The 140,410-nt window shown below is 51.8% G+C and overlaps 3 protein-coding genes and 1 long non-coding RNA gene across 6 annotated transcripts; 3 read left to right on the top strand and 1 right to left on the bottom strand.

Annotated features, from left to right (window-relative positions):
• The first annotated feature begins 22,440 nt into the window (after nucleotides 1–22,440).
• On the top strand, nucleotides 22,441–42,186 carry TMEM9 (transmembrane protein 9). Of its 3 annotated transcripts, none has more exons than XM_039227628.1 (6): nucleotides 22,441–22,508; nucleotides 23,001–23,105; nucleotides 24,190–24,281; nucleotides 29,869–29,977; nucleotides 32,426–32,557; nucleotides 41,168–42,186. In XM_039227628.1, the coding sequence occupies exons 2-6, from the start codon at nucleotides 23,040–23,042 to the stop codon at nucleotides 41,318–41,320; spliced, it is 552 nt and encodes a 183-aa protein (XP_039083559.1). In that variant the 5' UTR covers nucleotides 22,441–22,508; nucleotides 23,001–23,039; the 3' UTR covers nucleotides 41,321–42,186. The 3 variants fall into 3 exon arrangements, with proteins under 3 accessions (XP_039083559.1, XP_039083560.1, XP_039083558.1); XM_039227629.1 differs by lacking the exon at nucleotides 22,441–22,508 and adding an exon at nucleotides 22,520–22,595; XM_039227627.1 differs by lacking the exon at nucleotides 22,441–22,508 and having other exon boundaries at nucleotides 22,766–23,105.
• Nucleotides 42,187–60,754: 18,568 nt separating this feature from the next.
• ASCL5 (achaete-scute family bHLH transcription factor 5) lies at nucleotides 60,755–61,327 on the top strand. Its single transcript, XM_039227470.1, has one exon. The coding sequence runs from the start codon at nucleotides 60,755–60,757 to the stop codon at nucleotides 61,325–61,327; it is 573 nt and encodes a 190-aa protein (XP_039083401.1).
• Nucleotides 61,328–62,676: 1,349 nt separating this feature from the next.
• CACNA1S (calcium voltage-gated channel subunit alpha1 S) lies at nucleotides 62,677–130,501 on the top strand. The gene is made up of 44 exons (XM_039227512.1): nucleotides 62,677–62,943; nucleotides 64,696–64,801; nucleotides 78,712–78,851; nucleotides 80,825–80,967; nucleotides 81,145–81,297; nucleotides 83,963–84,168; nucleotides 85,530–85,633; nucleotides 87,499–87,644; nucleotides 88,116–88,197; nucleotides 90,182–90,342; nucleotides 93,483–93,708; nucleotides 94,471–94,678; nucleotides 95,664–95,784; nucleotides 96,609–96,723; nucleotides 97,833–97,926; nucleotides 98,589–98,658; nucleotides 101,211–101,343; nucleotides 102,006–102,135; nucleotides 102,971–103,030; nucleotides 104,572–104,678; nucleotides 105,145–105,232; nucleotides 105,471–105,578; nucleotides 107,902–107,954; nucleotides 108,225–108,371; nucleotides 108,842–109,043; nucleotides 109,513–109,671; nucleotides 111,003–111,113; nucleotides 111,837–111,920; nucleotides 117,356–117,412; nucleotides 118,252–118,380; nucleotides 118,589–118,654; nucleotides 119,237–119,328; nucleotides 120,468–120,627; nucleotides 121,761–121,888; nucleotides 122,879–122,975; nucleotides 123,299–123,401; nucleotides 124,324–124,425; nucleotides 124,715–124,839; nucleotides 125,992–126,120; nucleotides 126,912–127,162; nucleotides 128,532–128,617; nucleotides 129,352–129,443; nucleotides 129,645–129,782; nucleotides 129,930–130,501. The coding sequence occupies exons 1-44, from the start codon at nucleotides 62,792–62,794 to the stop codon at nucleotides 130,179–130,181; spliced, it is 5,616 nt and encodes a 1,871-aa protein (XP_039083443.1). The 5' UTR covers nucleotides 62,677–62,791; the 3' UTR covers nucleotides 130,182–130,501.
• A 2,554-nt stretch (nucleotides 130,502–133,055) lies between these two features.
• On the bottom strand, nucleotides 133,056–133,629 carry LOC120228859. Its single transcript, XR_005527608.1, has 2 exons — nucleotides 133,374–133,629; nucleotides 133,056–133,197 (listed from the first exon to the last, which is right to left on the bottom strand). It is a non-coding gene; the product is annotated as an uncharacterized LOC120228859 (long non-coding RNA).
• Between the last annotated feature and the right edge of the window lie 6,781 nt (nucleotides 133,630–140,410).

Here is a 140,410-nt window from a genome sequence, read left to right as displayed (position 1 = left end):
CAGGGTAGAGGTGGTTGTGGGTGGATGGAGGTGTTTGATGGATAGAGGTGTTTGAGGGGGAAAGGTAAGGAGGAGGAAGGGGCATGTGGGGGTGCATGGCAGAGCATGCATGAGCTGCAAGGAGGAGCAGGGAGTGAGCCAAAGTGGGAATCTGAAGGAGAAAGCAGGAAAGAGGGGTTCGCCGGGGAGGGGACCCAGAGGTATAGCACTGCCCCTCTTCGATCTGACATTCCATACTGTCTTTTAAATTAATGGTGCCGGGGTCATCACTTCTGATCGCTGTCCTCTGGGACCATTCACACGAGCCCACGGGCTCACTCTCACCTCCATGGGCTCACTCTCACCTCACTACTCACACACAGCTCACCTTGGTACCTACAGTACACACATGCCACGTGATTTGCTTCTTCTACTGCCCCATCCACGCAAGAATCTATACATTGGAGTGTCCAATGCGTGCATGCTCACGCGCACACACACGCACACACAGGTACAAGGACAACAGGCATGAGGCAACATAGTCTTACTATGGGACATCTGTCCCTGAGATGTGAAGTCTTTCTGGCCTCCTTGTTTTTCTCTAGGTCTGATCTAAAGAGGGAAAATTTTCGTGGTACTGTAATTGTATCCTAACGCCTCTGCCTCCAAGGACTTTATTCTAGTCCTTTCAATCAAAGGTCCCCTCTGCTGCCTCTGAGCCTTGTTTCTAGGTCACTTAATGTGCCCTGAACCTGGATCTCTTTCTCTCTGTCAAGCATTGTTCAAAGCTCATTGAAGGCCATTCTCTGCCAGAAACCTTCCCTGGTTAATTTCTCTGGATTCCTTTCTCTCCTGACCTTCCCTGCCATCTGCTGCCATTCCTGCATCACACAAATGCAAGGAAGTTTGCTGAGGACTGAGCCTGTGTGTCTTCTCTCCCCCTGCATATTTGCACACAAGCTCTGTGAACCCCCCAAGGAGAGGATGATGTCTCCTTCTCCGTCTGGTTATCCTAGTACCACCTGATCCTTAATCCTGCCCAGGAATTACTCAGCCTTGGGTGTTCTGCCAGAAGATGGGATCCTTAAAGCAGAGACCTGAGCAGGCTCAGCATATCACATGCTCCCAAGTGACTGCATAAGGCATGTGGAGGCCGGGGTATAGGGGGAAGGACGGTAAGAGGGTGGCTCGTTCAGGACTATGGGCACTGGGGTTATGTCCCCCACCCTGCAAGGCCAAGCTCAGCACTTGAAACAGATCCTTCCTATTGAATGACCTACAGGTGGTTGCCCTTGACCGGTTGGAGAAAATTTAGCGCCTCTCAGCTCTAGCATTTAATGAGCTGCCCAGACTGTTAATTGCTTTGTCAGCTTTCCTGCCAGAGTTGCTCTCTGGTGAGGAGAGAAGGTGAGAAGAACCTAGAACGACCTGAAATACGGAGGGCAGCTGTCCTGTGGCAGGGAGCTGGGGACTCAAAGGGAATGTGGGCAAATCGAATGTCAACCCCTGCCCCCCCCCCCCCCAGAGGTAAGAGAGCAGAGGCAAAGGGCCAAGAATAGAAAGAGAATGAGATATTTGTTTGCAATCTATTTTTAATATCCCGTCAACACGCCTTGCTTGTAAACAAGGCCTGGCTAAGCTGCCCGGCAGGCTCATTCCAGTTGACCCCCCACCAAGAATACTTCAGAAGTTATCCCATCAAAGGCAGATCCCCAGGCATAGGCCTGGCATGGCCCAAGGGCTGCGATAATGGCCATTTACAGCTAGCGCTAAAGCAGAGGGTGAAGGATCAGAACAGGTTTCCCAAAAAGGTGGGGGGAGATGAGCATGGAGATGAGAAACACATCAGGATGGAAACCCCTCTCTCTTCCTCCTCTCCCCGTGCTCCTGTCTGCCTCCCCCACCACATGAAGCTGCAGCGGAGTGAGTCTGGCTGGTCACCCCCTAGGCTGGAGCCCGCACCACCCTCCATGGCCACAGCCACGGCCACGAGGAAGGAGTGGGAGCGTCGGGAAAGGAGGGTGCGCTGCTGTTTGGATTCAAATTCTCATTGGCTTTCCGACTTGATTTTCTCTAGTCTGTGTCTCCGGCTTTACAACCCCCATCTCTGTCTCTTCCCTCCATTGGAGGGACATTGGGAAGGCCGATATGGTGATATCTGGTGATATCTCTTTGGGAGACAGTTGCTGGGCCCAAGGGGTAGTATCAGAACACTAGACTGCAAGCCCAGCCTATGTGGTCCCAGCTGGTCAGGAGGGGAAAGGGTGCAGTTAATTCTCAGTGGCATGAATATCCTAATGGCAATTATAGTTGGAGTTTTCTGAAGACAGTGTGAGCTCAGAAGCTCCCCTTTCAAAAGGAAACCCCTCAAACTGCTTCAGAGGTAAATATTCACCCTCTCAAGGGTTCCTTCACTCACTCCCCCCTCCCCCATAAACATGGCACCTTCCTATTTATAAAAGGGAAACTAAGTCATAGAGAGATATTAGGGTACTCAAGCATAGAGGAATACAGGAGGTCTCCCTTCCAGACGAGTCCAAGAAAACATTTCTCTGATCACTTCCTTCCCCAAACGAAGGTCCCTTCAGACAAGATGGCTGCCTCTGTTCAAACAGCTCTCAGAACATGTGATGCCCTTGTGTTTGGCCTTAATTAATGGAAACAGATGCGGAAGGGGGAAAGGCTGGTTCTGTGACCACGGGAAAGGAACTTTGCTCCTCTCGGGAAGTTTATAGAGAATGTGGTGGACACACATATTCCCACAATAGTTAAGGGAGAGCTCTGCCCAGTGACGTGGTGAGATAAATGCATTCCTTTGACACATATTTAATTGATCAGCTACCATATAAACATTTATTGAGCAGCAGGTGTTATGCCAAGTGCTGGGGTCCCTGCCCTCACAGAGTTTTCGTCTCACCTACATTCTAGCAGAAGATTCAGGCAAACAAGTGGTTACAATGAAGCACAATAAAGACTACAGTAGGGGACTGCTGGGGCTTAACGGGAGCACATGTGGCAAGCCCAGCCCAGGCGTGGGGGACAGGGGCAATCTGAGGAGGCTTCCTGAAGAAGCTGACAGGATGGGCAGGCTACATGAAGAAGATGGAGGAAGAGTATTCCTGTAGAGAGAAGAGCACATGTAGTAGCATATAGAGGTGGAAAAGAGAGGGGTGCCTGGGAGGAAGTGGAATGAGTCTGTCACATCTGGGATGATTCCTCACTAGGACCATCCCCATCAAGGATTTCCCAAAGGTCCCAGACAGGAAGCATCTTGCCAGCTATACTCAGTGCAGTGAGGATGTGCTTTAGGTTTTCTCCTAAGTGCAGCAGTCTTGGGCTGGTATCGCTCCAGCAGCAGAAGACATGGATGTTAGTCAATGCCAGAGCGTGTGGAGACTCGCTCCTTAGGAAGAATGCTGTCTGCACAGGTTCTATAGAAGGACTGAACACAGCGGTCAAAAAGCCTAGGCAACTCTTCACTCTAATGACAGCGTCCCAGGGCCCCATTCCAGGCTGCTTCCAAGACAGCAATCCTGACCCTGAGTCGGTGCTCTCCCTGGGCCTTGGTCCACGCATGACCTCAGGTGGGGTGGGAGAGGTACGTGTCCCTTGTGTAGGTCCAGGGTGCACCCTAGCCGGTGGGAGGTATTACACAGAACCTGCCCGCTGCTGCCTTTTACCAGGGATCAAAAAACCACAGCCAATAGTCTGTTTTTGTAAATAAAGTTTTATTGGAAACAGTCACACTTATTCATTTACTTATCCTCTCTAGGTGCTTTTGTGTTACGACAGCACAATCCAGTAGCTGCAACAGAACTTGTTTGGCCTGAATAAAATATTCACTACCTGGCCCTTTGCAGACCCCTGGCCTAGATGAATGGAATACTTTCAATCTGTGTGTGTACCCCCAACAAATTTCTGGAGGCCTCCTCCCAGAAATTCCAACTCACCAAATGCCCTGGCCTCCTAACTTTGTCAACATGTTGACAAAGAACACGAAGAATTTCCTCCCATGGAGATTTCTGAGAAGATCTCTCAGGTGGGCACAGAAGAGGGAGGAGGGAATACCCTGCAGAGAAGCAGGAAGTGCACTTCTTAGCCTTCTAGCCCTCTCTGTGAGCTGAGGCCTGATGACAAAGGGATAGCTTTGAGGGTCTGACAAAAAAAATTTATGAAAACAGCAGCTGCGAGAGAAGGGGGGAAGGGCAGCCAGAAGGACTAGGTCACGGGGAGGCCAGGGCAGCCAGAGGGGCACGAAGAGGGCTCCACGCTCAGCCCTCGTGACCAGTGAAATAGAGAGGCCTGTCAAGTGATGCTGGTTTGCGACGGTTGCCTCATCAGCACCCCTAATCCTGCAGGGGTTTGCACACTCCTCTCCTGGTCCCACAGCAACAGCTGAACTCAGTCAGGAGCCCCAGACCAGCCTGTTGGGCCGGACAGAAAGAGAAGCAAGTGAAGCCCAAAAGAAAAGAATTCTCCAGGGAGAGTTTGAAGCCCGTTGTCTACAAGGGCCTCCAGAGGTCATCTCGCTCTCCCCCTTCTCCAGCACGGGCCGCACACAGCGGGCGGGAGGGGGAGTCGTGCAGGTGGATGACATCTGAGTCTGACAACCACACTCCTGGAAGGTTCGTCCCAGGCCCGTCCTTTCTAGGTGGTTAAGGGCACAGACCCTGGAGTCCGCTAGCCTGCGTGTGTAGAGCCAGCTCAGCCACTTCTTTGCTCTATGACATAGGTCAAATAATTTAATCTCTCTGCACCTCTGTTTCCACAACAGAATGGGTATAAAATAATATCTGCTTCGCGGATCTTGCAAAATGGATATAAAATAGTATCTGCCTCGCGGGGTTGTTGGAATCCGTTCTAAGTGAGGTGATATTTGAATAATATGTAAAAGAGTGCCCGGCATAGAGTAAGTTCAAAGTACATGGTGGCTTCTAGACTCAATCAAGTTATTCAATCTTTTCCTTCACTTATATTCACTTGCTCTTGTTCCAGACTTGAGCATTAAGATAAGTAGTTAGCAAAAGGCAACAGATACTTCCTCTAATTCAGACCTCAAGGGGCCTAATAGTATATTGGGTCCTGTTGCTTCGGTGTTTGGCTCCAGGACACAATCTAAAACTGGGATAGAACATTCCAGAACACGATAGCTAGCCTTCCTACCTCCTGAGTGCTGAGCATCTAGGACTCTGTTAGGAGGCCTGGAGAGAAGGCTGGTCCACCAGAATTCTGGTCTTTTAATCCAAAAGGGTCCAGAGTCTCTAGTTAGAGATGTTATGGATGTTCAAGGCTCAGGGAAGTGTGGGCCCCACTAGACTCCATAGAAAGAGAAGCAAGCTCTGAGACATGAAGCTCACATCTTGAGCCCACTGACCTGGCCAGTGCCCCACGCCACTGCCCCCACGCAAGGAAACCCCTGCCCCTCAGCGACCTACCCCGGCGCCAGCTTCTCCCACAGTGGAGAGTACTCGCAGCAGGTTTCTGCCACCCAGATGACCATTGGAACCACTATAACTTCTCCCTCCCTCTCTCCTGCAGCTTTGGGGCCAGGCCTCCCAAATACCAGACTCTTGAAGTAAGTACCTGATGTGTGCCAGGCACTGTGTGAGGCATTTTACTCTGGTTGAGACATTCGGAGAATTCAGCTGGAAAGAGTGAGTCACCAATCATATGTGGCAATGTCACCATTTTTGGAGCATTTATTCCTACCTCCTTCCTGGGACAGGTTTCTGGGTCTCGGGGGTAACTGAAGGAGGCCCTTTCCTGTGCACTCCTGCCTGCCCAGCCCAAGGATGGTGAGCCATCCCTGACCGGGCGGAGCCAGCTGCACTTGGCGGTGATTAATGGCCTCTATTAACAGCAAGTTGTAAACTGATCGCGTGCACTGAGTCTGTGAATATCTCACCTCTGCTAAATCCCACACCAGAGACTACTCTTTAACCCCCAGGACCTCCTGCCTCTCCCAGTTTGAGAGACGTAAGGATCAGAAAATGGCCCTACGGGGGCAGTTTAAAAGGCTTTGGAATCAGGAAGCAACAACAGGAAATGCTTTGGAATCAGGAAGCTAACCCTTTTGAGGAAAGGTCCAAACCCTAAAACCTGAAGGTAAGAGGAGACAAGACTAAGGTCCGGGTCAGGGAAGCTAGTTTCACCAAGCTGCAAAGAAATTCCAGAGCTGACTCTGGCCAACACCCGGTGACCTGACCGTGGGCAAGTCACTTCTCCTTATCTGGACCTCATTTTCTTTATCTGTTAAATGAGGGGTCTGCCTGCTCTTACCAGCAGACTCAACAATGGCTGTGATCACAGCAATGTTTACAGAAGTCACTAGCCAGGCTTTAGGTCCTTCATCCGGTGAGAGAATTGCTACAAATAAGCAGCCCCTCTCACATCATCACCCCCCCCCCCCCCCGCCCCCACCTCTGATCCGCATCTGACCAAGCCCTTAGGCTGATTTCCTCCAAGTCAATTACAGACTTCTTAAAAGAAAAAAAAATCAAATTGGCGTTTCTTGGTGAGTAAACACTTTTGCCCAGAAGTCAGTGAAATTCACAGACTTCCATCACATTTTAGCTTTCAAACACTCTTTGGAGTCTCTCTTTTGTTCTTAAAAGGCAGTAAGATGTGCCAGGGTTAGTTTAACCCTTTGAACAGGTATGAAAACTGAGGTCCAGGGAGATGCTGTGATCCAGAGTGAGTGGCAGCTCAGGGATCAGAGTCAGGGCCCCTGGCCCCTCCCTGGGAAGCTCTGCCCCCAAAGGTCCCTGAGTACTCGAGCTGAAAGCCTCTAAAACCATCAGTCCTTCCAGCTATGAGCGCAATTTGAGGTACAGGTACTTAATCTCTGCCGTCTGAAGTGATTATGTGTAAAAACTGCGGATTAGTGTCTCCTGTGCTGTTGTGTCTCCTGGGATCCGCTGGACGCAGCCTCCCCTCCGCGCCCCAGGCGGCTGGCGAGGACGCAGAGCGGTCACCTCGGGGCTCAGTAAATCGCCGCTGGCGCCAGGAGCCCAGGAGCCAGCACCCCCCCCACTATGGTCCAGGCTCACTTTCTCTGACCTTAGCCTCGCGCTTCTGGTCGCCGTCGCGTCGCCGGCACCAGAGTCTGGAGCCCCGGACGTCCCCCACGGGATTTATGTCAAGTCCTCCCACCCGCACCTCGGGAAAGGGAGGGGACACCCCCACCACTAGATTTCTCCCCGAAACCTTTCAGATTCAGGCCCTCTCTGGGAAAGGCCAGGGCGGAGCGAGTGAGCGGCAGGCTGGAGGACGCAAGCCCCAGGGATTTGTCACATTTTTCCCGGGGTTAATTACCTCGGGGAGGGAATCTGAGCTGTGCTATCTCGGGTACAAGAAGCTTTGTCGCCTGGTGGGGGGATCTCAATCTTTCTCAGGTGACAGCTGCTGGCCGAGATAGAAACGTCCTCATCCAGGGGACGTCGCCTCCTCCGGAGTGGGGCAAACGCCGAGGACGGGCCAGACGGGGGTGGGGTCATCGGCGATTGGACAGCTGGAGCGTGAGGTCACTTGTGGGTGGGGCCAGGGCAGCCACTTTAGGGCCGGAAGGCCGTCCTGTAAGGTATACCTCCTTGGCCAGCCCCACGCTGTTTAGTCCCAACGCATTGCACTTGCCCTTTCGTCTGCACGGGGCAAATATTTAACCTTTCCATTTTTGCACTGGATTAATGAGTCTTGGTGTCTAGTATAGGAATTGACACATAGGACACATCTGATACCTGTTTGTTGATGTACACGCCTGTCAGCTTGTCTATCTCCCAGGGGTGTCCTGTTCTCAGGCCTGCTGGCTTGTCACCACACAGTTGACACACATGTGTCACATGTGCTACTAGGAAAAGTATAAGCCTCCAGATGGGTGCATTTTTCCCTTTCAATGATAGAATAGGTCAAAGAGTGTTTTTTATCATAATGTATCAAATGCTCTCTTGAGCTCTGTTGTGCTGTCCTGGGTAGGAGAGAAAAGGGTGAAGTATACAGACGACGCTATTGTTTGCCCCTTCTGATAATACCTTCTGATTTCATCTTGGGAGATGACCTTGGGCTGACAACATGTCCTGAGTTTCTTTCCAAGGGGCAGCTATAAGACCCAGTTAGGTCCATGGCACCACTGCCTCTGCTGGACCTTGGATACTAAGTAGCAAGCTAAGGATGGGGTTAGAGGAACCACCCACCACCATTTCACCCCAGTGGCAAAGATATGAGGGGATGCCCTCGTTTTTGCCCTCTTCATGCCTTATTCTTCAGCTATCCCTTAGATGATAGGGATTTTCCTCTTTTCAACAAACTCCCCTCTTCCGTAGGTAACCCAGTCAGTTTCTGTTGCTTACAACCAAAGCGCCCTAATGGCCAGAGTCACAGCTACCGATTGGGAATACACATAACTCGCCACGTGGTCCCTTTGGGAAGCCACTCACAATGAATTGGGTTTGGTGCTGCAGAATACTTAACTCCCCCTCTGGTTTACAGATAAAGAATGGAGGTTCCAGGAAATCCAGAGTCACACAGCCAGACTCATGGGATCTCAGAGCCATAAGGGAGCTTAGAGTCATTTGTCAAACTTTTCATCGCTGTGAGGGCTGAAATTCCCTCTGAGGTAGCTTCAGCAAGTAGCTGACCTAAAGATATGTGAACACCCTCGGTTATAGCCAAACTGTCTCTCCAGGCAATATATTCCTTCCTCAGACATCCTTGGTAAACATACTTCCTGATAGCAAACTGGAAGTTTTCTCTGTTAGTGTTGACCTTTTGGAGTCATGCACTATAAATTCCATTCCTCTTCCACATGACCTTCCCTCAGATGGCCAAAGATAGCTATCATCCCACTGAGGTGTCTCTTTCCCAGAACAATGTCCCATTTCCTCCAGCTGTTCCTCATGTAGTGGGGTTTCAAAGCCTCCAACATGCCGGCCACTGTGTGCCCTGAATGAATTGTCTCTGTGCTCCTCATAGCGTCTATCTCTAAAATGTATCTCTAAAACAGAACACCCTAGAAGTGGGCTTCTGGGATGGAGCAGAGCAAACATCAAATGCTCTGCTCTAATCAAAAGGACTCCTCTGGTCTTAACTTCTGCTAATTGAGCCTGAATCAAATGAGTTTGTCAGTCACTTCATACTGTATTTAGCGTAAAGCACTAACATATCCTTTGTTACATTACATCCCATCCTGTATTTGTGTGAGCGGGGAAACAGAGCCAGCCTTCATTACAGTGTTATAAGATCTTTTGGACCTTGACTCTATCCTCCAAAATACTGCCTTTTCTTGGACATTCCTTCCCACTCCACCTCTAAACACACACACAGCTTTGTGGTTTCTGCAATTTGCTCAGCAATGTGCTCTCTCTTCACACAAATGTGTGCCTACTAAAATCTTTCCTCTAAGGGTGTGTTTACCAGGATATTAAAAACCCCCTTTTGAGGGGCGCCTGGGTAGCTCAGTCGGCTAAGCGTCCGACTTCAGCTCAGGTCATGATCTCACAGTTTGTGGGTTCGAGCCCCGTGTTGGGCTCTGTGCTGACAGCTAGCTCAGAGCCTGGAGCCTGTCTTCTGATTCTGTGTCTCCCTCTCTCTCTGACCCTCCCCTGCTCACACTCTCTATCTCTTTCTCAAAAATAAATAAAACATTAAAAAAAAAAAACGCTTTTGAGTCAGAACATTCCTGCAAGACTATGAAAAGGTGTGAGATCATCTTTACCCACCCCACCACCAACGCAGCTTCTTACATTCATACAAGATTTTATGTAATAACAATGAGTGTTGGCAACAGTGTGGGTCACCTAAAACTCCCATACACCGATGGAGTGGACACTGGTACATCCAGTGTGGAAAACTGGTGGTGTATACAAACGTTGAACATATGAGTACTCTATCACTCAGCAGTTCCACTCCTGGGAACATACCCACGAGAGATGAGTGAATATATCCACCAAGAGACATTTACAGTATAGCAGCTTTGTTCACAATAGCCCCAAACTGGAAATAATCCAAATGCCCACCTGCAATGGAACGGATAAATAAGCCGTGGTATATTCATGCAATGGGATACTGTTTGGCAATGTAAATGAATGACCTTTCATTACCTACAGCAATGTGGGTCATTTTCACAGACGTGGTGATGAGCAAAACAGCCAGGCAGAGATGAAGGGGTAGATGTTGTGTGATTTAACTACATGAAGTTCAAGAACAGGCAAAAAACCAATTAACATTGATAGAACTCAGAAAGCTGGATATCTTGGAGTCAAGGAAATGCATACTGACTGGGATAGTGCACAAAGAACTTTCTGAAGAACTGAAAATGGTTTATATGCATTGTATGTTACATACCTAGGTAACAATTCATTGAACTGTTCAATTAAAATTTGTGCATTTTATTGTATGTGAAGTATAGCTCTATAGGGAAGTTTAAAAAAGAAACTACATATCTATCAAACCAAAAAACCACTCTAGAATCATATACATAGAACACTTTGTGAAATAACTATCTAGTTTAATACTCTTGCCTTATGGTTGGGGCAACTGAAATTCAAAAGGACAGCCTGTCCCCTCAATCACGCAGAGATTTAACAGCAGAGCTGAGGACAGAACCAGAACACCTGACTCCCAGGTGTGAGTCTCGCATATGAAAAAAAATTGATTGAGCTGTGCACTCTGTGTACTTTACTATAGATTTGTTATGTCTCTATTAAAAGAAAGTTACAGAAAAAAACCAAAATATTTGGCAGGATGGGGTTTTCTTTTATCCCTTTTAACTGCTAGTGGAGAGAGAGTCCCTAATAAAAGAGTACAGTCAGAGACCTTATAAAGACATAATTAACCGAAAAGTTATTATACTTCTGACAATACAAATTGTACTTTTACAACTCGTGATATCAGCCTACAGTTTTCTAAACAACCAAATAACCTAGTATGCTGGTCGTAAGTAATAAATCACGTACTGGGAGCAGACCTCTGTTGGGGCTGTTTCATAGAACTTCCTGTACGGCACAGATCTTTTAGAGAACAAGGCAACTAAAACCCTAACGCTAAGCTTGAAAAAATAAAGTTGACTTAAATTGAGTTAAGAAAAATACTGAGTATTAGATGGACTTGGAAGAAATTGGGAAGGTCGGATATATGACTTGGGGGAGAATGGCTGAGAGCAATCTGTTCCAATCACTGTAACCATCTTGGGCTGCCATTCATATAAAAAAGACAGTTCCTTTCGGCAGAAACTACAGGCATAAAACATTGTCTGAAGTCCTGCTCTTTCTTTCCTGTGTTCGCCACTAGCATTAGACCGTGGGGCCCAACAGCAGGCCCATCCCTTCCTCCACCTCTAAGTTACAAATATAGCTTTATATGAGAGCCCTTTTGAGTATTCTTAGAAGCTTTGGCAGACTTCACTCACCCTAGACTTTACTTTTTCATAAATATCACACTGGGCATAATGAATATATGTATTTTCTCTCAAAAAGTGATAAAATTGTGACCCATGTTCATTAAAGAAAAATTTTGAACAGGGAAGTTTACTTTTGAAGTAAAATAAATTACTCATAGTCCTTCTCTTACCCCCTTATGAAAAACAAGAATAAAGAGAAATGTGTACATTTTGTTATTCCTTTCCTACCCATCCACCATCCATCCATCCATCCATCCATCCATCCACCCACCCACCCACTTAGGCAGAAGAATAGACATCTGTCATTTTGCCTTCTTGGTATCCTCCCCTTCCCATAGAGGTGGGCATATGAACCAGGTAATTCACTGTGGCCACAGTGATTGGTTGATGGGTCAACTTGTGATCCAAGCAAACCCAATTAGAATCTTCTCTAAGATTTGCCACATTTATGTTGTGAAGAGAGGATCACTTTTGCTTTGATGTCTATAGTCATGAAGATGCTATGATCATTAGCAGCATCTTTCCTACTATGTGCAGTGATCGTGAGAATAAAACCAATCCACAGAGGAAAGCAGAGTCAGAGATGGAAAGAGTGACAGAGCCCTAAGCATATCATTTGTTTTTTTGAATCCAGCTGTGCCTGAGCTGGTTCAACACATGAACCTCCCACTTATGTGAACTAATACATTCCTGTTGTACTAGGTTGGCTGATATGAAATCATCATTTATAAGTCAAAAACAGTCAAATATTAGCAATATGACATGGGTTAGCTTATAATTTAAGCAAATTTGAGTTGGAATTTTTAAGGTTATTTTATTTATTTTGAGAGAGAGAGACAGAGAGGGAGAGAGAGAGAGAGAGAGATGGCACACACAAGCAAGGGAAGAGCAGAGAGAGAAAATCCCAAGCTGGGTCCATGCTGTCAGCACAGAGCCTGACACAGGGCTCAATCCCATGAATCACAAGATCAGGACCTGAGCCAAAATCAAGAGTCAGATGCTTCACTGACAGAGCCACCCAGGTGCCCCTTTAGTTAGATTTCTAACACAGTTAGCGTCTTGACTAATTCAGGTAATTTTTTAAAAATTAAATTTTCTAGGGGCACCTGAGTGGCTCAGTCGTTTAAGCGTCTGACTTCGGCTCAGGTCATGATTTCACGGTTCGTGGGTTCGAGCCCCGCATCGGACTCTGTGCTGACAGCCAGCTCAGAGCCTGGAGCCTGTTTTGGATTCTGTGTCTCCCTCTCTCTCTGACTCTCCCCTGCTCGCTCTCTCTCTCTCTCTCAGAAATAAATAAAATATTTTTAAAAAATTAAATTTTCTATTTAGGAGATAATTTTAGATTCACAAGTAGTTAAAGAAGTAATACACAAAGATCACCTATACTCATTTCCCAGTCCCCCCCACCCCATTGGTAGCATCTTACAAAACAATAGTGCAATATCACAACCGAGGTATTAACATTGATACAGTCAGGACACAGAACATCTCCATCACCACAAAGATCCTTCATGTTGCCCTTATGGAGTCATATTCACCTGCCTCCCACCAACACCCCCTCCTTAATGCCTGGAAGCCACTACTTCTCCAATTCTATAATTTTGCCATTTTAAGAATATTATATAAATGGAATGATAAAGTATGTAACCGTTTAGGGTTGGCTTTTTAGATTCAACATAATTCCCGAGATTCATCCAGGTTGTTCCATGAATCAATAGTTCATTTCTTTTTATTGCTGAGTAGTATTCCACCTTATGGATGTACTCTAGTTGGTTAACCATTCACCCATTGAAAAACATCTGGGCTGCTCCCTGTTTGGAGCTATTTTTAAAAAAGCTGCTATAAATATTTACATATAAGTTTTGTGAACATAAGTCTTCATTTCTCTCAACTAAATGTCCAAGAGTATAATTATCTAGAGTTGCACAGGAGCTCCGTATTTAGTTTTAAAAGAAACCACCAGACTGTTTCCCAGAGACCTGTACCATTTTATACTCCCACCAGCAATGCATGTGTGACCCAATTTCTTCACATCGTCACCGGCATTTGGTATTGTCACTATTTTTTCTTTAATTTAGCCATTCTTACAGGTATATAGAGATACTGCATTGTGGTTTTAATTTCCATTTCCCAAATGGCTAGTGATGCTGAATATTTTCATGTTTTTATTTGCCTTCTATATATTCTCTTCAGTTGAAATGTCTATCCATGTCTTTTGCTCATTTTATAATTCTATTTTTTAATATTGAGTTTTGGAAGTTCTTTATATTTTCTATATCCCAATCCTTTGTCAAATAAGTGATTCGCAAATATTTTCTCTTCATCCTCTTAACAGAGTCTTTAGCAGAGCAAATGTTTTCTCATTTTTATGAAATCTGACTTATCATTTTTTTTCCTTTTATAGACTGTGCTTTCTGTCCAAGTGTAAAAATGCTTTTCCAGCCCTAGATTTCTTTCTTTTGACTTTTTCCTAAAAATTTTATAGCTTTAGGTTTTGTGTTTTAGTCCATGATTCATTTTCTAAAATGTTTATTTACCTTTGAGAGAGCACATGAGTGGGGGAAGAGCAGAGAGGAAAAGGGAGACACAAAATCCAAAACAGGCTCCAGGCTCCAAACTGTCAGCACAGAGTCTGACGTGGGGGGCTTGAATCCACAAACTGTGAGCTCATGACCTGAGCCGAAGTTGGACACTTAACCAACTGAGCCACCCAGGTGCTCCATGATTCATTTTTTAAAAGTAATCGCTATACCCAATGTAGGGCTTGAACTCATGACCCTAAGATCAAGAGTCAGATGCTCTACTGACTGAACCAGCCAGGCACCCCAATTTATGATCCGTTTTGAGTAACTTTTTAATAAGGTGTGAGATTTTAGTCCAGATTCATTGTTTTGCTGATGGGCGTCCAATCGTTTCAGCATTGTTTGTTGGAAGAGCTATCTTTCTTCCACTGAATTGCTTTTGAACTTCTGTCAAAAATCAGTTGGGAATATTTGTGTCTTTGTTCTGTTCTATTGATCTGTGTGTCTATCCCCTCCACAAATACCACACAGTCTTGATTATTATGTTTTTAAAACGGTTGCTGGTCGGGGCACCTGGGTGGTTTAGTCATTGGACTCTCAATCTCACCTTGGGTTTTGATCTCAGGGTTGTGCATTTAAGCCCCATGTAGGGCTCTGGAGCCTACTTAAAAAAAATTGCTGGCAGATAGTAGATGTTCAAGAAAATTTACTTATTCATCCACTTAACAAGTGTGTGTGTGTGTGTGCATATAATTGCTATTCTTCCTGTTTAAGTTTCAGCAATTTGTCTAAAGGCCAAATTTTTAGCAACCTAAGGTTCTCTTAGTCCTAGAAATGATTACCATAAAATCTCTGCATTAAAAACACTAAAAAGTATACGTGTGGAATTTTATATAGAAAAAAATGGATTCCAAATGATAGAATTTGATCTGTTAATACTCAGGAAAAGTACCCAGGAGTCACCAGAGCAGCATTTTCCAAATAATGTCCCTTGTTACAATAGTCTTTAGAGATTCTTCTCAAAAAAAGAGTTTCTGACTAAAACTACGGGGAAACCCTAGACACAGTAGTATTTTTTAAAGAGATTCATAACATATGTTATCATATCAAAGCATCTAAAAAGTTCTGCAGTAAAATGCATTTACATAATTTAAACTGGGGCTATTCAAACTAATCTATTCCTAGAAACTACATTTCCTCACATACAGTAACACCCCATGAAATTATTCCTGGGAGTGTAGTCCCTGAAATGTATTTCGAAAAACACTGCCATAAAGTATTCTCAGAAAGACCACAGACTGTCAGATCTGGTAGAAATGTTGTGGCCTTCTAAGCTAGCATTTTTCAAAGTGTGGTCTGGGGACCATGTGGGTCTCCAAGACCCTTTTAGCGCAATCACAAGGTCAAACGATTTTCCTAGCAATGCTAAGATGCTATTCGCCTTTTTCAATCTTATTTTCCTCAAGGCATACAGGGGGGTTTTCGGGAAGCAGATGACATGTGATAACATGTAATTCACAAGTGACTGAATGCAGAAGCAGATGTGAGAATCCAGCTGTCTTCTATTAAACCAGACATTAAGGAGATTTAGCAGGAAAAAAATGTAAAACAATACTACTCTTCGCACTCCATTTTTTCATTTGGAAAATACAGGTTGTTTTTCATCAAAAGATGTTTATGCACACAATAAGTTTATTATTGCTATTTTATTTAAAAAAATTATGTTTTATTTTTATTTTTGAGAGAGAGAGAGGGAGGGACAGAGAGAGAGGAAGACACCGAATCCGAAGTAGGCTCCAGGTTCTGAGCTGTCAGCACAGAGCCCGACACGGGGCTCGAACCCACAAACTGAGATCATGACCTGAGCTGAAGTTGGACACTTAACCGACTGAGCCAGTCAAGAGCCCCTGTTATTGCTATTTTATTTTTTTTTTAATTTTAAATGTTTTATTTATTTCTGAAAGAGAGAGAGACAGCGTGAGCAGGGGAGGGTCAGAGAGAGAGGGAGACACAGAATCTGAAGCAGGGTCCAGGCTCTGAGCTAGCTGTCAGCATAAAGTCTGATATGGGGCTCGAACCCACAAACTGTGAGGTCATGACCTGAGCCAAAGTCAGGCGCTTAACTGACTGAGCCACCCAGGTGCTCCTATTATTACTATTTTAAAACAAATAAGTGTTTTTTAAACTTCCTAGCTTTAATTTTAATTCTATAAATATTGATGGATAGGATCACATAAAGCTCTTTGGGGTCCTCAATAATTATTAAGTGTAAAGGGGACATGAAAATAGGGAAAAACTGTTTCCCTGTCTCCACTCACACTCCCACATCAACACTGCTGATATCAGATCCGTAGGTTTTCCCCACGTCAAGCAATTCTGTGACATCATCTGGGTGTCCTACAGTTCCATTTCATTCTGACACTAATCAGAATCAGCGCGGAACTCACAGGTTGGGGATTCAGTCCCACAAGGCTGCCCCCTTTCCCCTACTTCAGATGCCAATTGCGAGTCACCTGTTTTCGCCTGTGCTTCTGACTGGCCAGCTGTAAAGCGAGGATCCCATGACCCTCTCCTCAGGTTCAATAATTTGCTCCCAGTGCTCAGGAAAGCTCTTTCATTATGAGAGTACCAGTTTATTATAAAAGGACACAACTCTGGGAACAGCCCTGTTGAAGTGCAGAGCGCAGGGTGCAGGGAAATGGGTGTCGAGTTTCCAGGCCTTTGCAGGCACACCACCCTCCCAGTACCTCTATGTGTTCGGGAACTCAGAAGCTATCGGATCCTCATACTTTGAGATTTTTATGGAGGCTTCATCATGCAGGCGTGATCGATTATTAGCTCATTTTCCAGCCCCTCTTCCCACTGCAGAGGATAGGGGATGAGGCTGAAAGTTTCAAGCTTCTAACCCTGGCTCTGTCTTTCTAGTGACCCAGCCCCCACCCATGAGCCCACCAAGAGTCAATTCCTTAGAACAAAAGATGCTCCTATCAGCCAAGAATTCCCAGGAGTTTAAGAGTACATGGCCAATAATGGAGCGCCTGGGTGGCTTAGTCGGTTAAGCGTCCGACTTTCGCTTAGGCCATGATCTCGCGGTTCTTGGGTTCGAGCCCCGCGTCGGGCTCTGTGCTGACTGCCAGCTCAGAGCCTGGAGCCTATTTCAGAGTCTGTGTCTCCTTCTCTCTGACCCTCCCCTGCTCACACTGTCTCTCTCTCTCTCTCCTAGAAATAAATAAAAATATTAAAAAAAAAATAGTACATGGCAGATATGCTGTCATGCAGGAAATGAAGAGATTTTAGGAATTTTGTGTCAGGAACCATGGCAGAGACGAATATATAGATTTCTTATTATTTCACAGGATGTGAGACCAAAAAGATTTAAAGTTGCTATTTCAAACAAATCCCTTGAGGGAGAACCGGAGGACCCAATGGGCTAGTTTCAAAATAAAACCCAGATCTTGTGATTTCTGATCCCAAGGACTTACCCATCCCCCATCCTACCTAATGTACTTTTGTGAGCTGAACAAACAGAACCCAAGATACTTGATGTGGTTAAGAAACTTGAAACCCTAAAGTGAACAGTTGTTCTAGACATCTGCGGTGCCGTCCAGCCTGCACCAAAGAGGATGTGTAGTGGAAGAAGATGAGCTAAGAAAGATAGAACTGAAGGAGAGTTGCCACTTAGTATAAGATCATACATGTAATGGTGCCTAATTAATGATTGCTGGTAGAATGGCTGGCATAAAGAGGTTCCAGAAGTTAAATGTAAATATGTGTGTGTTTATACTATATACATGTGTATATGTATGTGTGTGTACATGTGCATGTATGTGTATATATATGTATGTACGTATATGTATATGCATATATTTACATGTATATTAGACTGGGTAGAATTTATGTCATGCATTACACTTTAGATAGAATAATCCTTTCATTCACAGTTTTACTCAATTAAATATAATTGTTCTTTGACTAAGCATTGTTTTTGTCGGTTGGTGTTTGGGAAAGCGGCCTATCTGTGAAAAGGCAACTTTGGGGGCCCAGGCAAAATAGAATACACATATTCAGGCCGATGTCGAACTGGGAGAGTACACTCTCAGCTCTGTGCCCCCTGATGCCTGAGAAATTCTGCTGTGGTCAGAGAGAGCGGACATACTCAGGGTATCTGAGGATGGCGTTCACTGCCTCTCAAAGACATCCCTGGGCCCCTGATCTGCCATCTTCGGGCGGAGTGATGATTTCCCATTAGAGGTGGATTAAGGGCTTCTCTATACTCCAAATTACTTCCCCCTTAGAGCCCGTCACAAGTGTCTGAATTCTAGCCGTTGAGCCATTCTCTGTTTAGATTGGATGATACTTTATTCTCTGTTTCGGTCAGATGATGCTTTAGTGTAGCTATTCCCTGGTGGGGCTAAAGCATGGGTGCTGTCACATAAATTAGGAAGTTCATCATTTTATAGGAGCTTGAGGCTACAAGGCACTGGACAGGTAGATACACTTTGCTGGGAGTAGAGGAAGAGCAGGGGCACGTGGCTGATGCCAGGGAGGGTAGGCACAGTTTGGGGGTGATGACAGCAGTCCAATCCCTCTCCAGGAGAACCGAGGGTGGGGACAGGGAGTGAGGAGGAACCCAGACCTTCAGCTCTGACACAGGTGCCAAGATCCGTTTTTTTCAGGCCAAATGATATGAGGGTTGTTGAGGTAAAGGCAAATACCAAAATGGGAAACCAAAGGTCTGGGCCTTGGTCTGAGTCCCAGAGCTCCAAATCTGGGAGTAGGGAGCAAGGTGCAGGGTGAAGACCAATAGTCTCATGAGGAAGCAGCAGAAAGCTCAGAGATTCATTCAGCCTCCTCTGCTGGAGGGAGCACATTCCCGATGTTGCCTGGTCCTCACCCTGCCCTCGAACCCCGAGCCAGGGACCTGGGATCATTCCCTGGCTCATATTGACTCTCTGCTGTCAGGAAGTTCTGGCCCTGGCTTATGCTCTGCCCTCCCTTCCCATTCACTTGCCTTGGGTTTGAGCCAAACCGAATCATTTCCTCTTCCCCTACATGCATGTTCCCAGGGCCATCTCTTTGCTCTTCCTACACCCCCTCTACTTGGATGTCCTTCCCCATTGTCACCTGTTCCTGAATTCTGTTCCAAATCTAGCCCAATCTCCTAGTTATACTAGTTTTCTATTGCTGCTGTAATGAATTACTATGAATTTAGCAGCTTAAAACAACACAAATTTAGTTTCTTACAGTTCTGTAGGTCAGAAGTCCGACACAGGTTGTTACCAAATTAAAATGAAGGTGTCAGCAGGGCTGTGTTCCTTCTAGGGCTTCCAGAGGAGAATCTGATCTTTGCCCCTTCTCAGCTTCTAGAGGCTGCCCTCATTCCTTGACTCGTGGCCCCTTCCACCTTCAACCTCTCTGACCCTGCTTCCATTGTCACATCTCTTTCTCTGACCACAGCCAGAAAAGGTTTCCCTCTTTTAAGGACTCAGCAGATTAGATTTGGCTCATCTGGATAATCCAGGCTACTTTCCCCATCCCAACGACCTTCATTTAACTATATCTGCTAAATCCCTCTTGCCATGGAAGGTCACATAATCACAGGTTCCAGGGATTACGATGTGGGGGGCCACTCTTCTGCCTACCACACTGGCCCGGCTCACATAGCCCCTCCGCTACCTTCAAAGCCTCTTCTCTACCATTCTGGGCTCCTCTGGCCCTTGGTCTAGGCTCCCCACCGGCCTCTGCAGGTCTTCCCCACCATAGCTCTTACCACCCAGAATTGTGATTACTTGTTGATTTGTCATTTTCCTGCAATAAACTTCAAGGTCCATGAGAGCGGGGACAGGGTTGGTCTTGCTTACTGATATATCCCCAGCAATTAGCACGCTGCCTGGCACATAGTGCTCAAAAACATTTTGAGGGGGTAAACTCTTCTATGACACATCACTTTCTATTTTTTAAAAAAATTTTAATGTTTATTTTTGAGAGAGAGAGAGACAGACAGACACACACACACACACACACACACACACACACACACACATGCAGAGCGTGAGCAGGGGAGGAGCAGAGAGAGACGGAGGCACAGAATCTGAAGCAGGCTCCAGACTCCGAGCTGTCAGCAAAAAGCCTGATGTGGGGCTTGAATTTACAAACTGTGAGATCATGACCTGAGTCAAAGTCAGATGCTTAACTGACTGAGCCACCCAGACACCCCGGATCACTTTCTATTTTAAGTTACCTCCCAGTCATATGATTACTCCTGTACAAGACTACACACTTCTTGAAAGCAGGGTTCACATGTGGCTTGTTTGTTGTACCCCCTGGGGCACCTTGACAGTGCTCAGCTAATGTTTGTGGGATTGAATTGAATAAATAGGTTCAGACTCATCTCAATGGCCTGGCGCTTAAACACAGGACACACAGAGGATGGGTGGGAATGAGGGTCCTTGGGTCAGTTAGGGCTGGGAAAGGAACCTGGGAAAGGTTCTGGAAGAGAAGTACTTGTGGTAGATGTTTGAAAGAGATGAAGGATAAGGATTGGCAGTGCTGAGGGGGTGAGGACATCTTATGGGAGGACTGGTGTGAGCAAAGTCAAATATAGGAGACTGCTGGTGGTGTAACCAGAGATGAGTTACGGTGGGCGAAGGCAGACATGGCGGCCAGGGCTTGGATGCCGGATGGAACTGTCTGGATTTGATGTGACAGAATGGTACCAGGGTTTACTGAGCAATGAGCGATGTGCTGAAAGCAGGGTTGGAGAACAGAGGAAGGGAGTGTTATTTCAGGAACAGAGTGCTGGCTGCAGCGGGATGATAACTGCTCCACAGAGACATCTGGATAGACTGGATGTGGAGACAGGAGATAACGGAGTCAAGGATAATTTGACACCACAGTCTGGGACCTGAGAACGGCAGGAGGATGGAGGCCTGGCTTACATTAGATGAGCAAGATGGTGAACTCAGCATTGGGCACCTGCAGTGCTGCATGTCAGAGGGGCCTGCCTTGGGAGCGACTGAGACTCAGCCCCATTGCTTTTTCCCTGTGAAGTTCCCCCCTCCATATAAGAGATGAATTGGGAGAAGGAGGGTATTTTTTCCAGTGCCTGAATGGTCCCTTCTGCCCCCATGCGGCAGGCATGCTATTTCTGCCCCAGCCTACTCACCAAAGCAGACATTCTGACCCCGCCAGAATGAGCTAACATCTCCATTTATAGATTCTTCCCCGCTTTGTGCTAGCCATTGTCTCTGGTGCTTTGCACGTATGGACCCATTATACCCTCACAATAACCCTGAAAGGTAGGTATTAGCCCCATTTTATGGATGTGGAAACTGAAGCTCCCCTAAAGGATAAGCCAACCACCCAAATCCTCACAACTAGGAAGGGAGGAACCAGATTCCTTCCCTAGTCCTTGAACTATGACTTCATGTCACACGACTGTGTCTCCTGCCTGCTGTCCAATGAGGTTTCATTTAGTTCTACCCAGTTCAGCTTCGCAAACATTTCCTGAGCACCCACCAAGTGAAGAGGGTTCTGCTAGGTGGTGAGGATTTAAAGAGGAATAAGACATGAGTCTGGTAAAGAAACATAAACCCAACTACCTCCAAACAGGGCATTGAGTGTGCCTGTGAAGCGCTTAATTCTGCCCACACTCAGCCCATATGCTGGTTTCAGCTACCAACATCAAGTGGGGCCATATCAACCACTCCCTGAAATCCCCCAAATTTCAAAGCTGAAAGGGACCTTAGTATCCAATCAAATAGTTTTACAGATAAGGACACTGAGGCTCAGAGAGGGGAGGTGGTTTTTCCCGGGGTATCATAGCTGCTTAGTGGCAAAGCCAGGGCCAAAGCATAGGTGTCCTCTCTCTGGGGCTGGTACCCCAGGCTCAGATGGGTCCTCTTTCCTTCACCTTCTGGCAAGTTCACTTCTGCTCCTCAGCAGCCCAGACTTCCCTCTCTCTTCCCCAGCCCACCACTCCCACTCCCCCTGCTGGCCTTGCACATCTTGCCCCAATCTGCCAGGTCCAGGACGGACACTCTGGGCAGTAAGACCCTGGGTGTGCACAATCCGCGCAGGCCCAGCCCTCCACCTCATTGCCACCCCTGGGTTCCTCCTCTTCAGGTTGCTGGGTGGAGGGGAGCGCAGCGCTGGGCTCTGGCAAAGTCCTATGCAGCAAAGACATGGATCCCTAAATAACATTTCCAGATTGTGAGTGAGGACAAAGACCAATATTGGGGTTTGAAGGCTATTGTCGTTGTTGGTAGCTTATTGTGTATAACGTGCTTTCTCTTCAAAACAACAAGGTGAAACAAGCTTAGTCCCTCTCGGATCCCCGACGTTTATAATATGAAGAGGGGCCAAGCGCTCCAGGCCACGCAAAGGCAAGACCTTTCCACGTTTCTGTCTGGAAGGCCGACGCTCCCTTTTCTTGTTTGGTCGGGTTTGAGAAATGCCTTCCTCTCCCTTGAGCCGGAGCCTCCAAGCCCCGACGAAGGTGGGTCTTGTTACCTTGGCAATAGCGAGGTTGGGCTGAGCGGCTGCTCCGACAGCCAATAGAGGCCACGAGGGGGAGGGACCAGCTGGGTCTTCTGCGGCTGCGGCGGGGCTCTCAGGTTAGCGGACAGGGCGTTGGAGGAGGGGGACAGGGGTCGTGGGAGGCCCTGGGGGGGTCCGGGGCCGGCCCAAGACCCCTAGATTAGGTGGGCACTGGCCTTGGCGGTCGGATCAGGTCTTCCAGCCTCTGCACCCAAAGTTTTCGTCGGGCCTTGAGCGGGGAGGAGCTGCCGGGCGGGCGGAGGCAGAGATGGCGAAGGGCGGTGGAACAGGATGCGGGGGTCAGAGCCCAGAGCGTGGGCTGTTCCTCGGAACTCGATGCCCCCTGCGGCCGTGTTTGCGAGAGGCCTCCCTTCCGGGCCCACCGGGTGGGCAATGGAGAGCCGGAGACTTGGTCGAGAGGGAAGGCAGCATTTGGCCACAGGGTTTTAGGAGGCCTTGGAATGCTGAGCCCAGCCCCCAACCCCATTCCAACGTCCCGGCGAGAGGCCGGGAATACGGGCTGTGGTGTGGCCACCTTCCCTTTCCCGACTTCATTATCTCTTATGCAGGTGTCCGGTCTGGTTGGCCCCCTGCCAAGCCTGCTAAGCATGAAGCTCCTATGTTTGGTGGCCGTGGTCGGGTGCTTGCTCGTGACCCCAGCTCAAGCCAACAAGGTGAGGGAGGTGAGACCCCAGCACCTCTTGCACGACCACCCTGCCGGCGGACTGGGCTTCCCCAGAGGTAGCTGCTGCTCAAGCCCTGCCCCTCTCCCTCGTTCATGGGCCAACTTTGGGGGACTCGCAGGCGCAGGACTGCAGGCCTCCGAAAGGGTGGAGTGAGGGGAGTGGGGTGGTTCACAGAGCATAGGTTCTGGATCGAATGGAAACCGAGGTAGGATTCCAGCAGGGGAGTTTGTGTTTGAAGGAATTATCTAAGTTCCCCATACCTTCCTTTGCTCCTGGGTTCAAATAAGTTGGTTATAATAGCCACTACTCTTCTTAAGGATAATCAAATTATACAGTGAGTAGAAATGCTTCCTAAGTGTGAAGTCCTACACAGTTGGGAAATTTCTATTGCCAAGGGTGACCAGCCTCACCCAACCTAAGCACTGGGACTCTGGAGAAATTGCAAGTTTCTTAAGGGGCATATGATCCAGAGCTGGGTAGCTCTGTGGTATTTGAAAACTTGAGGGTCACCAAGGCTTTAAGTAAGATGGGGTCGGAGGGTTTGCTTCCAGTCCTCCCGGGGAATTCCTGATTGGTATGAAAATTTTTGTGGTGGTGTTTCTTACCCATTTCAAAGAGGAAGAACCTTCTAAGGGGTTGCTTGGGTATTCCCATGAAAATGATCCACTTTTTCTTGATCACTTCTGCCCTTTGCCTGCCCCTAATCCTAACCTAGGAAGTGGGAAATGGGATGGTGGAGGGGTGGGGGGAAAGGGACACCATCCAGATCGCTGGACAGAGGTACACACAGTGGATGTGGGGCCCAGAGTAGAGGACTGTCACTTTGCTTGCCACACACGCCCTAGAGGAAATGGCAGCCCCAGGGAGCTTTCTGGAAGTCTCATTTGCCACCTGGACATTGTATGTCTTGAGGATCCCAAGATATTAGCGTCCTTCCTGCAGAGGTCATTCCTTGCTGAACTTGGGGATGGGAAAGATCAAGAGCAAATATGGAACAGGGAAATGAGAGTTGAAAGTCTTGCTAGAACCTGAACCCAGGGGCCCTGTCTACCTGATATGCTTTTTCTTCCAGAGCTCTGAAGATATCCGTTGCAAATGCATCTGTCCACCATATAGAAACATCAGTGGGCATATTTATAACCAGAATGTATCCCAGAAAGACTGGTAAGGCACTGTACATGCTGGCTCATGGCTGCTCCAGCTAGTTGAAGTTACTGTTTCCTGGGATTCTTGGATCCCTGGAGGATACTTGCTCTCTCGTTCCTTTGGAGATTTTTGTCCATGGTCACACAGTTACTTGGGAACAGGGGCTAGGTGTCTTGAATTCTAGCCAGAGAGTTCCTGGTCAGAGAAGTGGATTTTGTTATTTTGCTTTGATTTGGGTGCTTATTAATATATGCACAACGGTAGCAGAGAACTTGGGAGAGGTTGTTAGTATGCCCACATACTGTGGGATCTGTTGTGTACTTTTGCAAAGCCTTGTTATGTGTGTTATTCTGAAACAGTGTGATTAACACCTTGTACGGTAGGTGAGATAGGTAGTGTTCCCTTTTTATAATTGCAGAGTCTAAAATCCAAAACGGAAAGTTAAATTATACTCCTGGAGTCCTGAATTCGTTTCTAGAGGCTTCACTTTAAAAAAGAGACAAAGAAGCACAAATTCATTCAGAGAAAGGAGACCAGCTTGGCTCAAGGAAGTTGCAACACGTTGTCCTAGAAGGAGTGATTTAAGGGAGGCTCAGAGAGGGGAGGGCTTGGGGACATCTGGTGACTGACAAAGACCCAAAGACCCGGAGCACGGCTGGCATGCTCTGGGAGGTGGGGCACTTGGGAGTGGGAATCAGTTATGTTCAATGTGGTTTATTGGTGTGGAAGTGGAGTCAATAGAAACAACTTTAAGGAGGGGCACCTGGGTGGCTCAGTTGGTTAAGCGTCCGACTTCAGCTCAGGTCAGATCTCATGGTTCGTGGGTTCGAGCCCCACATCAGGCTCTGTGCTGACAGCTCAGAGCCTGGAACCTGTTTTGGATTCTGTGTTTCCCTCTCTCTGCCCGTCCCCCACTCATGCTCTGTCTCTCTCTGTCTCAAAAATAAATAAACTATTTAAAAAAAACAACAACAACTTTAAGGACAGTTTTGGGTAAACAGACTTACGTATGAGCTGAGGAGACATTTCTAACCCAGGCTGTTTTAGGAGCTGGGAAGCCCTATCCTTGGAGGGATCTGAGCACAGATGGGCTGACTGTTTGCTCAGGGCACCCTTAGAGAAGGGATTCACATGATGGGGACAGGATGTCCAGGCCAGTGTCATCAGGTTATACATCAGTATCATCAGGTGGGCTCTGAGAAGGTACAGATTCCAAGCACCTCCTGCCCCACCCTCAAGATTTTGGATTTTATGGTGGTTGTTTTTTCTCCCTGGCTTTATTGAGATACGTTAGATGTAGGGCGTTGTGTAAGTTTAAAGTGTACAGTCTGATGATATGATATACATATTGTGATATGATTACCACAGTAAGGCTAATTAATACCTCTGTCTCCTCACATAATTACCTTTTGTGTGTGTGGCAAGGACATTTAAGATCTACTCCCTACACAGTTTTCAAGTGTGTAATACAGTATTGTTAACTATAGTCACCGTGCCATACGTTAGATCTTCCCCCTAAGATTTTGATTCAGTAAGTGTCGGGGAGCAGGAGGGCGGGGTGAATGTTTCTTCCTTACGTGATCATGATGCAGTTTGTTTGGAGCAGCACTTGGGAATTTTGAACATCCCTGGTTCTGAGATGACCTGAGTGATTTTCCAAGAGGCTACCTAGTTAGATGCCCAGGCTCCGATCTGGTCTTCCTGGCCTTAACTCTAGGTTTGCTGCTTGCTCAGTCTGTGACATGTTACTGTGCTTCAGTTTCCTCATCTATAAGATGGGCAGCAGTATTTTGAGTATTAAGTGTGTGTGTGTGTGTGTATGTGTGTGTGTGGTATATGTGCTTGTACATACCTGTGTAAGCATAGCACTTAGACAATACCTGCCCACAGTAACTGCTGTGTAAATGTCAGTTGATATTAATATGTATTATCATGTGTTATTAGAGACCACATAGATAATCATCATCAGACTTGACACCATCACCCCGGAAAACTTGAGTGCCTCCCACAACATCGGTATACTGTTTCCCTGTGGTTTCGCCCATCCTGATGGAGTCACAAAGCCCTGAGACATGAAGTCCTGGGAGGAGCCCCTGTGACCTCCTTGCATCGTGGGGTTAGAGCTCAGATAACATCAGGAAATGAACTGATAGACTGTTCGAGCCCCACAGCAGACAGTAGGGCCACATCCCACAGGTGACAGCAGATCTTATTAGCAGTGTGTCCGCCTGGGGGTAGAGTATGGCCTAAAAACCCAAGCGTGGATGCCCACAGAGAAACGAGTCCTGTCTAGACCTTTCAGGCTGTAGCTTATCTTCTCCTTGGAAGTGAGAACTAAAGGATTGCCTAATGAACAGTCTTAACTTGAGAACTTCGAGACAGTTCCATTAGGGTGGTAGGTAGAAACCGAGGCTGGCTGGGATTCTAAGGACCCAGCAACACCGGCGACGCTCCCTTAGGGGTGGGATGGGGCTTGACATGTGGTCTTAGAGCCTCGGTGCTCTGGCCAGAGGAGACCAGTTGTGTCTTCCAGTCTCTGCCACCTTGCCGCTGTGCTGTCACATTGGTCCGTGGCTATGGCAATACTCGCACCCTCCTTTGTGATGCAGAGCGAAGCCAGAACTGCCTGAGCCGCAGTCCTCACGTGTAATGGCATTTGTGTTCCTGTGGTGCTGGTATCCTGCCATCTAGTGCTGGGAGTTCATAACCGCATGCTTGTAGAAGGGCACAGACCCTAACTATGTTGCTCTGTTGGTGGGTCAGCCAAGGAGATAATGTTATAGAGGCTGTCCCAGAGTAGGAAGGAGCCAAAGAGGTTGGCTAGTTCAGTTGTCTCTCAGACTTTTAAAAACTACACTTTTCTACAGACTCTGTTTTGGAAACACAATGTACAAAACAAAATCAGAACCGGTGCCGAGAGGGACCCATCCCTCAGCCCCTCCCTCGGCCTGCCTCCTTGCACAGTGGTTCCTGGGGTAGCCAAGAGAGCATAGCTTGAAAGACCCAGATGTAGTTCTGCCTCCATTTGTAAATGAGGACACTGAGACCCAGAAAGGGTAAATAAATTACCTGCAATCACAGAAAACGTAGAAGAGCAGAGAATCAAACCCAGTTTATCTTTGTAGACCTCTCCCTTTGCTGTCCTCTGGCCAGTCCTTGGAGTCTTTTGGTACCACCCATCCCCAAAAAGGTAAATGAAAGCCCTAGGGGACGGGGTCGTGTTTAGGGTTTCACTGACTCTCAGAAGGGCCAGAGCCAGCAGAAAGATTTCAGCTTTTCATTTACTGTCCCCTAACCCTTCTACAGCCTATGACCCGTGAGTAACAGCATTCCAGTTTGAAGAACCTGAGTTGGCCCCTCCCAGCTGCCCCTGATGCCCCACCTTGGCCTTGGGGGTAGTCCACACATCCTACTGCAGCACTGGAGTGACCTTCCAAACCAGGACCCCGTGTGGCTCAGAAAGGGAGGCCTCTGGTCCTCAGGAGGCTTGTAGGGACTTCCTGGAGAAGAAGGTCCCGGCAGTGATGACCAAGTGTTATGCGTGAACCTGACCCTGTCCATCAGCTCCCAGAAGTGGCAGTGTGCCAGGTCTGGAAATGGTGGCATTTAGTTACGGTAGAAGAGGACCCCTCAGCAGCCAGGGGTGATGTGTTGAACTTGCTACCCAGAGGTGAAACCAGAATCATCCGAGGTTTCGATGAAAGCATCTATGCTGCGTTCTAGATTTTTAAGGGAATCAGAGGATTTTAGAGGACATCTCATTTTTATTTCAACACTTGATCTTCACATCACACGTCTTCGATGCCTCTGCCAGAAACCCAGCCCGAGTCTAGAAGGACCCTGGATAGCTCAGAACAGGCCTGGTTGTTTTCAGAGAGGGGAAAATGGGCCCAGAGCCCCAGATACTTGGCAGCACAGCCAGGATAGCCCAGACCTGGCCACCCATGGCCGCATGACGCCTGGTTCACCTCTGTGAACCTCTGAGGGTGTGTTTGCCTCTTTCTGGTGGTAATGATAAAGGCGCGTTCTCCAGGTCATTTGCTTACTGTGGTCTGTGAACCACACATGTTGAGAACCTGCCGACCTGAGGAGGGCTGGGACTGATCTTGAGGCCCAGGTAAAGAGCTGAGCACAGGCCCCACTGAAACTGAGCATCAAGGTAAAGATGAGCCAAGGATCAGGGTTTGGGTCCTGACCTCATCGTGGTGGAGATGCCACGTTGCCTTCTTGAACCCACCTCCCTTTCAAACGCGCGGCCTGTGATCTTTAGCTCACCTTACTCAGGAGCACTGTTAGGGAAAGGGGGGCAAAGTGGGCAAGCTGTTAGAGCACAGGATGCATTCGACAGTCACTTGTTCACTGAGCGCTGCCCCGCCAGGGAGCTGGGATGATGGAGAAGGCCTCTGTCCTCGAGGACATCCCTTGGGGGAGACCGTACAGATACAGGTGAGATCACAGTGCGGTGATGGAGATGAGCGTGGGGAGAGGTCAGGACTTTGAGTTGGATCTCAGAGGATGTTTTAAGAGTGAGAGCATGGAAAGGGAAGGTGGCAAAGCCGTGGGTTCCTGGCAGAGGGTGGGAGATATATCAAGGGAGGGAGTGTGGCTCATTCAGAGAAGAGTCCAGAAGACAAGCAGAGCTGGAGGATGGGGAGCAGGGTGAGGAGTGGCAGGCGATGGAACTGGACAGGTAGGCAGCCCTGCAGTGAGGATCGGTCGGTAGCCGAGAGGGACCAGCTCAGTTCTTCCTGACCCTAGAGGCTGCATGGAGACATTGAGCAGCTTTAGGCTCTAAGCTGGGGGTGAGATGCCCAGAGTTCCATTTTGGTGACCCCACTCGGCTGCCGGGTGCAGGTAGTGTTGGCACAGGGCCAGACGAGGCAGGAGAGCCATGGGGAGGCCGGGCCACCTGCCAGAGGCAAAAATGATCAGAGCTTCATCTAAGACACAGCAACGGGAGACAGCAGAGAAGATGGGTCTTAGAAACTTAAGGAGATAAAACCACTGGCTTTTGTAGATTCATAGGTGAGAGGAAAAGGCAGTGTCAGAGGTCATTGCCAGGTTTTGACTTGGTCAGTGGAGTGGACGGTAGGGGTGCTTTCTGCCATTTGGAACACAGACCCTGGGACTGGGGGGTTGGGGTGGAGGGGCAGATGGGTGGATGTAGAGTTTGTGCACCCTGTGGGGTGCTCCTGTGCGGAATTCAGTGGACAGCTGGACGTAGGAGGGCCCTGGGGCAGTCCTGACTAGAGATTCTAGTCTCAGATACCAGTCTAGGCCACACCAGCTCGGAGTTGAAAATCTTTGGAATGGATGAGCCCCAGCAGGGGGCCTGTAGCAGGAGACAGAAGGCAGCTGAGGGCAGAAGTTTGGGGAACGTTAGCGTTTTTGGTGCCAGCCCTATAGGTACACTTTGGAGAGCTGGTTTGGAAGGGCAGCAGCCAGGTGCTGTGAGGCTCTGGGTTTGGAAGGGGGGTTGTGCCAGCCTGACGCGTTATAAACTCCGCACCCCCTGGAGCACCCTCACCTCTGCCCAGTGCCCTCCCTCCCAGGCTGCCTGCTTCCTGTGGCCCTGCGCCCACCGCCCTGTCCGTCTGTGTTGCAGCAACTGTCTGCACGTGGTGGAGCCCATGCCGGTGCCTGGCCATGACGTGGAGGCCTACTGTCTGCTGTGCGAGTGCAAGTACGAGGAGCGCAGCACCACCACCATCAAGGTAGCCCACCTCTCGGGGGCGCCCCCACCCTCACCCCAGTCCCCGGCTGCCCGTCCCTCGCGGTCTCTGGCTGTATTCCGAGCATCCCAAGTGGCTGTGGGACTGGCTCCTGGGCTGGCCTTGTCACAGCCGCAGGGGCCCGCAGGTGTTCCTACACCTTTTTGGAGCCAGCTTTCTCCTCTGCCATCTGTCTGGTGGCTCCCAGTACTCGGCGGGGAGGGTTGGGGGTGGGGTTCCTGGAAACCTGGGAGAGGTGTTCAGGGTCACTCTTTTCTTCCCATTCTTCCCGGTTTTTCCCTTCCTCTCTCTCCCGTTCCTTCAGTGAGCCTCTTTTGGGTGCCTTTTATGTTCTGGGCACCGTGTGGGATGCTGCTAATAGAGCGGTAAGCCCGCCCCCCCGGAACATCCAGTCTAACGGGGCTCCTCAGAGTCCTGGAAAGCTCCCAAGGGCTGAGGACCAGGGCTGGTGTCTGCATGGCGGAAGCTGGCAGGAGGGGCCTCAGCCCTGACCCTCGTTCTCCGAGGCTGTTGGGTGAATTCAGGAGAGACGTGGTAGACACGACCCCTGCCACAGCGAGCGAGGACAGGGGCCTTGTTCTTCCTTCCGCCTGAGGCAGATGCGACAGGACCACGGCTCACACTAGCAGAGTCTCAACCACCCAGAGCTCCCCAGGCCTCCTCCTAGTCTGTGTTCTAACACCTGAGCCAGACCCCATCTGCCAATTTCTAGTTTAAGCTCTTCCTGGCCAGGTTTTAAACTTACTTCTGCTTGTTCTGTGGAGAGTCTAGAAACAGCATCAAGAAAGGAATCTAGGAATTTGATGACACTGCCTAGTCCAGGTTTCTCCTTTTGAGGCACAGGAGGGGCGGCGATGTCCCCTGCTGTCCTGCCCAGACCAGGGAGCTGGCAGCTTTTCCCTGCCCAGCAGTCCTCCGTGTGCCCGCCTTCCTGATGGAAGCCTGTCCCCACGTCCGTCATCACCCTGCCAAGCTGTGCAGACCCAACTCCTTTTATCCTCCTGCCTGAGCTAGCCGCTCCTGGAGCATCTTTCTCCTGCTCTGAACAGGCTCCAGGGGCCCCGCCCTCTGGGGACCAGATGGCTGAGACTGGATTCTGAGCCAGGTGTCTCCTCTCCCTATTTGGCAGAAAGGGACTTACCGATATGGGGATCTCATCAGACACACTTCCTAATCCCTCAAATTTCCCTCCAGTCCTCCTTCTGAGAAGCCTCCCCAGCCCCCCAGCTTTAGCCTGTGAAACACTCAGCCTCCACTCCCCTTCCCCTTCCCGGGGTACAGGCAAGAGGTCTGACCATTTGCCCTGTTTAAAGAGGCATGAACGCTGATGCTCCAATCAGGGAGGAAGTTGGTCCAGTTGAACTTGACCTTTGACTGAGCTGAGCTTTGATATGAAAGTCTCAAGGTTTCTCTCTTCCTTTTGTCCCTCCTCGCAATCCATTTAAGGCCAAGGCTGGGATCTGAAGCCATTGATGGCCAGGCGTTGTGGAAGTAGGAAAGCATTTGAGACAGTAAATCTGAGTTCGAGTTACGTCTCTCCCACTTGCTAGCTTTGGTACCTAGGCTGAGCGGTTTCGCCTCACGGTTCTCAGTCAGGTGATTACCGGCCGCCCAGGGGGCATTTGGACACAAGTGAAGGTGCCTCTGTGGTCCCAGTAGCTGAGGTGGATTAGTAGTGCCAGTCAGGGACTGTGGCTGCTGAGTGTCCTGGAGAATCCTGTCTCAAAGGCCCAGAGCATCACACTGAGAAACATTGAATTAGCCTCTCTGAATCTGTCTTCTGTAAAACAGAAATTATTCCAGCTTGCGAGGCTCTCCACGTATATAGGAGATTCAGGAAGCTGTCATTCTGCCCCTGCCTCTCCCCTCACTGCAGGGTGGCTGCCGGGAGGGGGAGATATAGCCTCAGGCCATCAGTGTGCACCTCCTTGCCAGCCTGTCCCTTCCACCAATTGGCGTGCCCTCTCAGGACTGGATTTCATACCTGTCCATCCTGTTGGCAGGGGGAGTGAGCCCTCTTGCCCAGGTGCTCGGCTTCTGCCCTCAGGCTTCTCCACCAGCCGGTTCTTCCTTGCTCTTAGTGTCCCATTGCTTTCCACCCTTTCTTAGAGATAACCAGGTAGGCCCCGTTTCCCTGCTTCCCACTCTTGGGAGCATCTTGGGGTATCAGGATCCAGACGTCTTTCTTCATTATCCGTTGTTTTTATGTCCTCCATTCTTGTGGGATCCCCTGTTTCAGGGCAGAGCTGGTACACATGTGGAATAGGGCATATCCCCTTCCCTCTTGCCCCCCAAGCCCTCTGTGACCTCGGCCTTCCCCTGTGCAGCCCTGGAGACAGCCACACCATCGGCTACGCGCGGCACAAGAATGGGCACGACTTGCCATCCTAGCTGCGCACGTTCACAGGGCGAGCTGGCTCTTTCCCTCAGGTCATCATTGTCATCTACCTGTCAGTGGTGGGGGCTCTCTTGCTCTACATGGCCTTCCTGATGCTGGTGGACCCTCTCATTCGAAAGCCGGATGCATACACTGAACAGCTGCACAATGAGGAGGAGAACGAGGTAACCGGGGTTCTGGGCGCTGGGACCCTGCCACTACCTCTGCCCACACACAGCATCCTGGGCCCCCAGCATGCGAGTCCCCAGGGCAGAACCAGGACAACATCATGAAGGCCTCGTTGGGGATCCGTGTCCCCCACCCCCAGTGCTCCAGTTCGCTCTTCTCCTGATCAGCGTCCCACACGTCACCCAGGCTCTAGAGCATTCCCCGGCAGGGGACTGTTCTTTGCACTCCCACATGGGGCGGGAGGTAGCCCTGCGGGCTTCCTGACATCTGGCATCAGGCAGCCCCAGAGCGTCAGCCGGAGGGGCCAGATGTTCTGTTGCCCTGCCTCTCTCAGAAGTGGGCCACCCAGGGCCGGTCACATGTAAACACACACGATATGCTGGTTGCTCAGACATTGGTGCTGAGCTCTTGGCAGACTTGGAGGTAGCAGGTTTGTCCTTTAGTGATTCTGTGATCCTCTGTGGAGCACCTGCTTGACGCAAAGCACAATCTGGCACCTTGAGAGAAAAGTAGGATTTTATGAGCCAGTGAGGAATAAAGTAGGTGGCGGTGCCGAGGTGGGAAATCCCTGTGTGTGCTGGCGGAACTTGGAGCTTTCCGAGGATGAGGATGAGGGAGGCATGTTGGATTGGTGGCAAACAGAGCTGGCCGGTAGGTTTAGGCCAGATTAGTATTGGCCTCAAATATCAGGCTAAGGAGTTTCAACCTCATGAGATAAAGAGGATGGGGGACCACTGACCCCAGGGAGTCTGCAGGCCCCTCAGGTTAGGGCTGGTGGGGCTGGGGCCAGGCCCGGCATGGCCTGCAACCACTCTTGCCCTCTTCCATCTGTCCCCATGCCAAGGGGCTAGGGGTGCCCTGCAGAGGAAGTCCTGGGTGGGGCAGGGCAGCTTTTTTCCAGCTGCGGAAAAAAGCTCCTGGTGGGAGTGAGAAGTGGTGCGTGTGTAGCCGGCCTGGGCGGGGGTATGGTGAGCCAGCACGTTCCCCCAGCAAGGCTCTTCCTGCCATGTGCCCGGAGCGCCCCTCTATGAGGTCACCCAGCCACCACGGCGGCCTGAGAGCAGGGGTATCCGCAGGCAGGGCAGGTCCCACTGCCACTCTCTACCCCGGGGCACGGGCTCCGAGAAGTTGTGGAGAGCGTAGAACAGTCCAGGAGCTCTGTCCTTGGTGGCTCCTGGCTGCTGGAAGAGACTGTTTATCCCCAGAGTGAGGAAGGAGCGAGCGAGCCAGCACACGCACAAAGGGGCTTCTAGGGGCGAGGCATCGCAGCCATGTCCTGGGAGGGTGAGTTGAAGAGACTGGGAGATGTTTAGCTTGAAAACAAACGAACCAAACTCAAGGAGATCCATGAGAGCGGACTTCAGATAGCACCTCTTCAGGAGAGGGCTTTGCTGCGCCCAGGTGAAGCCGGGGCACGGGGACCCACAGTTGGAGTTAGGAGAGGGAGTCTGAACAAGGTCTAAGAAGCAGTCTTCTTGCAGATGACACCGGCGATAATGGGTCGGGTGGGCTCCCTTGTAAGCTAGTGTGTTTGGACTCACAAGAGACCACCAGGCGTCGGCTACACTGCCACCAGGCAGTCATAATTTAGAACCTTTCAAGCACTGGGTTGGAGGTGGGGAAGGGCACATCCCCCACCAAGAGGGTCCAGGGCTCAGGCCTCAGTGTGTGGCCATTAGGCAATGGGTCTGGGCCAGCACGCGCCAGAAGACGAGGCCAGGAGAGTAGGGAGGCCTGGCCATCCCATGGGCCCTGTTGCTTCTCTTGGGTATGTGCCTGGACCGTCCCCAGTCTGCCCCCAGCCTCCTGCTGACATGAATTTGGCCAAAGTGGGGAACAAGAGGATGAGCCTCGCCCCCTTGGAGCTGGGGCCTGGGAGGTGGCGGTGCTGGCGGTTGGGTGGTCTGTGTTCAAGAGGAAACTGTGTGTGTGTACCCGGTTATTAATGTACAGTAATAGCAGCTCTGATGGGGAGGAGCATTGCTAATAAACACTCGGCGATTAGGGGTAATGTGGTAATTGCAGTCCTGGCTGGGGGAGTAATTGAGAGATACAGCTCCGTGATTACACAGCCCGTGCTGCGATTTCTCTGGAATGCATGGCTCTCGGGCATGGCCTTGTTGTGTCTCCCGCCATCCTGGATGTGGTGCCGGAGGGGAGGGCAGCCTGCCATCTCTGGGTCTGGATGCGGGCCCCTTTTCCCCAGGAGACCTGGGATGCCCCCCACTTTGAGTCTTAAGTCGTACCTGCCTCGGTTTGTTTGAGGGGGATTAAGGCAGAGTGGGGGTCTTAGGTTTGGTCATCCAGTGTCTGAGAGCAGATCGTGGAGCCAAGGAAGACGGTTCCTGGGCGCAGATTTTGGCTAGTGGGAAGGAGGATTGTCCTGCGAGGAGGTGTCGTGGGTGCCTGCAGGGGCAGTGGGGTACCTTAGGCCGCCCTCCAGCTGAGGCCGGCAAGCCCATGCTACACACTGTGGAAGGAGGTCCGCCTTGATAGACAGAGGGGGGATGGGTGACACTCCCTCACCTCCTACCCCAAGGTTCTAGAAGATAATAAGAGGTGCTCAGTCTCTGATACCCTGACCCAGCCAGCTCTGCACAGATATGGAGGGTGGGGCAGGGTGCGGCTCCTGGTACCTGAGGGTGGTTAGGGAAATACCTTCTGGCAGCCATGACTGAGGCATAACTGCCCCCCCCCCCCAGCCCACATTCAGCACCCTCAGCATGGATTGTCCCCTAGTCCCAGTACTCCGTCTGGCTCCCCATCCCCTCACCTTGTGATTCTGGGTGTGTCCCCAACTTAGGTGTTCCTAGGTCATCTCTCCTGGGGGTTCAGCAGCTCCATTTTCTCCCATGGACATGGCCGCTCTTCCTCCCGCTGAACTCCAGAATCCTGCAGGTGACACTTTGTAGACTTATATACCTCATGTTTGCCCTCGGGTTTACACCCCAGGACAGAGCCCAAACCGAAAGAATGAGCAGGGACCATGAAGGCAGTTGGTGAGATCAGGTTTTAGGAGATGGGCAGTCAGAAAGTGGGTGCTTTGGGCAGCCCTTTATTAGACAGGGGGCTGGACACTTTTCCTTTCCTTCCTGTTAGTCTGGGAAGGAAGGCTTCCTGCCCTCAGGGGTCTTCAGAGCCAGCTCAGGGGATAGATGGGACAGTGACAGCTCAGCTGCTATAGGGACACTGGGGTCCGTAGTGTCCAAAGGTCTCATCTCTCCAGAGACCCAGTGCCCTTGGTCTTGGATGTTGAGGGGTACTCTGCTGACCCACCTGTCTCAGTGCACTTGGAGAAACGGGGGTGGGGTTGGGGGCAGGGAGAGCAGGCCCCAAGGCCACCTGGCTGAGCAGCGGTGGAGCCAGGGCTGAGGCTGTGTCTCTGGGTTCATTGATGGTCTGGAGAATGTTTCCCTTAAGGAAGCAAGAAGGACAGGGTCCCCCTTGGAGTAAAGGAAGAGAGTTGGAACAGGACCTCTCAGGTTCTTTGAAAGTTCTCCTGGGCCCGTACAACTCAGTGACCTTGAGGGGGAAACTGTCCAGGCTCCAGTGCCCCCACCCCCCCACCTTGAGTTGGGAGCCAATCAGAGATGAGATCTAGGGGTTGGATCACTTCCCAGGTTTGGGGGCCCTTGGCTCCATTCCCCCAATTCCTGTAGCCAGGAGCTCTGCTGCCCCGGGGCGAGAGGTCTGGGAGAGGAAGGGAAGCCTCCCCCACAGCCTCAGCCCCAGTGCCCGAGGAGGGAGATGAAAGCCTGTCGTGTTCCCTTTGAAAGTGCTGGCAGGCCTCAGTGGGCCCTGATTGCCGCGCGCTGCCTCCCCTGGGATTCCGGCAGCATTAGGCTTAATCCCCAGGCTCAGACACCCTTTGAAAGGAGGAAGCAAGCATGTTTGCTAGGACAGAAACAGCAAACAGAGCTGTGTTAGATGTACGGGTTTGGCCCTCTTTGAAGAGAGAGAAATGAGGGTTTCCATGAGGCTCTGGGTGTCTCTGCTACTTGCAGCGTGGGCCCCTGAGCTCTGAGGGCTCCTCAGAGATCTCACCCCACTGGGGCTGGGTGCCCCCCGTGTGAGAGGGATGTGTGGGGAAGCAAAGGATGGTGGCCATGACGGGGGCTGCAGCTGGGAGCATGAAGGAACTGGGGTGGCCTCCCCTTCTGTCCATGGACGGGTGGGCCATGCTGTGTGCCGAGGGCCCTCGCCCTGGGGAAGCCAGTGGAGACACACGCTGATGGGGACAGTTCTCCCACCTCCTCTGGGGACGGACAGAAAAGTACATGGTTCTGGAGCATCCGTTAGGAGACCCCCAGCACTGCCGTTGGGAGCAGGGCTTTGGAGCCGTAGCTCGGAGTTGGAGTCTGGCTGCCACTTACTAGCCACGACACCTGATCCCTTAGCGTGGGTTCCTCAGTCTGGAATGGGCGCCATGTCCTCGTAGTCATGTGGGTACCAGCTTGACAGGGCTTTCTTCATCCTTAAGAACGAGCTGTCTCTGTGAGGTCTGAACGGCCCTGGGATTGTTGGAGGGGAGGCCTGGTGGTGGTGAGGGGCGGCCGCCCCCCAGGCCGGTGTAGCTGCAGGGCTGGGGGATGCGGGGGAGGCGGGGCCGGGAGTGCGCCCCTCAGCCGGCTCAAGGCCTGGAATGCTGTGTCCACGAGTGCTTGCTCTGTGAGGAGCTGCGTCAGCGGGCAGGGCTTTTGGGCGAGGGAACGGCATCGTGCCACGTCCTAGGAAGGTGACTGGGAGCGTGTGGGAGTCCGGGAGAGCTTTGCCGCAGAGAAGCAGTGGGATTTGGCAACAGCAGGAAGGATTTGGGTTAAACTGGGACGAAGGAGGGAGGCGGTGTGGTCACTTTTCTGGAGGGCTTTGCACCAGGGCCATTCTTAGCTGCGTGACTGGGTAAGTGACAAGAATGCCTGTCCTGCCCCCACTCCCAGGACTGAGGAGAAGGGTGGAGGGGCCGCAGCACCGGGTGGGGGGTTCTCTTTTCCTCCATCTCCTTGTCATCAGAGAGGCTTCGGCCCAGCCCAGTGCTGACTCGGAACCAGTGCTCCTACCAGGGCTGGAGAGGCTTCATCTAGGCCAGTAGGGTGGTGGTCGTCAGCTGTGGCCTGTGTGCACCGGGCTCTGGGGCCTCCCAGGCTTGGAGAGGAGGGGGCTTGAAGTGCCTGATTCCGGGTGCCTTTACAGGTGCTTTGTTCTTCCCCTGAGCTAGCGGGAAGATAGCGGCTTATTTCCTTGTTTGCCACGTTGGCTCCCTCTTAGGAGAAACCAGCCAAAGAAGGACCCGCCCAGCAGAGTGCTGGGGGAAGAGAATGGCGAACATGGTTCAGACCCCAGCCAGCCACCAAAATGGCTGTGTGGCCTTGGGTAGCAAAAGGATTCATCTCCCATAGCCTCAGTTTCCCCATCTGCAGATGTGCCAGTCTTGTAAGCCTGGGGACAATCCACGTAACGTACTTAGCAGAACCCACAGCACTTAGTGACACTTGTCATCGTCATGCTAGTCTGGTCCCGCTGGGCATCCCCTGGGGTCCTGTGGGTATCCAGGCGCCTCCCTCCTGTCCTAGCTGCCCTCCGGCCTCCCTGACTTCCCGGAGACCCAGCCTCAGAGGAAAGGAGCTCGATCAGAGGAGAGGGGCTAGAAATGGTTCCAGCTGCGAATGCTTCCGCCTCCAGCTGCGAAGCTGCCTGTAGAACGGGCAAGGATGCGGCCCTGCTCTGGGCCGTCTCTAGAACAGATGTGGAGTCTTTAATACCTTTTAATCAGACTATTAGCAAGGGAAACACGGAGGCTCTCAGCAGCAGCTTTCCCCCACTTAGGAGCTGTTTGTTAAGACTTTACATGAAGGGAAAACAAATGATACTGTGGTAATGCGGTGAATTTCAGCATGTTCCCTTAATGCTCTGCTCTTGGCTTCCTCTGGCTTCCCCTCCTCAAGACGTTCTTCCAAGATGCAGGGCAGTGGAGAAGCAGGGCTGAGGCTGCCCCGACCTCCAAGGCTGCCTGAGTGCCCCAGCCCGCACCTTGGAGCTCCCCCCTGGGCACTCCTTGCAGGACCCGGAAGGGATGGGATTAGCAGTGGTGGGGGGTTGGGGGTGGGGGGCAGGTGGGGAGAGAAGCCCCTGAGGCCCCCCAAAGCCAGGACAGCCAGGTGCTGGTGGGCCAACAGCTTCCCCGGCGGGTCTTCAGTGCCCACCTCCCCTGCACGGCCACACGGAGGCCTGTGGTTCCCCCCCCCCTCGCCCCCACCTGTAGCACTCAGCTGGCACAGCTGAACCAGGAAGGAACCACACTGAAAGGTGGGACGGCGCCACGGGGGGTTTTCAGAGGCAGCTCCCTCTGGCAGCAGGCTGCCCTTTCTGCCCATCTCCCACCGAGGAGAGCTGGGGTCTGACACGGACACTGTGGTGCCTGTTCTCTGCCAGGCGCTGCCAAGACTTCACTTTCTTTGCCTCATCCAGAAGCTGCTCCTGCGGCCCTCCCTGTGTGGCTAGGGAAATAGGTTTAGAGGATGAGCTGGCTCGCCCAGGGGCACATCCCGATAGGCGTCGGAGCCAAGATTCATAACCAGGTTGGTTCGATTCTTGAGTGTTCTTAACCACTAAGCCGAACAGTCCAGGAAGAAGGAAACTAAACATCTCTTGAGCTCCTACTCCACAGCGGCCAGTATACTAAGAACTTGATAACGTACTGTTTTCTTTAACCTTGCCATACCCATCTCCCAATCCGAAACCAGGTTTTTCAAAGTATGGATCACAACTGTTAGGTTGTGAAATTCAATTTACTGAATCGTGACCACAATTTAAAAAATGAAATGGAGCAGAGCAGAGAACATCAGAATGCCTCATACTAAGTATCTTATACAATTTCCTGCTGACAGAACAGTCAAAAGAAGTCTGAAAAGACTGGCTTTATTAAATTGAAGCTTGGAGGAATAATCACTTGTCCAGGGGCACGGGGTGCTAGGTGGCAGAGCCTGTCCCTCTTTCCCAGCTCCCACTCAGAGGCCTGTGGGATGGGTGCTGGGGGTCTGAGCCAGGGAGAAGGTGGTCCCTTAGAGCCCAGGCCTGGAACCCAGGAGTCCTGACTCCTGCTCAGTGCGCCCCCTGCCTCACGCTGCCAGTACCTGCGTCCTTGATGTCCCCGTGATCCTCAGCTATCCAGGCTGAGGAAGCTTCCTCAGGGTTCTGGACTGGGGCTTCCAGAGGGCAGCGTTCTCATGAGGCAGTGACTCAGAGCTCCATGGGGACAGTGAGCTACCCCCCAGCCTCACCCCTAGCTGGCCACTGCTCTGCAACTGCCAGCCTGCCTCCCCTACCCTCGCCTAACCACCTCTCCCTCCTCCCCTGCCTGGCAGCTGCGAGGCGACAGAAGACGTGCCAGCTCGGGGCATTAGAAGCAAAGTTGCATTTACTGGGCGGCTCTGGGCTTAGAGAGGTGTGCTAATCCCTTAAGAGATGTGTGGCAGGAGATGAGAGGCCGGGAGAGCGAGGGAGGAAATCCCCACAGGGGTGTGGGCCTGGCCCTCGGCTCTAATTCCCCCCAAAGATCAGGTTGGGGTCCTACAGGAAATGCAGGGGCTCTGGAGCTTCAGAGGCAGAGAGGTGGTAATTAGGGGAGCCGCTGCCTTTGACAACAGAGGCGGTTCTGAGAGCACAGGGGAAGAGGATCAGTGGGGCACACGGAGGAGCAGAGCCATCCTGACCTGACCCGTCAAAGGGGAGTGGGCCTGAGAGGGCTCTGGACCGGGAAGCCTGGGGTCCATCTCCCATTCCCCATCCCCAGCCAAGCAGCTCCTGTGCACACTCCTTGGTGCGCCCGGCCTCCCCGCCAGAGCCCACATCAGGGCAGCCAGGCCCTAAGCCCTGGGCCTCCCCCGCTGTCCCTGTGCCCTGGCTGTCAGGGTGGAGGAGTTCTGCAGCCTAGTCCCTGCCACGGGACACACTGATGCTTGTCCCTGAACAGCAGATGGCATCAGGGCGTCTGCTGACCAAATGAGGCAAACAGTCCAGGAAGACCTTTCCTCTTGCAGGTTAGAAATAGGCCAGTGTGGGGGCGCCTGAGTGGCTCTATCGGTTGAGTGGCCAACTCTTGATTTCCGCTCAGGTCATGCTCCCAGAATTGTGGGATCGAGCCCCACGTTGGGCTCTGCACTAAACACGGAGCCTGGTTGAGATGCTTTCTCCCTCTGCCCCTCTCACCTGCTCTCTCTCTAAAAAATAAATACATAAATAAAATAAAGTAAAAGAAATAGACCAGTGGGATGCAGCCAGGGACTCGACTTGAACTGGAGCAGTGTGGTGACCAGGGCCTCTGCTCATACCCCTCCCAGAGTGCCCCCTCTCCAAGGCCCCACCTTATGTGTTCTGCAGACACCAAGCCTGCAGCTGGCCTGGTGTGCTGTGCTTGGCCCTGTGGAGGACAAGGCAAGGCCCCCAAGCCGCCCCCAAACATGGAGGGGGGGTCCAGCCTCCTGGTCTTCGGGGAGCTCAACCTTTGGGATTGCTCTAAGGGCATTTTTTTCTGTGTCAGGGTTTTGAGATCTATCCCCCCACCCCCAGCTCACAGTGCCAAAGCTTGTCTCTGTTTTCTTCCACTACAGGATGCTCGCTCTGTGGCAGCTGCCACTGCCTCCCTGGGGGGCCCTCGAGCAAACACCGTCTTAGAGCGCGTGGAAGGCGCTCAGCAGCGGTGGAAGCTGCAGGTACAGGAGCAGCGCAAGACCGTCTTCGATCGGCACAAGATGCTCAGCTAGATGGGCCGCCGAGGTCAGATCAAGGAGCAGAGACCACGACTGCCAGCTTCTGGGGCTGGACGGAGCCAGAGGCCCTTTCCCCCCACTTGGTGCCACCCTTCCCAGGTTTTCTCTTTAGAAGCCCGTGGCCACTTTCCCTCTCCTCTCTCTTTTTAGGAAAGTCGTAGCCCGCTGATCAGATCTGGGAAGAGTGATGGGGTCCCTGGTCTCTGGTTTGCCTGCTCACATCTTGGGGTTAAGGGGAGGGGATGGTGGCTAGAGCAGAGCTGAGACTCCTCAGGTGGCCTCAGGATTGGAACAGTCGAGACCACCTTACTTCACCCTGGCCACCCTTCCAGCTCCAAATCTCGGGAATGTTCTTAGCCTTTGCAAGATGGAGCTGGGCCATCCAGAGCTTAGTGTGTTGGAGGAAAGCAGTCCGCATGGGCTCCTCTGCTGTGAGTTGTGGGGCCACCTTCCTCCCACCTCAGTACCTCAGCCCCAGCTCCACCTGTTTCCATCCCTCAGGATGTCTCTGGTGGGACAGCCGATCCCACTGAGCCACACTGTGTCTTCAGGGCACACCCGGACGCTTGTCTCCCCTCCCCCCCCCGCTCTTCCACCAGTGCACGGCGGTGCCGATGCAGCTTGCTTACTCTGCCACCTGGGCCCTCACCCCCACATCCCCGTGTCTGCACTTGCTGAGCCAGACAGTTGGTGGGACCATGTGACCAAGAGGCTGAGTGGTGGCTCTGAATATCATAGCTCCTGTCCTTGGATTTCCTCTCGCCTCTGAATTTCATTGTAGCAGTGCATGGAGAGAAACGTTTGTCCTTCCGTTGTCTGTACATCAAGGAAGCCATCATTAAATTGTCTTATTTCTCTCACTTCCTGGATTTCAAGAGATCTAGAGAGCTGGGCGTGTTTCACAAGTGATGTGATAAGCACTGTGTCCCAGAGAAGGGACAGAGAACATTGTCCTTAATAGGTCCAGGCAGGGACTCAGAGCCTGGATGGTCCTGGTTGCTGCAGCAGGGCCCACGGTGGAGGCCGGGTGGAGGAAGGGTGGAGACTGGCCCCTCTCGAGCTCTGTCCACTGGCCGTCGGGAATTACCTTGAGATTTTGTGTTTCGTCTTTGTGGGAGATTCCGCCTTAAACTCTGAGCAGTCCTGATGTCAGTCAGTAAAAGGTGTTCATGCAAACATGGGTTCATGCAAAACCCATGTTTTCCCTAATGAAAACCCACCGCTCTTCAGGGAGGGGTGGAAAACAGAGCTGCCTGGGAGAAGCAAGCGTGAGTGAGTGCCGTCAGGGGGCCATCCAGAGGAGCCCAGCACGGTGCCCCAGAACGTTCAGGGTGGGGTGCGGCCAAGCCAAGACCCAGGCAGAAACCATGCATCTAGAGGGGCCAGCCGAATCTGATAAAGGTTTCTGCCCTCAGGTTCAGCCAACAAACTTGTATTGAGAAGCTTTATGTGGAGCCCCCTGCTGGTTTCTTGGTGAGGTGCGAGCTAACAGAACAATGTGAAATGTAGATTTCAGTTAGCAAAGATTTGCCCAAGTTCAGAGTCCAATACTAATATAAAGGAGATGTGGGGCGGGGGGTGACATGCCAATGGGGCTTCTAGGAAGAGCAGAGACTTTGGAGTTTGCCTTGAAGCAAGCAAGGGATGCAGCAGAGAAGGGGCTGGAGTGATTGTGGGATCCCAAGCAGATGTGCTCAGCCAGCATGAAGCTTTGTGGTGGCGTTAACTGGAGGTATACATGCCACCGGAAGGAACGAGCATGGATTCCAGTCCTTCCCTCTTCGTTTGCGTGGCATGTACTCGGCACTTGCTGGGGCCACCCACTGCTTTGGAAGCCTGGGAGCAGGGGGTGGGAGCATTGTAATTCTTTCACAGTGAGGATGCTCTTATTTCAAGAGGCAGACAGAATTGGGTCTTTTCAAAGGTGGGCAGATGCATATGTTAACTGATCAAGAGTAAACAATCCAGAAATTGGTGTCTAATGCTGCCTTGTCCCCCCTAAACCACACCGCCCTGGGGGAAACCTTGAGTACAGTGTTTCTCGGAGTCTTGGTTAAATCCAAGACTGATGATCCAACCAGTGCTTGGTAGTTTTAAGGATTTAAAATGAAGCAAGCAGCTATCACTAACTATAAATAAGCCAAGTATGTAAAAATCAATCGTATAAAAAATTAGGATGACTGTTCACTTTATATAAGGATTCTGCCAATAGCCAAACATCTAGATATGCTTCACCTCATACACACAAAATTGGTTTTTAGACGATTCCAGAATGTACCTCCTCTTTCTATGAATGAAGAAAGAACAGGGAGCTCAGCAGAGGGAGAACAGGGTTATGATCCCTACAGTTAATTACAGAAAAGATGAGAAGTGACACTCTTTATCCCATCTCACGTGGTACGACATGAATTTTAGTGTCATGCTCAGAACTCTGGGGTCTTCTATCAAACCCACGGGACCTGCTGTTGAGCAAGGGATTGGCCCACCTGGAAGACACTGGGTTTGGCCCTGGGGCCTACGGCCTTAGAATAGTTCTCCATGGTTTGAGGCCAGCACACTTCCTGGTGGTCTCTCTCTCTCTCCATTTCTCACTCAGACCCACTCCACCTCCCCTGTCTCCTCGCATCTACCCTACTCCCCCAGCAAAATTCCAAGTGTGGGTCTACAGCCCTGCCTGACCTCTCTCTTCCTCCCTGGGCAGCTCAGCTCTACTTACGAGAGACTGAGTAGCACCCCTGCGGGTTCGTGTTCACCACCCCTCACCTCTTCCCTGCCTTTGTGGGGGCCATCAGTCCTTTGGCATTGTTCCTTTCTTGTGCCTCACTCTTTGTAGAGGTCACTAGGCAACTTTCCTGTATTTCCCCTTCTCCCTACCCTAGAAACTATTACCCCGCTACTTCAAGAAAATCAAGGCTAGTAGGTATGATCTCTCAACTTCCTTACTCCCATCTGAAAGTATTGCTTCATACTTAACCTCCTTTGCTGTGGTCTTGGGGATAGCATGTTTTCTTGTTCAAAGCCAACCCACCCATCCCCTTCTCCCTGGGACCTCCACCATGTCTTGAACCTCACCCTATTTCCTGGTCCTTCTCAGCCTATTACTGTGTTCAGTCCTCCTGCCCTACAAAGAAACGTCCATGGGCTCCACGTCCACCTCTGACTACCATGGAATCAACCACCTGACCCTATGCCCTCTACCTTCCCTTTCAGCCCTTCACCCCCAGCCCTCTGTAGGCAAGGTCATTGATGACTATAATTGCCAGACCCAGAGGATGTCCTTGGTTCTCACCTTTCTGCCCCCGCCCCACTCTGCTACCTTTGATACCATGATCCTCCTTCCTTCATGAAATTCTTCACTTGGCTTCTGGGACCCTGCCTTTTTGGTCCTCTTTGTCCTTTCTGACCATCCCTTCACTTCTTCCTAAATATTGCTATTTCTCAGGCTTCCGTTTCCAGCTTCCATGGCTCAATCTAAAATTTAATGTCTAAGTACTCTGCCTAAAGTCTATTCTCCTTTGTGATTTTTTGATATTAACTCTAGAACCTCTCTCTCTAGCCCAGACCCGACCCTTGAGCTCCAGGCTTGTCTACCCAGCTCTCAGCTGGACTCTCCCACTGGGTGCCTCAAAGCCTGTCAAAATACACATGTCCAAGATTAAGCTCTTTAGTTGACTTTTATAGTCATTATCTGAATTGACTTTTCTATTTGTTATCTGAATTGGTGGTACCATTGCCCACCAACTTGTTCAAGCCAGAAACCTGGAGGTCATTCAATTCTTGATCTTTCTTTGTCTGCAGTTCCTATGCCCAGTCACTCAAAAGTCCCACCAACTTGACCACAAGTGCAGCTGACTCGAACAAGTTTGTACTGCACAGGTTCACCTATATGTGGATTTTTTACAGCACAGTACTGTAAATGTGGCTTTTTTTTTGTCTTATGATTTTTTTAATAAGTTTTTTTTCCCTAGCTTACATTATTTTAAGAATACAGTATATACTACATATAACATACTAGGTATGTGTTAAATAGACTCTTTATGTTGTCAGTAAGGCTTCCAATCAGCAGTAGGCTATTAGTGGTTAAGGTTTGGGGGAGTCAAAAGTTATATTTGGCTTTTCAACTGTGCAGGGTATCAGCGCCCAAAACTGCCTCCCCAGTTCACACCTTTATCATTTCTCTTGGGATCATGTTGCTTCCCTCCCTCAGAACCATAAACGGCACCCCATTTCCCAAGGCTTGAGTTCTTTACTGAGGCCTATTAGGCCTTGAGGCCATGCTTTCCCATACCTCAGCAGTCAGCCCCAAAACAAATTGGTGGTTACTGGGTGGGGCCCTTGGTAGGGATCGATGGGCCCTCGCCTAGGTGAGCGCGGGCCGTGGCTACCAGAGATGCAGCTCTTCCCAAGCTGCCTCTGAGGCTCCGCCGTCTGGGGCAAGAGGTACTGGCAGAAGCCGACTCAGTCCTCTCACCAGCTCCCGCTGCTCACTTACTTGCCCTGGGGGGGATGAGGAAGAAGCAGAGCTTGAAGACCTGACTGAAGGTGTGGAAGGAAAGGCCTAGTCTTTGCCTCCTATCCGTTCCCGAGAGCCTCTGCTTTCCAAGCCTAGGCGATTCCCACAGGCTCCAAGGAGCCGGCATGGTGGGTGGGTGGAGTGCGAGCCTAGAAGCTGGGATCAATGGACCTGGCGTCTTCGGACAGCCCTTCACCCCTCTGAGCCAACCCCCTCATCTGTAGTAATACCATAGCCCATGGTAAGTGCCCGTCAGGAGATGGCTGTCATTATGAGGGGCTGGACCGAAATCTCCCCAGAACATCAGGCCTCCATTTAGTAAAGGAAGTGGGGCACTTAAAAGCATGAACTCTGAGCCTGGGTACAAATGCGAACTCTGCTCCTTCCTGGCTCAGCAACTTTGAGTGGATTTTAAAGCCTTTACATGCCTCTGTTTCCTCACTGTGGAACAGGAGGAAACCTACCTCATTGGGTTGCTGTAAGGAATAAATTATTAACGTGTATAAAGCACTTAGAACATTCCTAGCACATAAATAAGCACTTAGTGTCAGTTATTCTTCACTGTTACTACTGTTAACGGTAAAAACGTCTACCCATCAGGTCAAGGTTGTATAGATTGAACAAAGAATTCCTTAGTGCGATTGGGGGACCTTAAGGCTCCAGGAAGCCCTGACCCCTCAGCTAAATCCCTCTCTTGTGGAAGTTCTCAGAACTCCCTGGGGGTGGTTGGCTGGTGGCCCTCAGCCCGTAGCTACCACCTTAGCCCCTGATCTCCGTGCTCCCCAGGCATTGAGCCAAGGCTGGAGGCAGGCCGGCCCTGAGAGCCCTTGGCTTCTCTGATGACTGCATCAGGGTGGACACGGAGGGCGAGGCCCAGGCTGGGAGTCAGGAGGCCTGGTCCCACCCTGGCTCTGCAGTCCCTCGCTGCCTGACCTCAAATAGCAGGCCTCCTGTCTGAGCCTGACCTTCTCCAGCTAGAGATTGAGGGCATTACACCAGCCCATGGTTTCCTGAAGTGTGGTTCACCCGAGTGTGGTGCTCTTAGGGGGTACCCTGCAGATACTTTTTATTCCAATAGTTCTATGATTATTTTAGTGAGTATTAGGGGAAAAAACCTTCACAATCAGCACATAAACTTTGTGATTTCAAGGAAATGAGTGCTAAGGACTAGGAAAAAGCAAGGAAGTGAGTGAGTATGAAGAAAATAGTAGCTAAACAGTGTAAACGGTGCTCAGAAATGGCAGAAATTTTGCAAGAAGCAGGGTGCTAATGCTGCTGGTTGGGGACCGCTGAGGTGATTGATATCTAAGGTACCTACAGATCTGACATCTGTAAACTACTTAATCTCTCTAGATGTCAGTGTCCCACTGGCCAAACGGGGTGGGGGGGAAGGGGGGAAACGAGTACTGAGAGAGGATCTCTTCCAGCCTCTGGTGGTGTGACCGTGCTTGGGGAGCCCAGAGTAGGCACCAAGTAGACCCACACCCGGAAACCCCGGACCTGGCCCAGACCAAAGGACACTGTAGTGGAGTGACCAGGTGTGTAGACACAGGGGCCAGTCTGCCTGGGTCCTAATCCCAGTGCTGACTCTTCTGAGCTGTGTGAATTTGGGCAAATTAATCCATCTTCCTTTCCTCATGGAGAAGTGCTAATAGGAACTTATCTCAGAGGGTGTTGGAGGGGGTCGATGTGCGTGTGTGAGTGTGACAGAGCCTGGCAGGTAGTAAGTGCTCAGTGGTGTGAGGGATAGGAGTGTCTCCCCCTCCTGCTGAGGGGGGGGTACCTTGGGCCCCCCAGGCTCTTTCTGCAAGGAACCGGCATGGAGTTCAACGCAAAGGTGAGGGTGACGAGGCAGAGGCTAGCACCCAGGTCTCCTTGCTTCCTCCTTGTCTAGGTGAGTAAGCTTTGCTAGAGCAGGGGTCTTGCTTTGCAGAAGTCTCAGCCAGCTGCCTGTGTGTCTTGGGCAAACCCTGCCCTCTCCTGGGGCCCGTTTCTGTGGCCTGGGTGGCCTCCGAGGGCCCCTCCAGCCCTGGCCTCAGGCAGTTTTGTGGGGATAGCCCTCTGCCCCCCAGTAGTCCCCAGCGGGCACATGGCAGCCCCCCGCCCAGCAGTGCGAGGACGTGCCCTGCCCAGCCCTGGAACTGTGTCCTGGAGCGCCACCACAGCCCCCTTGATGCCCCATCCTTGCCCTGGAGTGCCCAGGGGCCACATCAGCTCCCAGCACCCAAACGGGTATCATAAAGTCACTCCAGAGAGAGGGCTGTCTTCACCCTCCCCCCCACCATAAGGACTGGCCCCATGAGAAGAGACCCCCTGTGTCGTCCCAGGTTTTGCACCCTGCACATTCAAGAGGCATTTCCTCAGCTCGAATTCGGGTCCCTCCGCTGGCCCTCCAGTGGGCATCGCCCTAGGAGGACAGCATCTCCGCTCACCCTGGGCTCCAGCCGGAGCCGCATTTGTCTTGCTTGGACTCGGGGGCAGCCAATCACAGGAGGCCAAGAGTGGCCCTCTCTCCTCCTAGGGAGTGGATCCCAGATCAGAGGAGCACCCCCCCACCTCCCTCCTCCCTCCCCTTCTGGGTGTGTCGCCGCCGTTTGAAGCTTAATCAGGAAAGTGTACCTGGCTCCTGGTGCTGTGGCAGGGAGGCTGCGGAAGGCGCCGCAGGACAGGCGGCGGCACTGAGGTCCCTCTGTCCCCCTGAAGGCCCACGAGCCACAGACAGCAGTGCCGGAAGAACGACCCCCAAAGAGGTAACTGTGCAGACGTGGGGGCTGTGGGTTGTGTCTGAGTTTTGTCCTGAAATAGTGACGGCCCCACCCAGCTTGGAGGAGTGAGACTGGGAACAGTTTACTCAGGGCTTAGTCACCCCCAACAGCCTTCCTCCCTAAAGGAAAGGAAAACAGAGCCAAGCCACCTGCTGGCTGGGTCATGGCACCCATCTCTGAGGGGAGCAGGTGAGAGTAGCTGTGATGCCAAGGGCTTTGCCACCCTCTGGGAATTTTTCTGTGGACTTGATCTTGGGAGAGTTCATTGCCACTGCGTTTGGCCTGATGCCCGATGCCTGCCAGTCCTGAGACTAAAGCGTGGGTTTTCTGGGTGGAGGTCAGCTGGGGTTAGCTCTCCTGGAGAGCAGCCACAATGTGAAGGGTATGGGCAGGGGAGAGCTTGGTCCTGTGTTTGAATGTGAGAGGAGGCTTGAGGTGGTGCAGGGCAGTGGTTGGGGGCATGATCCCTGGAGCAGACTGTCTGGGTCAAATCCCAGCTCTTTCACCTGGTAGCTGTGAGACCACAGGCCATTTGCTTGTCTGTCTCTCAGTCCCATCACCTGTGAAGTGGGTCGGTAATACCTACCCTGTAGAACTGCTGTGAGAGGGCTATATGGTGACATGCTTAGACAGCACTTAGCACAGAGTAAGTTCTACGGAAATCTTTGTGTGGTGTTTGTCATCCTGCTACTTCCCAGAAACGTGATCTCGCAGAAGCTCCCTGAAGCTCACTGAGCCTCAGTTTCTGCATCCGCGGCACAGGGAAGAGAAGTTACCGTGAGGGGGTTAAATACGTTGCTAGCATATGGTAGGTGCCCAGTACCTTGCAGCCCCCTTCCCTGCGAAGGGAGCCAAGATTCTGTCCCTGTTTTGACATTATTTCCTCCCATTTGGTGCCTATGCTTTTTATTCTGCTGCCGGAGAAAGCAGTTTGGATAGAAAAGTTCTGTGTGTTCTTGGGCCCGGGATGTGTGCATCACAGCTCGACTGCAGGCGTGAGACAAACTAGACATGGCTCCTGAGCACCTGTGTCACCACAGCATTCTGTGGATCGGATGGGCCACCCTCTTGACCGAATCCCCGGCCGCTGCATCGCCCCTCCACCCACCAAGGGCACCCCCTGGCGTCAGGAGCAGCGCCAACCCTGCAGGATGCTGAGGCCCGGTGCCGCCTTTCCCTGGGAGAGAGCGAGGTGCAAACATGTGGCGAGGTCATCGGCAAGGCAAGGGAGAGCATCCCCAAACCGATGGCGGCTGATGAGGGACCACAACGGAAAGGCTTTAGGATTCAGGGCAGAAAGAGGAAGACTAGACGGGAGGGAGCAGGGCAGTCTCCATGGACATGGGCAGACTCCCACTGGTCCCAGAGGAGTTGAATTTGGCTGGGTGGAAAGGCAGGGGCCGACGCTCCAGGAGGGGAGTGACTTAGGCATCGTGGGGAGAAGGCAGGGGCTGGTGTGGAGAAATGGGTCACGGTGGAGTAAGGGGCTGATTCGGCAAAGGGCAGAGAGGGGAGGTCGGAGGAGGAGGAGGCTGGCATACCTCTGAGGACCTTCGGTGCCAGGCAAGGGGGTGTACGCTTTAAAGAGCTATAAATTGTCTATGGAGGGGCCACATAATCAAAATAATGTTTTGGAGGATGAGTCTAGCTCTGTGACCTAGAGGACCCGTGTGGGGCAGGACGGGAGCCTGGACGCCACCTGCCGTCCCCAGCAGCAGCAGCTGCATGGAGATGTTGGCTGAGCACTTACACAAAGTTGCTCTCGCCCGTGACCTGGAGCTGCACAGGAACCCTGGGGAGTGAGCGTCACAGCCGTCCCCCACCCACAAAAGAGAAAATGGAGCAGAGTGGCCCACGCCACTCTGGGAAGTGGCTGGGAAGTGGCAAAGCCAGGATCCCAAGCCGCAGGACCACAAGCCTGGTCGGATGCCAAGTTTTGACAAGCTGCAGAGAGCACCAATTCCGTCTAAGACGTGGCCAAGCGCATGCAAGAGAGACAGAGCGGAGAACCCCGGGACTGGATGTATAGGGAGCCATGAGGACCTCAGCAACCAGGAGAGGGGTCTGGGGTGAGGAGGCGAGAAGACAGAGCCACTGGCCTACCTGGCCACAGCTGCGGGCTCTCCCGGCCCTGGCTGCCCCCTCGTGGAATGGGGAGAAGACCCCTTCCTCACAGGGACACTCTGACGTTAGTGAGATCCGGCACAAAGCAGCGCTACCTCTTTCCCCCTCCGTCACTGCAGACCAAGGAGATGCCGCACTCCCTGAGCCCCGCAGCGGGAAGCCACTTCCCACCTACCGACCTACAGACTCTCTGAATCCGTGGTTAGGAGGGGCCTCGGGAAACCTCAGACGTTTGTTCTGTCGCCCAAAGGGATTTTTTTTACCCAGGAAAATACCCATCAAGTCCAAGAGCAACTTTGTGGAGAAGGGGTGACAGTCTCTTTTTCCTCTGTTCCCCTGAGTCTGCAGTGATTCGGGCTCCAAAGGCCAGTTCTCTGCCTGAGGCTGGTGCTAAGCCCAGGGCAGGAGGCCCAGAGAGGAGGCAGCCACACTCACGGCTGAGTGGGTGGCTCGGGAGAGCCCTGGGGGGGCGTCTTCTGTGGTGCCCCATCAGCCTGCACACCCAGCCTGCAGCCGACTGGCCCCCATCAAGGGAAGCTGGGCTCAGCTCAGAGCTCTTCTGCGCTATTGCCTGGTTTACTCTCACCATGCCTTCACAGCGTCCACAGGGTGATTTTCCTTCCCCATTTTTGTCTCTGAAATTAGCATTGATTCAGAAACACTCACGAGCACCTACTCTGTGCTGGCAACGATCAGAACAGGAATCAGAGTAACTCGCATTTGGGAGCAGTCGGTATTCCTTTAACCAGGGGAATCGGGTTAAATACGGGGCTCCCATCAAAATTTTGGCCAGCGCCCCTTCCCTCCGCCTTTCCTTCCCCAGCTGCACTTCTGCAACCCCACCACCCCCCTCACCCCCACCACGAGGTTGTTGGGCTCCTTTGAGCATTTTCTACTCCTACCCTCTCTGAAGGCTAGGGAGGGAGCAGCTTTGTCTCATGGTAAGATCTGTCTACCAAATCACATTAGCACTTTTCAGTAGCTTTGGATCCAGATAAGTCTAGATGTCCTGGCTCCTGGGCTGTAGGCTTTTTCCTCCCCATTTTGGGTATAACTGACAGCAGGGAGCAAGGGTGGGAAGTGTGGGTAGAAAGGGAAATGATTAGAACAGTCTTTCTCTCTTTTGAATTTTAGTTTTTCCTCATTCTCTTAGACTGTTAAAAAAGACTCGTCCCTGGACAGGATGATGATACCTAGCCAGTCCCAAGGTATACGCCAGTTTCTCTTAAATGCCAAGTTTAACATTTAATCAGCTGTGTGCCCTTAGGAAAGTTACTTTACCTCTCTGTGCTTCAGTTTCCTTTCTGCAAAATAAGGAAAATAATAGCACCTGCCTTGTAGTGAGGATTAAATCACTGGCCATATGTATGTATGTGTGTGTGTGCAAGCAAGCACACGTATCTCTGTCATTAACAATAGTGGCTGACCTGGAGGAAACCTTATGTGCAAGTCAGCTGTTATTCTCTGGTCCAGCCCTGTTCTGAACTCTAAGCTCTCAATGATTCCTGAGCAACAGTCACTGTTTCTCAAGGTCAATCTTGTGGGTCCCTTGGTGATAAATGCAAGAATGAGTTTTTCCCAAAGCTCATTGCAGGCTTGAAAGGATATTTGAGAAATCTTTTTGACCCCTTCGCACTCACCCTTCCAACTTATATAGAGGGATGGCAGTTGATAGGTGCCTACTTTTTAAATTTTTATTTATTATTTTAAAATGTTTATTTACTTTGAGAGGGGTGAGGGGCAGAGGGGGGGGGCGGGGAGAACATCTCAAGCAGGCTCAAGCTTGCTGTCAGCACACAGCCCAACGTTGGGCTCAATCCCCCCAGGCTGGCCATGACTGGAGCCAAAATAAAGAGTTAGACGCTTAACTGACTGAGCCACCCAGGCACCCCGGTGCCACTTCTTTTAAAACGGCAATCACAAAATAGTTACAATCCTTTTACATTTCTCTGGAACTTTACAGTTTACAAAGTGGTTTTACAAACTTACCCATCTGATCACCAAACAGATCAGGCAGACATTACTGTCCATGCATCCCAGTTCTGGGGAGTCAGGAGCAGATCTAAGATAGTCGCGTAGTGCGTTTTCCTTAACGTCGTGCTGTGAGTCTACCTTCTCCTCACAACTCTTTTTGCTTTTTCCTTTCTGGTGGTATTCCTCCTCATGAGTACTATAGTGAGTGGGGCTTTCTCAGGAGCCCAGATACCTGGATATGAATCTCAACTCTGGCCTGTACCAGCTGTGTTACTTTGGGCAAGTTGCTTAACCTCTCTGAGCCTTGTCGTCCTCACCTGTAACACAGGATACTGTCAGTGCTGACCTCCCAGGGCTGTACGAGAGCACACTTGGAGACGGGTCCGGCACGTAGGGAAGTGCTAGGTGTGTAATGAGGGCCCTGTTACTCACAGGCAGTGCTTTCCCCTGCCAAACTGGGTACAGCAGTTGTGGCTGTCCTGTGCTGAGCCCCAGCCCACAGCAGGCTTCCTGGAGGGAGCTCAGAAGGTGTTTGGCGGGTGAACTGACAGGCAGTGGGACACATGCTAAATACGTCCAACTTCTGTTGAGAGTTATGAAGGAACCCTGTTCCTTCAAAGGCTTGAGAAAAAAGTCAATCCCTGAGTGCCGAATGTTCCTTCTAGCCTTCTATCAGGACAGATGTGACTGTGGGAAGCTGCTAGATGTGGCCATCAGTGCTGTGGCCAGTCATCCAGTCACAATGTTGGGGAATGGCACACACGGTCTTGGGTCTTTTGCAGACATATCCAGGGATCTTAGAGCTTCTAGAAGCTCTTCCCAAAGCTGCCCTGCCTTACTGACAATGCCAGCTACCAGTAATGCCATTCCTATTAGCCACCACTTGACTAATGCATGTTACCTTTAGCTCTACGCTAACTTCCGAGATAGATATTATTGCCCCCTTTTTACAGACAAGGAAGCGGAAGCTTCTAGAAATCAGTATCTGGACCAAGGCCACTCAACCAGTGAGTGTAGAGCCAGGATCCAGTCCAGGACGAAAGTCTGTGCTCCCCCACGTGTCCGGCTCTCTCTCTCGGGAACTCCTGGGCAGGTGAGGTGCCCTGGGGTTTTCCTCCCAGCAGGAGGCTTGGAGTCTGATCTTCCTCCTGGGGAGTCGGGGCAGCTGCCTCCACCACAATCTTCCTGTGACCCCCAAGCAAACACCGGGATTGCAGTCCAGGCAACTAGGAAGGACCACGCCCCTCACTTGACTGTGGCCCCCAGGAGATCCTGTCATGATCTTCCTCCTCCAACAAAGTTGGGGACCCCTGCCTAGCCAAGAAGGTCCTCATGTATCAGCCTGACCAGACCCCGGTAAATTGCATGCAAGCTGTGCGACACTGAGGAGCTCTCTCAGCCTCTCTGAGCCTCAGTTTCCTCTTCTGTAAATAGAAACAGTAATACTTTGCAGCAGACAAAGTATCAGACATCAGAAGGCACCTAATCCACATTAGGCTTCCTTTCTCCACTCCCTTCCTCTTTGAGATTCCCAGCAGAGCAGTGCCCCGTTTGAGCCCGTAGCTTGGTCAGCCCATGCCAAAGCTCTGCAGCGCTCTTCTGTTTGCTGAAAGTGGTGCAGACCGTTTGCTCGGAAGCCTGAAGCCTGAAGCTGAAGTTCAGCTCAAAGCCTGAAGCAGAAAAGATGGCATGGCGGGCAGTGTGATGCTGGGCAGATCTGGGGCTGAGGCCACCGTGCCACTGCCTCGGCCAGTGCAGGCTGAAGGGCCAGAGGGGCTGAAATCAGCCTGCATACACTCTGCATCTGCCTGGAGGGTAAGGCACCAGTGTCTAACCCTCCAAAGGCACTGTGTGGACACGTGGTCACCGGGCCTGGCTGCCCCTTCTCCATGGTCAGAGCCAGTGTGGCATCATTGAGATACTGAAATGACTATGTATGTATTTGGGGGTGTTGCATATGCATATGGTGGGAGTGGTGAGGTTATCCTTCTAGAAGGAGTTACAGGCCAAGGGCACCTGGGTGGCTCAGTCAGCTAAGTGTCCAACTTCAGCTCAGGTCATGATCTTACATTTGGTGAGTTTGAGCCCCGTATCCGGCTCTGGGCTGACAGCTCAGAGCCTGGAACCTGCTTCGGATACTGTGTCTGCCTCTCTGCCCCTCCCTTGCTCACACTCTCTCTCAAAACTAAACATTAAGACAAATTAAAAAGGGGCGCCTGGGTGGCTCAGTCTGTTAAGTGTCTGACTTTGGCTCAGGTCATGATCTCACAGTTGGTGAGTTTGAGCCCCGCATTGGCATCTCTGCTGTCAGCAAGGAGCCCGCTTTGGATCTTCTGTCCCCCTCTCTCTCTCTGCCTCCTCTACTTGCACTCTCTCTCTCAAAAATAAACATGTTTTTTAAATGAAGTATAAGACAGGGGTTCCTTCACTTACAGTTTACAACCTGCTCGAGAGGTGGCCTCAGGATGTGCTCCAGAGAGAGAGCTCAGGCTGAGTCACCACTAGACCCTTGGGAGAGGCTGGGACCAGGGTCGGCAGGCCACGCCCATGAAACCATCAGCAAGGTGTTATAATAATGTGCCGTCCCTGGGGCTCGTGACATTAGAGGCTCTGGCAGCATGTGACAACAAGGAGGGGCTACCGGCAGGGCGGACGCCACATGCTGCACAGCTGGGACAGCGAGACTTCGGGAAGGAAGCCCAGGACACGCCCACTGGCAACTTCCTCTGCTGCAAGTTGGATCTGAGGTTTTGGAGTCCTGCCGGCCCATAACAAAGCAGCGGTTACGATGTGAACATATTGTGGCCTCAAAGTGGGAAGCTCAGTGTCCTGGCGTAGTGAGGCAAGCTTCATGGGAGAATATCAGGCACCCCTGCCACGCACACCGGCCCCGCTGTGCCGGAGCAAAAATAAACCAGAGTGGGGCGGAACCATGAGGAGTGGGGGTGCCAAGGGCAAGGGATGCCCTCAGTCCCAGAGAGGATCCAGGACCCCTTTGAAAAGTGAACAGTGTTGCCCAAAGGTGCTATTTTGTGGCTGCTTAGAGCAATCTATGGGTTGGTTGAACTTGACTCATCCAATAGTCACCACTACAGCTAACGTGTGTGGGGAAATGCCTATATGCGACTTCAGAACCATACTTCTATCTAGCGAGTTGCCCAATACTGACACAATGTGCTAGTTTCTGTTCAAAACAAATAACAAAATATGTTTAATTATACATACTTTATGTATCTGTACATAACAAAAGTTTGAGTGATGCGAATTGATCCACAAACTCAGGAAGGAAATTTAGTATATGTTAATAGAAAACAGAGAGACTCTTCATTGCGCAGGGCGGGGGGGGGGGTGTCTTCCCTCCTCCTTAAATTTCCAAAAGACCTGGAAACACAGTTCCCTATGAGGAGTTACAGCAGGGAGATAGTTAAAACACTCGGAGGTCCTGACCTGGAATTTCAGGAATCACGTACGGCCATTGCTCTCATCGCCACACGGGGGCACTGTTAACAAATGGTCCTGCCCCCCGGGGTGCACTGAGCCGAAGGGTTAGTTCTCTGCTTGCTGATCAGATCCTGCCCAGGCTCCAGACCTTTGAGTGAGGACCATCTCACTACTCAGGCTGACCAAGCTCAGGCAAGGGAGGCTCTTTATCAGGTTCCGTGGGATACAGTGCCTGGTGCTTGACTCAGTCTGACTGCATCGCCAATTCTTGCCTTCCCAACAACAGAGCTCCATGGCTACCCTCCGAGAATATCCTCAAGAGGGAGCTACAGTCCCAAGGATGATCAAGGTGATCTGCGGAACCTCTGTCACCAGGGCAGAAATTCAGGCACAGTAGGATTATTCAAATCTGCAGTGGGACGGCTCCTCCAACAGGAATCATAATTTAATTCGATACTTGGGATTGCCTGGGTGATCTCAGCTCAGATCTTGGTCTCGGGGTCAGGAGTTCAAGCCCCATGTTAGGCTCTGCACTGGGCGTGAAGCCTACTTAAGAAAAAAGAAAAGGTATTTGTGTTAGGTCAGAGCAAGCCCATTTTAGATACTTTGGTTCAAATGAAAACCACTGGGAGAAATCCTGGGGGAAGGAGTGGGGAAAGAAGGGTGAAGAAGGAGTATGGTCATTTAGCATTTGTTAGCTTATGAAAGTACTCACTGTGGAAATCGGGCAGTACCTTAACCTTTATGATCTTCCGGTTTCCTCGCCTATAATAGTGGGTGATACTAGCACCGACTTCACGAAAATGGTGTAGTAACTAACGGGGACGATTCATGGAAAGTGCCTAGCACGGTGCCTTGCACTCATAAATAATAAATAACAGCTAGAACTATCATTACCATTATTTCACTACCGTGTTGTGTTCACCGCCCTATCCCAGCACCTGGAGCGGCCCCTAGTGTACACGAGGCCCTCAGTAAAGCTGTGTGGCCTGAATAACGGTCTTGCCTCTCAGCGATAACCTACCGCACTGAGTCCCCAGGTTGCTGGGGTGGGGTGGGGGGTCTGATGGCGGAAGGGGTGGAACACAGCACACCTGCAGGCAGGGGTGTTCTCACCCAGGCTCCCAGCCAGGCCCTCTGCTCTTTCCTCCCTGTAAAGACAGAATGGGTTCAAGAACATCAGTCTGTGAGGTTTCTTGTTTGAACCACTTCTCTGGGATAGTTTAATGAAGAAATGCAAACAGCAGGTGAGGAAAATAAGTATCGGATATCAAGTCGACACAAATAGATACTAAGTTTTGTTTATGAAAATTGCCATTTGATGTACATATACTTCTGATCTCTATCAAAATTATGTTTGAATAAATTGAATCAAATACGAATAGGCAGGGGTCATGTGGGAGAGTATAGTCTGGATCCCATGTTTTTACCAGAAAGGGCACTGCTGGCAAATAATTGTCAGCACCGTTATGTACCCAACGCTAGGCAAGAAGCTGTTATATACTCTTTCGTTATGTAAGAATGAAAGGCCAAGCCCTTGCCCTCTGGTGGCTTATAATCTTGTTGAAGACTCAGAAGGCCCAGCCCTGGAAGTCCATGCTGGGGGCTGCTAAACTCAGGCCATCAGCAGGGGTGGGAGCTCCCTCAAAGTACTGCAGGGATGGGGAAAATCAAGAAAGGTGTGAGAAGGGTCCCGAGATCAGTTAGTAGATGCCAAGGAGTGAGGTCAAGAATGAGCAGAGAGTGGTCCTGATGGAGGTGAGAGTCTGTTTGAAAGAGATTTTCTAGAACAAAGGAGGGGAGCCCTGAAAGGCTGCTGGGCAGGGAAGGGACCTGTGAATTTGTCCTGATGTCTGACACATTTGCTTCCATTTTTGAGAGCAGATGCAAGTCTCCATGATGCTTAGAATCACTGTTGAGTTTTCCTGGTTTTCATTCAGCATAGAGGGCAGAGCTTGCTTGGGAGAGTTGGGATCCAATGATGGACAAAGATGAGAAAGTGCGGGGCACCTGGGTGGCTCAGTCGGTTAAGCATCTGACTTTGGCTCAGGTCATGATCTTGCAGTCCGTGAGTTCGAGCCCCATGTCGGGTTCTGTTGCTGACAGCTCAGAGCCTGGAGCCTGCGTCAGAATCAGTGTCTCCCTCTCTCTGCCCCTCCCCAACTTCTCTCAAAAATAAACATTAAAAAAAAAAAAGTTAAAAAAAAAAACCAAGGAGACTCTCCTAGGACTCTGAGTCACCGACCTCACCCTGTCAGAGAGGGAGAGAGCTAGTCCCGTTTGGTCTCAGAGAAAGGCCTTGCCCAGTGACCAGGGCCTCACGCTGCCCCGTCATGCTCTATGTGGATACAGCTCTGGCTCACTCACTTCATCTTCCATAAGGAGGAGGATGACAGAGTAATGTGACAAGTTCTAAGATGACATTTGTAGGGCACTGTGGACACACACAGGAAGGGGGGACAGGGCCTGAGAGAATTCCTGGAGGAAAACACACCTAACCTGAATCTGATAACTACATGTGATGAGGGCTGATGGCACTTAAACTCAAGACAGGCCAATTATTTCCGCAATAGTGGCTTCCTGGAGCCTGAGGAAGGGCTGTGTCACTTAGTCCCACCCTGACAAGCCCAGCTTTCTGCCTGGCCCTCCCTCTCAGTCATTCAACAAGTATTTGTGCAGCATCTGTTACGGGCCAGGACCTGGGCTAGGCTCCGGGCACACAGAGGCGAGAGAATAGAGACTTTTGTTAGGTGCCATTGAAGGAGAAACCCAGGACGGTATGAGAGAGTGTGTCCCGGACCCACAGGGACTGGGGCATAGAAGGCTTGGGTGATCACCGCCCCGCAGGGCAGAGGGCTTTGAAAGTCCCAACACCCGAGTCTGCTAGAATCAGGTTCACTTCCTTCAGTAGAGTTACACCCCCTGGGTGACTTACAGTTGGCCCTATGCTAGTTCATGAGCAGTCTTTGAGCCCCGTAGATGTAAGGCCCTGGAAGGTGTCCATGATAAGACTTGATCCCCACTCTCAGACACTTTTTAAAAAAGTTTTTATTTAGGGAAGCCTGGGTGGCTCAGTCGGTTTAGTGTCCAACTTTGGCTCAAGTCATGATCTTACAATTCATGAGTTCGAGCCCTGCGTCAGGCTCTGTGCTGACAGCTCAGAGCCTGGAGCCTGTTTCAGATTCTGTGTCTCCCCCTCTCTCTACCCCTTTCCAGCTCGGATTTTGTCTTTCTCTCAAAAATAAATAAAAACATTAAAAGATAAATAAATAAAAATAAAAGTTTTTATTTAAATTCCAGTTAGCTAACATACTATACACCCAGTGCTCATCACAAGAGCCCTTCTTAATCCCCATCACCTATGTCACCCATTCCCCTCCCCCACCTCCCTGTGGTAACCATCCGTTTCGTGTCTATAGGTAAGAATCTGTTTCTTAGTTTGCCCCTCTCTTTTTCCCTTTGCTTGTTTGTTTCTTAAATTCCACACATGAGTGAAATCATATGGCATCTGTCTTTCTCTAACTGACTGGTTTCACTTAGCATGATACTCACTAGATCCATCCATGTTGTTGCAAAGGGCAAGATGTCACTCTTCCTTGTGGCTGAGTACTATTCCATTGTGCATATACATGTACCACATCTTCTTTATCCATGCATCCATCAGTGGACATGGGGGCTTCTTCCATAATTTGACTATTGTAGATAACACTGCTCTAAACATCTGGTGCACCTATCCCTTTGAATTTGTATTTTTGTATTCTTTAGGTAAATACCTGGTAGTTTGATTGCTGGATTGTAGGGTCATTGGGCACTTTTTATAAGCCACGCCTAGCAGGTGTTTTTGGTATATTTTTTCTCATTTGGTGCTCACATATGATTAACCTCTAGGGACGGATATTTAAATTTCCATATGTGGAAACCATGACCCAGAGAGACCCCCTCCCCAACCATGAAGGGCCGAAGGCAAGACTGAACCCTGCTCCTAGTATATCCTTTTCAACGGCCACACTGCCTCCCCTCATAGTGCTTACAATCCCCTTTGAGGATGGGGGTAACACAATGGAGCCCATAATGGAAAGCCTTTCCTAACTGATATGTTCACTCTCCTCTTCTTCAGAAACATTTCCCTGAGCTGAGTGGGCACACTCCTAACAGCAGCCGGCGATTTGCGGTCCCGGGGAGCCGGGGGACCCCCAAGGCCGTGGGGAACAAGAACCAGGCGCCAGTGGCCCCGGAATGGAGCCCCAGGGCTAGTGCAGGTGGGAGGTGCCCATGCTGGGCTCAGGAGGCAGCAGGGTGCAGAGGCCTGCGGCCCCGCCCACATGGGCGCCACCGAAGAGCGCAGGGGTCCCAGGAGTTGGGCGGCGCCACTACTGGATTGGAAAGGGTGCCCGCTGCGTCTCTGCGAGGAGCCACGCTAGGCCATAGCGATGACTCGCGTTTGGGAGACCTCGGAGGCCATCCCACAGGGCAAAGAGAGGCCCTAGCCAATCCTCGTCCCCCAGGGCTGTTGCTGGCGATGTGACTCGTCCCCGTGGTCAGGACGGCGCAGACCCCAGGCAGGGTCGATTCGGGGAGGGTCTCACTCTGGGTCCGGCTCCACGCAGCACCATGAACAATAACTTCTGCCGGGCCCTGGTGGACCGGCGGGCCCTGGCGCCCCCCAGCTGCATGCAGTTGGGCGTCGTGCCCCCTCCGCGCCGGGCGCCCCTGCCCCCCGCCGAGACCCTGGGCAACGTGCCCTTGCTGCTGTACCCGGGCCCGGCCGAGCCGCAGTATTACGACGCCTACGCGGGCGTGTTCCCCTACGTGCCCTTCCCGGGTGCCTTCGGGGTGTACGACTACCCCTTCGAGCCCGCCTTCATCCAGAAGCGCAACGAGCGCGAACGGCAGCGGGTCAAGTGCGTCAACGAGGGCTACGCGCGCCTCCGCGGCCACCTCCCCGGCGCCCTGGCGGAGAAGCGGCTCAGCAAGGTGGAGACCCTGCGCGCCGCCATCCGCTACATCAAGTACCTACAGGAGCTGCTGAGCGCGGCCCCCGACGGCTCGCAGCCCGCGGGCTCCCCGCCCGACTGTCCGGGCGACGGCGAGGCCCGGGGGCCCGCCTCCCTGGTGCCCGAGTCGTCCGAGGCCTCCTGCTTCTCCTCCTCGCCTTTCTTTGAGTCGGAGGAATCCAGCCACTGATCAGAGATAGCGGGGTTGCCGCGGAGACCGGAGGGGCCCCGTCGGAACAGCGAGGGCGCCGAGGGGGTTGCGCGTGCGCACCTCGCCCGCTCCAGGCCGCCCGCCGTCGGTTTGGAAGAGCCATGCCCCTGCTGTCCACGAGGTGGCCTCACACACCTGCGTCCACTTTGGGAGCCGGCCTGCCAGCCCCGCCCCCCACCCCACCCGAGAGGAGCCCAGAGGCCGAGGCGGAGGCCAGACTGCTCTTCGCACGGGGCCTAGCTGGGACTTGGGAAGAAGCCATGGGCGTGCCTGGGTGGCGCCCTCTGGCTTCCTTGAGCGAGGGCGATTATCCAGCCGCACTCCTAACCCCCTGGTGTAGCCTTTTCATACTTTTCCCCCTTGTTGCGCGAGGACTGCGTTTCTTCCCCGTTCAGCCTGTATCCCTCTGTGGGCAGTGGTACCATCCGGCCCTGTGCTTGTACCAAGAGGCTAAATAAAAGATTTGTTGAGTTTTGCGATTCCAGCCCATTGTCTACCCCCACGTACTTTGGTGCCCCTTTCACATTATTATCGCAGCTCAGAGCACTTACCGTGGGCAGTGTGGGGTGTTCTGTTAGCTCATGCATCCAACTAACGTTGGCAGAGAGAGCTTAGTGTATTGTATACCAGGGACAGAATCCCTGAGGGGCCAGAGTCCCAGGCCTGAGACGCAAACCCAAGCCCACGTGCTGGAGGGCTTGGGGCAGAAGTGGACAAAGCACACAGCCTCTGCACGGTGTGGCAGGAGCTGTCCTTGAAACGTGCACGTTCAAGGTTCTCCCTGGGGAGCCTTCCACCCCAGTGTGGAGGGGTTAGCTTTCCCTGACATGGGGTGTGCATGGGGTGTGCATGGGGTGGGGGGAGGTCTTGGATGGAGCGCTAGCTGCCGGGACTGAGATGGGAGGGGGTGCAGTGTAGTTGTGCTGAACTAGGCCACCCAGCACCTTTTCTGGACAGTGCCGTGGGGCTAGGGAGCGGGGTGGGGGTGGGGTACTAATCTTGGCAGCAGGGAGCCAGTCAGAAGTTTGGGGCTCTCTACCCTGGGCCATCCCTTTCTTGAACACTCGACTGCCCCAACCTTGAAGCCTTCCATCCTGTCTCCCACAGACCCCATCCCAAGCCCATGTAAAAGTTCTTTCCTCCACCCCCCACCCCCCAACCTCCTCAGGGACGTACTGGGATGTCACTGGCTGGGCCGGGAAGGAATGACAGCTGCCTGGCCTCAGGAGCTCGGGCCAGGCAGCGGGGCGCCGAGTGGAGGCTAATTTTACTTGCCGGGAGCAGGGGGAGTAATCCCTGCCCACACCCACGGCTGGCTCAGCAGGGCACGCTCGGCCCAGCGGGCTCAGCCGGTCCAGTCCCCGAGGCTGGGGCGCTGGGGACACAGGGAGGAGCGGGCAGCGGGGTGGGGGAACCGGAGACCGCAGGACTGCTAGGGGAGCCATGGAGCCGTCCTCACCCCAGGATGAGGGCCTGAGGAAGAAACAGCCCAAGAAGCCCGGTCCTGAGATTCTGCCAAGGCCACCCCGGGCCCTGTTCTGCTTGACCCTGCAGAACCCCCTGAGGAAGGCCTGCATCAACATCGTAGAATGGAAGTATCCTTTAGGGTCCCAGGGCATCAGGGAGCATGTGTGATGTGGGAGAGGGAGGCAGGGTGTGGGCACAGGCCACAGACATTAGGGGTCAGGGAGACCGGGGACTTGGGGATGGGGTGAACTGCCGCAGAATGACACCAGGAGCCTCTGGGAAGGAGCCTTCGGCTGAGGGAGAAGGGAGCGGCAGAAGGAACTCAGGAGGCTCCTGAGGCCTGAGTGAACCGCCCAAGGCCCGGTGACAGCCTGGGAAGGAGGACCGACTGCAGCAGGCCGAGGGCTGGGGGAGGGGCGGTTCGCAGGTGTGCCCAAGTCGCATCGCCATGGGGCTCCCCTGGGGGGTGTGAAGCAACAGTCTCATTTTGATACAAGATAGGAGAGAACAAAGTGGCGGCCTCTGTAAGAAAATTCTCCCCCCTGGTGGGAGGGTGTGAAAGCGAAGAAATTGCTGAGCAAGGGGAGTCTGGCTGGGGATGGAATTGGGGGAGAAATGGTCTTGAACAAAAGGGGCTGCTGTGAGCAGCTCCCAGGCCGGCAACAGGCCTGGCAGTTTTAGCTCAGTCGTACCACCCTGGGGCCAGGGACTTGCGGTCCCATTCCTTGTTTGCAGTAGCTCTGAGAGGAAGGACGATGAAACTATCTGGGTTATTTGGGGAAGGGAGGAAGGGAGGAAGGGAGGAAGGGGGCTGGGGGGAGGGGCCACGTCAAGTGCCTCCTCAGAGAGAGGTCAGGAATATTTGAAATATTTCCGTAGGGTTCTGGAAGACTGGGCTCCCACCAGCTGTTCCCTAGAAGAAAGGAGAATGAGGGATAATTGGAAGGATAAGAAAAACATGGGGTCAGTTGGCATGGCTGGGGTCGGCGTCAGCGCGGCTCCCCACAGCTGCCCTGGTGACTGGAACCTCTCACGGCCTCTCCCTGAGGACTGCCTCCTGTGAGCTCGGTTTCCCCGGTGTGTTCTCCCTCCTCCAACCTCCGCTCCTCTGCTGGCCTCTGCCCTATGGCTAGCCTCTTCTCAAACACCAGAGGGAAGAGAGCGGGGTGGTCAGTCCAGACCTCCCCAGGCGTGCCTCCCGCCCCGCGGCCTGTCCCTACCTCCAGCACTCGCCACACACCTCCTTCCCTTGCCCTCAGCGCCTTCCACACCCGCTTTCCAATGGCTCAGTCTATCCGGGTGGTGGCGGGTGGCGTGCTGCTCACCCACAGAGGGATGGGCGTGGGGGTGCCCCCTGGAAAACGGCCGTGATGGGGAGGGAGGTGTGAGTGGGTGTGAGTGTGCGCACCAGCGCATGTGCACGGCTGCAGCGGGGTGGTTAGTTGGGTTATGCGGTCCTTCCTCAGGCTGGAAGGCTCAGGTGCCATCTCCGCAGCCTGCCCTTCCCCTGTCCTGCCCTGTGGATACTCAGCCCCCAGCCTCCCTTGCCGGTTCTCTGAGCAGCACCCGCAGGTTGTCCTCAGGCCAGACTCTCAGAAGGTCATGGCTCCTCAGGAGCAGGGCAGGTAGGGTCGGGGGATGGGAGTGGAGCATTAAGGCTCAACCAGAGCTTCGAGGTCCCAGCAGGTCTAAATGGAGGTCAGCTGCTCCTGAGGAGAAGCCGGCCCTTTCTACAACCTTCAGGAGATCAGGGAAGGAACAACACAGGCCCATCAGCCTGGCTTTACAATCATAGTCCAGACGGACCTTCAGCGCTCTCTTCCCCTCAACTGGGCCAATCCCACGCTGCACTCAGGGGCTCTCCTTAACCCTGGCCACAGACCCTTCGAGACAATCATCTTGCTCACCATCTTTGCCAACTGCGTGGCCCTGGCCGTGTACCTGCCCATGCCAGAAGATGACAACAACACTCTGAACCTTGGTCTGGTAAGATGGGTCTTCCCAACCCCCTCCCCTTCCTGTGGGCCTGCAGCCCCAGGCTCAGGTGGGCCCTCCTGGTGGTCCACATGCTGGTGGATGGTGCCAGAGCCTCCGTCTAGCTCCCAGCCACCTGCAGGCCTGGCTGAGTGACTTAATAGCTTTGCAGGGTAAACCTACTAATTCTGGATTCCAGCACCAAGCAAGTGCCCAGGCACGGTGCTAGGCATCTGAGGAGAGTAAGCTTCTAAGATCCTCCCAGCAACCCCATAAAGTAGTTCTACTTGACATATGTGGAAACTGAGGCATAGTAAGGTCAGCTCCTGAGCAATGGAGGCAGAAGCTAATTTCCCTTTCCTGGATATAATCCAGAAGAAACTTGCTTCATGGGAGAGTGGGATCTAGGAATCTCAAGAGAGCATGTTTTAGAACTCTAAACCACTTTCTCCTCACCCCTTCACCAGTATCAGGTGGACAGAGCCATAAAATGCCGGATCTGGAAGGAATTTTCCGGGATCAGGTTGTCCTTCCTCCCCCACACCTCACCGGTTTATGAATGAGTAAATGGAGCCCTATGGAGTGAAAGGGCTGATTTTACCCAACAGCTAGATAATAGTAGACATGGTTACCATTTATTATGTGCTTATTAGATGCCAGGCTCTATGCTAAATATTTTACATTATTGTCCTATTCTGCATAACTTTCCCTGTGAGGTAATACCATTAAGTCCATGTAAATGACAAGGAAACTGAGGCAGAGTTTTGGTAACTTGCTCAGGATCACCCCACATGCAGGGCCTGCCAGAGTGTCTCAAACTCAGGCCTCTCTGACCTGAGGACCTGCCTTTGTGACAGCTGTGTTGCTAATGTGATAACAGCATGATGACTTCGAGGGGAATCTGTCACAGAAACAGTGACGGTGCTCCCAGGCCCCCAAGGGACAATGGACCCACCATTTCAACAGACTTTTTCCTGCATTTATACAAGAGAGAGTTGGGGTGGGGGGCAATTAACATGCATCCAGGGCCTGAAAGAAAGGTATTTATCTTTGCCTGGCCTTTATGCCGGTTTCCATGGGAATCTATCTTGAGCTGGTGAGAAGCTGGGATTTTAAGTGTGTGCTTGGCTATAAACAGAAAAAACTCTGAGCTCCTGCATGTGGAAGGAGAGTGAGATGAGATGTGGGCAGGGCTGCCACTGATGCTGGGAGGGGCTTTCCATAAGGCAGGCCTAGTATCCAGTGTTCGGAATCTAGGAGGGCTCTGGGTCCACCCCACTCTTCAGAACTTCGTATTTTGGGGCCTTAGTTTTATTTCAACTCCTTAAGAAGCTGGTTACTTTCAAAAGAAATTGCCCCCTGGAGGGTATTAATTATGCCTTATTGGGTCTGTCGTCTTCCGTCTTGAAACCAAATGGCAGCCCTAAAAATTTCACATGGTGCTGTGTGCTTTCCCTTTAGCTTGTGGGTGGAGTTACAAGGCCTTGGGTAAGGTCTAGAGTGCCTAAACACAGGAGGATAAATTACCTGCAAGAGGAAAACCTGACCAGAAACCTTTCCAAAGCAGTGAATATCCCCTCAATGGTCAAAGTTGGACAGGTTATTAATAGTCAGAGAGGGATCCTAATCTGATCCCTTTGGGGTAAAGCCCAGAGAGGATAGGTGATGCTCAAAGTCACACAGCCAGCTTCTAGTTGTAGATTCCTCACTCTTACTTGTCAATTATGTGCTCATCTCGACACAATCCAGCAGGAGGGAAATGAGAGGAGTTAGACCAGAAGGAAGGGAAATCAGACATTTCTCTCTCTCTTACCCTATTGGCTTCTTTGTAGGTATCTGAGTAAGGTTAGGGACTTTCCAGTCATCCAAAATAACCCATAGTTTTTAAGAAGGGAGTCCCAAGGACTAGTTCTTCATTAACTTCCTTACTCATTTAACAAATATTTATTTAGTGCCAATTATATCCCTGGTACATACTGGGGATATAATTGGGAATCAAGTAGACCTAGTTTCCATCTTTACAGGGCTTACTTAATTAAATCAATTAAATGATTATAATTAAACCAATTACACATGTATCTAAATTGAAAAGGGAAATGTATAAGCTTTGGGACACTATGGTATTGCACTGGAGGAGTACCTAGTCTTTCTGAGAGGGTGGGATGTTCACCCTGAGATGTGAAGGATGAAGACAGGGCCAACTTCATGGGCATGTGACCTGTGCAATCCCTCCAGGACCTGCATTCAGAAGGGCCCCATGGTTGAGATTTAATGATCCGCGGTTGTAGTACTGAAGATTTAAATAATTTCATCTTTGAATTCATATTTTGTGAGTGAAGACCAGTGGGATAATGGTTCATGCACCAGAAGCTTGGAGCCATGGCTCACTCCCATTTCCCCCGCTGCCACCTCCCATCTTCTCCCACCTCAAAGGACAGACACCGCTCAATCTCTACCTGCTGGTGCCCTGGTCCAGGCCTAGGGTTGGGTACAGGTGGTCTTTGGTGTCTCAAGACAGGGCACGGCAGTGGTTATCCCCACCCTAGGCTGACAGTTCCATGGCCCATTCAGTGAATGATCATGGGGCAGAGCCTGGGGCTTGTCCCCCAACCAGGTCCTCAGTGTCTCCTGGAGCAGAGGCTGTCATACCCACCCTGGGTGCTTCCTGCCCACCTTGGGTGGAGGCAGCAAGCCTGTGGGAAGGGAGGTGATGTCTCCACTTCCTCACCATTGGCCAACACACAAGAGGTCGGGCTGCTGGACGGTGTGGGGGAGGGGCACCTGGCCGCTGGTGGGCTGAGTGTGTAGTAGGTCATGGAGGAGGACGGGAGCGCCTGTGAGGGTCTGCACGTGCCCCCTACAACATTAAATAGGCAGTAAAAAAAAAAAAACCCAGACCATGAGAGATTGAAAAATGAACCATGGAAGGAAGGAAAAAGCTTTCTATTTTAATACCTTTAATGGCAATTTCTTCCTACTTTTTGGACAAAGGGCCCTACATGTTTTCCTTTTGTACTGGGCCTGTCAATTATGTAGCTGGTCCTGGAGGAGGGGTCGGAGCACCAGGGAGAGGTTGTAGAAGCCTTGGCAGGGAGTGTCATGAGCAAAGAGCTGGAGGCAAGAAGTTGAAAGATGAGTTTGGGACTTAGAAAAATCTCTCAGACCACCATGTAGAGGGTAGACGAGAGGTAGGGAGAGCTCATGAGGTTGTCCAGGCAGGAAATGGGGGAGACTAGAATTGAGGCATGGTGCATAAGAGGGTGATGTTGAATAGCCAAAACATGGAAAGAACCTAAGTGTCCATCAACGGACAAATGGATCAAGAAGATGTGGTTTATCTATACCATGGAATACTACATGGCAATGAGAAACAATGAAATCTGGCCATGTGTAGCAACATGGATGGACCTTGAGGGTGTTATGCTGAGCGAAATAAGTCAGGCAGAAAAGGACAAATATCATATGTTTGCACGTATAGGAGGATTAGGAGGAACTTAACTGAGGACCATGGGGGAGAAGAAGGGGGAAAATGGTGGGGGAAAGGGAGAGAGGCAAACCATGAGAGACTCTTGAATGCTGAGAACAAACTGAGGACTGATGGGTGTGGGGGACAAGGGGGGATGGGCATGGAGGAGGGCACTTGTGGGGATGAGCACTGGGTGTTATATGGAAACCAACTTGACAATAAACTGTTAAAAAAAAGAGGGTGATGTTGAGAGACAGTGAGGAGATGGCTCAGTGGGACTTGTGCCTGATGGATGTAGGGACAGACGCATGGGGGAGGGGAAGAAGACAAGATGACACTTGGGTTTCAGAGTGGGTGACAGAGCAGATGGTAGTATCGCTTACCAAGACAGGCAACACCAGGGGAGGAGCAGGCTGAGGTGGGAGGACGGATACAGTGATTTCAATTTTTGACACGTTGAGATACAGGTGCCCACGTTCACTGGGCAATTGGCTTTGCAGGTCTGAGCATTTGATGGGTGAGAGGTAGGGGGCAGGGCTGGCCAGGGGGCAAAAAAGGCTTCCCACAGTTGACTCGTGTGCAAACAGTCAGGGGGCAGCTGGCACCCTCGACTGGGAAAGAAACCCTAACACTTGTCTGTGGAGTGGGCTCCCCGGGAAGGTCTGGGTGCTCCTCCAGGAGCTTTCTCCTGCTCCCCATCTCCTTCCCCCCAGCATTTGCTGCAGGTGACAGACTAGTGCTGACGTACCCCTGACTCTGCCTGTTCTGTGTCAGTGGAGAAACCTGGGTCCTCCCCAAACAGAAAAGGAAACTGAGGCTGAGAGAGGACAAGGGAGTTCTGGGGAGACACAGTGTGTCAGCGGGTGGCAAGAAGGCGATCCAGGATGCTGATGTCTTGGCCAGCTAGGTGGCATCATGGCAGAAAGGGAATTGGGCTCTGATGTCAGCTAGGTTGGGGAGGCAGTGTGGTGGTTAAGAGTGGGTCCTAGAGCTACAATGTATGCTTTCCAGTCCAGAACCATTCATATGCTAGCTGTGTGTTCTTGAACACGTTATTTAACTTCTTTGTGCCCTCAGTCTCCTCATTTGTAAAATGGGGATAACATCGTACACTTCAGAGAAGTTACTGGATGAATCACCACTGTGCCTCAGGGTGGGTTCCCCAGTCACAAAGCCCTGGTCACAGAGACCCTTGGATTGTTCTAGATTCAAAGGGTCTGACCAAAGGATTGTTTCAGATAAAAAAAAATTCCTCTTCACCCCACCCACTGTCTGCCCCGATTTCTCTTTAATTCTTCATTTTCACTCCTTGAAACATCCAACTTCTCTGAATGGCTTTCCTGGCCACCCCCAACCACATCCTCCAGCAAATGATCTTCCTTTTTTTCCTCCTCATCCTCAACAGCAACATCTGGTATTTGTCCAGCATTTGCATCATACACATTCTGTTCTAATGCTTTGCAAGCATTATCTCATGTATTGCCCACAACAGCCCCACAAGTCAGGTAGTGTTATTGTCCTCATTTTTAAAGAAGAACAAACTGAGGCACAGAGACATTAAATCGCTGCACATACTCACCTGGTCTATCTGGACAGGCCTGGAGGAGGAGGAGGTACTCATGCTCCCCTGGGGAGTGGTACAGGAAGGAGTCCCGCGAGAGCAGACCCCAGCTCCTCACCGCCACTCTGCTTTCTCCTGGTTGTGAAGCTGTTGGCTTCCCAGGCCAGAACGGACACACAGAGCACCCAGCCCCAGCCTCCACCTGCGCTGGACTCCTTTTACCCAAGAGAGAAGCCTGCCTTAGGCTCGGGGAGCCTGTGTCTAACACAGCCCTGTCCCAGAATTCTCCCTGGAGAGTAAAGGCTGGGGGTACAGGTCACACAGGGGCACAGGTCACACAGGGGCACTATTTGTCAGCAAAGCCAGAGGATGGAATGGAATAGACACCAAGTCGCCACTGGAGCCAGCAAAAGGGCAGTGAGGTGTCCAAGGGCAGTTGGAACCCAAGACCAGAGCCCAGGGCACTAGACCCACGACCTGGACCAAGACCCTCCAAAGTGATCACTGCCCCTTAAAGCCCCACTGGCTCCCTGAGGTCTGAAGGACCTCCTAGGAGGTATCTCTGCCTGAGTTAAAGGGGACTCTGGGAGGGTCACCATCCCAGCCTTGACCAGCCTGAGGGAACCCACATGGAAAAGCAACAAGGGTCAGAGTTACTGATTATTGGGCACAGACCAGAAATTGATTGCTTTTGCTACATTATCTCACTTCGTCCTCAAAACAATTCTGTGTCAACGTGATCAGACTAAAGAAGGAACACATGATAAAGAGTAATTAAAATCAGAACAAACAGGAATGTAAAGCTGCTTCAAAGAGAATTAGAGGAACAGAAGTATATGAATTGGAGAAAGAAATGATGGAATAAGATTGCCAGGTTCGACATCGAGCTCGCTGATGTCCCACAGGGCAATAAAACAGTAACCTGTTGGGGTTATCTTTCTAGCAGGCGGAAATCCTTTGCATCTCTGCAGGACAGAAGTGTGAGAGTTGAACAGGTATATTCCCCTAGATCAGTGGTTTTCAAGGGCGAGGGAGAGGAGGGAGAGTTTGGTGGGAGCCGTGCCCTCACTACTGGCATCTACTGGTAGAGGCCAGGGATGCTGCTAAGCATCCTGCAAAGGCACAGGAGGGCCCCCTCCCACCAAAATAGAATTATCCAGCTTGAAATATGAATAAGGCTGAGGCTGATAAATGTCCTGGATAATGAAATAATCCTTGGCCGGACCTGTTATAAAATGCTCCAACAGGATGTTACAAGGACACGGCGACCTCCCTTTGCCTGATTTCTAAGTTCTGGATGATTTTTGGCAACTCCAATCAGGTGGGCTTTGGTTTTGCCCAGCACAGGGACAGGCCAGGAGGATGCGGCCTTTTAGCCTGTCCCTGGTCTCTGCATCCCGAGCCTCCCTGGCCCTGGCCCTTTGAGAGCAGTGCACCCGCCCCTGCCACCCCCTCCCATGTCAGCAGACTGGGCCAGGCCCCTGGTACATTCCTGGGGTTCCGGTTGCCGTGCAGTCCTGTGCACAAGGCTGCAGCCTGAGCCTCTGGCAAGCAAGGCAGTTGTCTTTTTATAGGGTTTGGAATGTGCCCGCCAGCTCCCACAGCCAGCAGCCCACCGCACTCACCACCTGGGCAGGCTCCGGCCTCAGACCCCAGCGCTGGCCTTGCCCTTCAGAGATCCAGGACTGTGTTGGGGTCTGGCAACGTAAAATCAAAGCCAGCCTTTCAGCTCCACCTCAGAGCCTGCCCTCTCCCACTGTGGGGACTCTGCTCCCCTTTCCGGGAGTGGTTAGCATCCTCCACCCCTTGTTGGCGCCCCTCACACCAGGGGCAGGGCTGCGGACAGGGAGGTGGTGAACAAGGAAAACTTTGAAGGAAACTCACCCTATGGGAGAGTCATGGGGGACATGAGGCTTTCAAGCCAGACAAACTGGCCTCCAACTCTGGACTTTTGCTGGAAGCTTCCTGAGCTCTCTGAGCCTCCCGAGCGACCACGATAGGCCCTTTCAGAGCTCTTCTATCGATGGGGGCAAGGACATGGGAATTGTCATTCTTTTCCTTCTCTGCCTGACCAGCACTCCCAGACCACAGACAAGGGGCAATGGCAGACCTGGGCTAGGGTGGGGGCGCAGGGGCAGGCAGGATCTGACAAACGCATCCAGATGTCCCAGGCATGCTGTTTCTCTCCGTTCCCAGCATGGCCTGGTGGTTGGGACCACTGCCCCTGAGTTAAACTATCTGGATTCACATTATGTCTCTGCCACATAGTGGCTGTGTGACCCTAGAGAAATCACTTAACCCCTCTGTGCATCAGTTTCCTTATCTGTAAAATGAGGGTAGGGGTACCTCCCTTACACAGTCCCTGGGAGGATTGAGTATATGTATGTGGCTAGAATAAAGCCCGGCACATACGTGTGTGCTTCATAAACCTTAGCGAATAGCTAACATTATCATGATCACCCAAGACAGTAGTAGTCTCCCACCCTCTTGCATGTTGGGCATCCTCCTCTCCCCTCTTTCCATCTGTCACCACAGGTGTGCAGTGTGCAGATGCCTCCTGCTGCCCTCAGCCCCAGGTCTTGCTAGAGTAGGAACCCCTGGCGTGTCTGACCCACCTAGATCGGGGGATGCCTGGTCCTCCCCTGTGGTAAGGGAAGAGGGAGGTCGGGTGGCAGGAGAGACCCACTCAGGTCACATCTATTTGGGTAAGACTCCATCGGCCTAAATATAGCCACATTCCTCACTCCTCAATGGGTCATTTTCCAAAGCTGGAGGCTGAGGTGGTCATGGAGACAGATGCCAGGACCCCAGACACCCCTTGAATGGTGTGGCCACCGGACACCAGGCTGGCTTAGCAGAAAAGCCATTGACTCAGTCAGGGCATGTGGGACGAGGCCCTCGGGCACCTGGCTTCCCTCTCTGAGCCCTGCTCTCTTCATCTGGGAAGTAGGAAAAACAGCGTAGCAGGACTGAACCTTTGTCTACACCTAAGGCGATCAGGAAATGTCATCCTTTTTCCTAGAAATCAACTTTATCTTGATTCTGATCCCATGTCCCTCTGGATGGGGAGAACTTCAACTGCAGTTATTCTTGGGTTAGGGTTAGGGTTCAGGTTAGGGTTAGGGGTTAGGTTTAGGGTTAGGCTTAGGGGTTAGGATTAGGGGTTAGGGTTAGGGTCAGGTGTTAGAGTTAGGGTAAGGTTTAGGAGTTTGGGTTTGGGTTCAGATTCAGGTTATGGTTATGGTTATTCAGCCTGCCTGCCCTGATCTGGAGCCAGGCCCTGGTCTTGAGCAGTGCTAAAGGCCCAGGGTCACCGGTACTCTGTCTGCCCTGGTGCCTCTTCCCTGACCCTGACACATATTTAGGGTGCTATTTGGAGCCAGACCCCAGACCAGATCTACCATGGGGCCCCTCCACCTTGGGGTGAGTCTCTGTTTCACTTGTGAGACCGCCCTCTTTGTTTTTTTTCAACCCTCTTTCTTCAACCCACTTTTCCATGTAGTGGGGTTCAGGCTTTAGAAAACAAAGGCCTGGGGCCCGGCACCAACCTCTCCTGATGCAGGAGGCCCAGCACTGCTGTCTGCTCCAGGGACCGACATAGGGGATGCATCCAGGAGGAAAACAATCATTAATGTTATGAAAGTCTCTTATAATAGCAGCCCCCACTAGCCTGCTTGGAACACTTACTGCGAGGCCCCAAGCGTGAAGGCATGTGTGAGGACGTGAGAGTGACCACTCAGGGCTCCTCCTCACCCAGACTGTGCTCCCTACAGACTCCCTAGGTTCCCTCCTCCTCAGCCAAGCCCACTTGGGCTCCTTGAAGCAAATGTGGCTTAAAGAGTTAACAACAGTTGTGAGTGAATGGCTTCCCAACAGTAGGGTCTATACCCTAACAGTTCACAGTGGGTTGAGCCTAAGGAAGGAGACTCAGGCACAGAGATGGGACTGGCAGCGGCAGCAGGCCTCTGACCTTTCTGTCAGCCCTGCCCTAGGCAACCCCATTAGGGTTCTTTCTGAGCTCTCCAAGGGGGTGCTGGGGGCCTGGGAGGCCGGAGTCCGGTCCAGCTTCCTGCAGGCCACAGTGTTGGGGCAGGGATATGGAGGAAGAGGGTATGGTAAGAGTTATGTCTGTGGTTCCAGACAGGGACCTGCCGGCCCCCCCGCCTTCCCTCAATGCCCAGTACATGCCAGTGGGGAGGAGCAGTCCCAGGGCGGGACTGGATGCCCCTTACGGAGGGGGAACAGCCTGAAAACAGAGGCAGTAGGAAGGCAAGGGGGCTGCAGGCTAAGCCCTGCCTTTTCAGCCCAGAACTTTGGGAGTGTTCAGCTCCAACTCCCGCAGGAGCAGGTGCAAGGGCTGTGGTCAGGGTCATACACGAGGAATCCCGGTTAGAGGTCTGTCTGTGGAGAGACAAGAATTCTCTGGAAGGGGACATGTGGCAGTGAAGGCACTTGTAGGAAGCTGGTAACAAATTTCTCTCACAAAGTCAGTCTGGTTCATGGTCAGGAGGGGCAGGGGATCAGGGCTGTCTCCTTCTCTGGTTTCAGAGCCTCGGGTGTAGCATCCCTTCTTAGGAATAGAGATCCCGAAGCTGTGCCCATATTGACTCTGCACCCATTTCCAATGTGTATGTGGGTGGGGAGTTCCCCAAACCACCGGGCAATTCTCTGACATCAGCTGGGTGAACCGACAATTCAAACAAATTCTCACACTGTCTATCTGGATAGAACATTGGATCTCACAGGTTAAGGGCTCAGTCCTACAAGATTGCCACACCCATCCCCAGCTTCAGATACCTATAGCAAGTTCTGGTTGTTATCTGTGCTTCTGACTGGCAGGCTGTGGATGAGAGGTTCCAATGACCTTCCCCTTGGGTCTGATTAATTTGCTAGAGTAGCTCACTCAGAGAAACATTTTACTTACTAGATCACTGGTTCATTATATAAAAAAAATATATAACTCAGGAACAGCCAGATGGAAGACACAGACACCTTGATCTCAAGGTGTGGGGAGAAAAGGGCACGAAGCTTCGTGCTCTCTGAATGCAGCAGTCTCCCTCCCTGTGTCTCCATTGTTCACCAACCCAGAACCCCTCTGAACCTGTCCTTTTGGGTTTTCGTGGAGGCTCTTTAGATAGGCCCAATTGATTAAATCATTGGCTGTTGGTGATTGATTCAGCCTTTAACCTGTTTCCCCTCCCCAGAGATTAAGGGGGTGGGACTAAAAGTTCCAACCTTCTAATGATAGGGTTGGTTCCTTTGGTGATGAGTCCCCAACTTAGGTGAGTCCCACAAGTCATTACCTCGTTTACATAACAAAGACATTTCTGCCACTCTCATCACTTACGAACTTCCAAGTGTTTTAGGAGCTCTGTGCCAAATACATTGCAGAAGAAATGTATATTTCATATTATAAATGCAATATCATAAGCTCCCTTTAAATTATGTCATAGAAGGGATGGTGATTTTTGACTGTTTTCTTTTAATTCATTCAACAAACATTTCCTGGGCACTTGCTAGGTGCCAGGCAGTATGATGTGCTCCAGAGCAGAGGTTCTGACACAAATATGTGGGGGAAAAATCAGTTTGTTGCTTCTTTCCATTTGCAATCCACTGCGGGCTGGTAGGTGGTCCTGCTTCATGGGATCACATCACAGCTGCCCCCTATGAGGCTCACCGAGCCCAGACGGAGGCTGCGGTCCACCCATGTGCTTGGAAGTTGTGACAAGTTGCCGTTACCATTTCCAAATGCTTATTCTCGATGCCTGGACTTGTGTCAAACTGATGGCAACGGTGTGTGGACAGCACCAGTCTCCAGTCTGTACCATGAGAAGCAGTGCACTACGACACTGGTTCATTCCTTTGATCACAAACATTGGTGTGACAGGCACTGTTCTAGATGCAGGTGACACAGCAGAGAACAGAGACAAGGCCTCTGATCCCAGGGCAGAGTGATGGGAAGAGCCAGGAAAGACCCTGGGTTCTTAGTTTGGGCAACTCAGTGTCATTGGCTCAGACAGGGACAAACGAGAAGAGCAGGTTCAGGGTCAGAGGAGCTCAGTTTTACGCATGTTGAATTCAAGGTTCTGGTGAGCCACCCACAGAAATGACTTCAGACAACAGCTCTGCGGAAACTGATAGAACACTGTGAGAGCAGAAATCAGACCTTCACAAGGGGTCCTGGCATCTAGTAAGAAGACCTATGACTTATTGAGCATTTGGGATGTGCGAGGAAATTGTGGGCACTTCCCTATAGGAGGGCCATTTATTCCTCAGAATGACTTCCTGGTAGTAGTGGTCATGATCTCAGTCTTACAAATGAGGAAATGGAGGGTCACAGAGGTCAGGAACTTGTCCAAAGAAACAGAGCTGATGGGAACCTTTACGCCACATACCTACTGCCTCCCACCTGCTGATGGGGCCTCTGAGGGGGCTGCTGAAGGGAACTGGGATGTTGTTGGGAAAGTTGATAACTTTGATCTTGGGGAGAGATAGCAGGGTCTTGGCTGCTGCATCCAGTCCGACATCGAATAAATATCTGTGGAATGGACCTCTGTCAAAGACTGAGCCCAGGCTGGAGGGGCCATGGGGCAACCCAATGTGATATTGACAAGACTGTCCCAAAACTCAAGATGGGACATATCCTGCCTCCATGTCCTCCTGGGTCAGGGCCCGTGTTATGTGCACACACGGGGCTCCTATGACAGATTCGTAGAGTTCCAGGTGCTCTGCAATTGGGTCGGGGGAACGTGGCACGGATTGCTGAGGCTGAGAGTTGAGTTAACCGGCTATGGAAACTGAATGACCCCTTCTGAGGCCTAAGGCCCTCGAAGAGCTTGCTCAGGAGCTGGCGGCTGAAGGACAGGCAGTGGCAGGTGCGGGCAGCACTCCCATGGACATGGCTGGCCGCCCAGCCTCTGAGCACCACGACTATTTTGGGCCCTGTTTTCCTCCACTCAACCCTGCTTCAACTGTTTTGCCCCTGGGGTTGCAGCAACTTTAAAACTTCAAGTGCTGACTTGACTTCACTCTCCTCTGTATGCCTTTCCCTTCCTGGTGTGCCTGACTTCCAGAAGGCCAACCCTGCCCAGGAATGACAGCACCCAGCTCATTCCAAGGAGGCCCTCCATGGCTGCCCCCCACCCCTCTTCACAGGGTGGTGCCCCGACTGCCCTGTGCACCTAGCTCCCCATGGCATGAGGTGCCCTGTGATGCCCACTTCGCGTTCAGTTAGCCACAATCCCTATAAACAGGGCCACTAGTAGAATGGTTATGGTTTGCATTTTAATCCTACATTATCTGGAAGAAAAAGCAAGCTTTGGGATTACAAAGTGCCAGGAGGAATTAGGGGTGAGGTTAAGGAAAGTAGGCTCAGCCTATATGTGCCTCGGTTTCCCCCTCCATATAGAAGGGGAGATTATGCTTACAGGAGTATTTTCCGAATGACAAGTTGGGAAGTTTCTCAGACCACATGCATGTCAACGGGCCATTTGGCAACCACTTCCCTTGCTTCCCACAGCTACCACTTGGAAGTAAAAATGAATGTTCTTCCAAATCATTAATGGGGTGGCCTGTTTCCTGCTCTGGCTCCATCCAGAATAAAGAATTCATATTATGAATTAATAATCTGAGTTATGCCTCTGGAGTGTGCTGATGGAGAGGCGCTGTCCAGGGGAGGGCTTTCCTGGGGGTGGGGGTGGGTGATTAATGGTAAATGGTAATGGCAGGTGCGGGTTGGGGCACGACCCCCTTGCTAGTCAGCTCCAGGGGGCCAGTCACGTTCTCTCTCTATGTCTCCCAGGTTGTGCAGTGTGCCACAGCCCTGTACTGCCTGCAGGCTGGGAGACACCCCCACCCAGGAGACGGGGCTTGTCTGGGGAGGCTGGTGGGGGTGGGGTGCAGGGCTCTTGGAAGCCACCAAGCCAGGGTTCAGATGGCTGCAAGGAGAGCAGTTTCAGCCTGGAGTCCTGGCAGAGGGGACACTACCTTCTCAGTTAGAAATAGCTCTCCAGGGCCCAGAGGAGGGGGAGGGGAACTGGAACTGAGAATATCGGGCTGCGGGGACAGAGCATGGAGGGGTCAGCAAGGTCTCCTGCAGGACAGAGGCTGAGCTGAATCCCCCCTCCCTTGTACCTGCGGGGCCTCCTTCGTACACAGTGTGCCCCAATTCCCCTCCCCCTGAGAGATCGCATCTCCCTGCAGGCAGCTGGTGTGGGACAGGTGGGATGTGCAAGGGGAAGTTACAGAAAGATGGGTTAAAGGTGAGCCCCTGACCAGCCAGAGAGGGCCATCTGGGGTTCTGAGAAATTCCCCCCCGTCTGCTGCCCTGCCCACTGTCGGTCCTCAGGATGGTGGGAGAAGAAAGGTGCCCAAACCGGAAACCACCTGGGGGCCTTCACTTTGGGGGCTGTCCAGACCAGTCATTTATTCATCCAATTCTAGGCCATGGAAGTAGAGTAATAAAAGAAATGAACAAAACTCCACATACTTCATGGAGTTTATATTCAAGTGGGTGAGACAGAAGATGAACAAGATAAAAATATATATGGTATTTTTAGTTAGGGGTAAGTGCTAAGAAGACAAACTAAAGCAGAGAAGAGGAACAGAAAATGTCAGAGGTCACTCCAGTTGTACTTGGGGGGCCAGGGAAGGCCTGGGTGAGGGATGACTTTTGAGTAAAGACCTGTAAGAAAGGAGGGAGCTGGCGAAGTGGAGATGTGTAGTGGGGATATGGTGGGGGGGGGGGGGGAGGAATCCAGGCAGAGGGAACAGCCAGTGCAAATGTCCTGGGGCAGGCACACCTGAGGACCAGTGTATGGAGGAGAAGAGGAAGGGTAGATCAAGGGCATAGTCAGAATGCACAGAGGAGTGGTGTGACTATGTTTGCTTCCACAGGAGAAACTGGAGTATTTCTTCCTCATCATCTTCTCAATTGAAGCCGCCATGAAGATCATTGCCTATGGCTTCCTGTTCCACCAAGATGCCTACCTGCGCAGTGGCTGGAATGTGCTAGACTTCATCATCGTTTTCCTGGGGTGAGGCCCACGTGTGGGGAGTGGGGTTTGAGGTCAGAGGGGCTCTCTGAGGACTGTGCCCACTGCAGCCACCAGTGTCCCAGAGGCAGGGAGGACCCTCAGCACTTGTTAGGGGCAGCCTCTGTTAGGGGCCGGCCCCTACAGGAAGGTGGCCACTGTGTGGCCGATGAAACACTTCCCTGGTGGGTCCCACCCCTTCCCCAGCTAGACACCACAGGCTCCCTTCTTTTTGCCTCACACAAAATGGGAAATGATAATGTGGTTTTGGCCAGCAGTTTCTGGACATTTATAAATTTCTCAACCTTTATTCCATGGACCTATACGGGGCACCTGTTATTGGGGCTCACAGAAATGGAGATTTCAAAACTTATATTTGCCTGCCTGGGCTGCCATAACCAAGTCCCACAGACTTGGGGGCTTACACACTGGAAACTTATTTCCTCGCAGTTCTGGAGGCTGGAAGGCCAAGATCAAGGTGTTCCCAGGTTTAGTTTCCCCTGTGGCTTCTCTCCTGGGATTGTGGGTGGCCCACCTCCTCCCTGTGACCATGTGGTTTTTCCTCTGCGGACACCCCAGTGCCTCTTTGTTGTCCAGGTTTCCTCTTCTTCTAATGACACCAGTCAGACTGGATTAGGGTTGACCCTAACCGCCTCTTTCAGCTCTTCAAAAAGGCCTTGTCAGGGTGCCTGAGTGGCTCAGTCAGTTAAGCATCTGACTTTGGCTCAGGTCACGATCTCACAAGTTTGTGAGTTCGAGCCCCGCGTCAGGGTTTGTGCTGACAGCTCAGAGCCTGGAGCCTGCTTCGGATTCTGTGTCGCCCTCTCTCCTCTGCCCATTCCTCGCTTGTGCCCTGTCTCTCAAGAATAAACATTAAAAAAAAAAAAAAAAGGCCCTGTCTCCAAATACAGCCACGGTCTGGGGTACTGAGGGTTGGGGCTTCAACATCTGAATTTGAGGGGTACACAATTCAGTCTATAATATAACCTTTAATAACCGCCATCTAATTACAACAGCAGCATTTATTAAGTACTTACTATGTGTTTTACGTGTAACATCTCATTTCATTTCACTTAATTTTTCCAACAATCTCATTTTTTCCACTTAAGGAGGCCAAGGCTCAGAGAGGTCAAGGAACTTGCCCGAGGTCACGTAGCCAGCCAGTGGCAGTGCCAGTATTCACACCAAGACAATCTTGGCCCCAGAGGCTGCTATTTAACCACTACGCTGCCCAGCTGGATTCAATAAGCATAATGCTGATGATTTACTAATTAGCCCGTGCTGCTTTGGGCACGCTGGGGAATGCAGAATTCTGTGAATCGCCTCTACTCTTAATGAACCAGCCTGGGGGGAGGCCAAGACAAACGTTTACAGAATGATAGAGTGTGGGAAAACAATAGCACACAGCGCCTCATTGTTGCACTCAGCAATGTGTCCCAGACATTCTTGTCAAAGGCAGGAGTCATAATGAAGGGTTTGAGTTGGACTTCAAAGGATAATGGGAATTTGAGTGAATTGCAAGGAGGAACAAACGAGCAGGAAAGGAAACAGAAGGGCATTGTCGGAAAGTGCTACACAGGGAGACACAGATCTGGACTTTCTCCTCTGGGTCCCCACTGAGTGCAGAGCTGCTGGTGACCTTCAGCCCCCCATGGGGTACACTCAGCTCCCAGGCCATGGACTGTGAGTGCATGAGGCACCTGTACCCCAACACCCCTTCAACGCCCAGAGTGGACATCTCAGATGGTCCAATACTCTTTTCGTGGAGTCTGAACTCAGCCTCAGAATCTTCTAATAAAATTTTCCAGGCCGGCATGACCGAATCCGAGTTAGTAATAGATGAGAATTATTTCCTGTGCCCTAGGCCCGTCCATGGGGCCCCTGAGCACAGGTGGGACACAGGGTCCCAGACCATGGGAACGGTGGCTTGTCTGACCACTGGGTCCTCTTCTCTCCCTCTTCCCTCCCCCGTCTAGGGTTTTCACCGTGATTCTGGAACAGGTTAACGTCATCCAAAGCAACACAGCCCCGATGAGCAGCAAAGGCGCTGGCCTGGACGTCAAGGCCCTGAGAGCCTTCCGTGTGCTCAGACCCCTCCGGCTCGTGTCGGGGGTGCCGAGTGGGTGCCGATGCCCCTGCAGATGCCCTTCCTCCTCTCCCAACCCGTTCCCCAGCCCATTTCTGGGTCTCCATCCAACCTTGGTGTCTCAGGCGCTTCCCAGGGCGTAGAGAGAGGGAGGGCCAGGAGGCTGAGGGGGGAGATGACTCCTTTCTCCTCCCTGCTTGCCCTCTGCAGGCCTGCAGGTGGTCCTCAACTCCATCTTCAAGGCCATGCTTCCCCTGTTCCACATCGCCCTGCTCGTCCTCTTTATGGTCATCATCTATGCCATCATCGGGCTGGAGCTCTTCAAGGGCAAAATGCACAAGACCTGCTACTTCATTGGGACAGGTGAGCTCCCAGGGTGCTGGGGAGGTGGGTGTGGTCTGAAGACAACTCAAAAAGCACAGCCACCTCAGCCATGGAGAAGGTCATTTCTTCCCATGCCTGTTGACCTGAGGGATGGGTCTCTTTGGACAAAGTCTCCCTTGGAGGAAGGACGGGTCTGCCAGGGTCAATGATCCAGGGAAGTGGGCAGGGGCCAGGGCCATAGCTTCTCTGAATGAAGCACTCCTGCCCCAAATAAATAAATGTGGCATTGTTAGGCTTTCTGAGCCTGCTCTGGATTGAGCTGGAGGTCAGGACAAGCCTGAGTTGTTGTTTTTTTTATGTTTTATTTATTTTTGAGAGAGAGAGAGACAGCATGAGCAAGGGAGGGTCAGAGAGAGAGGGAGATACAGAATCCGAAGCAGGCTCCAGGCTCTGAGCTAGCTGTCAGCACAGAGCATGACATGGGGCTTGAACCCACATACTATGAGATCATAACCTGAGCCGAAGTCAGACATTTAACCAACTGAGCCACCCAGGCACCCCAAGCCTGCATTTCTATTTGTACTTTTCTTTGCAGCCATCAAAGCCCCTCAGAGCACGGGCCACAGAACAGTGTTTAAAAGGGGTTCTCAAGAAAGCACCCAAGAGCCAAAGGGTTATTTGTAGGCTTCTCGAAGATCACATATCTTGAGGCCCAGATGAACCTGACCCAAGCCTTCTAAACCAGTAGTTAGTTCTCACACTGTTTGCCTCAGGATGCCTTACACTCTTAAAAATCATTAAGGACCCAAAGAACTTTTGTTGATATGGATTTTATTCATTGATATTTATGGTATTAGATATGAAAACTGGGGAAAATGTCATAATACTAACTTATTAATTCATTTTAAAAGAACAGTAATAAGCCCATTACTTATGAACATAAACAATATATTTTCTTTAAAAATTACTATATTTTCCCAAACCCAGAACATTTAGGGCACAAATGGTACATTTTGCCTAAATTGCTTTAATGCCTGGCTTCATAGAATCTGCCAGATACTCACAGTACTGCTGTGTTCAGTCTGTTGTGGAATCACACATCATGTAGTCTCTAGAAAACTCCTCTCTGCTATTTGTTGAAGGATTGGGGGATGAAATAATGTCGTGGCATTATTATAAAAATAATTGTGACCGAGTGGGTGCCCTGAAAGGGGGTGGGTCCCACACTCTTCTCTGAGACTCAGTGCTGCCAGCAGGTGTCAGTCTGTCTCGGCCAGAGGGTTAATTCTACCAGGGTCAACAGGGATTGGCCATGGCATGAGAAAGAGGTGACTTCTATCAGGACCATCTTCCCACCAAAAGCCCAGAACCTAACTCACCAGAAAACCCCAGGATGGACAAGACCACAATATCTGCAGTGTCTCAGGAGACGGCCTATTTCCCCAGGCCCACTGACAAGGGGACGGGCAACGCAAGGTCCAAGCCCAACTCAAAGCAGTGAACTCTCACAGAGCTTTCGGGGGGTTCACTCCTAGTCCCCTCCTAGTTAAGCTTCCTCATGCTCCTGTAACAATCTATGTCCTATGATAAGCCTTATCCAGGCAGAGAGGAGGAGGCTTTCTGTCACAACCTTCAAACCAAATTTAGTGGTCTCATCCCGTGTTCTCATACGCTCTTGACCCGTGCTGGCCAGCAGTGCTCAAAAACCTTTCTGGGGGGCGCCTGGGTGGCTTAGTCGGTTGAGCGTCTGACTTTCGCTTAGGTCATGATCTCGCGGTTCGTGGGTTCGAGCCCCGCGTCGGGCTCTGTGCTGACTGCCAGCTCAGAGCCTGGAGCCTGTTTCAGTCTGTGAATCCCTCTCTCTCTGACCCTCCCCTGCTCGCGCTGTCTCTCTCTCTGTCTCTCTCCTAGAAATAAATAAAACATTAAAAAAAACATTAAAAAAAAAAAAAACCTTTCTGGGATGGGAGCCGCTTGACGTGAGGGGTCAGGGACCCACTCAGAGCTATTAATGTTCTCCTCTCCCTTCTCCAGAAGATAGAGCCAACATGGTAAATATGGGTAAGGTAGGGCATTCAGCCCTGATGAGCTAATCTAATCTCTGAACACAACAGAGGACTAACACATCCTAAAGTAAGAAGGGATCCAGGATGTAATCCGAATGGAAGGATTTTAGAGACAATAAGACCACCATCCAGGGACACAGGCACTGCAGCCTGCTGGGAACGCCTGCAGACCCGCACCCCTGAAGCTTCGTGTCTTGTGCAGCTCACCTCAGTACTGTTGGGGTAACTCCATGTCAGCTCCCAGAAAGAACTCTCAAGTCAGAACGCGTGTGACCTCACCCCTCACCTCTGCCCCGGCCAGATAGCTGCCTCCTGTGGGTGTCCATGACATTCCCATTACACCTGCTACATAGGTTACATCTTCATAGGAAAGCAATCCTCGAAGCGGGTCCTTTGATGAGGCCCTGGGGCCTGAGATATGACCGCTGCTGCCTGTAGATTCCACGGCCAGGCTCTCGGCCCCAAGCAGCCCTCCTTCTCCATTGCCACAGGCTCTGGAGGTTGGGGGCAGGGGACGGTCCTTTGTGTTTTCAGCTGAGTGTGTTTTAGACCCATTACTCAGTGATTGCAAGCTATCTTCTCTCATTCTTGTCTACCTGCTCCTCTCCTCTGACACTTGTGCTGCCTTCCGCCTCCAGATATCGTGGCCACAGTAGAGAACGAGAAGCCCTCACCCTGCGCCAGGACGGGCTCGGGACGCCCGTGTACCATCAATGGCAGCGAGTGCCGGGGCGGCTGGCCAGGACCCAACCACGGCATCACCCACTTTGACAACTTTGGCTTCTCCATGCTCACCGTGTACCAGTGCATCACCATGGAGGGGTGGACTGACGTCCTTTACTGGGTGGGTCTGGCTCTGTGCTTGCAGAACCATCTCCCTGCAGCCACAGGCTCACCAGGGGAGGGGGAGGGGCCCGACAGTCACTGACCCCAGCCTCCACGGCTGCTTCTCATCCCTCCCTGGGAAACCCACACAGGGCGCATGGCCCCCTTCTTGTCCCCTTCTTGTGTCCCAGCATTTTTTGGACAGTCCCCAAGGTACAACTTGTGTGTGCAGAACCTGAGAGGTGGGTGAGGAAAGGGAACCAGGAGCTTCATGGGTTCTGGTCTTAGCTTCTAACTTTTCCGTAAGCCTCGCTGTGAGTGACTCATTCCTGATGACCTAGAATCTCAGACTTCTTGAGGGATGAAGGGCCCTTTGGGTTTTTTTTTTTTTTTTTGGCCACTGGCAAGACTGCTTTCCCATATAAATATTATTAGATATCAGTTTCCTTGTCTATAAAATAAAAATACTGCCTACATCATAGGGTAGTTCTGATGGTTACTACTAGGAAGATTAACTGAATTACAGCAGAGCCAGCAACATGGTCAATGCTATATAAGTTTTCTTGTTGGAGTATATTATTTATTTGGTGTTATCAGGAGCTAGGTTGCATTTCTTATTTAATCCTCCAACAATGGAAGGCATGGTTCCCACTTTACAGATGAGGAAACTAAGGCTCACAGAGGTTTGGTAACTTGCCCACAAGTTATGGAGCTAGTGAGCAACAGATCCCAGAAGTGAACTCTAATCTGCCTGGCTCTGATCCCAGAACTCTTAGTCACAATGTGACACTGCCTGTTGAGGAAAAGATGGTCAAGCTGTCAGATGCTTTGTAAATATAAAGGATTAGTGTGAGTAGCTCTTGTAAGCTCCTATCATGGGAGCAAATTATCAAACATTTCAAAGGAATGGCACGTATTATTTCACCTCTATTACAGGTTTGTGAGGGGCAGGCATCTATGATTATCCCCATGGACTGATGGGGTAATGCTCAGAGACGTTAGGTGACCTGTCTAGGGCCACCAAGCTTGTTTATGAAGGAGCTGGGCAAGCTCAGGCCAAGACTTTATAGTGTTTTTTCTACTTGGAAAAATCTTGGCTGTAAAGAAACTAACTGGAGGGCGAGTATATGAGAGAGTCGAGCCAGGGAGGTGAATGGTCGGAGGGAAAAAATGCATCAGTCCTGTCTGGCCCAAGGGGACAGTCAGCAAGACTTCTTTTGAGAAGTGTTTCTAATTCCAGGTCTTAGATGTGAGGACAGTCCCCTCACTGGGCCCAGATGGCCTCTCTCCTTGTCCCCAGGGCCAGGTGGAGAATTGAGTCTCGAAGGGGACCTGAGCCCTCAGGTCAGGGGGTGGGACTCATTCCTCTGTCTGGACCAGGTCAATGATGCCATCGGGAACGAGTGGCCCTGGATCTATTTTGTCACCCTCATTCTGCTGGGATCCTTCTTCATTCTCAATCTGGTGCTGGGTGTCCTGAGCGGGTAAGGAAGCTCACAAGCAGCTGGGGGGAGAGGGAAGAAAAGGAGAGGACAAGGATGGAGGGTGGAAGGGAGAAGGGGCAGAGAGGGGAGGAGGGAGAGAAGGAAAAGAGCAAGAGGGAGAAAGAGAGTAGGCGGTAAAGGAGGAAGAGGTGCAGGAGGAGGAGGAGGAGGAAGGGGAGGAGCAGGGCAGGGAAATGTAGGTTAGAGCCTCTGCTTATCCCCTTTTAGCCAAGAACACGTGCCCGCTCCCAGGTTAGCAAGGGAGACATTTGAGATGCAAGTAGGAGCCCCTCAGTTTTTAATTTTTTCCCTTCTCAAGCCTTCTCCCATCCTTGCTTCCTCTGTCCGTCTACACCTGCACTCCCTCTGAGTGAAGGCCCTGAGATCCCAGCCTCCTGCCCCTGGATATGCCTGAGGTGATGCTTCACATTAGGAGTCAGTGTAGGCTTCCGGTGAGGCACTCTGACTCTGCAGCTAGACTGTCCAAGTTTAAATCTTTGCACTACTGCTTGGTGGCTATGTGACCTTTGCTTAATTACCTAACCTCTGTGCCTCAGGGCGCACATCTGTCAAATAGGAATAATCTCACAGGGCTGTTGGGAGCATTAAATGAGTTAATACATATAAAGTGCTTAGAACAGAGTTTGGCATATAATGAGCACTAAGTACCAATGGTCATTATTAATGAGAGCTGTTTTCTCTGTGACGACTCCACGCGGGCCACAGTGGAGAGTCTAGAAGTGACCGTCAGCCCCTTTCCCCATGGCCATCACGTCACCCCAGTAGCTTCCCTCCAGGCATTCTGTAGAAACAACTCAGGGGGCCCATGAACTTGAATGAGAAAAACTTGTCTTTTTTTTTTTTTAGCTCTGATTGAAATTTAGTGTTTCCTTTCAATAGGCATGGAGACAGCTCCCCACGGTGGTATTTAGCACTCCCTATGACTTGTCCCAATAGAAACCACACATCACTTACAATTGTTGCAAATGGTCCTGACTCTCATTACTACTTTGAAACTACCATAGTTGTTAGATCTGCAACTTGACTCTGCTAGTGAATGAGTTCACAGAGAAGCATATAGGGCACTTACCACAATTTCCTTATGTGTTAATAACTATATTTCAATATAATCGATTCCTTTGTAACGAGATGGTTTTACCCTGTGCATTTTGCAACATTTTCCTGACAAGGTAGCCACAGTTTTCCAGGAAATACCAAAGGATCCACAGCAGGAAAGGGTAAAGACCCCCTGCCCGAGCTCTGTCCCCTGGGGGTGGTGCTGAGGGCTGAGGCGCTGATGTGACAAGCCAATGCCCACGCTTGAGTCTCCCTCTCTCCACCCTGCTTAGTGGCTGAAGGCTGCCTCTGCTGGTCTGAAGACCCCTCACTGACCTTCTGGTCCTTTCCTTCTAGTATGGCCAGCTGGTTTCTTCTAGACTCAGGGGAATTTCCTCCAGGCTTTAGGTCTGTAAGCAGAACTAAATTCCTAAGGTAGCTTAGAGGGTCAGGCAGCATGGCAGATTTGAGGACCCGTGGCTGATTCTGTTAGGGAAATGGACTGTCATGTCATTAACCCCTAATATCCAAGGTAACCCCAAGACGAGGTAGGATAACTACTAGATAAGATGAAAGGAAGACAATGAGAAAAGCAGGCTATGTGCTCCAAGGTGGGGGATGGGGAGGGGGCATGAGGGTGGCTGCCCCTCTGTCCCCTGGAAGGGCACCTGGACCCCAGGCGACACCCTGGGCCTGAAGGCAGGGGCACATCCAGCCACAGAATGTGCTCTCTCTGTCCTTCGGAAGCTCAATCCTCCTCCACGCCCTTTTATTTTTCTCTGCCCTTCCCCATCTCTCTGTTCCTTCAGGGAATTCACTAAGGAGCGGGAGAAGGCCAAGTCCAGGGGAACCTTCCAAAAGCTCCGGGAGAAGCAGCAGCTGGAGGAGGACCTCCGGGGCTACATGAGCTGGATCACGCAGGGCGAGGTCATGGACGTTGAGGACTTGAGAGAAGGTTCGGGCCCTCAGCCATAGACAGCGTGCCCTCCTCACCCCTGAGCTGCCCCTCATGGCGGGGGTGGGGGGGTGGCTCCCAGAGAGAGCGCTGTGTCTGTAACCCTTCTGCAAGCCTGGCAGCCCTTCTGGCAGGTATAACTTTGCCAGTTTGCAGGTAAGAAAACTCAGGCCCCTAGGGGGCGAGTGACCCACCTAAAGCCTTACAGCCCAAAACAACGGCATCTAGGTGTGCCCGGAGCTCTTCCTGAAATACAGAGTGCCAGCCTGCCTGTCCACAGCCACCCCTGCCCTGCAGGTGTGGGCTCTTCCTCAGGCAGCTCAGGAAAGCACAGAGCCGCCCAGGCCCGCCTGGGGCCTGTTGTCACAGGTGCCTCCAGCCAACGGCCGCCTTTCCAGGTGTGCCCAGCCTAGGTGTGTCCAGCCCAGAGGGGCCCCAAAGACTGGCCCACCATTTCTCTCTTGTTCCCAGGGAAGCTGTCTTTGGATGAAGGAGGCTCTGACACAGAGAGCCTGTATGAAATCGAGGGCTTGAACAAAATCATCCAGTTCGTGTGAGTATCTTCCCTTCCCCCTGGGGTCTTCCCAGCCTCAGAGCTCCCCGAGACATGGAGTTTGGACCCATTTGCTGTTCCCCACGTACTGCTAGAACCCACGTACTCACTTTAGAGTCACATTCCCAATCCCCCAGTGTACTCGGAGGGCACTCAGCAGATGACCTGCGTGTACACCGCACAGGGAAGAAGCCTGGCAGGAGGCAAGGAGAGAATTTGGCTGCTCACCCTCTGATGAGAGTGGAGTCAGTGGGGTACTTAGTCCTGGAAATCTCTGCTCAAGAAGAGGGAAGGTGTGCTCTGCAAAGAGGTAGCATGGACAGGTTTGCAGGAAGGAGGCTGGCCGCCCAGGGGTCTGGAGACAAGGGGACACTCCAGGCTCAAGTGCCTTTGTCTCAAGAGGAAGATGTATTTGTTTGGTTGCCTGCTTCCTTTGACAAATCCTTACATCACTATGATTTTGAAAGCTCAAGGAGTAGAGAAATACATCAAAGAAAAGATGAGGGTCCCACTCGCCCTGCAAAGAGGTAACCATGGTAACAGATGTGTATCCCTCTAAGACCTTTGGTATGCTTTTATCTCTCTTATACACAGACACACACAGACACACACACACACACAGACACACACACACACACGAGGTGTTTTGTTTTGCTTGGCTTTTTACATGACGGGATTCTTTATGTTAACTGTCACCACAGAACCCAGAAGAGTGTCCAACACAGAGGAGGTCCTGCCAAATACTCGATAAACAAATGAATACGATATACACAATATCTACAGACATTTTTTAACTTAAAATTGTCTGTTTAGGGCAACTTTATAATACACACCCATCTTTTTGTTTAAGACTTTAATTTCTTTAGCGCCATTTTAGGTTCACAGCAAAATTGAGCAGAAGGCACAGAGACTTCTCATACGCCCCTGCCACCACATGGCACTGCCCACTCATCACCATCCCCCCACCAGAATGGGACAGTTGTTAGAAGTGATGCACCTGGTTTACCGTGGGGCTCACTCTTGGCGCTGTCCCTTCCTCCCATGGGCTTGGACAAATGTATGAGGACATGGATCCATCATTATAATATCATACACGGTATCTTCCCTGTCCTAAAAATCTGCTGCACTCTGCCTCCTCTCCCTCCCTCCCTCCACTCCCCCGCCCGCTGCCACTAACCACAGATCTTTTTACCGTCTCCATAGCTTTGCCTTTCCCAGAATGTCTCATAGTTAGAATCATGCAGTACGTAGGCTTCTCAGACTGGCTTCTTTCACTTAGTGATAGGCACTTAAGTTTCCTCCATGTCTTTATGGCTTGATGGTTCACATACCTTCATTTGGTGTATCTTTGGGTATAAAGTATTTCACAGTATGAATACACCATAAGATATTTCATTCATCTTTGCAATTTTTGACAATGCAAACAGCGCCACAGGAGCAGCTGTACCTAAGTATGAATATTCCGTCTGGGCTGATTCCAAGAAATGGAATTGCTGGGTCAAAGAATATATAGATTTTGAAACCTTGGTCAGTGCTGCCAAATGGTTCTCCAAAGCAGTTGTAGTGATTGTAACATAGCCCTTTCCACACACCCTCACCAACACCAGATATGATTAATCTGTTACAGAATTGCTTTTATTATAATGAGCAACATGAGGCGTCCCAGTGTGCTTTAATTAAAATTAAAGTATGTGGAGCCCTTAGAGTATGCCGGGCACTGTGCTAAGCATTGTGCTCACATAATGTCTAATTCCCTCTGAGGCTGGAATTGTTATTACTCTCCTCTGAAAGAGGAAGAGCTTCACTAGTAAGAGGCAAGATTTTAAATCAGTCTGGCTCTGCAGTTCTTGCCCTTAACTTCTCCCATGTGGCCACAGAGTGGGCGATGAGGTTAAGTATGGCTGGGGTCTATCCCAAAGCAACTACAGAAAGGAAGGAGCTTAGAATAAAGGTGCTCTTTGCCTCCATCTTTCTCCTCTCCCAGCCGCCACTGGAGGCAGTGGAACCGTATCTTTCGTTGGAAGTGCCACGATGTGATCAAGTCCAGAGTCTTCTATTGGCTGGTGATCCTGATCGTTGCCCTCAACACCCTGTCTATCGCCTCAGAGCACCACAACCAGCCTCTCTGGCTGACCCATTTGCAAGGTGAGACAGCACAGAGTAAAGCCAGGAAGAGGGCAGATGTGGCAATGCCAAAGCCAGCCAGTAGCACCTCAGGTTTTGCAGAAGACATCAAGTGGGTATTGACATTGTTTGCTAGAAATTATAGGCTGGTAGTACATTTTTTCCCCTGGTGTTACCAGGGGCAATTACAGCAACTCATTGGGAAGCCTCCAACCACTCACCCAGGTGTCTGGGTAAATTACTACAATTTCAGATTCTGAACATAAGGATTACCAGCAATCTAGAACTCCAAACATCCAAGTTCAAATTCTACTCCCCAAACAGCAGTCTTTCACCAACTATTTATTGTATGCATACCATATGTAAGGCACAGAAAAAGAACTCGGGATGCAGAGAGAATCAATATGCTATTCTTGCCTTCCAGGAACTTACTTAGCTAGAGAAGACAGATGCTAAAGAATAATGTCAAGTCCATACAGGGAAGGGAACAATAGAAGCAAATAAATTTAAAAAAATAGAAGCAAATATAAGGTAGCAAGAGAAGGATTACAAGGGAGGAGATGCTGGAGCTCCATGGATCTTAAAGAATAAGTAGACAAGCCTCCAAGCAGTTAAAGGGAAGTTCCCACAGAAGGAACAGCATGTGAAAGATGTGAAGATATAGAACAGTTTGGTGAATTCAGGGAGCTGTAAGAACTTTGTATGTAACTGAGAGTAGCGGGGTTGTTAGCACACAGAGGCCCTTAAATACTTTTTGGTGAAGTGTTGGGACTTTAAACTTCAAGTGGCGGGAAGCTAATGAAAAGTTGTCAGCAGGAGTATAACATGATCAGACCTGAGTTTTTGAAAGATCAGTTTTGGAGGAAGGTAAGTCAGCCTCTTCCCCATGATAAATGTTCCTCTGCATGAGGAGCTCTGGACTGTGAAAAGGCAGAGACTAAGAGGACAGGGAGACCAGTTCCAACATGGCGGACTAAGCTAAATGCCTTCACCACTACAGACACGTAGCAATGCTGCCTAAGTCATAATAACAATATTTCAAAGAAAGGCCAGGAAGTCTCTGAGTCACAGAGATGAAGAAGCCACTGAAAGCCAGAGCAGTGAGCTCAAGAGTTGACTTCCAGGAATATTCTAGACCTAGAGCTAAACCCTGAAGGGTAGCAGTTGGGTTCTTAATGACTATGCAGGAACAGGAGATAGGGCCCATAGCCTGGGTGAGATGAGGAACTAGAACTGACCACTGCATAGAGCTGGAGCCCAGGGCTGCCCCTATGTGAGGGAAGCAAAAATCTCACTGTGGATTGGGCCAGGGAAGGACTGTGGAAGTTTATTCCTGCTGGCAGCACTAGGAATAAGGAAAAATGTCTCAGGGGAAAAATTGAAATCCAATCTGTGCCCTGTAGAAGTATAGGGTCCAATTTGCACTAACCCACGTGGTGTAGGGATCCTAATTTAAGAGAGAAACATAAAAAACTAGTCTCAGCCAGGTGAAACCCCTGTGGTACCAGGCAGAAACAAACATAAACTCTTTAAAGATGCTTTCTCAACCCAAGGCATACAGAATTCCTGCAGAGAAAAGTGTTTCCCAAAGATGAACTCACAATAAAACAATAGCAAACCAAATAAGGAGGGCCACCCTGAGCAAGAATTATCAAACAACCAGTAGGAGTTAGAAACCCCAGGGGCATGAGATAATAGAACAGTACAAAAGATACTATGTTTAAAGTATGAAAAAGATAAAAGAAAGAATATAGAAGACCGTCTTTTTCTATAGGAAGGAGATAGGGAAAATTACAACAGATCAGATGCATGCACGCATTGCAACCAATCTTTATGCATGCATTCATTGCAAATAGTCTTCTTGCAAGCCCCTTGAATGTGCCAAAGATGGCCAATGCATTGTCAATGGCTGTATGTGGACAAGATGTGAACACTGTCCACCAAAAAGAGTCAGAGATTTGAGGTTCCTGGCCTGTACAGACAAAGAGATGGTAGTGGCACAAACTGAGATGGGGAAGACAGTCAATGACTGGGTATATTTTGGCGTGAGGGAGGATGGGCAGGACTCATCAGCTTAGTGTCAGTCATGTTGAGTTTGAGGTGCCTTTGAGACATCCCAATGGAAATGTCAAGGAGGCAGATGCAAAGACAGGTATGGAACTCAGTGGAGAGGTCTGAGTTGAAGAATTAAAAGTTGGGCATCATTCGCAGGGACAGCAATAGAAGCTACGGCCTTAGAAGGCATCACCAGATCACCAGAGGATCCTATATACTAAATGTACAGCTCAAGGTCAGCATTCAATGATTAGATAAGGAATTGCATCTGCAGAAGAGGCTTGGGAGAAGCAGGAGAAGTAGGAGAAATCCAGAAGGAATGGTGTCACAGAAGCTAAGGAAAGAGAATATTTGAAAAAAGCAAGGCTGGTCAACAATGCCCAGTGCTTCTAGGAAGTCAGGAAAATTGAAGGTTAAAATGACCATTGTATTTACTGACATGAAAGTAATGACCCTGAGAGAGTTTGTTGGTGGAGGGATCAGGTGGACCCACTTAGGTATGAGTTAAAGAGTAAATGGGGCAGGGCAGGGTGTGAAGAAGTGAAGGATCTGAGTAGATAACCTTTTGGGAAGTCAGTCTGTGATAGGGAAGAGAGAGCTAGAGCAGGAACTATCTGGGGGGTGGGGTGGGTGGAAATGGGAGAGACTTCTGCATTTGAAAATGGCAATGGGAGAATCCATTTGAAAGGAGAAATTAAACACACAGGAAAGAAAAGAGATTGTTGACAGTGGGTTTCGTGAGTGGGGGTCAGGGGGCAAAGCATAGGTGGACAGGTTGGCTTTGGAAAGGTGGGGGGTCCCCACCTCCAGCAAGAGACAGGGATGTGCACAGTAAGGAGAGTATGGCAGAACTTGATTTTAACTTAAGTGAAATTAAAAGTAATAAAATTCACTTTTGTTAAATATCATATGGTTTCACTTTTTAGAAATTTATATCAGCGTTCCTTCAATGGGCAACATTCACCAGGTGTGACTGGACTTGGGGAGCAGAAAAGGGAGAAGCACGTGAGGGTGTCAGGGGTGGGGGGAGGGGCCAAGGCAAAGTCCCCGAGGCAGGGGGAGGGAAAGAGAGCGGAGGCGCTGAGGCCCGGCCACCCACCCTGCAGACATTGCCAACCGCGTGCTGCTGGCCCTCTTCACCATCGAGATGCTGATGAAGATGTACGGGCTGGGCCTGCGCCAGTACTTCATGTCCATCTTCAACCGCTTCGACTGCTTCGTGGTGTGCAGCGGAATCCTGGAGATCCTGCTGGTGGAGTCGGGAGCCATGACCCCCCTGGGCATTTCTGTGCTGCGTTGCATCCGCCTCCTTCGGATCTTCAAGATCACCAAGTAAGCGCCGGGCCAGGCTGCTGGGGGGTGGCTCCGGGGGCAGGGTGGGGGGCAAGCGGACAAGTGCCTGGTCTGGTCCAAACTGGCTCATTTCCCGTGGTGTGGGGTGTGTGCAAGTTCACGGGTGTCCCCTTGCCCAGGACTTCCCTCCCTCCTTAAAAGAAACCCCCCTCTTTGCCAGAGAAATGACTTCCCCTTTTGACCTCATTCCTTTATATATTTTTTTCCTTCTTACCATCTTGTGGCAGGGCAGGGGTATGGAAAGGAGAGAGGAAAGAGAATGAGAAGAGCATTGGGAGAGGGAGGAAGGAGAGGAAGCTGAGAAGAAAGGAGTAGGGAAAGAGGGTGGAAATGGGGAAAGAGAATAAAGCATAAGGATTGAAGGAAGGTGGTGCGGGAGCAGACACTCACTCATTGATTTCGGAGGGCTTATTGAGCACCCACCTGAGTGGGGGACTGTGCTAGCACAGGGCTGGCAAGGATGCGCAGAAAAGTGGTTGTGGTTCTTAGTCTCATGGAGTCTAAATCTAGTGGTGTGACTGACTTAGTTGCACTAAGGAGTATGAATGACAAAATTCAAGAAGTGTTTGGACAGAAGGAAAGCGCGGGTGTGCAGCATGAATCTGGGGGCCTCCCGGCCTAAGGCCACCCCTTTTCCATCTGTGTCCCTCAGTCCTGAGCCTCTGCCCCAGCCCGGCCAGACATCATGGACACCATGCAGGGGGCACTGCTCTCCACCTGTGACCCTCTCTCTGCCTTCAGGTATTGGACGTCACTGAGCAACCTGGTGGCATCCCTGCTCAACTCCATCCGCTCCATCGCCTCCCTGCTGCTGCTGCTCTTCCTCTTCATCATCATCTTTGCCCTCCTGGGCATGCAGCTCTTCGGAGGCAGGTATGACTTCGAGGACACGGAGGTGCGGCGCAGCAACTTTGACAACTTCCCGCAGGCCCTCATCAGCGTCTTCCAGGTAGGTTGTGCTGCAGGTGCTAAATCCCACTTCTTGTCCTTCAAGATCGGTGTGGGTATCTTCCTCCAGGAAGCCTTCTGCGATCTGCTGGTTTGAGTTCAAGGTCCCTCTCCAGGTCTGCTCAACCTCTGTGCTCCTCTCTATTGTAAGAGCTGCTGTTTGTCTCCTTCACCCGCCCGAGACTAGGAGCTGTGCACAGTCTGTCCTATTTGTCTTTGTCCCTGGTGGCTAGCAGAGTGCTGGCCCACAGTAGGATCACTGATACCAAATAAATGGAGTCCAGGGGCCTGCTTTCTCTCTCATGCACTACTCATATCTCTAAGCACAGAGTCAGACAATGAGCTGTCCCCCAACAAGACTGGAAAAGTCCCAGAGAAATGCCAATCATTTCTCACTGGGAATACATGGCTCCCGCAACGTTCACTAGAAGCCATGCAGAGATACACAGCTGTGACTCATGGGGCCTTCAGAGCCATAACCTCCTGGAGGAGCCCCCTTAGTGTAGAGCAGAGGAACGCTCCTGTGTGTCAGAGCCAGCACTTATGAGGACATCACCTCGTTGGTACCAGTGAGAAGGGCAATGTGTGGCAGTCAGTTGGTCTTAAAGATGACTTCATCCTCTCTTTCTTCCATTCACCCCAAGGCTGGTCCGGCATCATGACCTAGAAGGCACTTGACATTTCACACTATTTCTGGAGGCTGGAATGCCAGGGGGCATGGGTGGGCGCAGGACAGTTAAGTCTGGGCATTAGGAACAGAGCACAGGGACGTGGTGACCCCACAGTCAAACTCCTTGGCCCTGAAGAGGCAGCAGTAAGGGCTCCCAGGAGAAGAGTGGGGACCGTTCATCCTGGCCATGAACGAAGACAGGAAAGGTTGAGGGGAACTGACAGAGTTGGAAGGGGCCTTTTGGGCAATGTGGTCCCGACAGAAGACTCTCAAGTCCCTCTGCATCCCTCTACCCCAGTGCGCCCTGTCCCTCTAGGTCCTAACAGGTGAAGACTGGAACTCTGTGATGTACAATGGGATCATGGCCTACGGCGGGCCGTCCTACCCTGGGGTGCTCGTGTGCATTTATTTCATCATCCTTTTTGTCTGTGGCAATTGTATCCCCTCAGGAAAAGGGAAAAGAAAAGAGCTGAGGGAGGGGGTTGGGACAGGGGCTTTAAATGCGGGTCAAGGGTACCCACTTGCCAAACACTGGGCCCTCTGGCTGGAGGGGAGCTTCCTGGCTCATGGTGGGGGCAGGGAGATGGGACATAGCAAATAGCAAGTGCAGGTCAAGCTGTAGGATAATTCCTTCCAGCAGGAAAGGGAAAGGACCGCAGAAGTGACTGGTTGCAGGTGACAGGATTTAATCCCAGAGAAGCTGGTGAGCCTGGAACAGGTTTGGTGGAGGGCCGTGAAGATGGTGGGCAGTCTGGTCCACAGGCTCCGAGGCAGGCAGGGAGGAGCCAGGGAACAGGCAGACCGAGAGTGAGATGGGCAGATGGGAGGGCAAGGTGGATGAGGCAGACAGAGCCAGCAGTGCCCAGGTTCTGATGCCTGCCCCGTGCAAGCTGATGTTACGAGTAGCAGGGAGGGAGGGAACCAGTGCTCCTTCAGTTCATGTGTGCTGAGCACGACTCTCAGTTACAGTGCCTTACCGGCTCCCCACAACACCCCCTGAAAGAGCTGGGATCAGTCCTGTGGGCAAAATGGAGGGTATTCAAGGCCCATCATGGGCACCCTCTGCAGGCAGGCTCCCCTGCAGATGCTTGTGCATGTGGTTGACCCTGTGCCATCCCATGGGGTGACCAGCAAGAAGAACTCCAACAACCTACCAATGAAGCGGGGTTAAGTCACACCAACCCATGGGTGGGGTGGGACTCTGGCCCCCAAGGTTTTCCTTTCATCCACAACCCAAGACTCCTTAGCTGGACACCCTCAGATATCCTGCTCAATGTCTTCCTGGCCATTGCTGTGGACAACCTGGCTGAGGCAGAGAGCCTGACTTCTGCCCAGAAGGCCAAAGCGGAGGAGAGAAAACGCAGGAAGATGTCCAAGTGAGTGCTGCATCCTCAGAAGGGACGGGCCTGGCATGCTTGATGATGGCCTCCTATCTCTGGGGCAGGTGGCTCCTTGGAACCTGATGAGCAGAGGCTGTGCCACAGCGACACCTGTCCCAGTGGGCAGGCTTCTGCAGCCAGCATGTGGAGGGATGGCTGACATCCTAGGTGGTATCCCTGGGCACAGAATTGGAGGCAGTCGGCTTCTAGACAAGCCTCGGGAAATGTGGTGGCATGGCCAGGCAGGTAGGACAGAGTGGCCTGGTGGAGAGTTCTAAGAATTCTACCAGTCCTGCCACCGAGTCCCTGCACTTCTTGAAGGGAGTCGTTTCTCTTTGCTGAGCCCTGGCCATATTGTATGTGAAGTGGTGGTTGACTTCTCGGGTCCTTTACTCTTCACTCCATCTGTGAGTTGTGTAAGTCTCTGTAGCCTGACGCCCTCCTCTAGGAGTAGAAGCAGGACTGGTCTTCCACACAGTGTCTCTCAAATTCTAACTGCAAATGAATCACCTGGGGGATCTTGTTAAAATGCTGATTCTGATTCACTAAGCATCGGGTGGGGTTGATGTTCTGCATTTCTAACAAGCTCCCAAGGCTGCTGATTGGAGAACCATAAGTGAATGGTTCTAGACAAAAATCCTGCTTCCTCTGTTGCCCATGCCTGCAGGAATGACACGCCCATTCTGGGTACAGGCAGGATAGGAGGAGAAAGAGAGAGATTAGCAAAGGAATCCAGATACTTCCAAAGAGTTGAGTCCCATCTTGAACCAAATCATGCTTCCACGTTGTGAATTCTTCATGAAACAGGCACAAAACCACTTTCCACTCATTTACCTTCAATGAACACTAAGTGCAGCTGACCAGTGAGCCATATTTAGCCACAGCCCCAAGGGGAGCATCATGCCTTTTCATCACAGAGAAAGGACTTGCCCAGGCCTATAGCACCTCCCATTTGGCAGTCTATGCTGCTCCATCCTCTACAGAGCTCCCTAAGTCCTTGGTGTGGGATCCCCTTGAGGATGCCATTAGACTAAGCAGATCCCTGAAAACTTTCTAGTTGGGCTTCTACTGTGGGATTTCTTGTGTGTGTGTTTTTTTAAACTTAGGGGTCTTCCAGACAAGTCAGAGGAAGAGAAGTCAGTGATGGCCAAGAAGCTGGAACAGAAACCCAAAGGTGAAGGCATCCCTACCACTGCCAAGGTGAGCATCGTGTGGGGTATCTTCAGAGACAGGATGGGGAGGGACTCTGCAAGTCCTCTGGTTCACCTCCATGCCTTAGGGTGCTGGCGGGTAGGTAGGGATTCGGAAAGGAGCTATCTGCCTGGTTATCAGCCAGGTGAGGACATCTGCCTCCACTCAACTGGGGAGAGAGTCAGTGGCTACACTCCCACGAGGAATCCTTCGTACTGAGAGGCATAGATGCCCCAGGCTGGGAACCAGACTTCCTCAGAGTCCCAGTTTTCCACCCCAGTCAAGGTATCCCCCTCCCCACCTGACACCCCTATTCCATTGAGAGGCCCAGCTGGGCTTCCCATCCCTTCCTGCTTGCTCCAGCCTGGCTCTGCTCAAACTTTCTGGAAATGGTGGAAGCAGAGGTCCAAGGGTTGGAGAACTGGGCCCCAGAGAACTAAGCAGGAGATACCGTGCACGGGCTCAGACAGGCTGAGGTCTTGGCAACTTGTCTGACCTTTCTAGGATTGGCTTCTCATTCATAGAAAGGGAATGATCCTATATGACCTATCCCCCAGGCTGTAGGGAGGACCGAGCTGAAGCCAACCTACACTGACCTTCCAGTAAATGCTCAGTAAGCAGAAACTACAACTTTGCTTTCATCCTCATCTTCGTTGTGTTCCTTCCTATAGCTGAAAATCGACGAATTTGAATCTAATGTCAATGAAGTGAAGGATCCCTACCCCTCAGCTGACTTCCCAGGTGAGGGCTGTGGGACTGCTGGGGTGTATGCTGGGGTCAATTTCTCCCCAGGGACAACCTCTTGTGTATCCCCTTCCAGATCCTTCCTGGAGGGGATGGCGAGACAGAGACCTCCCTTCTGACCTAGTCATGCAAATACGCCATCTGCCAGCCTGCCTCGTGTCCAACATGCACAATGGAAAAATCCACACATTCTATTTTCACTCAAATCAGCTAGTATTTATTGAGTGCCAGTTACATACTTCAGTACTGAGGACTCCTGTTTTCAAGTTTTCCATTCTGGTCATGCACACAGAGTAGATTATGGACGAGGAGGTATCTGTCCGAGGTGTAGGAGATGGGCAGGTTACTCCCCACCCCATGTCCAGCGTGCCTGGGGGCTGGACTGGTACAGGGATAAATAGAACCATGACTTGCACTGTGGGAAAATCTAAATGAAGGAGGCAAGGATAGGGTGGGCAGGAGGGTAATACACAGCCATGGATAAACTATAAATGTCTCACAAATGAAGTAACCAGTAGCTGCTGTGGAAGGAGAGAACACATGGATTTGCAGAACTGGGCTGGGCTCATGTAAAAAGCTGCCTGGCAGACCCCTGGAGCCGCAAAGCTCTGAGGTTCTCTCTTAGCCCGCCGCTCACAGGTCCTTGGAGCACTGAGTCACTGGGGCAATTTCAGGCTATTTCTGGAATTAGCTGATTAGCTTGTTTGCCCCAGTGACTCTAAACTCCAGGGGGACTTTTTGTGCTCCAAATGGCACAGAATAGGGACTCAATAAATAGAATAAATGAACACATGAAAGAATTTTGCAAAGTGATGTGTGGGAGAATGGAGCTGATCAAGACAGGACTAATCACATCTCTTCAAATGTCTGCCAGAAATGAATGGTTGGGTTTTAAAATAATTCATCTTGAGCTGTTTCATCTAACAACCTAGCAACCCAGCATATGGGAGTAGCTGGCATGCAGGGGAGATGACTGACCCAGGAAATCAGAGGTTAAGGAAAAGGAAAAGGGTTGGAAAGAAGGGGGGAAGGGGAGGTGGGGTGGGCATTGGCAAGAGAGTTCTTACCAAGGAGGTTGAATACATTTATTCTGCTTCTTTCCAAAGGTGATTTGAAGTGGCTTAGGACAAAAAGCAATTAGCAAAATGGGCATGGATGAGGCAAAAAAGAAAGCAAATATACTGGTTCTAAGAATTAGCAGTTTCCAATTATAAGAAGGGAGAAAGGGAGATTTCTGGTGGAGCTGAGAGCCTGTGCAGGCTGCCACATGGAGAAAGAAGAATCTAGTGGCTCTTTCAAGGCTTCCCCAAGGGGCTCTGCCAGGGGCCAGCAGGGGTAAGGATGAGGTGGCGATAGAGTGAGGGAAACAAGGGACTGGGAAAGACCTGCATATTGAGGGACACTCCAATTAAAAAAAATTTTTAATGTTACTTTATTTGTGAGAGAGAGAGAGAGACTGAGCACGAGCAGGGGAAGGGCAGAGAGTGAGGGAGACGCAGAATCTGAAGCAGGCTCCAGGCTCCAAGCTTTCAGCACAGAGCCCGATGCAGGACTCAAAGTCACAAACCATGAGATCATGACCTGAGCCGAAGTCAGACGCCTGACTGAGCTACCCAGGCGCCCTCCCTTTTTTTTTTTTTTTTTAAATGTTTTTAAATGTTTATTTTTGAAAGAGAGAGACAGACAAACAAAGACAGAGCACAAGTGGGGAGGGGCAGAGAGAGAGAGGGAGACACAGATTCTGAAGCAGGCTCCAGGCTCCGAGCTGTCAGCACAGTGCCTGAAAGAATTTTTCACTCCAACTTTTGACAGTGCCCCCAGCCTGATCACTGGATCTTTGCGCCTCCCCCTGCCAGCCCCCAGCTGAGGACCTCAGGTAGTCAGCAGTTTCATGAAGCCATGAGACCTAGCAAATGAATCTAGAGGGTCCATCTCTTCCTCTTCTATCCCTCCTACCCTGGTATCTGCCTCGGTACTGGGGACTAGCTGAAGCTCAAGGAATATTGATTTTCTTTTTTCATGCTGGCAGTTTCTCTCTGAAATGATTATTAGAATTCTAGCTCAGGAGAGGAACTCAGAGTTTATTTATTTTGACAAGCCTCCTGCCCCTAATCAATTTCACAAACTGGGGACCTGAAGCCCAGGAAGGATGGAAACTTGCCTAGCATACACAGCAGGGTGGGGCCAGAGCCTGGACCATAGCTCAGGCCTCATCAGAAGTAGCCCCCCCCACCCCATCTCCCAGGTGTGAGCATTTGAGACGGTGTGAGTCCAGCCCTGAGACAGAAGATGAAACAGCAAGACTCCTTGCCTTTGCTCTTGGCCTCACCTGTGGAAGGTTCTGGGACTGACATTTCCCCCTGACGGTTCAAACTTATTCCCTGAGGGTAAAGGGAGATGTTTGGACTGGACATCTGTGTCCTGCCTTGGCCCGCTACCACCTTCACTTGCTGGTTGCTGGGGGTTCAAGGTTGGATTCAGAGCACAGAAACCTGGGGGAGTATGGTATGTAAAGGAGCCCCCAATTTCTCTTTCTCCCTTTCCCACAGGCGATGATGAGGAAGATGAGCCTGAGATCCCAGTGAGCCCCCGACCACGCCCCCTGGCTGAGCTGCAGCTCAAAGAGAAGGCAGTGCCCATCCCAGAAGCCAGTTCCTTCTTCATCTTCAGCCCCACCAACAAGTGGGTGGTCCCTTGGCCATTGTGCAGGGTGATTGATGGAGCTCTCAGAGAGGGATAAGTTCTGCTCCAAAAAGATGCCTTTCCTTATTCTTTGGGCCTACAATCACACTATGAGAAAATGATTCCTTTAAGATCTTGCGCCTTGTTTAAAATGCTAGTATCTCTGGGAAAAGTAGTGTCTTAAACCTTATCGGTTACTTACTGCTAAGAGGGGTTTTATATGTTGGTTCCCTTCTGGGGGCAATTTTAGACAGGACAAGGGGATGAGAACCAGGTGAGGCTGTATTTCTTTTTGGCTTTACACTTCTATACCTTTAAAATATACATAGACCATAGTTGTCGTGGAGTTTCATCTGTCTGCTTCACGGATGGAGATCCACCTGCTTCATTCTTTTTGTGGGGAAACCATAGGGTGGTGGAGGAGTATTGGGGAGGGGACAGGGGGTAGGAGAGATTTGGCTGGGAGAGGGGCTAGGGCTGCACTCAGAGCACAAGGGGCAGGGCCCCCACATGTCCAGCCAGAGGACAATTCAGATGCAGGCCAGCCTTCTCCACTGACCCAGGAAGAAGGGTTTCACTGTCTATCTGTGGGACAGAGGCTCTGAGGCCTGAGTGTCCAGGAGCCCACTGCTCCCCTGTTCCCCTTGCCATCCCTCCCCCAGGATCCGTGTCTTTTGTCATCGCATTGTCAACGCTACCTGGTTCACCAACTTCATCCTGCTCTTCATCCTGCTCAGCAGTGCCGCGCTGGCCGCTGAGGATCCCATCCGGGCCGAGTCTGTGAGGAATCAGGTGATGGCAGACCTGTGCCCTTTGCCAGCTCAGCACCCCTCCCTACCCTAGGCCTCAGCCACCCAGACACTGGGTGAGCCACCTCACCCTGGGGCTCAGAGTTTAACTGTATGCTCTATGTGGCCAGAGGCATCAGTGTTTCTTAGAGTTCAAATCCCTGGAGGGGTAAGACCAGCCAGCCCACTCCTGAACAGTGTTGTCACAGCATGCAACATAGACAGGCTCCTGTTGCCTAGTTTTAATGATGACAGTGATGGTGGTAATAGTGGTGGTGATTGTGGCAGTGGTGCTTGTGATGATGATAATGGCGGTGGTGGTGATGATGGTGGTAGTGATGATGGTGGTGGTGATGATAGTGGTGGTGATGATGGTGGTGGTGATGGTGGTGGTGGTGATGGTGGTGGTGGTGGTGATGGTGATAGTGGTGGTGCTGATGGTGGTGGAGGCAGTGATGATGATGGTGATGGTGGTGAGGATGTTAATGGCAGGGGCTGTGGTGATGATAGTGGTAGTGTTGGTGATGGTGTTGGTGGTGATGGTGATAGTGATGATGTTGGGGGTAGTGATGATGATGGTAATGGCAGTGGTTGTGGTGATGATAGTGGTAGTGTTGGTGATGGTGGTGGCGGTGATGGTGGTGATGGTGATAGTGATGATGATAGCGATGGTGGTGATGGTGATGGTGGTGGTGGTGGTAATGATAGTGGCAGTGGTGGTGGTGATGATGGTGGTGGTGGTGATGGTAGTGGTGGTTGGGATTTTGATGAAGTTAACAATGATATCATTGTTCGGTTCTTCCTCTCACTGACTTCTCTCTCCCCTGCCCTGTCACCAGATCCTTGGGTATTTTGACATTGCATTCACCTCTGTCTTCACTGTGGAGATTGTCCTCAAGGTGGGTGAAGGCTGCGGGACAGCCTGGGTGAGTGGTGTCTCCACGCCAGGAAACCAGACCTTATGTGGCTCCAACTTACACACCCTGCAGTCACTCAGAGGCTGGGTTGCAGGGATGAGGGAAAGGCAAGAAGAAAGTGGAGAACATCAGGGAGAGACTCACAGGACCCAGGAGCAGATGGGGTTTCTGCTCATAAGCGGGGGCAAGAAGGTGAGCAGGTGGAGGGGTAGGGACGTGAATATAACCAACCTGCAGCCTGCACACCTCTCAGCTCTGCTCAGTGAGCACAGTCCCTGTCTATAAAGTCCTGGGCATTCTTCCTCCATATTGAAGCCACAATCAGCCTTAGACCCAGGGAGCCATGATTTGTTCCTAGACCTTTGTTAGCAATGACTGAAAAGCCTCTCTCCGGGAGTCCCCAGAGAAGTGACCTTTGCCCTGGGTGGGTTTCTGGCAGCTCTGACCTTTATTGCCCACCATTCCTTACCCACAGCACATCACCGCTCTCTCATTCTCAAGGCAGACACACTCGGTTCACACCATCACAGTGGAGGGGCTCAGGGGCAGAGGGAGGGCCCATCTGGGACCCAAGAGCCACAGCCTTCACCTTCATGAATGAAGAGAGAAGAGGGGAGCTTTGCAGAAGGAATAGTCCAGAGCAGGCTGTAACATGAAATCAGGACAGTTCTTTATTTCAAGGCCTTTGACTATTAAAGCAGTTGAGCAGAGGGATGATGGCTTCCCTGAGGTCCAAGAGGACTTCCTGAAGGTGGTGGCATTAGAGTTAGACCTTGTGGTTCGACAGGACTTCATTAGGGAGAGATAGCAGGGGCAGTCCAGGAGGACAGGAAATGGCAAACACGTTGTGAGAAGGTGGTTCAGATGTGCTCAGAGAGGAGAAAGTGGTCCCTTTGGGCTGGGATATAGCACAGAACACAGAGGCTGGGAAGGCAAGTTGAGATGAAATCACCTTGAATGCCAGGAAAGGCTTCAGGCTCCTCAGACTTCAAGGGCATGACGTGTTTGCACAAAAGGCCTGGGAGATCATCACAGAGTACACAAAAGAAGCTGAAGGAACAGCAAGAGGGAGGGACAATGGGGAAGGGAGGGGCCGGGGTCCTAAAGGGGCTGCTCAGCCTGGCTCAGCAGTCCTCAGGGCACAGGTGACTTCTGAAGCTGCTTCCCGGGAGGGAGGAGGAGTATTTTACCATGTTCCACAGGGGAGAGAAGGGCCAGGGCTTCCCCACTCTGTGGCCCCGTGGGGAAGGAGACTGGAGTGCCCTATGGCATCTGACCAAAGAGACAAGCTCAGAGAGCTGCCCATGAGAAGTCCTCATGTTTCCAGAACTGGGAGCAGAGAACGGGAGGAGAAGCACTTAGGACACAGCAAGGAGTGGAGTGAAGGGTAGAGACCTCCTGGCAGCCATCTGCCTCAGCAGGTGTCTTCCAAGCAGGCTGATCTTCCTTCGGAAAGTCCTTCGTTGTGGGAACACACCTGTTCCCAAACTCCCCCCAACCCAGGACGCTTGCTGTCCCTGCAGATGACAACCTACGGTGCCTTCCTGCACAAGGGCTCCTTCTGCCGCAACTACTTCAACATCCTGGACCTGCTGGTGGTGGCCGTGTCCCTCATCTCCATGGGACTTGAGTGAGCAGTGACAGGGGCCGGCCCCAGGCGTGGACTGCTCCTCAGAGTGGAGTCCCACTCACTGTTTGTGGGTGGGCACCAAGCTGCAAGGGGAGGGAGTCTCGAGGCCATTGATGGGGGTCCAGGGTCCCCTGGGGTGTCACCAACTGGACTGAAGTGACAGTGCTAAGCAGGAGGGGATCCAGTCCTACCTTTGGGTCTCACCCAGTCTGATGGGAGAAACAGAGCCTGTAGCCCCCCCACCCCTCAGGGAGGAGTCCCGTCCTGTGCTGCATGGCACAGTGCCAGTTAGCAGGAGGTGGCTCTATCCTGGGATGGGCTCCACACACACTTAAGGGAAGGGTGGGGAGCATAGGAGTGTGTTCAGGCAGAAAGATGGCAGATGTGGGGGACCAGAAGCAGCAAGCAGGTGGAGGGCTAGAACAGCTGCCCTCAGCTCTTCCCTGCCTCCCTTCTGCCTTCCCAGGTCCAGCGCCATCTCCGTGGTGAAAATCCTGAGGGTGCTGAGGGTGCTCCGGCCCCTCCGGGCCATCAACAGAGCCAAAGGACTGAAGGTGAGAGGGCCTGGGTGGGACCCCAGGAGCAGGATAAGAGGGGGGCTGCAAGGACCTGACTCTAGAAACCGCAGCCCAGCTGTTGCTGGGGCACGTGTCGCATCCCCTTTGCCAAATGGGGGCAAGGATGGGGCGGGGCAGCCGTGCTTCCCCGCGAAGCTCTCTCTGCCCCCGCCTAGCTGGGAGGCAGCAGGGGGTAGCAAGGGTGGGCTGGTGCTGACCTGGCCTCCCTCCCCAGCACGTGGTGCAGTGTGTGTTTGTGGCCATCCGCACCATCGGGAACATCGTCCTGGTCACCACCCTCCTGCAGTTCATGTTTGCCTGCATCGGCGTCCAGCTTTTCAAGGTGAGCCCCACCTGCGTGGGCAGCTGTGCGTCCCTTCTGCAGCCCTGGTGCCAGCTCTCAGGCCAAGGCGAGAGCCGGTCTGTTCCCCACCCTCTAAGCAAAGGGAACCCCAAACCACGAAAACAGATGGCCTTGAGTGCAGAGTTGTGAGGCCAAGCTCTCCAGAGTCTGGATGAGGTTTCCTAGGTGATGCTCCTTCCTGGCGCCAGTGGCTCTGCTGGCCACCATGGCCTTTGCACCTGCTGTCTTCCTGGCTCTCCATGGCTTCTTGAGGACCAAGTCCCCTCCCCCACCTTCCGGGTCCTGTGAGCACCTCTCCCCGTTATCATACCCCCTACCCCTCCTATCCTGCCCAGCATCTAAAACAAGTCCCCCTCACCAGCCCCCAGCCACTCCACCTTCTTCAGTCAGCTGGACTTCTGCACCCCATGCTCCCGGCTAGTACATCTGGCATCATTCATATCTACCAAGAGCTTCTGAGGGAGGGAAGCCATCACTGTACTCTGGGGGCCACCTCATTCTGTTCTCACTTTCCTGGGAGGACACAGCTATGTGGCTCCTCTCTAGGAATCAGCCCCACAAGGCTCCCCTTCCACTAAGCTGGTTTCCCGATGCCTCTGCCTTTCATACCATCTGCAGGACACAAAAATTGGTACCTGAGTACTCCAACACCCTGACATTTCCCTCCGTGACCCAATGTGCTCCTGCCCCTGAAGCATGATAATCGCGATGACGTCACTTCAGTCAGACCTAGGCAATGACATCATCTTACAGTCATTCATTCATTGAACAGCATTTATGGAGTATTTTCTCTGGGCCGGCACCTCTGCTAGGGAGAGAGTCATGAAGCAAACCCTACAAGTCCCTCCCTGTGGGCAGGAAGCAGGAAGCAGGAAGGAGGGAGAGGAGTCAAGGTGGGGTTCCCAGATGACCTTAAGGGAGATGGGTCCTATTGGTTACTGTCCTTGAGGGGGTGGAGGCATCACCTAGGAAACCATATCCAGACTGAGATGGCTTAGCCTTGAAACCTGAATTACCATGATGTGCATGTGACCTTCTTTCCTAGCTCCAGCAGAGGGCTGCCCCCTCCCCTCGAGCCCTGCCCCCTCCTCTGCCAGGCCAGGGGCGCTGGGTGTATGTCTGACTCCTTGCACCCAGCCTGGGTCTGACATACAGGTGGCCCACAAGACACACTCCCTGAAGGAATGAATGAGCAGCCCCCTCCTCTGGCTCCTGTGTCCCTTCCAGACAAGAGCAGTTGTCCCTCAACCCCCCGACCCCTCTGGCCCCTGTGCTTTGGTTTCTTATCAAAAGACCCCCAGCTCCTGCCTGCTCAGATAATGGTCACACATCAGTTACAAGCAGCATCTTACCCCCACGTGTTACCCTGTGGAAACTTCGCATATGTTCTGTATTACATCAAGAGCTTGCTTTCTATATTAAAATGGGTGTTTGGTTTCAAGTGCCCAGAAACCTGTCCAGTGACAGCTGTGTCCTCTCCCTGCTTCTCCCCCAATGTCACCTGCCTCCTCTTCACCCCTCTGGTCTGGCAGCCATAAAGGGGGATGTGGCTGGAACAGCAAACCCCTGCAGCGGGCAGGACCACTGTGCCTTCCACCAGTCCTGTATCCTTGGCCAAGGCGGCTCTTTCTCTGCGGGGACTTGACTAGATTCCAGGAACTTGGGATGTTATGTAGCTACATTAGGGCCTCACAATCAACTCCTTTTCTTTAGACAGACTCTTCTGGGTGCCCAGTCTCTGGTGTAGATAAAAAGGGAAACTGTGCTGACTGCAACCTGTACAGGGAGCACAGTACCCATGGGCCTCTGGGCGGGGGTGCGGGAACTCCGTTCCACTTTGAGATGATTTGTGTCATCAAGGCCCAGTCGGGGTCCATCCCTGCAGCTGTGACTCCCACCACAGCCCTGTGGCCGCCACACTGGGAGGAGAAGGAAGGTGGAGTTGGGGTGGGGGGGGGGGGCAGCACTTCTTCTTTGTCTGTTACGGGGAGACCTCAAGAGGGCTTCCTGTAGAGATGGGGGGCGGGGGCTCCCTGAGGGAGGGGCAGGGCTGAGCTGTATTCATATTTCCTTTCCCTCAGGCCCAGCCTGTTTAGGAACTGGCTTCTCAGCCTTGGCAGCCTCAGGCCAGGTGGGGAAAGCCGCAGGGTAGCTGAGGGAAGGGATGATGGTGAAGGAGAAAGATGATGCCAGGGCCTTCCGTCCACACGCCCTGCCACTATGCACTTCCCTAGGCCATTTTCCAGTCCTGTTCCCATGACAATGTGTGTCTCTCCCTCCCTCCTTCTCCTCCTGGACATAGGGGAAATTCTTCAGCTGCAATGACTTATCTAAGATGACAGAAAAGGAGTGCAGGTGGGCTGAGCTCTGCTGGCTGAGGGCGTGTGGTGGGACAGCCACTGGGTGGGGGACCTTGTGTGAGGGAAACCTGGGGAACCTGAGCCCCTAGGCCCAGGAAGTGTTCTAGAGAGTCCTTCCTTGGGTAACTGTGGTGAGGGAGTGCCCAGCAGTGTCCCTTCTGGTCCTCAGTCTCCTGTGTGCACACTGCCCAGGGCCCAGAGGACGTGGGTGGGGAGGAGGCTGCCCAGCCCTGCACAGTGGGGTGACTGAGCCTCCCCACCTCAGGGGCTACTACTATGTGTACAAGGATGGGGACCCCACGCAGATGGAGCTGCGTCCCCGCCAGTGGATACATAGCGACTTCCATTTTGACAACGTGCTCTCAGCCATGATGTCACTCTTCACAGTCTCCACCTTTGAGGGATGGCCTCAGTGAGTGAGGGCTGGGGCCTGGGTCCAATGCATGGATGGTGGGGGCAGTGACAGGAAGCCAACTTGCCCTTCTGCAGACCTCATCGCTCTGTGCCAGGCCCGTGGTAAGGGGCTCAACAAACCCACCGGCTTTGAGGTGTGTTGGAGTAGTGTGTTGACTGGCTACTCCAAAGACATCCTGACCTGGGGACTCTGACAGAATGTTCCCGTCCCCCAACAGGTGTAGGCCTCTCGGCCCACATGGGGAGCCCTACTGATTGATGGGGTAGATGGGGCATCCTATGGAAAGGCAGGCCCTTCCCAGGACCTATTCCAACCTTTTCTGGCATGGTCCTAACTTCCCTCCTATTGCTTGAGGTTCAGAAAGCTCCCTTGGGTCCCCATCGCCAGTGGGATAAAGCCCATCCTTCCTGGCCTGGCTCACTGCCTCATCACCCAGTCTAATCTGTCTCTCCTCTGCCCACCCCAAGGCTGCTTTACCAGGCCATAGATGCCTACAAGGAAGACACGGGCCCTGTCTATAATTACCGAGTGGAGATGGCCATCTTCTTCATCATCTACATCATCCTCATTGCCTTCTTCATGATGAACATCTTTGTGGGTTTTGTCATCGTCACCTTCCAGGAGCAGGGGGAGACTGAGTACAAGAACTGTGAGCTGGACAAGAACCAGGTGCCTGGGCTGAGGTGGAGAGCAGACTCAGCAGGCCTCCTGCCAGCCTGAGCCCTAGGCTCTGGCCAGTGAGAAGCCCTAGGGCTGGACTTGACCCCAGAACCTCCATTTCATGCCCAGACCCAGCCTCCATACACCCTTCCCCATCTCCAACCCATCCCCGAGACAAGTTGGTGCTGTGGGAGGCCTCTCCTGGACTTCTCGTGATGCCCAGAGAAGGATAGCGCTTCAGAGCCCCTGGGTGGGGCTGGAGCTGTGTTAGAAATGGGCTGGGATAACTCAAGGGGACCCCACAGGCCCATTGGGATGCGTCCCCTAAACAGTCCCACCGAGCCCATCAGCCACAAGCTCCTGGCCACAGCTGCCCCTGGCTGACCGGAGTGCAGGGTTCCCTCAAGCCCGTGCCTGTGGGTGTGAGAGCAAGGAAGGGGCCGCCAGCGCTGACCTGCCCTGCGGTGTTGTGTCTCAGCGCCAGTGTGTGCAGTACGCCCTGAAGGCCCGCCCGCTGAGGTGCTACATCCCCAAAAACCCATACCAGTACCAGGTGTGGTACATCGTTACCTCCTCCTACTTTGAATACCTGATGTTTGCCCTCATCATGCTCAACACCATCTGCCTGGGCATGCAGGTAAGGGTCCCCCGGGACATAAGGGCCAGATGGACTGGGGCCTGGGCAGGGCAAGTGGGTAGGACAAGGTTCCCATCTCCTTCCCCCAGTATACTTTTCCTGGCACACACTCACGGTGTGGTGAGGTACCGCGGGGCATAGAGAAGTGTACCAGACCCAGGCTTTGCTGCCAGGCACCCTGCAGTTTATCAAGAAGGAATTCAGACATACAAATAGCTGCACAAATCTGCAAACGGGATGGCAACGCAGAAGCACATGGCAGTGTAGGAAGTAGGAAGTGCTTTCTCAGTTTATCTTCTGCTGTTGCAAATCTGGATGATTGAGTTGGTTGGAATGCTGGCTTTAGTCTCAAGAAAAATGGATTTAATATTCACAGAACAGGTGTCTCTTAGGAGTTGAGCATGCTTTATAGACAATATCACAATCAGCAGCATCGTTAGCAAACCTTAATTAAGCATCAGATCCCTTAAGCCCTGTATAAATAGAATTGCACAGCTAGGCTCCCTGGCCCTCGGCACCCTAGACACATCCAACAACAGGACTCCGCATTGCCAGGTGATGAGGACATGGAAAGTGAATCACCGAGCCAGCAGGTTCAGGTCATACAGAGGGTCATGAGCAATGGCTTAAATTTAAGTCTGAGCTGGGCAGCAGAATTGGGCTGTCCTTTGCAATGACAGGGTGGGTTAGGGGCAGCTACCAGATCCTTCTGAATTACCTGGGGAGGTTTTATGGAACTCCTCCTGGGGAGGAGTTCCTCAACTTTCCAAAAAGAGTAAGAGGTTCCTGACAAATGTTATAAGGAAACAGAATTAAGGAGGATCACAGTGCTGGGTCAACGGGCCCAGGATATTGCTCTGACCGTCTCACCATCATAGGGGACAGCGTGCAGATAGCGTCAGCCTGGTGAACTCAGCAGCCCACCTGTACACCTGTAGCTGGTGATGAAACCAGCTCTAGAATCGGTGGTCTTCTGTCCTAGTTCTGTGCCCAGATGACTAGATGGAATCTGTCACAGAGCCCTGCTAGGGGCCTCCTCCTGGTCGTCCTATTACAGATCTGGAAATAAGTCCCACGTGTAGATAAGCCTGCTCAGCAGGGCCTTCCCTCCTCCACTCACTGCCTCTTTGGGGGAGAGAGGGATCCATTAGACTTGGTGGGGATTGCCAGAACAGCTGCCTAGTTTTTTGAGATTAAAAAAAAAAAAAATGGGCACAAAGTCTGAGGAAGAGGGTTGGGAGCCGCCTGGGAAGAGAATGGGGCTCTGGGATGCAACTTGCAAGGTAGGGAAGCTGGGCCCTTCCAGCCCCCACTCCTGTGCCTCTTCACAGCACTACAACCAGTCAGAGGAGATGAACCACATCTCAGACATCCTCAATGTGGCCTTCACCATCATCTTCACCCTGGAGATGGTCCTCAAGCTCATGGCGTTCAAGGCCAGGGTGAGTGCTGGGGTACAGGACAAGATGAGCACATGGAGCCTGACAGGACAGGGGCCTTCTCATGCACCCCACCCTAGTCTCGATCTGTTGAAAGCTCCTTCATCCAGCACTTCGGCTCCCACCCTGCTCACCCCTTTGCCTACTTCCACCTTTAGCCACAAGGCATAAGGCCTGCAAGATATTCGGGCTACTAGAACTGGCTGATGACAGAGTAGATGTTGGCTGCCTCTTCCCTGCACCCTTTGTTGAACCTATCTTATGTTCCCTGCCTTCTCTTAAGCTTCTGAAGAGGAGGCCCAGGGCTGGGGGAGTATCTTGCTGTGTCTTTGGGTCCCCACACAACTCCCACTTTGCCAAGCTGAGCCAAGCCCAGCCATGCCCTGAAAGGTCTGCACTGTTAGGCTCTGGACAGGGCTTCAAGCTGGGGAAGATGAAAGAGTTCTGGATCAGGATCCCAAATCCTGAGTTCTCAACCATTCTTTCCCTCCTCTCTGACCACCTTATGCTCTGGAGGAAGCGAAATACAGAGCAAAAGGGAGAGGGGTATTGAAGTGGGTGGGCACACAGGAGCACTAGTGGGAAGTAGAGCCACATGCACCCCACCTTGGCCTGGCTTGGCCATTCTGCCATGACCTTAGACAGGGACCATCACCTTCTACTGGCCACTGAAACTCCTTCCCGCTAAAGCTAACCCCCTGGCTCTCCCATCACTGTCCCTCCCAGGGCTATTTTGGAGACCCCTGGAATGTGTTTGACTTCTTGATTGTCATTGGCAGCATCATCGATGTCATCCTCAGTGAAATCGACGTGAGTATCAGGCGAACAGAGCCATCCCTAGGGTGGGGTGCAAGCTCTTGCGCAGTCCACAGAAATTTGTGGGGTACCTACTGTGTGTGCAGCGTGGCACCCTGGGGACTTACAAAAAGGGAAATGACAGGAGTCACAGCCTACAGACAGATAACTCGGATTCGAGGCGGCTGTCATAAATGTGCTAGGCTGTCCAAGGCAAGAGCTGTTGTGGAAGGGAAAAGGTCTCCTCTGGGTGGAGTGGTCAGGGAAGGCTTCACGGAGGTGGTACTTACTGAAAGTGGGTCGTGAAGGAAAGGGAGCTGATGACTGGAAGCAGAGAGAAGAGCAAACACCACAGGCGGAGCTGCTGTATGGGAGGCACAGAGTAGGAAATGAATGATAGAAGATTCAGGGTGCACTCAGAGGTCTGGTTTAGCAGAAGCACATGACTGTATGGGGGAGGGATGGCTGGAGAGGTAAGTGGTGGCAAGGGGCCCTTGAATTTTATGTAGCAGGCAATGGGAAGTTACTGGAGGGCTTGGAACAAAGCAGATGAAGAACTAAAGCTGTACTTCTAAAAAAGTTAATTTGGAGGCAAGGGGCAAGAGCTAAGGATGACTAAAATTAGGGAGCCCAGTTAGGAAGGAAGTTATTTATTTAGTCCGCAAATACTTATCGAGTACCTCCTACCCATGTTAGAGATAGAGCAATAAACGAGAGAATGGGGAGGCACACAGACAATAAAAATTCTCTAACATGGCAGGCATGTCCAGTGTGTATTGTAAAGAAAAATAAAGCAGGGTAAAAGCTTATTGGAAGGGAATGAAGTGTTGGTGTCAAGGTGGTATTTGAGTGATGACATGAACAAAGCAAGAGAGTGAGCCAGGCAGGTATCAGGACAGAGTGCTGCAGGAAGAGAAACAAGTGAGTGCAAAGGCACTGAGGTTGAGGAGTAGCAGGAGGCCCTTGTAGCTGGAGTGGAGAATGGTAGAGATGAGGTCAGAGACAGAAAGCAGGTGCCAGATCACTTAGGCCCTTGAAGGCCATGGTTATGATCTTGGGTTTTATTCTAAGAGAGATGAGAGCCCTTTGGAGGGCTTAAATCTGGTCTGACTTTAGTTCTAAAGGATCCCTCTGGCTGCTGTGTTGACATCAAGCTGTGGGGGGCACAGGGCTGTCCCAGAGAAAGCAGCCAGGAGGATATTGTGGTATAGCCAGGTGAGATGTGATGGTAACCAGGGGGCTGACGTGGCGAGAACTGATCACATCCCATTTATTTGGGAGCTTGAGCTGACAGAATTTGCAGATGGCCTTGATTTAGAGAGAGAGAGAGAAAAAAATAAATCGAGGGTGACTACGAGGATTTTTGTCCAAGCAATTGAGCTTCCATTTACCAAGATGTGGAAATTGCTGGAAAAGCAGGTGTGGGGCAGAAGCCAAGATTTCTGTTTTAGACATGATAATTTAGGATGCTTACAAGGCATCTGGATGGAGATACCCAGTAGGCTGGCATTTATGAGTCTGGAACTCAGAGGCTAGGGCAGGTTGGAGGTATAAATTTGAAGATGGTATTTAAAGTCGGGATGGACAAGATCTGCTGAGAAGGGAGAAGGTATTTAGAGAGGAAGGATCCAGAAGCTGAGTCCTAGAACGTTCTCATGTTTAGTGACTGGAGAGATGAGGAGGAACCAACAAACAGATTAAGAAAGAACTGGCTTCTGAGGCAGGCAAATCAGAAGAGATTGATGCTCTGAGATCAAGGAGAACAGAAAAGTCAAGGAAGATGAGAGCTGAGCATTGACTTGATTTTGGCAATGGGGGGAGGGGTCCAGTGGCTACCTGGGTACCTTGGCAGGAGCAGTTTCATTGGAATTATGGGGAAGAATGCCTGGTTGCAGTGGGCCTGGGAGGGACAGTGAAAAAGGTATTTTGCTACAGAGAGAAATAGGATAGAAGTTGGAGAAGAATGTGAAGCCAAGGAGAGTTTCCTTGAAAATGGGAGAAGGAGCACCTGGATGGCTCTATCGGTTGGGCCTCTGACTCTTGATTTTGGCTCAGGTCATGATCTCATGGTTTGTGAGGTTGAGCCCTGCGTTGGACTCTGTGCTCACAGCACAGAGCCTGCTTGGGATTCTCTCTCACCCTCTCTCTCTTCCTCTCTACTGCTCACTGTCTTTCAAAATAAATAAATAAACTGGAAAAAAAACAAACAAAAAAAAGTGGGAGCATATCCTCAGGCTTTGCAAATATCTGGTAGTGAGGAAGTATCTACAGGAACAAATCTTTGTTTGAATAAATGAAAGGGCTTAAGACCAGTGTCCCAGGGGAGAAGCTGGATTTAAGAGAGCTGCAGTTCGTCGATAGTAGCAAGAGGGGATGTAAAGCAAATGGCATAAAGCAATGAGAGTCAAGACTCAGATGGCAGGAGAGGGAAAGTAAAGCTCAGAGGCAACAGGATTTGGTGAGTGTCGTCCTGGGGCCATGGGAAGGAAGGACTCCAAGGTGGCCCAGCACCTCCTGAAGAGAAGGACTTGGGGTGATGCACTCACCATGATTCTGTTCTGGTGCTGTGGGTCTGGATGGTGGGTACACGAGTGGAAATGGGTAGCAAGTATTGGAAATGCAGGAGAAGAGCCAGTGTCACTCTGCATTTAGCACCTAGTAGCAGCTTCATCAACATGGGCTGGTCCGTGATGCATGGAGGTGATGGTTCAAGCCACAGGTAGGACAGAGGTAGTTACTGGAAAGTGGTGGATGTTGATTAATAGAGGGAAAGGGAGAATACAGATGGAGTGAGTGCAGAGGAGAAATAAACAACATGTGAGAGAAGAGATTGTTGACGAAGGGATTAGAATTTGGGGGTGACGGCAAAGGACGCGAGTCAGAACACCGTAAGAGTGTAAGCAGAGGTGTCAAGAATCATGAAGGACACAAGGGAGCAGGGGTAGGGGGTGGAGGGAAGAGGGCAGCCACAGGAGTCCGAGGCAGCAGGAAGAATCCTCCACCAAAAGTGAGAGTAGGACAGCGGGCATGAGTGCAGGAATTGACTCTTGAATGGCCAGCGTGATGAGTCCATCTGGAGGAAGAACCTTGGGGTCTGGGGTGGGCCAAGTGAGCTCAGTTTCACCCTGGAGTAATGCTTGGGGACAGGGACCAGACAGCTGATATGGTCGTGAGGGCTGGCACATTGGGTAGAGCGTCTCGGAGCAAGCAAGGGCACTGTAGAAATAGTGGGACAAAGGTCCAGGCTGAGTGGGGAGGCAAATGACTGAGGGTCACTGCAGGGTGAAAGAAGGGAGCAGGGCACAAGAAAGAGGAGTTCCAAGAATCAGAGCTGGAAATCAAAAGACGGCTTCCCTCCGGGCAGAGTGCCTGCTGAGGAGCATCCCAGGAAGGATGTGGAGAAGAGCACTCAGCTTTCTGAGCCTCCCTAACCATGGCCATAGTGGGATTCTGCTCAGAGGTGGCTGTTTTGGCCATGGAGGTGCCCAGCTGGGGACTAGCCCCGAAGCTGGGAGCCTCATTCAAGTGTAAGGCTTCCTTCTGAACTTCCTGCTCCTTGATGATAAGCCTTCTAGACTCTGCTAGCCTAGGGGGTGAACCCTATGGTGGATAGAGAGGTCGGGAAGAGGACTGGCATTGAAGACACCTGAGGGGCAGGGAGGAGTGGGAGAGAAGCTGAGGAAAAGTCTGGAGCCTGTGAGGAAGGAGCCCTCAGCCTGAGATTCCTTTTAGGCTGGCACCCTGGCAGGAGCAGCACTTTCGGGGGACTTTGCTGCCTCGGCATCTGGGGGAGGGCTTATCCTGGGAACCCTGTTCACCCCCACGTGCAGAAAGACAATGGCAGAGCTCTTCTCAGATCCTGAGGAGGTGGGGCAGACTAAGGGCATGATAGGTCCTGGGCAAAACCAGTGTGCATGTGCATGTGCGCGTGGGTGGGTGGATGGGTGGATGTTGTAGATTTCCATCCATGTTGGGTTTCCACTGGGAAATACCATCCCAGATTCCCATGGTTTGAAAGCAGTACTTCTCACCAGCAAAATTAGAAGAGAGAACCCCAAACAGCCAAAATAAACAGCCAAATCAAAGATAATTACTTCTCAAGGTCTATGTAGAGGAAGCCTGGATAAATCAAAAGAGTTTCTTTGGTGGTGGAGGGCCCAGAGGGTGTCAGTCATTATTTGATTTTTAGGAGCAGATGTACCAATAACGTGTTCTCAAATTCAAATATCGGTTTATATTCTTGACGCACAAACCAGGGAGCAGACTAGGGCAATACTGCCTGTTAGAACTTTCTGTAAAGCTAGAAATCTTCTGTTCTGTCCAGTCCAGTAGCCACTAGCCATTCGTGTCTATGTGTCTAGTGGCCAGTTGAAATGTGGCTAGTACAGCCGAGGAAATGAATTTCTAATTTTATTTAATTTTCACTGTAATTCAGAAAGCCATGTGTGCCTGGTGGCTACCATATTTATTGGTAGTACAGGTCTAGAACACTGGTTGTCAACCTTGGCTGCATATTAGAATCTCATGGGATGCAATTTAAACCTCTGAAGCCAGGCCCATCCCCTCGAAGCTGACTTAAACGGTCTGGGTGGGGACCCAGCAAAGAAATATATTATTTTAAGATCTCCATGTAATTCCCATGTGCAGCCTGGATTGAGAACCCGTGGTCCAGGGAAGAGCTGCTCAAGAAAACATTTCTTGTGGGGAGACCAGTGTACTGGGAACCAGTCTACCCACAAATAAGTGGAAGATATAACAATGACTTTCCACAACTCCAGAACAAGGGGTTCTCCTGAAAAGTGGCCTAAGAGAGAAGCTCAGAGTCAACAGAAAAAAATGCTGCTCTCACACATGCAACCCCTGGCCCCTGCGATGGGAGCCTTTGTCCTGCCCCCAGGCCAGGGGCAGAGAAGCGTCTGGCGTCTGGCGGGGAGAGGGTTGTCTCAGGCTCCCCCAGAGGGCGTTCGCCCCTGGGGGATGGGACTTCCATAAGGACCTCAGTGGCACAAGGGAGCCTTGCTGAACCCGGGGAGAAACAGGGGCATGAGCCCACTCAGAGTGACAAGCTGCTATTTCCAGTGGGTCCCCGTAGGGATGTCCCCAGCGTCACATAACCCAGGCACACAGGAAGAACCTCAGCCCCTTGTCAGCTATAGGCACATCCTGGAGATGGGAAGAGACCTGTCCGTGTCTGGTCTTCCCTCCTCTTCTTGCTCCCTTGTCTCCAGCCTGTTGCCTCAATGTTCCCACAGCTTCATCCTCACCCCCACCCACCCCCACCCCTGATCGGCAATCTCTTGGGGTCTTCCTCCCCTGCCGCTCTGTCTTTTCTCTCTTTAACTCTTCTGTGTGTCCTTTCTGACAACCTCTCCTCACCTCCCCCCTCCCACTGTGTCCCTCCTCCTCTCTCTCTCCTTCCCTTCCCCTCCCCTCGTCTCTTCTCTCCACAGACTTTCCTGGCCTCCAGCGGGGGACTGTATTGCCTGGGCGGAGGCTGCGGGAACGTTGTAATTCCAGGCTGCATGAGCCTGCCCGGCACGCCCGCCAGCTCTCTGCCCCGCAGCTTGCATGCTCAGGCCTGGCCCTGGATTGCATGGGGTGGATCCAGCACCGAGGGTTTCCTTCCCTAGAGCAGGCGCCCTAGAGGGATCGGGTTAGGGCCGGGGGGGCGGGGGCTCTGCGGTAGAATGTGCATGGATGCAGTGGCTTTCTCAGAGCCCCGGGAAATGGGGCAAAGGGTCCTTCTGGCTCCCTCTGTCCAGATGGGAACATCCAGAGAGGACTGTGACTGCTAGCTGGCACAGGACCTTAGTGACAGTTCGCTGGCACAAGGTCTCTGGGGACACAGGAAGCCTGGCAGGGCTCTCCCCTTCCAGAGTTATCCGGGTGTCTAAGGCTAGGCTTGCCTGGCTTAGGACAGCCGTGTGCTGAGCGGGGTGGCAATGTTGTCTGATGGTGACAGAGCAGCCAAGCTTTAGGGAAACTGCACTGAAAGGGTCCTCTGCTCCATGGCAGCTTGAGGAGAAGGTGAGATGAGGTAGGAGGCTCCAGAGGGACAGGCAGTGGGCCTGGCCGCAGCCTCACCTCCCTGTTGCCCCTCCTGAGAATGGGCTTACCGCTCTGCTTGGCCCATCTCCCTCCTTTTGGCTAAACAAGTCCCAAAGCCTTAAGCCTAGGGAAGGTCCAGCGGTGGTTCACAGCAGGGGCCGTGAGGCGGGGGTGGAGCCGCTCCCCACCATGGAAGTCACCCCAGCAGATACACATTGCCCCTCCTTCCCCCGCCTGCCCTTTACCACCCCTCTGAGGTGCCACCTCCAGACTGACCTCTGGGGCTGCTGGCCCGCAGGACCCAGACGAGAGTGCCCGCATCTCCAGCGCCTTCTTTCGCCTGTTCCGGGTCATGAGGCTGATCAAGCTGCTGAGCCGCGCAGAGGGAGTACGCACTCTGCTGTGGACGTTCATCAAGTCCTTCCAGGTGGGCACGCCCCGCCCCTGCCTGACTGGGGGCGGGGGCGATGGGGGGGCCAGGCCAGGTCTGTGCGGGGGCCGTGGTCACTGCAGGGACCTGGAGAGGCTGTGAGGGGACATCCGTGCAGCCCAGGGGAGAGCCCTGGGGTACCCACAGGGTCTGCAGTGAGCTCTGTGAGGGAACTTGTGCCCTGATCCTCCCTCCTCACCCCCAGGCCCTGCCGTATGTGGCCCTGCTCATCGTCATGCTCTTCTTCATCTACGCTGTCATCGGCATGCAGGTGAGAGGCAGGTGGGCCCAGGCCTAAGGAGGGATCTTGGCCAAGTGCGAGGGGGCATCAGTGGACCCCAGAGAGGCCCAATTAGCATGGAGGCTGGATGCCTCTTCCATCCTGGCCACCAGGGGTGTAGCTGCGAATCTGAGAGAAGAGGCTGTGCACCTGGTACCCGATGGCTGCAGTGCTAGTCAGGCGGGCGCCATCCAGGAGGAGCCTTGGCATGCCGGTGAACAGCAGGGACCACTCTGTGTCTCCCAGGCCCTGATAAGAGCTTCAGGTGGTCTCGGTCTACCCTCCAGCAAGCCCTCTCCCCCCATTCCCCACACTGAGTCCCTAAGTTGGCTTGCTGTTGGAAAAACCGGTCCACGCTTGGGCTTTCCTTTGGCTTGATCGGAAGAACTTCACCCAACCTGGAAAATAATCTAATTGATTTGGCCTCGGGTGTGCTATGACCCAAAGTGAAGGGGATTTGGTGGAGGTAGGCGTGAGGGGGGAAAGTAGGTCAGGTGGGAGAGGACAGTGGGGTCTGAGCTGAGGGGAGACTATGATCAAGTTCCCAAGGTTGGAGCCCTTTGTGATTTGTAGATGTTTGGTAAAATCGCCATGGTGGACGGGACCCAGATAAACCGGAACAACAACTTCCAGACCTTTCCACAAGCTGTGCTACTGCTCTTCAGGTACCAGTCTCCCTCTGCCCACCTTGTCCCCAGCCCCTGACCTTGGCCTTTGCTTTGCTCTACACACGAGAGGCAGGGCCGGCTTCCTGACCCTTTGCCCTAAGCAGCCACACCCTGAACTCAGAGGAGCTAAAGCCCAGGGCGCCTGGGTGTCTCAGTCGGTTAAGCCTCTGACACTTGAGTTCATGCTCAGGTCATGGTCTCAGGTCATGAGATCAAGCCCCATGTGGGACTCTGTGCCAAAGCACTGAGCCTGCTTGGGATTCACTCTCTGCTCCCCCCCTGCTCATGCTCACTCTCTCTCTCTGTCAAATTAAATAAACTTTTTAAAAACTTAAAAGAAAAAAAGAAGAAGAGCTAAGTCTCTCCTGTCCCTGTTTTGAAATGTTCAATCGCTTTTAGAAGTCAGCTGCGCTCACTGTGACCACCCAATGCCGTTTTTTAAATCAGTTTTGAACAAGTGGCCCCACGTCTTCATTTTGCACCGTGCCCCGAAAATGATGTAGCTGGTCTAAGTGGAGTAGGGCGTAGTCCCCTGATCTCATCCCGCTGAAGCAGGAGACAGAGGTCACATGTCCCTTCAGGGGAGCAGTGGGGCCCCCGTGACCTGTGTGTGACCCTGCCTCACCTTGGTCAGCACAGTGCTCTCCCATGTGGCCCCCTACTGTGGACTTGAATCATGGATTGATTTTGCCCCTTTTCTTTTTAGTTCATCTCCTACTCGTAGTACTCCTTAAGGGTAGAGTAGAGGGGCCGCGGCACAGAAGGGAAACTGAGGCCCGCTTCACGCAGAGCTACTTGGTGAACCGAGGCCTCCTTTGGATTGGGGGAGCAGCCTCAGTCTGCTTGCCTGCCCACACCCTGCTCCCACCAGGCTGATGGCCTCCTGAAGGGGCCACTCATCGGGGCGCCTGGGTGGCTCAGTCGGTTAAGTGTCCCACTTCGGCTCAGGTCATGATCTCACCGTTTGTGAGTTCAAGCCCCGCATCAGGCTCTGTGCTGACAGCTCAGAGCGTGGAGCCTGCTTCGGATTCTGTGTCTCCCTCTCTCTCTGCCCCTCCCCTGCTCACTCTCTGTCTCTCTCAAAAATAAACATAAATAAAAAGAGCGGACAGGCCAGCAGGACCCATTTCTTGCAGGTGCGCGACGGGTGAGGCGTGGCAGGAAATCCTGTTGGCCTGCAGCTACGGCAAGTTGTGTGACCCCGAATCGGATTTTGCCCCAGGCGAGGAGTATACGTGTGGCACCAACTTTGCCTACTACTACTTCATCAGCTTCTACATGCTCTGTGCCTTCCTGGTGAGATGGCAGGGTGGGGGTGTACTTTCACAAGGGATCTGCCTGCCCCTTCCCCAGCAGCTCCTGTCCCTTGATTTGTCTGCATGGGCACAGGAGGCAGGAGGCTCTGGTCAAGTTGCTCTGGTTCTAGTCATCCTAAGGGTGGCTTCATTTCCTGAGTGGTTGCTAAAAGGTTTTACCTTTTTTGGTTAGGAATTCTTCATCAAAAGGATTTTTGTTTTTTATTTTTATTTATTTCTAGGAGAGAGAGAGAGAGACAGCGTGAGCAGGGGAGGGTCAGAGAGAGAGGGAGCCACAGACTGAAACAGGCTCCAGGCTCCGAGCTGGCAGTCAGCACAGAGCCCGACGCGGGGCTCAAACCCACAAACCGCGAGATCATGACCTGAGCGAAAGTCGGACGCTTAACCAACTAAGCCACCCAGGCGCCCCTTGTCATCGAAAGGATTTAGTGGGGCTCTGTCCTAAATTAACAGTGGCTCCCAGTAAAGCCATTTGCCCTTCCCTATTCCTCTGAAGAGAAAGTTGCCCCACTGTGAGGAGGCTAGGGTTCTGGAAATAAGGTCCCAGAAGAGGTCCCAAACGGGGTTAAAAACGGAGCACAGACTGCTTGAAGATTCGAGGGCTGTTCTCTGTTCAGAAGGCAAAGAGTCCAGTATCCGGTCAAAACAGTGGTGTGAGCATCTGTGTGTCCCTGGGCTCAGTGCAGAGGGTAGAAACCCGGTAAGACCCAGTGTGGCCCCGGAGAAGCTCCTTGGGTACCTGGAAGAATCCATGTGTGAGCAAACCTTGCAGATCAAAGGCAAGAGCGTTCAGGGGGCACGGTCCAGTGAGGGCACAGAGGAGGGAGGTCATCTCTCTGGGGTGAGGGCACGAGGCTGAGATGGAGGAGCCTGAGCTGAGTTTTAAAGGATCGGCGCCAAGACCCCAGCAGAGCACACTGTCCATGCAGGAGCGCAGAGGCGTGACACAGCTCGCTGGTGTGTGGGATTGTAGGTCATCTAGAAGGACTGCAGTGAAGGGCCCAAGTAGGAAGGAGCTCTGCCCCCTTCCCCAGTGGACACCTCGCAGCCCCCAACCCTACCCCATTATCCCCTGCTTCCCCATGGTGGCAGCCCTTGGTTCCCCTCTTGCAGATCATCAACCTGTTTGTAGCTGTCATCATGGACAACTTTGACTATCTCACCCGGGACTGGTCTATCCTGGGCCCACATCACCTGGATGAGTTCAAAGCCATTTGGGCAGAGTATGACCCGGAGGCAAAGTGAGTCCAGTCTGTAAACTCTGTGCAGGCCCCTCCCTTAACTGTCCACCCCTCCATCCTAGCCCCTGTTCTCATGTCCTATAGGGAGTCACTCTCCAGTTTAAAAAGAATGAGTGGACTTCTCTCCTCATTATCTGAGGTCCCAGATCAGAAAATTGGAGTTTCTTAGAGTTGGAAGGGATCCCACAGCCTCTCAGGACAGAAAACCCCTTGACTTTGTTGGGAAATGGTCATTCGGCATCTGTTTGGACACATCTAGGAGCAGGGAACTCAGTACCTGAGTAGCTCTGGGTCCTGGCTAGTCTTAGTTTTTGTCTACTGCATCCTAGCTTGATGAAAATGCAAAGCCAGGAGCCTCACCCTGACTGATTGAATCAGAATCTTCATTGCTTATTAACCTGATCCTCAGGGCATTTGTGTGTCTGTTAAAGCCTGGGGAGCATTTCTGCTTTATGTTCTTTCTAAAAAAGTAATAAGCTCATATTTGATGAGTATTTCCCAGGTGTCATGCACTGTGCTAACTTCTACATGCATTATCTTGTTTAATCCTTATGATAACCTATGACACCCGACTCCAGCTCTCTACCAGTCTCTGGAAGTAAGCTTTCACCTCCAGTGGTCCATACCCTCTACGTCTATTAATATAACCCAAGAGCCCTCCAGTCAGCTCAAACAGAACCCAAGGAAGACTCTGCCATGGGGAAAATGAGGTCCAGATTCCAGGTCTGGAGATCCCACATCTGAGGGAATTCTGGTCTCAAAAGGACATCTGCCCAAAAAAAAGACAGCCCATTTCTGGTGGTGGGCAATAGTGAACCCAAACACTGTTTCTTCTTTAAAGAGGGAGCTCAGCTTCTACTTGCTAAACATTCTCAGAAAACAGGAAGCACTCCCCTGTCACCCAGCTCCCTTCCCCTTGGCTGTTCTCTGAGCAGGGAGGAGGTTGTGGGTGGAGCCGCCTGGTGTACAAGTCTCTGTGTTCTCCTGCAGGGGCAGAATCAAACACCTTGATGTGGTGACCCTGCTGAGACGGATCCAGCCCCCTCTGGGCTTTGGGAAGTTCTGCCCACACCGGGTAGCATGTAAGGTAACTAGTGCAGCCAGGAATGGGTGCTCCCTGGGAGAGGAAGAGGCTCAGGTACCAAGGGGCAGGGAAGCTGATGAGGGCCTGATTGGATGAGTCATTTTAGAGCAGTCATCTCTTGGGTCCGCAAGTCCCTCCCTGAGCACCTAAAGTCTCAACAGTGCCTCCCAACTCATCTTTCCATCCCCTCGCGAAGGGCGTCCCAAATGACCTGCAGCCCAGCCTTCATGTCCCCTCCCCTCCCACTCCACAGACCAGGCCAAGATGACATGTCAAGCTTGGCCTGGTCCCAGCTCAGCAGCCAGCCACTGCCCCTCCCCTCACAGCGGCTGGTGGGCATGAACATGCCCTTGAACAGCGATGGCACAGTCACCTTCAATGCCACTCTCTTCGCCCTGGTCCGCACAGCACTCAAGATCAAGACAGAAGGTGAGAACTTTCTGGCATGTAGTCCCTTCCCTTCTCAGAGGATGAGTTTACTGGTACAGATTCTGCCAGATTCTCAGAGCTAAAGGTCGGAAACAAGAGCTATGAGGAAAAGCAGAAGGACCCCAGACCGTGCCTCTCAGGACTTAGAGAGAGCTCAAAAATTCTCTACAGGGAAAAGGTCACTAAGGATCTGCTCCCACACAGCTATGTCTGAATGGGACCAGGAAAATGGCAGTGTTCGTGCAGGGGTGGGGGGCACTTGCAGTTTGGCTCTGGGTGGGAGCAGAGGAACTCCTCGGGTAGCATGAGCATGCAGTCCACACTCAGCTCTACTAACCCTCGCAGGTGCCCCCCTGCCAGGAAGGCAGACGTCTTGGGAGCAGGGAAAGGAGTTAGGGTGGGGGCTCCGTTTTGTTCCTGAGCCCTCACTTAGGACTCGGCTATATCAGAGCCAATCAGAACCACTGCAGGCATCTGAGACAGTCACAAGGGAAGATTTTTTGGGGGAGGGCAAGGAGACAAAGACCAAGAGTGAGAGAAACCAAGTTAGGGCAGCAGAAAATCTGCCTGAGCATCCTTGGAATAGTCCATAGGGCATGGAGATGTAAAGCCTTTTGAAGGGAAAGGGAGAAGACCAGGAGATGACAGACAGGCTTCAGGGGAAGCCACTCTGAACACTGGAAGCCAAGGCTTGCGGGGTGTGAATACATGATTCAAGGATTGTGCTGCCCCTGGGGGATGGTGATGCCTTCCCCCCATTGCCACTGCTCAGCACGGCACCTGCCAAAACCCACCAAATAGACAAAATCTCAGCCAACATTTGTTGAGTGAGGTGTTCTGAGAAGTTTAGGTGGCTTTGTCAAGTGCAGTTGACTTGGGCTGCATGACTTTAGTGCCGCCCCTGCCTGTCCCTTGCCCACAGGTAACTTTGAGCAGGCCAATGAGGAGCTGAGGGCCATCATCAAGAAGATCTGGAAGAGAACCAGCATGAAACTTCTGGACCAGGTCATTCCTCCAATAGGAGGTGGGTGCTGCTTTGGGAGATCAGAGTCCAGAGGCAGCTGAGGAAAGGGGACAAGGGACTTCTCCATGAAGCCTTGTGGGAATGGCCCAGAACCTTCATAAATACCTTAGAGAGACCTCATGGTAGTAATCAGGGCAGACACCAACCTTAGAGTGGAACTGCCCACTGGCCAAGTCAGCAAGGAGAGGAGGGTCCTAAACCACCCAGTCCTGGCTACACCTGGCTCCCACTCTGAACCCAGTTCAGATTCCTTCCCACCTTCAGGACATCCCTTTTGGCTCTTCTGCAGATGATGAGGTGACTGTAGGGAAGTTCTATGCCACGTTTCTCATCCAGGAGCACTTCCGGAAGTTTATGAAGCGCCAGGAAGAGTATTATGGGTATCGGCCCAAGAAGGACACTATACAGATCCAGGTAAGTCCAACCTGAACTCAAAGGGACTCCACTAAGCCAGGTCTTCAGGCTCCATGTCCTTAAAGGCCAGTGACGGAGGCACAGAGGGGAGGAGGGTGCCAGGGTGAGTGAGGAGAAGAGCCAGGCAGGAGTTCCTCCATCTCTGGATGACAGAACCAAAGGAAACTGTATTTGTTCAGAAGAGAGATTTGAGTGCTTAAAGTGGTCCTTTGGTACACAGAGAAATTTTGTTTCATCTGTTTTTTTTATTTCTGGTTTTTGGTGTTAATTATAATGCACACAATTTACAAATTCAAAAATATACATCCATTTGGGCTGTGTGCTCAAAAATTCATTTCAATTGCAATTTTTACTTTAAAACAATCTCATGATTTTCAAAGTTGCATCATACTACAAATGCCTTTTTTTCTGAACCGTTTTAAGTGTAATTCCCAACATGATGTTTCATCAACCCAGAACATTCTCATATGTATTTCCTGCAAATAAGGGCGTTCTCCTACACAACCACAATGCAACCGCCAAAATCAGGAAATTAAAATTGAGACATTATCACCATCAAATCCTGAGGCCCCATGCAAATGTCACCAGCTGTCCCAAGAATGTCCTTTATTGTAAAAGGATCCAATCCAGAATCACACATAGCATTTAGTTGTTATATCTCTTTGGACTCTTCCAGCCAGAATAGTTCCTTGGTCTTTCCTTGACATGACCTTCACACTTTTGAAGATTACCAGAATATCCTTCAGTTTGAGTTCAGGTGATGTTTCTTCCTGATAGATTTAGGGACACATATATTGTACAGGAATGTCACAGAAATGATGCCGTGTTCTCACTCCAAGCTATTGTATGACGCCAATCTTGATTTTGTCCTATGGCTTTAATCACCTTAAAATTAATGGCATGTTCAATAAAAAGAGACTGTACTGAGTTTAAAGATTTTTCCCGCTGGAAGCTGGAGAGGGTGCAAAATCACCCATGAGGTTGGGCCATTCCACAAGTCAGAGCAACACCTAATGGCCTCATGGAGCCCTGGGACATTGAATGTCCAGGAGAGGGTGGGGCTGAAGCTGGGGCTAAGAAATGAGCAAGGCCATGGGAAGAAGTCTGGTCTCCCCCACTGGACTGGAGGGGTCACTGAGCTTCTGTCCCCAGGCCGGATTGCGGACCATTGAGGAAGAGGCAGCCCCAGAGATCCGGCGCACCATCTCAGGAGACCTGACAGCTGAAGAGGAGCTGGAGAGAGCCATGGTGGAGGCCGCCATGGAGGAAGGGATATTCCGGGTGAGTGAAGGCTGGAACACCCCCTATGTTCCAGGCATAGGGAAGAGCAACATCCCATAGAAATGAGGGCAATAAGTCTAGTCACATAGGAGGAGAATTTAGAAACTGAAGACACCCACAGCCCACATCTCTTGGGACTCAAAATCAATGACCCAACATCTTGGAGTTGTCATATATAGCACATACTTTCTTCCTTTCCTCTACCAAGCCTCACTCCTTTCCTCACCTCCCCACAACCACCAGTCAGCATTCACCTCTTAGAGTGCTTTCATTATCAAATGTACCACGTGCTTCCCGTTCCACTGGTCCTCAATCCTTAGCTCTGTCTAGTGTTTTTATGACACTCTAGAACTGAAAGGTCCTTAATGACCACCTAGTTAAAACCTTCTGGGTTATTCATGAGGAAATGGTGACCCAAAGAGATTACAAGAGATATCCAGTATCACTTTAGCAAGTTAGTTCGTTTTAGAGGTGGGACTAAAACCAGTTCTCCAGACTCCCAATCCAGTGCTCTTTCCACGACACTGTATTTCCCTATCTGGATATCTGTGTCTCCTATGTATCCTTAGATGTGTCCTGTCTACCCCACTGAATGGAGAACTCTCTGCAAGGAGGTGGTTTCTTCTCTGGCCTTATAGCCCAGTCCATTTTCCTCTGGCCCTATAGGATTTGTCTTCCAATACCATCATTTGTTCCCAGCACGTCGTCCCAGTATGGCAGCCCCCCTGCCCCCTCAGCTCTCATCCCCCAGTCGCTGTTCTCAGCCCTTATGCTCTCCTTCTTGACCCTAGAGGACCGGAGGCCTGTTTGGCCAGGTGGACAACTTCATGGAAAGGACCAACTCCCTGCCCCCTGTCATGGCCAACCAGAGACCCCTCCAGTTTGCTGAGATAGAGATGGAAGAGCTGGAATCACCCGTCTTCTTGGAGGATTTCCCTCAAGATCCACGCACCAACCCTCTTGCTCATGCCAATACCAACAATGCCAATGCCAATGTTGCCTATGACAACAGCAACCATAGCAACAGCCAGGTGTTTTCCAGGTAGTGGCAGCAACTGCCAGCTTTGGATGTGGTTACCGGGGGTAGGACTGGGAAGACATGGTCAGTGGGTTCCAGGCTTTTCTGGAGAGAGGGCTCCCTGAAATGTATAGTTTGTCCTTTGCTTGCCTTTGTGTCCTTTGGGATCCAACGTCCACCGTAATGCAAGAGGCAGGCCTGGACTGCAGAGACTCTTTCTGCCAGCAGAGGGCAACCTCATGTCAGCATTGGCACAAATGTGCGTGGTTCTTTTATTCCATCCTGTATAGCAAGTCTAGATGCTGAGACCTACTGAACATATTAGATTAGGAAAAGAGCTTACTACAGCTGTGGGAGGTTAAAGTTTAATTGTTGGATTCGGGTTCCAGGAAGATCTCACTGCTGTGTGGGCCCCCTCTCTTTTACCTTGAGCTGTAGACTAGATATAATTTGTGATTACGTAAGTATCATGAAAAACAGCAGGATGAAGTGGGGAGCTTCTCAGAAATCACAAGCAGACCTTCTCTTCTAGATAGGAGGGCAGGTGAGGAGAGGTCTCCTAGACCTGGAATGGCTGAGTTGCACACCCTCAGGAATGGGTAGGACAGGGCAAGAGCCTGGTGAGCAGCTATTTCCCATGGCCAGGGCTGCCTACATCCTCCATTCAGTGGATCGATTCAGAGACCCACTGAATTCAGCCCTCAATCCTTGAAGGGCACCTGTGCCTTGGGTCACCATGGTGTTAGGTGTTCTGGGAATACAGAAGCGCCAGACCTGGGTCCTGCCCTGAAAGGATTGTCCTCTTCTTGGGGGGAGGTGAGTGTCACTGGACGTGACTATGACCAAATAATCACAAAGAGCAGGTGTCCTAAGAATGCAGGCGTATTGATCACCATGGGCTAGAAAGGCCTACAACTGAGCTAAGCAATGTTTCCCGGCCTCCGTTGAGCATTAGAAACACCAAGGAGGTTTCACAGTTACAGGGCCTGGGCCCCACTGCAGACTCTGGGCACGGACACGGGACACTGCCACTGCCAGTTTTCAGAGCTCCCCGGGTGATCCAGTGTACCCCCAGGGTTGAGAACCAGCACCCTGGAGGTTGTGAGGCTGGGGCTGAGCCTCGGGAGATGAACAGAACGTGGAAAGGGTAGAGGGAAGGGTAGAGGGAAGGGCAAAGGAGATGAGTGGGGGGATGTATTTGGCTTATTTCTCTTAGAGGCCCAGGACTGGCTGGGCACAGAGCAGTGGGGGCACCAGCCCCGGAGTCCAGGCTACACACAACCATGGGTCCAGATCCTGAGAGAAAAGGATGTTCGGGGCCATAGAGGGCCAGGATGGCGGGAGAACCAGCAGCCTGCCTTGCTTCTATTTCACCAGCTTGTTTCCATTTCAGCTTCCGCTATGAGAGGGAGTTCCCTGGAGAGACAGAGCCGCCTGCTGCCCGAGGGGGAGTCTTTGGCCAACCCCAAAGGGTCCTGGGTCAGTCTTTTCTGGGCATGCTAGAAGCTGAGCCTTCTCCCAGGGAGGCCTTGGGAGCCTGGCTCTCTCCTCACACTTGGGGAACCTGGCTGGGAGGGCTGGCTTGGGAGCCTGCTGCAGTGGGATCCAGCTGGGCCTGGGATGGAAGGGCTGTCAGGGCCAGCTCCTGAGCCGGGCAGAGGACAAGGGTGCCATCTAGGTGACAGTGAGGGGGAAGGGCGCATGCATGGAAACCCATAGCCCCTGAGCCACTGACCTCTTGGCGCCAAGGCCCTTCAGCAGATGGCCTGGCAATCTCCCAGCAGGGCCTGTACTGCTGTGTGTGACAGCAAGAGCCCTGAGGATGCTGGAGTTCAAGGGAGATGAGGACACTTGCTATGCTCCCTAGAGCATGTGTGTGCGCGCACGCGCGCGCACACACACACACACACACACACACTGCTACAGGCAAACACACATGGACTCACTGAGGAACAGCTTGACCAGAGCTGGTCAAACTATGGCCCTGATTCCTCCTCCCAAACCCACAAGCACAACGACCAGGGCAAGTACGAGGGCAACACAGGGCCCACCCTGCCCGGCCTGGCGTTGGTTGGGTCTCAACACACGTCCACCCTCTAACATGCCGTCCATGGCCCCAAGGGTGTCCGAGAGCTCTCAGAGTTTGGATGTGTGGCCGGGTGGAGCTCTGCTGACTTGGGGCCCCTCTAGCCTTTGCCCTGCCTTGCCCACAGGAGCCCACAGCAAATCCTGTGTGGAAAAGCTAAAAGGACAGCTGACCCAGATAGAAGGGCCCAGGGCCCGGGCATCTCCTACCCCCTGCCAGGTAATGAGGCTCAGGCCGGGAAAGAAACCCTATACAGAGGAAGGGGGTGGTGGTGGTAATTTGTCCATTAATAACAGACAGGACCAGACTCCTGGTCCTCCCTTTTCTGTAAGTCTTGGCCAAGGCTCCCTAGGGCTGGAGTTCTGCTGGATCCCAGCAGCCTCCAGCAGCCCTATTGCAGTCTTCGTGCGTTTGGAACAGCATGCCAGGGCAGAGCCTCCCCTGCCTGAAGAGAGGAGGGACCCCACCCCAGGGCCTGAGGATGCACCCCACAGCGGTAGGACCAAGGAGAATAGTTCCAGGTGCCAGACTCCAGCTACGGCCCGGCTGATTCAGGAGGTGAGGTGGGGGCTGGGATGGCGCTGTGGGCTGCATTCAGGAGTCGCCCTGTGACGTCCTGGGGTAGAGAGAGGGTAGGGCTAATGGAGGCAGACCCCCGAGGCGCCTCCCCCGGAGACTGCACCCAGCCTTCTCTCTTCCCTGCAGGCTCTGGTTCGAGGAGGCCTGGACACCTTGGCGGCCGATGCTGACTTTGTCATGGTGACAGGCCAGGCCCTGGCAGATGCCTGCCAGATGGAACCAGAGGACGTGGAGGTGGCAGCAACAGAGCTACTGAAAAGTCAAGGATCCCCAGAGGGCATGGCCAGTGCCCAGGGACGCTTGAGCCTCAGGTCCTCGCTGGGTAGCCTCGACCAGCATCAGGGCTCCCAGGAGACCCTGCTCCCCCCCAGGATGTGAAGGCCCGCACAGCGGCAGCATGGGCGTAGAGCTAGCGTGACCAACTGTGAGGGAGGGGTGGCTGGGGCAGAGAGGGTTTGGCCGCCGCGGCAGCCCCTCTCTCTCTCAGTAGCTAAATGGATGGGCTGGGTGGGGTGGTCAGGAACCACCAGGCAAAGTCAGGAAGAAGTAGATTGACAGACCCTTCTCCTCACCAGCAAGAGGCATGGTTGGATGGAACTTCTAATGTCATTCAAACAGGCCCAGGCAGTGCCAGTGTCTGTCTGGCATAAGGCCACTCCCACCAGCAGGACATTAAAGTCTCCAGGCCTATGACATTGGCACCTGGCCCCTGCTTGTCTCCTTTTTTGGAAACTTCTCCTAAACTCACTCATCCCTCTTCCCAATTCCATTTCCCAGGAGCCCCGCTCACGGGCTTGGGAGCCTGGGCCCAGGAGAACAGAGGGGCCGCCTGGACAGTTATCTTGCGGGCAGCAAAGAGGGGCCCATCATGGAGAACGTGGGTTCTCCTAGAAGCCCATGGCCAGTTCCACTGACCGGGGCCCCATAGCCGCAGGAAGGACTGGCGGCCTTAGAAGCAATGGCCCCACATCCCAGGTCATACCACACCCAACCTTCTTTGAAGCTATGACCGTGTCTCTCTGGCCAGAATCCACCACTGACACAGACCTCGGGTCCCTTATGTATTTGTGCCCCTGGGTGTCAAAGATCTGCAGTTTCCACAGCTCCTCTTACCCACACCAAGTAGTAATGAATAACAGTGGCTACTGCTTACCAAGTACCTCCTGTGTGCCGGCACCAGACACTGTCCCGTGCCATGGTGTGTTTTATGTCCTGTGTGCAAAGCACTTCCACACAGTATTCATTTTATTCTCCTTGCACCCTCACAAGGCAGGGTTTTTAAGTGTTTCAGGGGATTTAAGTATGTGGCAGTAGAGGCACAGAGAGGTGATGTGGCGTGCCTGTGGTCACACAGCCAGTGGGACGCAGAGTTAGGCCCACCAAGTCCCAGCGGTGCCTTTTGCTGGATACTCTTTCCTCGCCACTCCTTCACTGAGCTTGCCCAGCACCGGCCGTGGCTCTGGTGCCCTTTGGGCCACCCCGCAGTCTCCTGGCAGGTCCCTAGGTGGGCTCCTCGGGCTCCTCGGGTGGGCCTCAGACGACAAGTACACAGGGCAGGGAGACTCCCACTGGCTGCAGGTGTGAGGTCCCAGACTCTTTCAGCTCTCCGCTCCTCAAACCTCAACACCAGTAGCTTCCCCTGCGCCTTCCCTCCACAGCCTGCTGTCCTCCTCCACGGAGACACAGAGGCCACCAGAAGGTCCCTCCCTCAGCTCCTGTTACCGAACTGAGAAGCCTGCCAGTGCTTCTGTCTCTTGCTCTCCTCCTTTCCTCCTGACCCAGTGGAAGACTGGTATCTTCTCCAGCCAGCTTTTCAGATTCTACCCCAGCCAGTCTCCTGGCCTCCCCTCTCTCCCTGCTCCCTCCATCTGTAGGTAACACATTCAAGGTGTTTCCATCTTAACAACATGACCTTGCTGCTGCCCTATCTACCTACCTGAGGTCTGTCTGTCTATCTACCTACCTACCTACCTACCTACCTACCTACCTGTCTGTCTGTCTGTCTATCTGCCACCTATCTGCCTGTCTGCCTGCCTGTCTATATGTTCTATGTCTGTCTGTCTATCTATCTGTCCGTCCGTCCGTCCGTCCATCCATCCATCCATCCATCTATCTATCTATCTATCTATCTATCTATCTAGTCCCTTACTGAAGAGCAAACTTCTTACCTGGGTTGTCTCCTTGTCCACATTTCCATTTCTAGTTCCCATTTCTCATCCTCATGCAGCCTTGTGCCCACATTCACCAATATCTCCACAACCTTGTTGCCAATCCAGGAGATCCCCCCCCCTTTTTTTTTAAAAGACCTCTTTTATCCCTATCTTCCTTGATTTCTAGACAGCACAAGGTACAATTGACTTCTCCCTCCTTCCTGACATATCTCCACCAATGGCTTTCCTGAATTTCCTCCTACCTTCCAAGTGCTCAACCCAGAGTTTCCCTGTGAGTGCTCCCCTGGCCCATTGACCCCTCAGGTTCTGTGCTCTTGATCCCTCTCCTGACGTGGGAGGTCTTCCTGGATGCTGTCAGCTGCTCATACCTCAGCTGCATATGTGTTGATAATTCCCAATTCCATGCGGCTAGACTAAACCTCCACATCTCTGTATCCTTCTCCCCAACAACTCCTCATGTATGTCCTCCTGTGCTGAAAGTGCATCGTGTCCAAATTTGACCTTGCTGTCCTTTCCCTATAACCTGTTGCTACTCTGGTATACCCTTGAGTGGTACCCACCCCTTGTTCAAACCAGAAGTCTGGGTGTTGTCCTGGGTTCCCAGCTTGCCCAACAGATTCACCCTCCTAAGTAGTTCTCAAACCTGTCTTCATGCCCACGGTGACTTTCCTGGTCTGTTTAATCAACATTTTATGCCTCTTCCTTTGCCTTTTCGGTGGCTCCTCTCTTCTCTTCCAAGCCTGTGGTCTCATTCTCTTGCTTAAAACCCTTAAAGGCACCCCAAAGCCCTCAGAACACCATGCAAATCCTTGCCTCTGCTTATAAGCCTCCCGCCCCCAAATCTGGCCCTTCTGCATGGCTCCCACCAGCCCCGCCAGGGGGAGCTACCCTCACTTCTGATTTCAGTGTGCTGTTGTCTCTGGAAAACTCCATGAACCCTCAGCTCCACAGATCCCTCCCTAGTCATCTTTCAAATCTCAGCTTTGCTCTTGCTTCCTGCAGAAAGCTTTCCCTGGACAACCCTCCCCCCCACCGACCCTCTGTGGGCTAGCCCAGAAACATGGCGGGCCTTTCCCCTCAGTGCAGTAGGGATCATAATGGCCTGTTTATTGTTACCCTAGCCAGAGGCTAAGCTTCACAAAATCAGGAGGAGCAGGTCCGCTTTGTTCGAAGTTCTGTCCCTGGAGCTGAGGTCTTTTCAGCACAGGCCAGTGGCTCAATAACTGTTAAATAAATGCAGGAAAATGGTAAGAAGGGTGGACCCTGCGCTTAGCTGGGTCACCGCCCAGTGTCACATGCCTCAGTTCTGCAGCCTCAGCCACCTTGGTTGTCTGTCTAGAACCCCCGGGGAGACAGGGAGGAGGTGTTCTGCCTCCGGGGGCCACAAGCTGGACCTCACCTCAGCCCTGCCCTCACTTAGCTGCCAGGCTACTCCAATAAAGCCTAAAAGGAACGAGTGTGGAAGGATGAGGGCCGAGGTGGGAGTGAAGAGGACCAGACAGTTTTGTGGGGAGATAAGCCCCTCCTCTCAGCAGGACCATCTGACAGAGACCGTGTACCCATAGGCACTGATGGGGCCACCTTCTGTCGCCTGGGGGGACTGGCCAGAGACAGTGTCTGCTGGACCCCTATCTTCCCCCAGCCAGTTCCCTGAAGACTTGGGGCCCAGCTGCTGGCGGCGGGGGTCTGCCAGAAGGGGCGGGGCTGCAGCTGGTGGGAGGGGATGGTCACAAAGCCTCATGCTGGCAGTGGGGGCTAGAGGAGCCCTCCCATCTGGAAGGTGGGAAGCTCAGATGGAGGACCCCCTGGACAACCATGCAGGGTGGGCTCAGTTCCAGTCTATCTGCAGAGGAGGGAGGAGCTCCCTGGCTCTGGTCTCGGTGCACTTGCAGCCCCTGCTCTAGACGCGGCTGAGTGATTCTTCAAGGAAGCGTATGGTCACTCTGTGCAACGTGTTTCTGATCACAGTCTTGGAAGCCAGACCCATTTGGACCTGCATCCCATTCACTTACCTCCATGCTGTGATCTCAGGCAGTTCATACAACCCTCTTAAGCTTCTGCTCCTCCTCCTTTAAAATGGAGGACTAATTCCTATTTCCAGGTTATCGAAGGGTATGAAGGTGACCATGTAAAGCGCAGGCCCTTAGTAAGATGCTGTTGTTTTGATTCTGTCTGATGCTAGACTTTTAGATGGGGGGACACTGAGCTCAGAGGGGTCCTGGGGGCACTTATTGAAAGCCGGGCAGGCTGGGGCGCCTGGGTGGCTTAGTCGGTTAAGCGTCCGACTTTCGCTTAGGTCCTGATCTCGCGGTTCGTGGGTTCAAGCCCCGCGTCGGGCTCTGTGCTGACTGCCAGCTCAGAGCCTGGAGCCTGTTTCAGAGTCTGTATCTCCCTCTCTCTCTGACCCTCCCCTGCTCACGCTGTCTCTCTCTCTCTCCTAGAAATAAAAATATTAAAAAAAAAAAAAAAAGAAAAGAAAGCCGGGCAGGGCACCTGGGTGGCTCAGTCTCTTGAGCTTCCGATTTCAGATTTCAGCTGAGGTCATGATCTCACGGTTCATGAGTTTGAGCCCCACGTTGTGCTCACTGTTGTCAGCCTGTCAGCACATAGTCTTCTTCGAATCCTCTGTCCCCCTCCTTCTGCCCCTCCCCTGTTTGGACTCCCCTCAAAATAAATATTTTAAAAAAAGAAGAAAGCCAGCCAACGTGAATGCCAGCCCTGGTACCTCTGCATCAGACCCCATCCCCCACAGCCCTGCCAGCTCCCAGGACAGCCTGGGGGTGGAGAAGCCACTAGAGAAGGCACTGCCAACCCGGAGCTGACCTTGATCCCCATTTTTCTGGCATCTAATCTTAATAACATGTCACTCCTGCCATGGGGCTGACAGCTTACAGTGCCAGGTGACGCTCCCCACTCAGAGAAAGAAAACCAAGACCCAGAAGAGGAAAGAGCCATATAAACCCAATTTCCTGAGTGAGTGGGAGGAGCTGGGAGGAGACCTCAGGCTCCCTGAACTACACTTCAGAGCGGCCAGTGAAATGTGCAGAGGATCACAAGTCCTGGATGGGGAGAAAACTCCACTTCCAGTTGTATATATATATATATTTTTTAAATTTATTTTGAGGAGAGAGAGAGAGACAGCGTGAACAGGGGAGGGTTAGAGAGAGAGGGACACACAGACTCCGAAATAAGCTCCAGGCTCTGAGCTGGCAGTCAGCACAGAGCCCGACACAGGGCTCGAACCCACAAACCATGAGATCATCACCCAAGCGAAAGTCGGATGCCTAACCGACCAAGCCACCCAGGTGCCCCAGTTGTATATTGTTTTTAAGAGGCCTCTGCCTTTGGCTTTCCCATCTGTAGAACCATAATAGCTGGTATTCATCAAGCCCGGGTCATTAAATGCTTTGCTTGCCTGCAACATCTTATTTAGTGTTTGCTGTGCCACCTGTAAAATAGGTATCCTTGTGAATCCCGTTCTGTGATGAGAACACAGCCTCAGAGAGACTAAGTTACCCAGAGTCACTTGGCCAAGCAGCAGTGAAGCCCAGTGTAGGACAGGAGCCTGGACACCATTCTTGAGGCGCTGACTTCTCCTATCTCTGTGAGGATCCCCCAACAATGCCCTCTGTCCCCCCCACCCTCCTTACCCCATCCCCTTCCGACAACCGGTCAAGCACCGCCCACTGCACTAAACTCAGCCCCTCCGCACAGAGGCCATACCCATGCCCCAACTCGGTGTGCCTTTCCACCCCAGCAAATACCTCCGCACTGGGCTTCTCCCCTGATGGGCTGGCTACACTCAATTGCCTCTTCCATAGCGTGTTGATGACTTTTATTATGGCATTTATTACCCTGTAGTGTAGGAGTTTAAAGGTTTTTTTTCTACTGTGAGTTCTTCAAGGTAAGTGAGTTTCTTTATCAAGTTTGTATCCCCAGCAAGGAGAAGGGGGAGGAAGGGAGAAAGGAAGGGGGCGAGGGAGGGAGGGTGAATGCATGAGACCACACCAAGCTCACTGCTAAACAATGTGTATTCGATTGAATCGTTTGAAATTGCAGATATTCTATCCCTTTTGTCTATAAAACAATTTTATAATATTTAACCTATTGTAATGAGGGTGGGTTTCCCCCCTGTCCAGTGCCACCCTAATACGACCACTGCCTCCCACCACCACTGCAGAGACCCGACCTTTTGCTTTGGGGCAGTTTGCACAAATCAGTCTGCATGAGGGCTCACTGAGGCAGGTGTCCCATGTGTGCAGGGCTGTTCTCAGGCAGCGTGCAGACTGACGCTGAGGGGGGCTTCCTGCACTTGCCATCGCTGAGATGTCCCCTCTGAGAGGGGAGGTGGGGGTCACCATAGCGACCATAAGGCGTGGTCTGCAGGTGGAGGCCCAGCTGCCCCAGTGTCAGCCACTATCAGAGGTTGACTTTCTCTCCAGATCACCCCACATCTGGTCTTAAGTCTTGGAGTTTGCCCTCTGCCAAGGCCTGGGCCTCCCATCTCCTGGCTCTCCTGGGCCATCCCCAGGGGCCCTTGGGCAGTCTGTGGTGGGGGAGGGAGGGAGGGGAGACAGATTATGGCCTCTTCCTCTGGGTTCTTTCTAATTTGGGTCATGACCGCAAACTCGCCTTTGGCTCCTCCAACCTAGCTTGGGAGTTAAAGAGGAAGACAAAGTTCTTTTCATTGCTCTTCGCATCCTCCCCAGCCTCATCTAATTCTCCTCAAGGCAAAGTGTCTTCTCTGTCAACTGGACAAGTGTCAGGAAGTACGGGGGTGGGGGAGAGGACACAGATTAATTTTTTAAGAGATTATGTCACCTCAGGCCAACGCAGGCTGTCATTGTCAAAGGGGCTTTGAAATTCTCCTAAAATCATCCCAGGAGATTCAGCATATACGCACCGCCTGGGGTGCAGGCATTCATTATGGTCCCATAACAGTCCCCATCTGGTACATTTTTGTAAAAGAAGTGTACTTCAGAAGTTAATCTTGTGTGATCTCCCACCACCACCTCCCTCCAAGTCTCCAGCACTGCCCCCCGCCCCATTTTGTTTGCTGAAGGTCTGCTCTGTAGGGTCTCATTGAAGCAAATATCTATTAAAATCCAAGGAAATGATGCATCCTTGGGGACTTCAAATCAATAGCTCCTAGGCAGGGTGGGGCTTATTTGTTAACTTAATCAGAAGGAAGGGGCTTACCAGGGTGGCATCTGAAACAAGAGGGCCCGACTTCTCTGGGGGTCCTGGTTAGGACTGCCTCAAAGGCCCCTTCCTCAGTACCAGGTTTGAGGGGAGGGGTCTGCCCCTCCCTTCTTCCTTCCTTGTCATCTCTCTTTTTCTCCCCTCTCTTTGGCTTTTCCGGCTTGGCTCCCTGCTTGCTCCTTCTCTTTTTGTGTCTACATCCCCTCTCTGTGTACCACTTCCCCACCACTGTCCCTTCTGGGGGAGAGGGGACTCCCAATGAGCGCACAGTCCACGCGGGGTGGGCCAGAGGGCTCAACTGCCTTTCAGGTGGCCAAGACTCCAGTTCATTGTCCCAGTGATGCAGGAAAAGTCACCAGCTATTCTACATCCCTATTTGAGCAAAGAAATTGGAACAAGTTACCTTTTTTACAAAGTTCATTGAGTTATAATATGTAAGAAATTGCAAATATTCAAAGTGCACAATTTGATTATTTCTGAAAGATGTGTATACAGCCATGGAACCAACACCATCGTCAAGATAATAAATGTATCCACCGCCCCCCAAATTTCTTGGTGCCTATTAGTGATCCCCCCTCTTCCCCTCTGAGCTCCATTCACTGCCCCTGCCTCCCTCCTTTCTGCTCCGCTCCCCACCCCCAGTGCACAGGTCTGGCTTCTTTTGCTCAACATAATTATTTTGGAGTTCATCCATGCTGTATCATTGATAGTTCGTCCTTCTTATTGCTGATAGTATTCTATTATTTGATATATACCAGTTTATTCATTTGTTGATGGACATTTGGGTTACTTCCATTTTGGGGCTACGATGAACATTTGTGTACAAGTCATTGTGTGGACTTATGAGGCAGGTGAATTCTCAAGGCTCTGCTCTTCCTCAGCTCAGCAGCTGCCAAGGTCTAGATCCATCCTTATTCTTCACTGTGATCCGACACAGGATGAAACAAGAGATTGGCTTGGTTGGGTGGGTTCGACCCCTGCTCTATCACTTACCGGGTGACCTTGAGCAACTCTTGCTGTCCTTTGTTAATACGGGGATGATAATTGTTCCGACCTCCTAGGGTTGTTGTGAGCATTATATGACCATAAGGATCTGAAGCATTTAAATAATGCCCAACACAATGTTCAGAAATGGTGGCTATTATTACTTTCCATGTGCCTCTTAGAAGGTCTATATGATCCACTATTGGCTTCCTCTAGAAGCTCCGGGTTGGGGTGAACACAGGTGTGTCCTAATACCCAACTTGAGAGCTGTTTCCTAGGCAAGCGAGGGGCAGAGGCACACTGTCTCATCTATGGTAGGCTAGGCTATGCCAAGGTAACATATATGCCCATGATTTCAGTGGCTTGACACAATAGAAGTTTATTTCTCACATAAACTCAATAAACAACACGAAGTAATGCGAGGCTGCCAGTAGCTCAGAAAGCTTCCACCCAGAAGTGAGATGTGTCCATACTGCCCACACGTCACTGGCCAAAGTCAGTCACATGGCCACAGCTAACATCAGAGGACACGCAGTCCTGCCTTGTGACAGACGGCAGAGAGCCGGAAATATTTGGTGCACAGCACTAATGACTGCTGCACTAGCCGAGTGACCTCTCTGAGCCCATTTCCTCCTCTGCAAAATGGGGACAATAACCATGTTTACCTCAGCGGCCGTCGTGAGGATGAAATGAGAAATCCTATGCAGTGTCCTTGGCGCCGTGCAGCACAGGGGGTGAGTAAAATAAAGTTGAGATGCCCTCCAGATAACCCCCCATGAGGTTGAGACCCGGAGTGTTTGTGAACAGAAGGGACCCAGCATGCCCAGGCTCCTTCCTGCCTCTGCACTCACCCTGACCCCCTACCCCCACCCCGGGCCCCACCACTGAGTGGCCAGCAGAGGCCGCCCAATAACTCTGCAGATTGGCCTCCTCCCACCTCCCCCGATCCACCAGGAGCACTTGGGCCCAGCAAACCTCCTCACCTTGTCCACGCCTCATTCACACTCACCACAGAGTCTCCCTATCCCGCAGGACACTTCTTTATGACAGATGCACCCTTCTGTCCAGTTAGAGGGCAGAGGCTTGTTGCAGAAGGGACAGAGAATCCACAGGAAATGTGAAGGAAATTGCTATCTATTTTGTGCTGAGCATTATACTGGGTGCTTGACCCACGTTACCGTCTTTAACCTCATCCTGGTCCTGCGATGAGTGGAATGTGATTATCCTCATTTTGAGGTGAGGGGTCGGACGTCTGCAGTGGTCACATAACTCCCCAAGGGTCACGCAGCTAACACGTGGGCAGGGTGGGAATCTCACCCCAGAGCTCTGACTTGGAACACCACACTTGGGCTTCCAGGCTGTCTGTTGTTATTTGGTACAGGCTTCACTTTTATTCAAACCAGAAACTCAGATCCAGCCCAGTCTTGGATGGTTAGCTTCCAGGTCCTTCCATGCCGTTGTGGAAACCACCCTGCTCTGGACCCAGGAGGACCACGCTCCTGGCCCCTGCCCACTAGCTTATTGTACTACTGTGGGCAAGTCTCCTTACCTGTCTGGGACTCCGTGTCTTTGCCTTGAAAATGAAGCTGTAAAACTAGATGATCTTAGACTTCTTTTCAACTCCAAAGGTTCTGTGATATTGAGAATTTCCCACACCTGCTCTTCCCACTTTGGGCCCTAACAGGAAACACGGCAGAGTAGAAAGTGGATGAAGAGCCAATGTTTGAGGTTATATGGAGTATTAATTAAACTGTCATTAACATTTGAAACCAAAAATAGTTGGGTTTTTTTTTTTTTCAGGACTGATGGGTGTTTATAATCCACAGCAGTTCTCTCTCCTTTCTATTTATAACAAATTCTGGTTTCCTCTAAGGCTGAGTCTGTCTCCTTCTGTAACACAGGAAGTCAGGCTGAGCCTGTGGCTGGTCTAAGACCTCTGAATCTGCACCCCTAGTAGATCCTCTCCGGGGTTCTGGGCTCCTGTTGGCAGGCAGAGCTGGGTTCCATCTCCAGGTGGGCACTGGAGGGTGTGGCTGGCAGGACGGAGTAATGCCCATTGTCCCATGGAACCAAGTACAGCTGCTGGGGGTGGGGGGTGGCTGGCAGTTAGGACTGGGGGTCCAGAACTTTCCACCCTCGGAACTTTAGGACAATGCTCAGATCATTTCATCAAATGCCAATGCCTAGTGCTAACTCTAAAGAAGATAAAAGGGAACAAGACTCAAGTTCAGACCACTTCGAAAGACATTT

This window comes from Hyaena hyaena, unplaced genomic scaffold (assembly GCF_003009895.1).
Source record: "Hyaena hyaena isolate Hyena2069 unplaced genomic scaffold, ASM300989v1 scaffold_28, whole genome shotgun sequence".
Taxonomy (NCBI): Eukaryota; Metazoa; Chordata; class Mammalia; order Carnivora; family Hyaenidae; genus Hyaena; species Hyaena hyaena.
Note: the sequence above shows the minus strand (reverse complement) of the source record. Positions and strands in the feature narration are given on the sequence as shown.

Excerpts from the sequence above, each read along its gene's own strand:
- TMEM9 (XM_039227627.1), top strand. The coding sequence starts at position 22,893 with ATGCTGAGCCCAGCCCCCAACCCCATTCCAACGTCCCGGCGAGAGGCC. Across the intron at positions 24,282-29,868 it reads AATGTATCCCAGAAAGACTG|CAACTGTCTGCACGTGGTGG; the intron begins GTAAGGCACTGT and ends TCTGTGTTGCAG. Across the intron at positions 29,978-32,425 it reads GCAGCACCACCACCATCAAG|GTCATCATTGTCATCTACCT; the intron begins GTAGCCCACCTC and ends TCTTTCCCTCAG.
- ASCL5 (XM_039227470.1), top strand. The coding sequence starts at position 60,755 with ATGAACAATAACTTCTGCCGGGCCCTGGTGGACCGGCGGGCCCTGGCG.
- CACNA1S (XM_039227512.1), top strand. The coding sequence starts at position 62,792 with ATGGAGCCGTCCTCACCCCAGGATGAGGGCCTGAGGAAGAAACAGCCC. Across the intron at positions 98,659-101,210 it reads CCCCTCAGCTGACTTCCCAG|GCGATGATGAGGAAGATGAG; the intron begins GTGAGGGCTGTG and ends CCTTTCCCACAG. Across the intron at positions 102,136-102,970 it reads CCGAGTCTGTGAGGAATCAG|ATCCTTGGGTATTTTGACAT; the intron begins GTGATGGCAGAC and ends CCCTGTCACCAG.